The 144,179-nt window shown below is 43.6% G+C and overlaps 1 protein-coding gene across 1 annotated transcript; it reads right to left on the bottom strand.

Annotated features, from left to right (window-relative positions):
* Positions 1 to 32,565: 32,565 nt before the first annotated feature.
* On the bottom strand, positions 32,566 to 94,869 carry LOC124570251 (dynein axonemal intermediate chain 4). The gene is made up of 5 exons (XM_047131104.1): positions 94,839 to 94,869; positions 81,045 to 81,547; positions 74,415 to 74,927; positions 57,086 to 57,463; positions 32,566 to 32,985 (listed from the first exon to the last, which is right to left on the bottom strand). The coding sequence occupies exons 1-5, from the start codon at positions 94,867 to 94,869 to the stop codon at positions 32,566 to 32,568; spliced, it is 1,845 nt and encodes a 614-aa protein (XP_046987060.1).
* Positions 94,870 to 144,179: the final 49,310 nt, after the last annotated feature.

Below are 144,179 nucleotides of genomic sequence, written 5' to 3' on the forward strand. Positions count from 1 at the left end.
GTAGCTTGCAGTATCTATGCAGAGGTTGCAAAGCGTCAAGGCAGAATGCTTCGCCTCTTTTTATTCTGGCGATACATTACTACACAAAATAACACGTTCTTCTATGCAAATTACAGGCAGTTTTATGAGGAAACTAATTACATTGCAAATTAAATCCAGTCAGAATCAGGGAGACTGTGGAAATGCACGTTCATTTTCAATTGCAATACAATGGAACCTCGATTAACCGGACTAACTGTTGTCGTCAGTCCTTTGGATAATCATAAATCCGGATAACTGAATCAGTATTCTTAATATCGTTTACCGAAAAAGTACCTACACAACACTTCTCAGCTGACTTACGACCAGTTTCTCCATTTTTTAATGAAACAATATGTTTATTTTATTTCTAAGCAATAACACCACTCTCTTACGCCTATCTAAGCACACACGCGACGCGACACGACGCAGCGATTGGCAACTGTCTAACTCAAACAATAATGAAACGCAGGGGGCAGAAGTCGCACGGGGCGCGGCTAGGTAGTGCCAGTACATGTCCGTGCACACACCCGTTTGAGCGCGGATGACAATCCGGATAATCGAGAATCCGTATACCTGAGGTCTGGATGATCGAGTGTCCACTGTACAATAGTAGTGACTGCGTAGGTGATTTCTTCCTTTTTTTTCATCTAGACACTTCTAGATATTTCATTACACGTACAGGGCATGGGCTAAATCGATTTCTGCGTGCTGTGCCAGCCGCAGAGCAGGAAGGGCAGGTACATAAGAACCATTCAAACCCCTAGTGGTTTGTGCCAGCCTCCGGTTCCGGACTCAGGGAAGGGGGAGAACGAATGCTAGGGATAGCTGCGGATTGTGCTCTGTCTGCTTCCAGGAGAGATTTTGTCAGCCAGGGGCACTCTGCAACATTTTTCTGCTAATAAGATTTGCAAAACGTTTCCCTGGTGGAAAAACGACTTGGTAAAGAACATAGCCAGTTTTTTGGTCATTGTTAAGACGAAACTTTCTGAGGGACATAGTGTTCTGGAAAGCTTTCTAAAAGATATGGGCAGCCCCTGGGAATGCTTCGGCCGCCCGTTCGGCGTATAACCCAACATTTTTCCCTTTTCTTTATGTTCCCGCGCCATAAACCAGTAAGCAAAAGGCGCCAAATGTAAGACAGCTCGGTTGGGTGGAGTTTCGTGACGTAAAATTTTTAGACTTTCTGGAAGAGGGATTTCAGTACATTTGATTGGAACAGCCGAATTTTTCCTATCGTGATCGGAGTACAGAGGCATTTGCTTGATTTTTTTCATCGGTGGAACAAAACTGGTACTTTCTGATTGACAATTGATGCTTGAGACTCGGGAAATGTCCGCGGCTTTTAACTTCACTTCGGATTTTGCTCTGAGTAGAGTGACTTCAAGCTCTTCTTGCAGAGGGGACACTTCGGCCTCTGTCTCCAGCAGTCACTCTGCGTCCAGCTGGTATCATTTGTAGTCACGAGGCTGCATGCGGGGACTTCGCCAGTATACGCCTGGGTCGGTCCATCTTTTGGCGGTATACAAAAACGCCACACACACAGCCGCACTTAGCATGCCATCGGCAGGTTCCGCAGCCAGTCCATGCGCACTCCGACGACGGAGTGATCTACGAGCAACACTATAATAATGGCGTGTGACGAGGGCCTCCCGTCGGGTAGACCGCTCGCCTGGTCCAAGTGTTTCGATTTGACGCCACTTCGGCGACTTGGGCGTCGATGGGGATGAAAATGATGATGATTAGGACAACACAACACCCAGTCCCTAAGGGCAGAAAATCTCCGACCCAGCCGGGAATCGAACCCGGATCCTTAGGCTTGACAGCCTGTCGCGCTGACCACCTTTTATCTTTTTCTTTTTTTTTTTTTAAAAAATCTCATTTTGTTCTTTTTCGTTCCTTTCATCTGCTCGGTGCGGACGCCGCAAGACACCCGTTTCAGTTCGTTGTTGATCTATTAACTCAGTTTCCATGCCGGCACCACTCAGCTACGAACAGCACTGGTGGTATTTTTTTTTTTAATCTTATTTTGTTCGCTTTTGTTCGTTGCATCTGCTCGGGGCGGACGTCGTACGACATCCGTTTAAGTTCGTTGATGATCCATTAACTCAGGTTTTTTTTAGTACAGAGGGCAGCTAACCCTCTGACCGAACACGCTGAGTTACCTTGCCGGCATGGTATAGGTCACGATGAATTTAATAACTGACAATAATTTCAAAGCTAGTTTCTACCAGGCCGCTGAAATTGGCACAGTTGCACAACTTCACTTATATTCCAAGTACGAATGCAATTGCTGTTGTCGAGTCGCAGATTTCTGCCAGTTAAAATTTAATATGTTAGGGAACTGAACTTACCATCACGTTGTTTCCTTCCTGAACTTTGCCAACCATACGTCAGTTCAATTTTATCTTGCTTTGTGATTGTCATTATTTTTTTTCTTACTGAAGTAACTTTTACTGAATTATCTGGCAATGTTTGTAACGAAATTAACTTGTGCTAATAAACTTAGGAATTTATCGTATCCTTGAATTTCATCTCATAGCCAGTCATACCTGTGCATAGCTAAGTAAACTATATGATTACCCCAACCATTGATCCACTGCTGGACCCAAAATTAGCGTTCATTAACTCCGTTGTGCACATTTTAATTAGAGTGGTTCTATGGGGCAGAGATCTCGATAGATAATTAACTAGCATCATTTCTCACCCTCTTTAATAGCGAGAGGAATTTTGCGAGATGAAGAGGCTTGCACAGATTAGGCCGGCGTGGAGTGCTGTATCAAAATAGTCCTTGAAGTGATAACCACCACAACAACAACTTTTCCTTGAACTATTAAATGCAAATCACTTTAAGACCAAAAGCAATGCTCCAACCATTTTGTACCATAATATTATCATTGCACGTGCCTCATTCGAAAGCTTAAGCTGCTTTCTTAAAGCCTGTGTATGTAAATGATGCCAAGAGTAGCTTGACTAGTGTGGAAGACATCTATGGCGTTGAAACTTCCTGCCAGATTAAAACAGTGTACCGTACCGAGACTCGAACTTGGGACCTTTGCCTTTGCAGGAGACGAAGTACTGGCGGAAGTAAAATTGTGAGTACAGGTTGTCAGTCGTGCTTGGGTAGCTCAGTTGGTAGAGCACTTGCCCGCAAAAGACACAGGTACCGAGTTCGAGTCTCTTTCCAGCACACAGTTTTAATCTGCCAGGAAGTTTCAAATCAGCGCACACTCCGCTGCAGAGAAAATTTCATTCTGATCTTTGACGTTGTTTTGTCTCGCTGCCGCAGATGCCTGCAAGTGGCTGAGCTCTGGGGGAGCCGACCATCTGCAGCAGCCACAGGACCGCGAGGGACGCGTCGTTCACACAGAGGAAGATGGGTGACAAGCCGGTTGCTGTCATCGCTGATAATGTCTTTGATTGTTTTGACAGAAGTAATAAATTTTATACCGTGTTTGTCTTTTTACAAATTATGTCTACAGTTTATAAGCAGGCACCTCAACAGGTACCTTTGTATTTAAGCGCCGTAGGAAAAGAAAACGTTGTGTGGACTGGTGGGCTATAAGCAGAGGTTCAGCTACCGAACTGAAAATGAACTTCTACTATCTGCACATTGGTACTGTTCTATCTAGATGTGTAAATGTTCAGTCTTAAGTGTATTCCTTTAGATTAAAGATGCGTGCAAGTAAGTTGAGCCCTCCTCGTATACTGCGTGTTACGAGTGGGTCTCTGTAGGTGACCTTTTTATTTCATTCCCTCCACGGAAGGGGAAAGGGAGATACATGAAGAACTTTTGTCCCTTATATTAATTCATTTTGATCTGGTTTCACTCATTCCATTGACGGGTTTGCACAGCAGAAGGTATAGATCTAGCATGCCAGATGAGGGGAGGAGAGAAGAAGAGTGTGGATATGAAAGTAGTACTACGTAAATACAAAAACTGTTCAAATATTTTAGCCTGCTAGAATTCTTCTAAAATGATTGGTTTCAATGAATATGAAAGAGATACTGGGTCAAAATAATAATATTCCTCATTCTCTGATCGCTCACGTGGTGCTGCAATTACAACATGTCTCTCTCGTGGGCAGGTTTGTGGTACCTCTAATAAACCTCCGTCTGTCTATAACTCTTAAGACATACAGCCACCACTTCAGTGATACTACTATGCAAATAACAATAAAATGTGGCCCTGTGTAGAGAAATTGGAAGTGACATACTGTATTTCCCACTGAAAAACTTCTCATGTTATCTACCATATAAGTAAATTAATCAAAGGTCATACGGGGTCTTGTGAACTTGAATGATGGACAGAATTAAATACCGTGTCAAATTTATTCATAAAACCATGAGTTAAACGGAATATGGGTCAACATAACACACTGATTATCTGATATTTTAGAATAAAGTGATCTGACGGGCAGTTGACAAAGGTAAACCAAGGGTGATGACTCGACTTCAATTGTAACGTTAAATGGATAAAACTGCGATTAATATAACAGTGACTGAGAACTGAACCTGGAAAACAACTATTACAATGTGCTTGAACCGGAACACAACATCTGCTGTCCTGGCGCGCGGTAAGGTAACAGAATTCACTCTGAAGTTTCGTAGTGCCAGTGCTGCGAAATGCTCACCCTACACATGTAGAAAACTCGAAATGCAGTACCCAGTGCACATCGGCATCGTGTCGGGATGGTGGATCTGCGTCACCTCCTATTGTTCGGGTATACCTTCACGCCCAGACCGAACCTCGTCGGCATTCCTCCGCGGTTCGCCACCGAAACCCTTGCTTTTCACACTATCTGCAAGGCAATGGAAAGCTCCGCATGGAGTTTCCGCAAACGAATATAAAACCGCAAACTGAAAACTCAGAACCGCGCGCTTAGGGGCGCCACGTCACGGATTGCGCTGCCCCTTCCGCCGGAAGCTCGAGTCCTCCCTCGGGCATGGGTGTGTGTGTTGTTCTTAGTATAAGTTAGTTTAAGTAGTGTGTAAGTCTAGGGACCGATAACCTCAGCACACATTTGGAGATTAGAAAACTCAGAAAACACTCCTGTATCAATTGCGCATCACTTCGCGTACCATACAGCCTCTGGAGTTAATGTGGGAAAAACTGTTCCTACAATCTCAGCATATCGACAGGCGTCTGCTGCCACGATTTCTGACGTCACGGATTGCGGTCCAATCAACAACTGTTATTTTGCACGTGCAGGAAACTAAACAGTCCTGTGCATTTACGTGCATTAAAAAGAAAAAAAGAACAAAGCCATAGCCTTCTACGTCATTCTAGTGTGTCCAGCCACTACCAGTGCTTACGCGAAACGTTTTCACCGTTCAATCTGATACCGAAATTAAAGGAAGCGGAAAGAAATAGTACGGCCCCTGATGCTCTCATATTTCTACGCAACTCGGGAACAGAAGGTACTGCTTTTCCTTCTGGCCACAGGGACAATATGCCGCGGCCCCTGCTGCTGGCCTTTCACTTCCTGTGGCCAGTGATCCCCCACGACTCCTGGCGCGTACTCTGCCGCGGCTTCTAGCGTGCAAAAGCGCCGACCGGGCTGCCCTTTACTTTCCCTATACCTGTAGCCTGCCGTCTTCTCAGAACCGGTACGATTAAGCCTCAACTACTGCAACTATGCCTAACTGACCAAACCAAGCTCTCTTCTCCTCCACTCCAAGTAACTGCATGCATCTAGCTATGACTGAGTAAGTAGTAGGGGAGAAAGACGGATCCTGTAGAACAGGGCTTAACAACTGGCCGGTTTTGAGCGCGAGTACTCGCGTCTGCTCAGACACGTGCTCGCGAGCAGGTGCAAGGTCGCGGAGTAGGGAGGGAGGGGAGGGAGAGGAAATACGCGCGCACGTTTGAACGTGATCTCGCGTTCTTAGCAGATTTAACTAGCCATCTGAATGCTTTGAACATTTTACTACAAGGTAAAGATCTGCTAATTACTCATTTCATAGATCGAATACGAGCTTTTAAAATGAAATTGACACTTTGGGTGAGTCAGCTGGAAACAGGAAACCTAGCTCATTTTCCCAAATTATCATCCTTGCAAGATGTTCACCAAGACTGTGAACGTTATTCACATAGTTTAGTTGATCAGCGCTTTCAAGATCTGACAGCACTAGACAGTGATTTTGATCTGTTCTCTCCATATTCAGCGAATATTGAAGAGATTCGTCCTGAGCTGCAGCAAGAAATTATTGACCTGCAGTGTGACAGAGAATACAGAGACAAATTTCAGGACAAGAAAAACATTTTGGAATTCCACAGACACTTCCCTCTGGATAGATTTCCTCGTTTGCACAAACTGGCGGCTACAATAATATCAATGTTCGGTTCCACGTATGTTTGTGAACAACTGTTCTCGGTTCCACGTATGTTTGTGAACAACTGTTCTCTGCAATGAAATGTAACAAGACGCGCCTGAGAAACGCATGTCTGATCGAAATTTAAACTGCACGCTGCGCCTAAAATGCACAAGAACAATTACTCCAAACATAGACGCAATTGTAAAGGGCAAAAAGTACAAGATAACCGAGAATCCCACACTTCAGTGACACCTTTTATTGTGTAACAGTTCACAAATTAATGAGAATGTAGAGGCATACACTAAGCTAATAATATTATGTGGCATGTGTTCATTCTCCTTTATTTGTTTCATTTGTCGCAGAAATAATTCGTGAGTGATATCCCTGCAGGTGGCCGCGGATTTACATTGACTGGCGGCAGCTGTTGTGTGCCCCACGTGACTCTCCCCACTCTCCGCTCTGGTCAGGTAGTGGGGGTAGCGTGCTCGCGCTGCTCCGTGCTCGCGCCTTGCTGCTCACAGCTTGCTCCGCGAGCACGTATGTTGCGAAGCCCTGCAGTAGAACCTGCCGCGTTTCACAACCTGGAAGCTGTATCCAGTGTGGTGACTCCTACGTAATTCATCGTTAAAATATTGATGGAGCTTAGTGACTGACAGATTGCTGTAATGTGTCAGTTTCTGGATATCAAGTATACGTAGAACAGTTTACAGTGGGAAATTGGAACAGGATGGGGATTAAATGCTCACCTTCACCAGTTTCACTCATGTAAGATAGCACATTCAGTTTATGAGGAAACGACCGATCGTAGCGTTCTTTCTCTGGATTAATGTAACACACCATAAACCACACTTTGTGCTAGTCAGTTTTAAACATTACAACTCGGCCTCCGAGCGCCTGCTCTCACTTTACAGCACTTCACACTCAAATAGTTAATTCTGTGCATCCCTTTATGTAGCTTTTTGTGTTTCTCGCACATAATCCTGCCAACCAGTCCAACAAAACGCCATTACTTGTCTTTAACCGTCTCCCTGTTACTCTGATTTTACATTCATTTTAATTTCCCTGAGCACAGTACTTAACTCGTCAGACGAAAATTTTCGCGACTGCATTAATAAAAAGCAAATAAATGTTTCTAATGTCTCAGGCATTCTACATAGTCTCCCTTCACTTGAGTTAAAGGCATACCAACACGTGAAACTGTCCGAAAAGTTCTTTCTGTGATGCTGTTCAATTCGCGCCTAACATTGGTCTGAATGCCAGTTCTATCGTCTACACTTCGTCGTGTTGTGGTAGGTTCACAATGGTAACGCCAAGTCTCGTCACGCGTAATGATTCTTTTTGTTTTCGGACCAAAAATCTGTCCGCACTTTGCGTTTCAGTCAAGTCGCAGCAGGCGTCGACGCATCATTGTTTTGTTTGGGAGTCAAGGTGTGCGGGACGATTTTGCACACGCTGATCTGTTTTTCAAAACGTTATGGAGAACGTCTTGTATACTTGATTTAGAGGTGTTGCTCGAGTGTGATTTGTGACACAGAAACGGTGACACACTCCGGAGCATGTCCACTACTTCACACTGCCTGCTTTCAAATGACTCGTTGAATACATATGTGTTGTTTATAGTTGTTAGTGAAGCTGCCAACGTAGTCACTTGCTGACGCTGCTTACAAGCCAGGAATAAAATCAGTCTCTGAGCCTTCTGGACGGACGGTGTATGTAACAGAAAAAGTAAATGTACAGTAATACGTGTTTTGTAAATAAAACCGCCTTTTCTTGCTGCAACTTAATTTATTTTTCCCAGACGCGTTTCGCCTTTTTCTTACGCTAAGGCATCTTCAGTGTGATCTAGAACGATATAGTTTTGTTATTTTTACATTATCAAACAGTTCACATGGCGTTTATTTATGTAAATAAGTAATTACTTACAGTTCGCTGGCATCTGCGTTTCGTCCCATCCGGTCTGGAGGTCACACTACCACTTCATTTCCGAAACAGAGGAAACGCAGATGCCATAAAACTGTAAGTAATTACTTATTTATATAAATAAATTCGACGTGAACTGTTTGACAATCTAAAAATAACAAAAGTGTATCGTTCTTATCCCACTGAAGATGCCTTAGAGTAAGAAAAAGGCGAAACGCGCCTGTGAAAAATAAATTAAGTTTCAGCAAGAAAATGCCGCTTTATTTACAAAATAAGTATTTCTGTGATTGCTGCAGAGGTTGGCCATGCAAACCAACTTGTTAAATGTACAGTATTTTACGTGTATGTTTACATCTGCTATACAGTCTGATTCCTTGACAATGTTACAAACTTTCGGCGATAATGGGGATGGGTTAATGTATCAATTTGAGATAAGAGACCCTGGTCCGGAAACGATCGAATCGAAAGTCATTAGCAAAACTCGTTCTGATACCTCTGATAGAGAACATCTTCTGCTGCAAGCTGTTTGCTTTTCATATTTTGCGAAAAAGTAGTGCCGGCTAAAACAAAACAAAAATGTCCAGTAAACATGGGCTCTAAAGTGCATACCTCAAGAGTTATGACCACTTGTTCATCTTTGCTGCTGTGACATACGTATCTTCTACTGAACAAGTGCTCATAGTTCTTTAGGTAAGCACTTTAGGGCTCGCGTTTGCCAGACATTTTTTCTTGTTTTGGTCTGTACTACCTGCTCCCAAAAGTAGGAAAGCGAAAAGTTTGCAGTAGAGGAAGTCTACTGTCAGCGATATCAGATGGACCCACGCATCCTTGCACGTTTGCTATATACGGACTGTGGAGCTACTTGACGTTAGATGTTTCACAGACTTGTGCAGAGATATTTGAAAACATACAACTTTCGTTGTTAACAAAAAAATTTCACGCTCTGAGCAACTCGCTTTGAATGTACATGGCTTGCCTCACCTTGGAATTCACTGCGACATTGCAAAATAATTTGAAGTCTTGTTCAGACTATTTACGAGGGGATTCGAACAGTAAGGCAGTGGTTACGTAAGATAACTTGGCGCGAGTGCACAAACGCATTCTCGTTTTCAGCACTGGGTGAATTCACCCCTCTGTTCCAAAGGGGCGGCCGCCACAGTTGTCTGTCGCCTACTGAGCCGTGTTCTTCGTGTGTTGTGATAGAAAGGTTCTCTGCCCGCCTCGGCTACGCCGCGGTGACGGAGGCATACGCACGCCAGCTGCACTGCAAACTTTCTCAAACGATTTTAAAGAAACTGTTCGGTAAAAAAAAAATTGATTCTCACATATGTCATAGCCTCATTCGTCAGGTTCATGATGAACTGCCTATCATTTCTTTAACGGTCATAGCGATTGTGTATCAAGTAAAGTGCTCCACGAAATGGAATATTTTCTTAGTGAAAAATAGATGTCGCCATGAGTTTTTATTTGGTGCATGTTACATCACATATTGCTGCATATGAAATGGAGCTACCATGTTGAATTTTTCTTAGAGATGAAACTATGTCTGTCAACAGTTTCAAGAAAATGGACTCTATTTAGTGCATTCACTTCCGATCGTGTGCACAAACGATAGAGGGCAAGTGAACTACTATTCGTAACACCTCTCATGTCTCTCAAGTGGTTCGAGATACAGAAATGTATTTTTGGGAAATGATAGCATACAAAGCAGAGAATATTTTTTCTACAAAGCTAATCTACAAAACTTTCATATCTACTGCTATATACGAGTGACCATAGATTTTTTTCAGTGCAATAATGTAATTATTTTAATAGCCATCGGTACCTGGTGAAATGAAAATTAGTGTGGGTTTGTAACAACATAAGTGTAGGAATCGTACCTTCCTTATTTTTATACTCAGCGTGAGCATTTGATAAGTTATCGATGTTACTTGTCCTCAAGTGTTTGAGTAGTGGTAGAGTTTTCCAGCAGTAGACTGTTGCAGCTGCATTAGCACGTTAGTGGAGTGAAACTGTGTAAACTCCGCCATGTTTTGGGGAAAGAACCTAATTTCAACATGGCAACAAGAGAAATAAAAAAAAGATGCACAAGGCAGGCGAAATAAATCGCTCCCGCTGTTTTGATTTCAGAGTAGTACAGTATCCATTGTGTTTTCAATGTTAAACGGTTGACTTGCGCAATTATTGGCTGTACGGGCAAACCCGTTAATTCGATAATTCGCGAACTCACTAGCTGTAGTTTCCAAGTCCCGCGTAGTATTGTTGCGACTGAAAAAAATATTCCAACCAAATCATTAATTCAGTTTCAGAAGTAATTATTGACCCAGAGGCAGACTCTGGAAGGTGCGAGCCTCGGGCAACCAACAGCGGCAGTGTTGCAGGGTCCACAGATGTGAGGCAGGAAAACTCAAGTGTACCAGATGTCGAGGACGTTAACGCACAGGGCACGGGGCACAATCATCGAACCTTCTAGTAGTGATACTGAGTGCAATTGAGACCTTATGAATAGGATCCTCCTGTACTACTGGAGAGAGCGGGACGAGTTACGAGCACATGACGCCGTCTCCACGGCGCTCTTCAGTCTGACTAGGACTTCGTCTATTTCGCTAGCCTCGCCTGAAGTGGAACGCATCTTGGACTTAGATAATAATAGAAATCGTAGATGGGGACTAGTACATACAGAAATGTGCCTGGGGTACTTCCACGTAATGGAATAACATCGACAGTTAGCCACTTCCTCCCCTTCTTCCCGAGCAGTCCTACAGAATTCCGTACTCAGCATCACTCAAAGCTAGCTTTTCAACCGAGGTCAGAAAATCAGCAGGCGACCCACCGTCAGTTAATCTCAGCGAAATCCACCGCACGAGGCAAGGCCTTCTGCAGCGCTTACACCAGTACCTTCTTACTCCCTCTCAGGACACGACAGGTTCCGGCTGTAGAACTACAGTTCCCCTCCCCCCCCCCCCCCCCCTCTGTCCCTTGCGCAAGAGAGTCACTACCGCCACCGTTTGTAGGGGAGGGCCCTACCCCAGGATTTGAGCAACTGGGGGCCAACTAACATTGCACGCTCTATTACTGCGAGCCACTAAACTTTTAAACTCTTATTGAATGCTGCGTCACACGTCAAAGTCACACAGATACATGACACTACATTCTCATATAATTACCTAGACCGTAAATAACGATCGGAACTTTCTACCGATCGTTCAATTCTTCGATCATACAAATCCGCTCTTTGGTCATAAATCCATTCGAAAACCACTGTGTGAACATCTTCATCGTTGTAAAAATCTCTATCCTCCTTGGTGCTCTTTCGGGCTGCCGAAAAGATAAAAATCGCATCTTGCAAGATCTACTCGATCACCATCACCCAAGCCTGTGCAGCCTTAGTCAAATTGCTGACACCGTTTCAGCCATTACGGCTGGACGCGACATTGCATTTGGCCCGTATAACGCCAGAATTTCGTGTTGTATCTGTGTGCAATTTAGTCTTCCTCCCCAGAATACTCGTACTCTACCACGTAGTCTTTGGAGTCCGTTTCCACCAGGCACGTCATTTCAGTCGCGCGTCTTGATTCCCTTGCTATCAGTACTGCAGTACCGCGTCTGCTTTAAACCAGGAACATGAACTCTCTTCTGATAACGCGCCACACTTGTGCTCATGGTTTTTAGCATAGGATAGGATAACTTATCTTCTGAAGTCCCGACGTATATGATGATTTCTCTGCGTATATGGCTTTATATTTGTACCAAGCCCTTGAAAGAATGGATGGTTCAATAAACAGAATTCGTTGTATAGTGTTAGCATAGCAGAGGTGCGTCTTATGGGTCATGCCTCATGGAAAAACTGAGTCGCTCTGTTTAGTGAGCCGCAACCTGTCACTTTGGGATGAGTGACAACTTCCCTTCATACATTAAATCTATTCGCATCTGCAAATATGGACAACCATCAGCTGTATAATGGAATGACGCAAATGAAAATTTGTACCGGTCCGGATTTCCCATTTATCGCGAGCCATCGCCTTAGCATTAAGCTATCCCAGCACGACTCAAGGCCAGGCTCAAACTATGTGTCTACAACCCGCACTCATATATTATTTATGTATATTCTCGTACAGGGGAGACGTTTTACTTGAAAGTCGCTTGCCCGGAGTCAGCGGATAAATACGATGTTACGGTGCCAGTGTTGTTCACTGCATGCATATCCGAAGGAACATTGCATCGTAATTGTGAACAACACAGACACCGCAATATCGTGCTTTCCTTCATGACCGTGCGTGTGTTCGAGAATCTGAGAAGAGGTTCCGCCCAATACTCTCACCTGCCCGTTCGGGCGGCGAAATAACAGCCCAACATCGTACTGCAGGAGCGATTTGAAATGTGCTGCAGGTTCATGCCCTGCAATAATGGAAGAAATAACCGATTTTATATGGCACAGCCCATTTTAAACTAAATGCAACGCCTGGAATCGGAAATAATAAGGCTGTTGCTATGATTAAAATGACAGAAGCGCTGCTTACCGAATATCATTTATCACTAAACAACGGCTTTAAAAAAAATTAGCTACATGAAAAGCACGCTGAAGCACAAAGTAGACGACAAAGACACAGATGATAAAACCAGAAAGTCTGAAATAGTGGGAGAATGCTCTCCCAAATCTGTTGCAAGCACAAAATCTCTGGCAGTGGTATCAAGCTACGAAGTATGGGATGAAGAATTTTAGTTTTTTAGTAACTTGTACATATGACCAGAACAGAACTATACAAAAAGTGATTTTTTAAGAGCTGTGAAATTAGTATTGATGAGGCTGAACCACGGTGTGCGAAAGTGTGTCTAGGTCAGGTGCGGTCAGGTTCGACCACCGAGGGAATCCACGAGTGAGCCAGCAGCGGTGACAGAACGAGGAGGCTCAGCGAGTAGCAGCCTGAAGGGACGAGAGGGCAGACTCTCAGCTGCAGAGGTCGATGTTGCTCAAACAGCTGAGAGTCCCAGTAGTACACGAGGAAAGTACAAACTGCAATTGTGCTTAGAAAAAGATTCGTGTGCACTAAAGAACAAAGGCTTGGGCAAACTTAAGATGACATGGCATATAGGTAATTGTCCATATTTTTTTAGCTTTTATTACAAAAATTACTTTGACTAAATTATACACATGCCTGCATTTTTGAAACTTCTGTCTTATCATTTCTTAGAAACAGATGTTCTAAAACCAGTTCATAAAGCTGATTCTGAAAATTACTTTCATTTTGTTCTGTCACGTCAGGATTTTTCACAAAATAAGATTACGTAGTCGAAGGTCAAGTATTAAAGATTCAGTCAACGTCCGTACTTTATAATTATTGTTTTATTTCTTGGGCATACAGTGAAAAGACTAAAAACAGTTGTCTTGCCAACACGAGTGACTGGCCTCATTCAGTTTTCTACATACTTACAGAATTTGAAGCTCAGTGTACGGACATTAATTTCGCAATTCACAACATAAAAATCTCGAAAACATCGCCTCTGAAGATCAGAAGATTTCCGATCACCGTTAACTATAAAACACATCCAGTTTATAACCACAGCCTCTGTTAGCTCAAACACTAGTGTAAAAGTATAGTAACTGCAAGACTCTGGTTCAGATTTTGCTGTTTTACACTTTTATTCAAATTTATTGTTTATTAACAAATGAAAATGTTAGTTAATTAATACTGAATAATAATGTTTTAATAAAAATCAAGTGTTATTATTTTTTATTACTATTCGCATAAAAATGGAAAATTGAATTTCGTTACAAAAACGCGAAACATCAAATAAAATATATTTGTATTAGCAGAGATTGAACAGTATTGTTAATGTATAAAACTTTTTTTACATTCAACAATATGATATTTCGCATTTCTGTATCAAATTTTATGTTCTTTCCGTGTGATTAATTGTTGAAAATAGAAACATGTTAATTTATGGTTCAAATGGCTCTGAGCACTATGGGACTTAACATCTTAGGTCATCAGTCCCCTAGAACTTAGAACTACTTAAACCTAACTAACCTAAGGACATCACACACATCCATGCCCGAGGCAGGATTCGAACCTGCGACCGTAGCGGTCGCGCGGTTCCAGACTGAAGCGCCTAGAACCGCTCGGCCACTATGGCCGGCCATGTTAATTTATCATGAAGTTATGTTTCGATATATATTAATTAACATCCATTTGATAATAAATATAGAACACGTTTAGATGCTGAAAAATAAGTTGCAGGAATGGGGAACGAATCAGTGATTTTCGCCATTAGAAGACTGTCGCTATGCCCTCAGCTCCCAGCAACTAAACTGTCTGATCAACCGAGCGAGGTGGCACAGTGGACTCGTATTCGGGAGGACGACGGTTCCAGTCCCCGTCCGGCTAGCCACATTTATGTTTCCCATGATTTTTCACTGCCGAATTCCTTCCTCGCCCTTACGTAATCGGATTTTGTGCTCCGTCTCTAATAACCATGCAGTCGCCATGGGATTAAACGCTAACTTCCTGCCGTGGAGTACCCATTGGATGTCAACTGAACAACAAATCCATCATGGACATTTGAACTCTTCTAAAGCTGCTCAGTTCGACTGTTGTTGATCTGATTATGAAGTGGAATCAAGAAAGAGCAGCCACAGCTAAATCAAGACCAGACAGACGTCATGTACTGAAGGACAGGGACCATCGAATATTGTGGAGGGTGGTTGTAAAATGTTGCATGAAATCAGCGGAAGGAATCACTCTGAGTTCCAAAGTGCTACCAGCAGTCCATCTAGCACAATGACTGTGCGTAGGGAGTTAAAGAGAATGGGCTACAATGGTCGAGCAGCTCTTCATGAGCCACAAATTTCTATAGGAAATGCTAAGCGACGCTTGAAGTGATGTAGAGAGCGACGCTGCTGGACAGTGGATGACTGGAAACTAGTGACTTGGAAAGTGGAATCACTCTACGCCCTGCGGCAGTCCCATAGGTCTCAGTTTGGCAAATGACTGGAGAACATTACCGGTCATCTTGTGTAGTGCTGACAGTGAAGCAACGAGGAGGTGGTCTTACGATATGGGGATGTTTTTTATGGTTACAATGCTATCCCACACTGCGCTTGAAGAAATACTAAATGTGGAAGGAAATGAACACATATTACAGTAATAATCGAAGCAGACGAAATGAATTAAAATTTGTGCTGCGGCCGGGACTCGAACCCGGGTCTTCTTGCTTGCTACGCAGAAATGCTAAGCATTACACTACCACAGCACGATGGTCACCTCGCAAGCAAGAAGACCCGGGTTCGAGTCCCGGCAGCAGCATAAATTTTAATTCACTTCGTCTGCTTCGATTATTGTCGTAGATAACAAAAAGGGACTTAAATGTCTCAGGGAAACATTTAATTAAGATATATTACAGTGTTTACAGTACGTGCCGTAGAGGAATAAATCGCAGTCGATGATTATATCAGCATGACAGTGTGCCCTGCCATAAAGCAGCATCTGCGAGGTAATGCTGTGTGGACAATAACGTTCCTGAAATCGTTAGGCCTGCTCCGAGTCCCAACATGAACCCAGTGGAACATCTTTGGGATAAGTTACAGCGTTGGCTTCGCTCAATACACCAGTGTCAAACTTCACTGCCTTCTCTAGTTTGGGCTCTTGAGGGAAAATGGGCTGCCATTCCTTCAGAGACATTCAAACACCTAATAGAAAGAGTCACCAGCAGAGGTCAAGGCGTCATTTTTGCAAAGAATGGACACACTCCACATAAATATCCGGATACTTTTTATCGGTTAGTGTAAGCATGTAGGAACATCGGGAAGTAAGTTACACACGTTGTTTCACGGTAAGACCATTGCGCAACATCAGTGGCACACTGTCGGTAGAGTGAACATGTTCTGAGTTTCCTGCAGTTGCTCTGCGAAACGGATAACACCTACATCACAGTGTAGGTGTGAAATAGTGCAGTAACTGGAAACATACTCCAGAGTTGAAGTACGAGAGACAGTGCGATTCTTGTGGGCAAAATGTCTAAATTGCACACAGATTCATCGTCGAATTTGGTGATTATATATATATATATATATATATATATATATATATCAAATTCAATGATGCGTCCAGCCGTATCGGAATGGTGCCAAAGCGATTTAAAATGGACGTTTTGGAAGAAATCGAAATCTGTACATACTCACGGACAGACCCTGATGAAACATACAATGAACAAACTGACCTGAAACACAAAAATTACGTATATAACTTTACTGAAATCATAAGCTCGAGTCCATGTAATCGAAGCAAAATAAAAATAAACATATGCTCACTACGAACACATAACAGAGATTATACTACCACACTACAGATAATTACGATACATAGGCAAATAAATAAATTGTAACCACACCGTATCGCCGGACTTGCTATCAATAGCTGTCGAAACAACAACATATTCCATTGATAAAAGACCTAAGCTGACACTTTCCAAAAACAGCAGTTGTAATTAAAGTAAATGACTAGCAAATAAAATTAGGCTGCAATTAAAGTTCATTATGCATCAATAAGATTATAAGACACTGATAGCGTCAAGACGCAATATGTATGTACGTACCAACACACAGTGAAATAAAATTGTTATTAGTTATAATTCTGCAACTGTTATCAAAGTGTATTTGCCTGCAGATAGCCTGATGATATCCATAGAGCTGAAATAGGCCTGTTGCTATTGTGTAATCTACAGCAATAAAACAACATCAATTATATCAGAATTTCGGTCCTACATTATTACTAAAATTCGACCAAGGCCACACAGTTGTGGATGTTGGCGGGAAAGAAGGCCATCAACATCGACCACAGAAGCAATCAAGGAAGATCATCGGATGGGCGGAGGGCGCTGATACCCTTGTTGTTGTGCGCCCTAAAACACTAATCATCGTCATCATCATCGGATGGGCGGGGGGTGGGGGGAAGAGATTTTCCGGTGGTAATGTTTACAAGGGTTCTCCCTGACCCACGAGCGGATTTCTTTCATCGAGGGACTCAATGATTGGTATAATGTTCCAGTTGTTGTCTACAGTGACTTGCTGATTACGTCGATAAATAGAGTCAGGTACCTATCTCACTTTGAAGTGTAGTGCAGCACTCAGGAAAACTTACTTGTCCTGCCACAATAATGTGTAATACAGTTTCTGAGGTCTCATCATATGAAGGAAAATGTTGAGTCGTAAGTAAGCAATGCAAGACAGGGAGTTAAGGGTGTGCGGGAACGCTGCCTTGCAGGTAGCGTCGCCCCCGACAACGGCAGCTCAGCTGGAGGCGGCTACCGTGAAACTTTTTCCACCGAATATCGATTAAGTGGCGCCGAGCCAGACACGGAAGTAATTTGCAAAGTCTTAACGACGCGGCTCGGTGCGGCGTGGTGCGGCGTGCGACGGCGCGTGGTACCGCGTATCGACAGCGCCTGCGGGCGAAAAAGGTGAAGGCTGCGGAAATTCACATACACGGCGCAACTGGAGGTCGCCGTTATTTACTCTCATCGGAATTCCAATAAATGCGCAAAGGTTTTGTTTGGATGAGTTGCCCGCTAAAGGTGTGCCTTTCTCTGGACATGCAACGTGTATCTAAAATTTTCGGTAAATAGTAATCAAAGTCTTTGTTAAGCCTTTTGACTGGGGCGACCACAGAACATTTCTAAATATATTTTTACAAAATATAGAATTAAGTGTAAGGTTCACAACTGGTTTCACTCTCATTCAAGCAAAAGGTAGCAGAAGGATGTTTCACACTCTCCCCACGAACAAGGCAATGAGTTAGCATTCGACTAGAATTCTAAAATGTTATTTTTACTGTAAGTTTGAAAACTAGGGCTAATTATTTTCTTTATATACATTAATGTCTTACCTTTAACTGCAAGAGATAATTACAAAGCTGTTTTGAACCATTTGATACATTCATAACTGTTGTAGAGGTGGGTCAGAAATTGGATGAACAGTTAACGATTCCTGAAGAGAAGCAATTCTTCGTCGATAGCAAATAGGCTGACTCTTAACTGAAATAAAGCACAGTGCATCCTATTTATTACACACAATTCACTTCACGCTAAAGTTCATCTTTCGTGCTATTTTTGTTCAATTAGAGAAGCACAAGTCGTCAAGTCTTTTTGGGGTTGAGAATAGATGGCATACCCTCGTGAAAGGCGCATTTTCCCGACCACCTCTACAGTGGCTGAATAATGTTGTCTGTACAATTAAAATACTGTCCACAGTGGGCACATGCGCTTCTGTGATAATACATGGAGCAGTGTTGGGGAGCAACTCAATTCAAGCAGAAAGAATATTTTAGGCCAAAATGCGACTTATCCGGACGATGCACAGCGCTATTTCATGAAGCTCGCTTACGAGATTTATGTCTGACAACATGAACTTGCTTAAAAGGAACGGCAACATCCATTCAACGAACACAAGACGAAGAAATTCCTTCTGTTTCCAGCAAGAATGTAGTAAACCCACTTAATAGTTTTTTTGGTGTGAATAGAAGGCAAAAAAAGAAAGGAAAAATATGTTCACATATGGGTACTTTAGCCTTTCTCAATCGTATTATTGCAATAAAACTCACTGAAAGGCCCTGGAAAGTAGAAATAAACTTGTGTAAAGAGAATATGGGCTTTTTTATCACATCCTGCCGTCCTAGTTTCCGTTTTCTGTCGTTTTCCCAGTTCAGTCGTGGAATGGTTTCATCGAGTAAGCCATGATCAATGCCCTCCTCTTTCCTTCTCAGTAATTAAAAATTGTAAACTGAAGCAAATTCCTATACTGCACGCTCATTGTTACCATCATTATTGTTGTCAGTGTTATTTTCATGCTGGCGCTCTACAATTCCTTGATTTTTCATGTTTTGTTGGTTTCTTTCAGTATGTTCTGTGTAAACTGCGACACATTCTATGAGACTTTAACACTACACGATGTCTAACGGAACAAAAATTAAATAAATGAGCAAAAGTATAGGGGCAATCTGCCGAGGTCGAAAAAAAAGACAGAAAATAAACAATCGATACTAACTTCAAAAATATATATCTTTATTTCCAATGTTGTTACATGTTTTATGTACATATTTTTACCTTTTCAGATACATGCAGGATTGTGTCTGGAGACAGTTCTAATACATATGTGCGTGGAGACTTCAAACTGGTCAGTCGTACAGACTACTGAACGGTGATAAAAGCTACTACCGATTTACAAAATTGGGAAGTACACTTTAGATTCATCGATCTTAAGAATGGTCTCATTATAGAAACTGCTCAATTGTCAGGAACTTTCAAGCTTTCAAAGGCGTCAGCCACCACTATGAAGGTATTAAGCGCTGAAAACCCTCAGAGTTACGCATAATACAAGAATGAAAGCACGTTTACTGAGCAAGATGAAAATTTTACAGATCGACGTAAAGCCGATCACAAGACACTTGACATACAATAGTCTACGAAATATATCATTAGAAAAGTTCTTAAATCGAATATAAACATTTAAAAAAATAAGTAATGGATATGTTTATTTCTGGGCACCATACACACTTGGGAGAAACATTCAAAAGGCTTCTCAAGTTTGAAAAGAGCTGCGCAGAGATGTAAACAGTTCTGATCCGGAGACAGCGCTGGACTAAGGGTGCTCTGACCTGCAAAAAATTAACCCACCATACCTACTCGATGCGGACGAACATTTCCGTTTAGGAAGAGGAAATCTAGATCACTTGCAGCTCTGAAAAGTAGCACATGTAGCTTCAGTACGTCATCTCTGTGCCTAGGATGTTAACTAATTCCTCCGACCACCAACATAATGCCGGAAGTGCTGGACCTGTCGATACCCTTGATCTGCTTTGTCCCCTGACATCATCAGAATTACAGATACAAATCAGTCTTCAAAATCTACATTCACCTCAGTAAAGATTTCGTAATTGTAAAGAGCATGTTTCTGCATTTATAACAAAATTTCCCCACTTCTGACTCTTCAGTTGACGTGCTCGTCTCTGATCCAACTTGAGCGTAACAGGGTCTACCGAATAAATGGCTTACGTATCAGCTGACCCGAGTCTGATATACAGTTTGTCGAGACATTACAAATCCTGAGGCATATGTAATCTCTGCTACAAACCACTCTCTTCCGTGGTGCAAGTGGGATCAATTATAGATTTTGTTGAGGACTCTGTTGGTACCTTGCGTCGCCTTATGATAATATTTACTGTGTCGCCGAACTGTCTCCAGCAACATTCTGTGGTACATTCAAAGCACTTTGTCTGACCTTGTTCAAGATGTACTCCTAAAAACAATGTGGAATTGGCGTATTTGTGAAAGTACATCGTAAACTTCACCAAGGGTCAACACTCCACTAGCATTGAAAGTGTAAACACGACCGAGATACTATTGAGCTTAGCTCTCCATGTAAATGCGAAGATCTAGATCGCAGCTTTTTATTGTGTTCCGCAGTCATGAAGCGTTTCAGGAACCATCATCTCCAGAATTTATATTATAAGCTTGGGGTATTTTCTTTATATTTCATTACTCTTGCCCCACATGGGCGAGGGTTGTAGGGGGCCGCGGGTGGGGGGGGGGGGGGGGGAGGAGGCTGGTAGGCTGCTAGTGGGACAATCAGCCCGCACTTCGCGAAGGCACGTGTAAAGACACAAAGCCGAAAGAAGAAATTGAAAGGTCAGCGATTTTAAAATGTGTGGAGGTGAATATATGGAAGGTTCTATATAAAAGAAACTTTTTTGTTTCTAATTTAAAAAATGAACACTAAAACAATAAGAATACATTTAAAACACGATGTATGACACAGTGGTCTTAAAAATGAAGTACCGCACTGTCGCTAAAAGTTAAAAGACGTGCGCTGAAAAGTATAGTCAGTCTGTTGTCGAAGCGAAAAAGTCAGGTGTTTAGTAGGGCTGGAGGGTGTGGATATAAGGATGGAGGGCTGATGCGTAGCATCGATGGAAAAGGAGTGGATGATGGAGACCCAGGAGCGGAGGAGCAGTTGGATGTGAAGGTAAGACCATAAAATGAAGGGGGAAAAAGGGGTAGAGAAAGAAGACGAGTGAAGGAGAAAAGTTGTAGAGCAGGATACGGAGGGGAAGGAAAAACACAAGATAGAAATTAGACATGTATTTCGCGTTAAGTTGAAATGAGGCAATAGGTGGGTACACGAACGAGAAAAGTATTACACAGTGTGTACCAGTTCCGTAAGGACTGTGGCTATGAAAAGTAAAAGTCATGGATTATGCTCACAAAACCACTGTATTTGTTCCAAATAGTCTGCCCTGGATAAACACACACCTGAAATCGTCTTAAAAATATTTTAAAATAGTCACAAAAGTCCTTTTTTGGAAATGGATTTAGTACTGCAGTACTGTTTTCTTGGATGTCCTTCATTCCATCGGAACGGTGTCCCTTCATTGCCTGATTCAATTAGTGGAAACACCAGGAGTCGGCTGGGGACAAATCTGGCGAATATGGCGGGTGATTAAGGATTGTGATCTGTTTGCTGGCCAAAAATTCCTGCATGATCTTCGCTTTGTGGGCTGTGGTGTTATCGTGGAGGAGCGATCAGGAATCTGTCTCTCGGTATTCGGGTCGAATTGGACGAATTGGAGGAATTCTCGCCCACAAACACAAAACTTAAAACAAAACATGATGTTGCCTCGCTGCTCCAGCGCCATTTTCCGATGAGTGTCAGACACGTACCGTTACGTTCGCGGCAAGGATGCCTGCTACAGCGATGATAGCGGTTTGACATTCTATATATTTGTTGTTCAAACGTCAAGCATCGTAACCCCACAACTCGCCACGAGATAGCATTGCAATGTGGAATTTCCCACAAGCAGTCCTAACGGAAATGGCACACACTGAGCGCAATCATTAAAAATGAAAAATTACAAAAAGACGAACGGCTTAAAACACTAACTTCACAAAGTAGTTTAACACGAAATGTGCATGAGGGCCTAATGCCAGCAGTTTTTCCAATGTAGATTGTCATCTATTGACTTGGTGGTATAGTTTAACTAGCAGAGCTCTAGACTGCGAAACAAAACGAAGGAAGATTAGGGTTTAACGTCCCGTCGACAAGGAAGTCACTAGAGACGGAGCACAAGCTCGGATTGTTTCAAGGATGGGGAAGGAAACCGGCTGTGCCGTTTCAACGGAGCCATCCCGTCATTTGCCTGGAGCGATTTAGGGACATCACGGAAAACCTAAGCGACGGTCGCTGGACGCGTATTTGATCCGTCGTCCTGTCGAATGCGAGGCCAAATGCGCTGACCCCTATGCCATCTCGCTCGGACACAGACATAAGACACACCCGGATCTGATCCGAGAAGCGGATTGACGACCGCTGGTTTGGTACACCAGGCAGCCTGCGTCTGGTTTTAGGCAGTTTTCGACACTTGTTTAGTCGAATTATGGGTTTGTCTCCAATTTACATCTTAGAAAATACAATATGCAAAGATTTACACGATTCATGGAGAGACGTCCCTCACGACTTACTTCGTTTAGGTCACCTGTCGATTTTGCCGGTAGAAACGGCATTCGGTCACAAAAGTTAAATAAAATTAATTTTCGAGGTCATGAAAAACAGTGGACCATGTACGACCTAATAAACGCTAGGATTTCATGTTTCTTAACGTTGAATAAATGGATCATTCATGTTCCATGTATAAACATGGTATAAAGCAAAGATGCTGAAGATGATGTTTCTGCAAAAGGCGTCATGTGTAAGTGGCATAAGACGAAAGGGCGAGAAAGACTTCCCTGTTTATCAGTGAGTGCCGACGTGAATATAGTCGGATACCTTGCGTCCTTAACAGTACTTACATAGTAATGAGTTATTTTTGATCATTTTTGAAAAATGTGCGTGTTCATAATGGAGAGCCTATCCCCGTCGGTGTCACGCCGTAACGGTCAGTTACAATGGATGCCCTAATTTTCTCTTTGTGCTTTTCCTACCATAAAGATGATACAATCTGACGAAAACAGAGTGATTTACACTCACTTATTTGTAAAATATCTTGAACATTTGCTGCAGGAAACTGAAGTACGAGGTTTGTCCAGAAAGTAAGTTCCGATCGATCGCAAAATGGAAACTACTGGGAAAATCCAATAAAGCTTTGCACAGATGTGTTGGGCAGTGTCTCTAATATGTCCAGCGATCGTGTCGCGTGGCTTTTTTCAGTTTTGAGTGAACAGTGAGTACGTAAAGATGCTTAGGGAATAGTGTCTCCCCCCAATTATGAGGGCCGGGTTAGAGATTTCGCCTGTGTCATGCAGCCCACATAACACAACTGTCGTGCAGTTCCTTCTTCAAGCCAATTCTCGGCCGCACACTGCAGGGGCAATGCAGCGTTTCTGATAAAAAGTGTTTGATCACCCACAATACAGTCCGTAATTGCCCCCCCCCCCCCCCCCTGATTCTCATCTCTCCTCTCTAGAACCGATGGCTATGAAGACAACTTTTTTCCACAGACAACGAGCTGCAGACCAGTGCAGATAACTGGCCGAAAGCACAGGCGGCTGCTTTCTATGACGAGGATATTGGAAAGTTGATAGAACACTACGACAAAACTCTAAGTCGGAGCGGTGACTATGTAGAGAAGTAGGTGGAAGGTGTACCTAACTGTTGCAAATAAAACGTTTCTGGTTTCCATTGTGGTTTCCATTTCGCTACCGATCGGAACTTAAATTCTGGATAACCCTCGCATAAGGTCAGGCGCACATACGGACGCAGGCGACGACGGAGTGTGGGATAGTAGGGCGCAGACGTTCCGTGATTCACAGGGTTCCGCACGGCGGCGCGAGTGGAAAGTAAGACACCAACAATAGTGCGCCTACTTCCAGGGAGGGTTGACAAAAATACGGAACACCGCGAGAAATGTGTGCTAGCCAAGCCTACTGGTTTCACTGTTGTATTTGACCACGGACAGCACCTGCGCAATGTCCTCAATGCGTTGCAAGTGTCAGTTGTAGTCAAAATGGTGTTCTCTGTAGTTGTGAGTGCGTTATGTCGGAGCTAAGTGAATTCGAACATGGGCGAATAGTTGGTACTCGTATGTTGTATGCTTCCGTAACCAAGTTTGGTGTCTTAAGAGGCACCGTATCGAAGATTTATTCTGTATACAGGGATGGCGGGAAAACTTCATCCGCTGAATTACAAAACGGGTGGAAGTGAGTGAACGTGACAGAGGATTATAGAAAAAGCCTGTGGGATGAATGTCGCATTCCCGAACCCTGTCAGCACTAACACAGCACGAAAGGAGCTCCGTAAGCTTGAACTGTACATCGAGCTGGAATTCCATAATCACTCATTAGTGTTGCGAATGCCCGTAACAGGAAAACGTGGTGCTGAAACCATAAAACATGGACTTTGGACCGGTGGAAAAAAGTCATTCGGTCGAATGAGTCTTACTGCACACTGTTTCCAACTTCTTGGTCAATTTACAGCGCAAAAGTGAAATATGGAGGTGGTTTGGCGAAGATTAGGGCAGCCATATGGTGGTATTCCATGGGCCCGTCGGGTACTGTGCAAGGTCGAAAGTCTTGTGGGTTATGTGGCGTCTTTGGCTGATTAGGCTCATTCCAAAGTAGAATGTCTATTTCCCACTGGTGATGCTGTATTCCAAGACGACAGGGCCCCCCGTCCACACAGCTCTCATCGTCCGCGACTGGTTTTGAGAGCACGATGGCGAATTGTCGCGTTTCACCTATCACAGTGACCAAGATCTAAATATTATTGAGCCTTTGTGATCTACGTTGGAGAAGACGGTGCGTGATCGCTATTCACCTACATCATCGTTAACTGAACTGTTTAGTAGGGTTGTGTTGTTGTGGGGGAGGAGACCAAACAGCGAGGTCATCAGTCTCATCGGATTAGGGAAGGACGGGGAAGGAAGTCGGCCGTGCCCTTTCAAAGGAACCATCCCGGAATTTGCCTGGAGCGCTTTAGGGAAATCACAGAAAACGTAAATCAGATGGCCGGACGCGGGACTGAACCGTCGTCCTCCCGAATGCGAGTGCAGTGTGCTAACCACAGCGCCATCTCGCTCGATATCGTTAACTGAAATTGTCCATATTTTGCAAGAAGAATGGTATAGGAGTCCTTTGAAAACTATACTGTACTTATCCGTTCCGAGACAACTGGAAGCTGTTTTGAATGCCAGTGGGTTTTCTGTATCGTACTGGGCATGATAACGTGTTGTGTGCTTGGTGTTTCCACATTTTTGTCCATCCCCTGAATCTGCGCCACTCAGTGTTCGAGACATAATTTTTCCCATGAAGTAATATATTTGAAGTTGTTTCGCAACCAGAAGCATCTACATCAGCATAACTGCCCCCTTCGATTTCAACTGCTGCACTTCACGTGTAACCCATAAACATTGTCAACAATTTTCCTTAGTTTTCCAAAGCCACTTACGTAATTCTTGTGGGTTTTTTATGCCAAGGCGTGAGAACAGCTAAATTTACAACTTGGTTATTTATTTGAAAAAATCGAACAAAACTTATCTCAAGAAAACAACCAACTTTTCTTCTCTGTCAGTTAGATTTGTGTACTACAAAGTTCAGAAAAAATAAATTTCTGCACGACTTCGGGAACTTGTGGAACTGACCCTGGTGTAATCGGAAGTAGTTGGTGAACCGTTAATAAGAAAACTCAAATGTGAAAGAGAATTTGCGGAGAGTTTCTGTACTATTCATATATCCATCCTCCTTTACTCTGAGTTTTTCCGTTTTGAAGTGCTATGCCATACTGTCACTACGTCCATTTCCTCATCAGAATGAGAGTACATATCGACGAGGAGGCCTGACAAACTGGCACTGTTCCATTTTTTTCATTATTGTAGGATTGGAAGCTCAGTGCTCGGACATCAAGTTTCTTAAGCAGTAGTAATACGTCTTGCACCTCAGAGAAACTGCCTTTGAAGATTTCAGTGTTTCTGAGCGCTGTTAAGTACAAACCGTCCAAAGTATATCAACATTTCCATAGGCCTCATGCTTCCTGGCGTATGAGTCTTGTAAACGTGAAGTCCCTGGTTCGACTCTCGCTAACACTAGACTTTCTTAAACGTCTGTCTGAATTCTGCATTTACTATCAAATATAAAATTTAATGTATAATGCTATCCCCACTGACAGGCGCTCGTGGCGCGGCTCCTGTTTCGAGCAGCCGTTTACCTGCACGACGACCAACCCCTTCACCACCATCGATCTGGTGCAACAAGAAACGTGATTCATCCAGCCAGATGACTCCACTGACCCACGATCAGATCTCGGTGATCACGCAGCCGCTGCAATCAATCGTAACTGACGCTGTCGCTGGGCCAACGTGGGAACAAGTAGGGACAGTTTTCTGTGGAGCCCAGTGTTCAACGATGTTTGCTGAACGCAGGCTTTGAAACAGCTGTGCCTGCTCCTCCAGTGTCAAATCTAGGACAGATCGCCGCCTGTGCTGTTTAGGGAGTTGTCACGCCTCCGATGAATGTTGCCACCCATCACCTTGTCGCCTACTCGTGGTTTCATTGTAGTTGAACTGCTTTCCGTAGACGCTCGCGACAGTAGCACACGGACAGCCGACCACCGTCGTCGTTTCCGAGATGTTCGTTCTAAGGCACCAAGCGATAAAATCTCGTCTTTGTCTAAGTCGCTTATGTCAGTGGGTTTCCCAATTTGCAGCCCGTATCATCGCTAGAATGATTTCCCATTCGTCTCTGCTCCGCTTACATACTTCCCTTACCGCATGACATGCCCGCAACGCCACCAGGCGCTATTGGTTCTCGCAGTGGGTGGTGGTCATAACGTTTTGGCTCTTCAGTGCAGTTATAAAATTCGTTAGTTGGCTTCCGAGTTAATTAGCACTGAAGTTAGCTAACCAGCCCTCACCCGCGACCATTCAAGTGGGCCTTCAGATACAATTAGAGTCAAAAATGGTTCCCCTAGAACTTAGAACTAGTTAAACCTAACTAACCTAAAGACAACACACACATCCATGCCCGAGGCAGGAATCGAAGCTGCGACCGTAGCGGTCGCGCGGTTCCAGACTGTAGCGCCTAGAACCACTCGGCCACCCCGGCCGGCACAATTAGTGTCAGTTGTTCTCATGGCGTAGATGACAGCCCACGAGACTGCTCAACCTTTGGATCACGTTCGATCCTTTCCACCGTCCCATGTCCAGTTTTTGCACCGTTCTCTCGTTTGGATTTAGGAAATCAAACGAAGAACACGTTTGGCGACACCGCCTCTCCGGGCCGCTTAATTAGTGGGTACAACGGCCTGACTGCTAAATTCAGTGCTAATTAACTCGGATACGGCCCATAACAATTATTTCTCAGCACAACATAGCCTGAAACACCCTTACAAGCTTTCCAGACTATTTCTGACCACCTAGTATATGTCTATATTCTATCCTCTATTTTTCTTCTATCTGTTCATACATAAATGACAGTTACCCACGCACTTTCTGTCAGTATGTTTGGTGTAATCTCATGTACTACAGTAGGGATAGTGATATGGTTTTCACCAATAGACAAACTCATTCACAAGGAATGTTACAATATATATAACTAATAACAATGTGTTTCGTGCAAATTAGCTGAAATATGATGAATTAAAAAGTCCCGTGGCGCTGTGAAAACGATGTCATTGCCATCTAGCATCCAGCAGGGTCACAGAATGATGTGTTTAGGTTTCTGTCTGTTGATAATATAGTAATAGCACCTGCTAAAAGTGGAAGTGAAAGAAGAAGAAGGGCTGTAATAGCAGAATGTCAGAACTCCTTGGAGCTGCGCAAGGCTGCTCGAATGCAGTGGCTGGACGGTGTGAGCTACCACTACTGGGAAGCCCGCGTGAGCGATCACTGACGGGCTGGCACGAGCTGCCACTACGTGGAGGGCGGCAAAAACTACAGCTGACTTCCTAAACGATCTGCGGCACAGACATTAGGCTGACAGTAATAGATTTTTTTTGTATGAGTTAGTGTTTGATGGGTGTGAAGGGAAATGTGATAAAAAGGTCAAACAGAAAATGTAGCTTACAATGGACTGACGCTGCATTTAGGATGCGGGCAAGTGGCCACAGCTCACTCGGTGGCCAGCAGCTCACAGCTGCCATCGTTGGCACAATCTGTTACTCCAGCGCCAATTAAATATGGAACTTATAACATTTGTACCTTCTGACAACCTACTAGGCATGTGGTGCTTAAAACGTTTGAGTTATATAAAAGTGTTGATACTGAGTTACCTAATTTAGCCCGCCCGGGTAGCCACACGGTCCAAGGCGCTGCTTTCCCAGTGAGAAGGAGTGCCGGTCCCCGGCACAAATCCGCCCTGTGTATTAGTGTCGAGGTCCGGTGTGCCGGCCAGCCTGTGGATGGTTTTTAAGGGGGTTTCCATTTGCCTCGGCGAATGCGGGCTGGTTCCCATTATTCCGCCTCAGCTACACTGTGTCGGCGATTGCTGCACAAACACCGTTTCCACGTACGCGTACACCGTAATTACTCTACCACACAAACATTTGGGGTCACACTCGTCTCGTATGAAACGTTCCCGGGTGGGAAAGAGGGGTTGTCCATTGGGATCTGAACCGCACAATAACCCTGGGATCGGTGTGGGGCAGCGGTGGGGTAGCTGGAATCCTGTGGTCTGTTGTCGGGTTGTGAACCATTGAGGGCTACGACGGGACGAAGCCTCTCCGTCCTTTCTAGGTCTCCGATTCAATACAAAACAATAGCTAATGTGGCTCTCTGAATTATAATCATAACTCTACACAGTGCCTCATGATCAAGATCTCCACTGCGCCAGGTTAGTCATCCAGCTGTAGACAGCCAGGGCAGGTCACTAACACACTGTAATGTTCACCTAAGAGTAAGGCAGTTCGTATATCTGCATCAAATTTGAATTTAAATTCACGTGATTACCAATTACAAACAAAAATATGTTATTCTTACCAAAAGTAATGCTTCGATGGGTAAGGCTTGGTATAGTCTGATGTAACAATATGCATCACGGTAGTTGCTGGAAGTAGCATTGTTTAAACGTCTCTAAGTAGTGGCTGGTACGCTTGCTGCGGCGTAAAGCGTATGTGCGCCTGTGTGCACAAAGCACTCCGCCTTCAGGCCACAAGTGGCCCATCGGGACCATCCGACCGCCGTGTAATCCTCAGCTCAGGATGCGGACAGGAGGGGCATGTGGTCAGCACACCGCTCTCCCAGTCGTGATAATGGTTTTCTTTGACCGGAGCCGCTACTATTCGGTCGAGTAGCTCCTCAGTTGGCATCACGAGGCTGAGTGCATCCAGAAAAATGGCAACAGTGCATGGCGGCCCGGATGGTCACCCATCCAAGTGCCAGCCACGCCCGACAGCGCTTAACTTCGGTGATCTGACGGGAACCGGTGTATCCACTGCAGCAAGGGCGTTAATGGCGTATTTTTGTCAAATACTAGAATTTGAAAGTTTGTGATCGAGTGCTGTGTGTTATTGTCCAGCAAATTTGTGACTCATCACATTTATCGTTATCAGTGAGAACCACACCCAATTCGTTATCAGTGAGAACCCTGCACAATTGTGACAAGTTCCCATCCTATAAACTGACGACATGTGAGCCCATGCGCGACTCGTGTTCGTGCCGTTTAACACATGAAATCTTGTCTTTGCGGTATCGCAGTCCCGTTTCTTATTCGATTTACTGGCGTCACTAAGTTGCTGGCCTGCCTGCTCGTGAGTGGCAGCAGCAGCGGTATCAATAAGAGCACTGTCGTACTATCTTTGGCGCGACCGCTAGTATTTCCGGGTCGTGGTGTGCAGAGAGTTCAGTCGGGATGGAGGTCCAGTAAGGTCCTGACAGCCAGTATTCGCTCGACCGTTTCTGGACCTCTTCAGTTGGTTATCTTGTGGGACGTGGATCGGTTCCTTCCTTGTGCAGAGATGTCTGTTGGCCAATGGGCAAGTGTTCCCTCTGCATGGTTGGGTCCGAGCCAGTGTCTCCGGATTGTCGTGTGTCTGAGTTGTGAAGGGACATCGAGGGAGTTGGGACGGAGCAGCAGTGAGGTCCACACAGCCATGACTCACCCGTCCGTTGCCGACACATATGACTTGAGTGGGGGCAACCTTGGTTGGTCGTTCGTTTCATTGGACGACGTGAATTTGGTCGCCGACTGCTTCCGGGTTCCCTGTGTGTCGACTTTTGATTCCTCCTAGCTGTTCTACAGTGACTGGTTTTAGTATTGTTCAAGTTATTTGTGGAAGTGTTTCGTGGAACTGTGTGTAGCTTGTGTGGTTTTGACTCAGCAGTTATTTTAATGCTGTCTGCATGCTGGATTGAGTCGGTCAGTTGTGACAGAGTAGCGAGGATGTCTCTGTGGCGCGAGTTCAGGCCTGGGCAACTGGTGGCGTGCATGTGCGGTTGGATTTGTGTGGCGCTAGCTGCGAGAGCTACAAAGTTCGTCGCCCATCGAACGTGGACACTGAAGTTGAGTGATCAGTTAACCTGTTACGAAACCTCACTGCTGTGACATGTCTTCGTTCATTGCCGGTTGTTGCTTTCTGGGCCGTTCCCACAAGCAGCAACGTATGATGTGTTGGAGTCAGCGAAATTCTGCAGCTGTCTTCCTGTATGGTGTTTAACTATTGAATTGCTAGATACTTATCAGTGAAGTGCAGCAGCGGTATCTTCTGCCTTGTGGCCGTTAACGTTCCAGTTGCCTTCCTTGGTCATTAGCGTAGTTTCTCGGCAGTGTGTTTTTCCTCACTGTGTTGATGCTGTCTGGCATGGTGTGTAGTTCGACAGCCTTTGGTGTTGTTCATATTTTTGGGTGGTTGTTGTGTCTTGACTGTATTTACACGCCTATTTCCAAGACGTAGTGTTGCTGGTATCTTCGTCCTCTCTGATTTTTCCGTTGCCGTTCTGTTGGTCTGGCGGAAGGGAATTGATTAGGTTGTTGGTCGGTCCTCCAGCCATCACTGGGTCGGGTTGCCATCCGATTATTTAGTATTACACTTGGCTGCCTGTCTCACCTAAACTTGTTTTAGAGTTACCTTCTCAGGCCGACCCTTAGAGCACTTGTGAGCACCACTGTTCTGTTGTTTTAGATTGTGATTTTCTTTTAGTGTGAAGTACTGTGCGAGGCCTTCAGCCGTCTATTAGTTTAGTTTGTTTTAATGTTAAGATAAGGCCTTCAGCTGTCTGAAATTAAAACTTTGAAGATCTTACTTAAACTAATTTAAAAAAAAAGGGGGATTTTGTCCACTGGAAATCCTTATTATTATCTAGGCCGTAAGCCTTGAGTTGTTCTACGTTCAGTATGTGGCCTTCAGCTGAACTTTACATGAAATATTTTAAGATAAGGCCTTCAGCTGTCGTAAAGTAAAATTTGAAAAGTCACTTGTTTAAAACCCTTTAAAATTTTCTTGTCTATCTGAAATTCTCTTATCCAGGCCTTAAGCCCTCAGTTCTTCTATCTCCAGTGTGTGGCCTTCAGCCGAGTTTATATGTAAAATTTTGTAACTAAGGTCTTCAGCAATTTTAAGGCAATTTTAATAACGTGCTCGGGCCTTCAGCTGTATTGTTTTTGAATGCTTTTAATGGCATGTGTGATTAAGTGTTTTAGGAAAATGAAGTTTTTATGTATTATGCAACTGACTGATTTTGGCCCCTTTCCACAACTATAGCCTGATCTGCTCTGTCCCGCAAACCATATGTGAACAAGGTTACTTTCTGACCCGGAATGTGTTAATTAAATGAGTTTATCTACTGTGGCAGCGACGGTAGAACGAAGGGAAGATCGGCCTTAGGTGTGGGAGCTTACAAATGTTTGTTATTTAACATTTTGATTTGATAAGAAATGTAGAATGCAAATGAAAGTCGAAAAAGTTGATGCTGGAGCGAAGCGACACTGAGACTTTGTTACTTGATGATTGATGGACACATATCTAGCTACCGCTGTCTGTGTAAAATTCTTGGAACGGTTTGTACATAACAGCGCTCGGGAACATTCAGATCTTCAAAGGGGATCTTTTCGAGTTTTTGGAGGATTATTTCGTAGCCTGAAGCAAGTGATGGCCCGGTGATGAGCTTCAAGTCGTAGAAGGATGAAGAACATCGAAGGACTCGTTCGGAAGGTAGGATTCATAAGATCAGCCAGTGCTTCGCAAGACAACACAGCGCAATGCTGGCACAAAACATCTCCCAACGTGCGTTCAGACTACGATGCGCGGTTTTTCCTGTGCTGCCGTACCCTGTATCGCGGTGTCGTGACAGGTCCGCGAGAAACTCCAGCCACAATAGACACGATGCTAGTGGTCGGAGATCATCCGAAGGGGGGCCCGAGTTCTCGCAGTCGGCGCGCCAGCTGCGGCCTGGTGAGGACGGCGGCGCGCAGGGCGTCCACGAGGGCGTCGGCCTGGAAGAAGGGCGGGAAGGGCGCGTCCTCGAGGGCGAGCACGTGCACGCGGCCCGCGGCGTCGCCGGCGACGAGCCCGCGGCCCGTCGGCGTGAAGAGCAGCTGCGTGCAGAGGCCGGCAGTCGTGGCGGAGGCGGGGCTGGGCGCGGCGCGGCGCAGGTCCCACAGGAAGAGGGCGGGCGCGGCGGCGGCGGCCAGCAGCGTGGCGTGCGACGGAGACCAGCAGGCCGCCTGCAGCGGCGCGCCGTGCCGCAGCGTGGCCAGCGCCTGCCACGCGCCCTGCCGCCACACGCGCACGCACCCGTCCCCGCCCGCCGTCAGCAGCACCTGACACCGGCCACAACCAGCACAAAAATGGCTCTGAGCGCTATTGCACTTACCATCTGAGGCCATCAGTCCCCTAGAACTTAGAACTACACTACTCGCCATTAAAATTGCTACACCAAGAAGAAATGCGGATGATAAACGGGTAATTATTGGACAAATATATTATACTAGAACTGACATGTGACTACATTTTCACGCAATTTGGGTGCGTAAATCCTGAGAAATCAGTACCCAGAACAACCACCTCTGACCGTAATAACGGCCTTGATACGCCTGGGCATTGAGTCAAACAGAGCTTGGATGGCGTGTACAGGTACAGCTGCCCATGCAGCTTCAACACGATACCACAGTTAATCAAGAGTAGTGACTGCCATATTGTGACAAGCCAGTTGCTCGGCCACCATTCGCCAGACGTTTTCAATTGGTGAGAGGTCTGGAGAATGTGCTGACCAGGGCAGCAGTCCAACATTTTCTGTATCCAGAAACGCCCGTACAGGACATGCAACAAGCTGTCGTGCATTATCCTGCTGAAATGTAGGGTTTCGCAGGGATCGAATGACGCGTAGAGACACGGGTCATAACACATCTTAAATGTGACGTCCACTGTTCAAAGTGCCGTCAATTCGAACAAGAGGTGACCGACACGTGTAACCAATGGCACCCCATACCATCGCGCCGGGTGATATGCCAGCATGGCGATGACGAATACACGCTTCCAATGTGCATTCACCACGATGTCGCCAAACACAGATGCGACCATCATGATGCTGTAAACAGAACCTGGATTCATCCGAAAAAATGACGTTTTGCCATTCGTGCACCCAGGTTCGTCATTAAGTACACCATCGCAGGCGCTCCTGTCTGTGATGCAGCGTCAAGGGTAACCGCAGCCATGGTCTCGGAGCTGACAGTCAATGTTGCTGCAAACACCATCAAACTGTTCATGCAGATGGTTGTTGTCTTGCAAACGTCCCCATCTGTTGACTCGGGGATTGAGACGTGGCTGCACAATCCATTACAGCCGTGCGGATAACATGCCTCGCATCTCGACTGCTAGTGATACAACGCCGTTGGGATCCAGCATGGCGTTCCGTATTACCCTCCTGAACCCACCGATTCCATATTCTGCTTACAGTCATTGGATCTCGACCAAAGCGAGCAGCAAATGTCACGATACGATAAACCGCAATCGCAATAGGCTACAATCCGACCTTTATCAAAGTCGGAAACGTGATGGTACGCATTTCTCCTCCTTACACAAGGCATCACAACAACGTTTCACCAGGCAACGTCGGTCAACTGCTGTTTGTGTATGAGAAATCGGTTGGAAACTTTCCTCATGTCCGCACATTGTAGGTGTCGCCACCGACGCCAACCTTGCGTGAATCCTCTGAAAAGCTGAGAGGTGGCATGAGCCCCCGCTCATATTTCTATCTTACTCTGAGTAATTCGATTCTCCTCTCTAATTGCATGCGGTGAAAAGTTGCTATTCCTTCACACACGGACTTCCCACGCAGCGTCTCTCGTCACCCGGGTGGTCTGGCGACAGGCTGACTCTGCTGATCTTGAAAGGGTTAAGCCGATGTGTGTGAGGGAATCGAGTGAATGCTTTCCAGACGCCGACATTGTCATAATAGCGCCAAAGACACGCCCGCAGGGGCTGAAGGAGCGGCTGGGCTAGAGGTTCCGTTACTTCGCAGAAACTTAGCGAAAACACTTTCTGGCTGGCTACCAGCGAGGCGTGGGAATGACTTGTGTACCCAGGCAGTCTTGGCGGGCGAATTCCCGCGTTTTCTGTAAAATCGTAACTGTGATTGGCTTGCTCAGGGCATAGCTCTGTGACGTAGCAACATCGGCGCAGAAATTGGCGCCAAGAATCTCCATTGGTGGAATGGTAGTGCTTCGGCAATAGAGTGGAATTTTCCGCCAGTTTTCGAGTTGCTGATTGGAACGTTTAACCACGGCCACTGTCGTGGGGGCGGGAATGTTCTGTGTTCGGTTTGTACGGGTGCTCTTGTGGTAGTCGGTTCTCGCCTTTCTGTCAGAGTAGGTTACAAGACTGAGCTCTCGCTGTTCTGGACAGCCTGCCTTCCGTTGGCTGTCTAATATACTTTTATTTGATTGTAACTGTTTAACGAAGTTGCTGAAGTTTCGACTTCAACGTAACTTTCCAAGTACAGTTGGCAATTGAGCGTTCTGCGTACAAGCGGCCTATGTTGTCTGTCTTGGGCAGTTTTGGCTAAAGTTGACTGTATCGGAGTTACTGTGTGACTTCGTTTGTTAAAATCAATCACTGTACCATCAGTGATTGTGTGGCGAGCCCTCTTCGTCTCCCTCAGAGGCGCATTTGTATTGATAGGAAGTCTTTAGTCTGGAACAACCAGACCAGGACAATTTGTTTTGGGCTATACTCGCGACATTATCATCACCACGACGGGACGTCGAAGCAACCAGCCATCGCTTCCGGTACGCCAGATCGTGTCCTTGCAGTTAAGAAGACAGCTTGGTAATGTATGTCCGCAGCACCGGCACACTAGGGAATTTGCACTGTGATAATCAGAGCTCAGCAGAGCGCGCCTGTTCGTCTTTTCTAACTTTGTTCTGTCTTGGGTGTTCACTGTCTGAGTTATCACTACCGTAGCAGCAATTAATGTTGAGTTGGCTGGGTGTTTCTCTTAAGATTTGAGTTGCAAGGAATTGGCTCCACATACCATTTCGTCATAAATGTCACAATCTAGTTTATGGACAACTTCACCTTCACAGCATTTATTTGAGTATCCAATTTGATCCAATTTGATGTATTGTAAATGTTTCATGTGTTTTTGTTTATGATTTTGAGTTTAGTCATAATAAATCAAATTGTTATTTTGGACAGAACTTTTATTCTGCTAATCGGTAGAGCAACCCTTTCATTTCTCACTATGTTACTGAAACTTTCCTTTATTTAATTAATGTCTATCAAATTAAATTATTGCAGGTGCCAAACTCTTTTCTACTCCACTTGCAGAGTCGATTACAGTCAGTTCGCGTTTCTTCTTAATCCATGTGCAACAGCAAAAGTAGGAGTTAGAAAAGGGGAGGCTTAGAGCATCATTTCCATATGAAGATTCGAGAAGAATTTAGTGTTAAATATACTGCTAGCCCCGGCACCTCGCAAAGCTAATCATTTGCATACCACAGCATCTTCTTCCTGTCGGTTAAATTTCGCGTCTGTAGCACTTCATCTTCGTGGTGTGGCAATTTTAATGGGCAATAATGTACTTAAACCTAACTAACCTAAGGACATCACACACGTCCATGCCCGAGACAGGATTCGAACCTGCGACCGTAGCGGTCGCGTGGTCCCACACTGAAGCGTCTAGAACCACTCAGCCACAACGGCCGGCCAACCAGGACAGTGTAACTGCCACTGCATCGAGCAGGATACGGTGGCCGGCGTGGTGTCACCAGTTTTCGTCCAAGCTGCGGGGCGAGTTCTTTTGCTTTTTCGGAAGCGGAAGTCGGCGATGACAGAATCGAGGAGCGCGTTCTACAATCTATCTCAAACAATTTTACAGAAATTATTTGGTAAATACATTTCGTTTTTCCTTCACATGTAGCTTTATATGTCAGCTTCATGATGATGTGCCCATCACTTCGTTAATGGTCGTAGTTATTGTAATATTTACGTGGAAGTAAGACACTTTACGAAAGTCGAAAATGATTTCAATGAAAAAATTTTGGGCTTAATGCACATTATACAATAAGTTGCTGCGTATGAAATTTGGCTAACATACTGAATGTTTCTTTAGACGTGGGTGGAAGTCTCTATCTGTCACCAATCTCGAGAAAATTGATCTGATGCAGCACACTCATTTGCGATCGCACCGCGCTAGCAATAAAACCAGAGTGAAACATCCGTAACATTCCTCATATTTCACATATAGGTAGAAGTTTGGTTTGTCGGGCGCTCAACTGCGCGGTCATCAGCGAAATACGCATACAGTTAGAGATGTCGAAATGACATTTCTGCAAATGATAGCACACAGAGACGAGAGCATTTTGCTGTATCGTTGTTATGCAAAACTTCGTTGTCTTCCGTGCTATTCGACTAACTACACAGTTTTTCGATGAAAGAATGTAATTGTTACTGGCCATCGGTAGCTGGTGAAACGAGAAGTGCTATGCGTTTTGGAACAATACGACTGAATAAATTAAACGTTTATTTTGCACTGAGGATGAGCTTTTTCATAAGACACTGACCTTACTTTTCCTCAGTTTTTCTCTTAATAAACCACTGTTTCAGAACCTTCTCGCAGCTGCGTCTGCACAAAATGTTATTGAGGTGAGACTATGTAAACTCCGCTGTGTTTTCCCAAAAGAAGCAAATTTTAATATGGCGAGAAGAGGAATGTGTTGGTTTTACTCAAAATTAGCCCCTCGTGACACTTTTCTGAAAGTTACAAATGGTTAACACGCTAAGGGAAAATAAATCGCCGCATTTTCGGAGGAATTCTTTTTGGATATTAACCGAAGCAGAGGTGACAAATCTTTTTGGATGCTAACCATGCAAATGTGGGCTTCTAGGGGTACCACTTAATATTTACAAAGCAAATGAGTACAGGCTTCGGTTGAGAACAGCAGTTCCCCTCCCAGCGCTCGGCGTTTCCCCTACAGCGCCTGCCCGCACCACAACCACTCTCCCCACGCGTATCCTGTCATCTGTGCAACTACTGCCCGTGGTATTTCGTGAGGATCCTACATTGGTATGAGCACTCGGCCAGCAACCAGCCGTTACCGAAACCCAGGGCGCAACTGCAGCATTATGCAATGGAAACTACACTATCTGATCGAAAGCATCTGGACATCTATCAGCGGAGATTAATACGAGGTGTGTCCACTCTTCACCTTCATGATTGCTTGAACTGTGCTAGGGACATTTTCAATTAGGAGTCATAATGTCCGTGGAGCAAGACCCTACCATCATTGGCAAAGACATCAAGCACTTCTTTTACTACCGCAGGTCCCAAGGAAGCCCAGGTGAATGGCTCACACGTCATAATACTGTCCCCACTGACCAGTGTCTGTAGTACGGTGCCTGCCTCGAGCAGCCGTTCATCATAATTCAACCCAAAGGTGTTCGAGTGGCTTCACGTCGGTGCTCTCGACAAGCCAGTCCATTTCAGGAATTTTATTCTCCACAAACCGTTGCCTCATAGATGCTATTTTATGACAGGATACTTTGTCACGCTGGCACAAATAACATCATCTCTGAATTCTTCCTCTACTCTTCTATTCTTACTTTGTGACCATTAGCAAAATGATGGGCACATCATGATGAAATGTAAAGATATAAGGAACGCAAAAACGAATTTATTTACCGAATAGTTTCTGTAAAATCATTTCAGAAAGACTGCAGGGGGGCCGCCTCGTTTCTGTAATCACTGCGCATCTACAACTGTCCGAAAGCGGGCAACGGATGTTCAGCGATTCGAACGAAAATGGGACGCTGCACAGCGGCCACCGTATCCCACGCGGACCGTATTGACGGTCCGGCAGGAGCATACGGAGGCGCAGCTCAAATTCGCGAACTGCTCACTAGAAATATGGAACTTCTATCAATGTGTTCCGCAAGAGCTACACCACGCTTTAATTTTTTTTTTTTTTTTTTTTTTTTTTTTTTTTTTTTTTTTTTTTTTTTAGCGGCAACAAATTATTAAGGCGACTCACGGAGAATTCACGACAACGAATTTTCTGACGACGTTATCGAATTTTCGAAGAACGCGAAACTTTTTCGTTATTAAATTTAGGTGAACACATTAACCGAATGAAATCTTAAGAAGACATCAAATTTTCATCTGCTCCAAACCGAAACTCTGTCAGGCTTTTCTAATACGAGATACTTTCAGTTAAATATGACGCACTATGGTCTGCTAGCGCGTCAAGTACTAAGCCTCACCCGTATGGTTTTGTTACGAGAAGCGGATCGCTACGTTTATAATTAACCTGTCATGAATTTTTCTGATCCATCTACTTATTTACGACATAACAAAATATAACATTTATGCATGTGTATCGCAATGAGAAAACGTGTCTTTCTTAGGCCAACCAGTATTTGGAGGCATAGCTAAAGCAATACAAGAAAACGTTACTTCGGTATTGCAGCCATTAAATTGTAAACAGTAATATTTATTTTGTATCGTATAGACTGAATTTCTAACATGAACTTCATTTGGAGTTTGTTGCTGAGAAGCTCTTTTCATTAAAATGTCGAAACTTACGAAAATTTTATTTTAAAATGAAACTATTTAACCATTGCAAATTGCGCACTTCAAACAAGCAGTTGAATCCGCCATTACTTCATTTCTACAGTGAAAATCGAAAAAGTCCAATGACATAATTTTCGTCGCTATGACAGATACCTGAAGTATCGTTCTTACTGTAACTATTGTAAATCTAATGACATAAACCGTATGCGACTACCTTGAAAAAAATCCGAGTCTTTAATAAAAACCAATATTTGCTGAGTGTCGGACTTTTCTCTCTGTGACAATAATTTCAAACATAATGACGAACCTCGTCATCAGCAGGTGAACCTACATTGGTAATCCGCTTACCGATAAAATGTTTTCCCCCCAAGACTTGCAAACTTCGGTATTTTTCCAGCTTCCTTTTATTTGTCGAACGTTTCCTTGCCCATCCACATAATAGCGTTTTTGTTTATGTTCAGAGCTGCATTCTATCCATTACATTGTTAACGGAGAGTAGAAGGCAGCCATTAAGTTTCTCAGTCTCAAAGTAGGCGCGTAATGCGCAAAGCATTTTTCTCGACTGACCTCGTACGGCAATCCCCTGACCAAGACAAGGACGAGGTCTTTTCCACTCATAACTTTCCCCGAACTTCTTTCCGATATTTTTCAGCTTCACACAACAGGTTACAAGAACAACAAACAAAATAAGAACTCCTGCAACAGCAGAAACGACAACAAAATAAAATCACAGACTGCAACGATCACACAGGACAGCAGTCTGCCAGACGTTGCAGTACACCACCAGCCACCAGCAAGAGGGTTGCCGTGCGCCACCGCCTCCGGCAGACACCTATGGTCTGAAGATGATCTTATAATAAGATCGAAACCGGTCACCACATTAAAAAAAATTTATGCCATCAAGACTGCTTCCCGTTTATTTATAATAATTATAGATCGCTGTTTCCTATAATATGAACTACGTTTTTTTAATTGTTTGAATTAGTCTTTTCTACTGAAATAATCATAGAGTTTGACTAGTGACACTATGCTAGTTTATGGGTCCCCATCATATTCTTCAAATATTAGAAAGAAAATTGGACTGTTATTGCTACTAAGGAAATCTGATATACAGGGTGTTACAAAAAGGTACGGCCAAACTTTCAGGAAACATTCCTCACACACAAATAAAGAAAATACGTTATGTAGACATGTGTCCGGAACGCTTAATTTCCATGTTAGAGCTCATTTTAGTTTCGTCAGTATGTACTGTACTTCCTCGATTCACCGCCAGTTAGCCCAATTGAAGGAAGGTAATGTCGACTTCGGTGCTTGTGTTGACATGCGACTCATTGCTCTACAGTACTACATTAAGCACATCAGTACGTAGATCAACAGGTTAGTGTTCATCACGAACGTGGTTTTGCAGTCAGTGCAATGTTTACAAATGCGGAGTTGGCAGACGCCCATTTGATGTATGGATTAGCACGGGGCAATAGCCGTGGCGCGGTACGTTTGTATCGAGACAGATTTCCAGAACGAAGGTGTCCCGACAGGAAGACGTTCGAAGCAATTGATCGGCGTGGGAAGACCTAGAGCGAATAGGAACCTGCAATGGACGAGGCAATTCTTCGTGCAGTTGACGATAACCCTAATGTCAGCGTCAGAGAAGTTGCTGCTGTACAAGGTAACGTTGACCTCGTCACTGTATGGAGAGTGCTACGGGAGAACCAGTTGTTTCCGTACCATGTACAGCGTGTGCAGGCACTATCAGCAGCTGATTGGCCTCCACGGGTACACTTCTGCGAATGGTTCATCCAACAATGTGTCAATCCTCATTAAGTGCAAATGTTCTCTTTACGGATGAGGCTCCATTCCAACGTGATCAAATTGTAAATTTTCACAATCAACATGTGTGGGCTGACGAGAATCCGTACGCAATTGTGCAATCACCTCATCAACACAGATTTTCTGTGAACGTTTGGGCAGGCACTGTTGGTGATGTCTTGATTGGGTCCCATGTTCTTCCACCTACGCCCAATGGAGCACGTTATCATGGTTTCATACGGGATACTCTACCTGTGCTGCTAGAACATGTGCCTTTACAAGTACTACAAAACATGTGGTTCATGCACGATGGAGCTCCTGCACATTTCAGTCAAAGTGTTCGTACGCTTCTCAACAACAGATTCGGTGACCGATGGATTGGTAGAGGCGGACCAATTCCATGGCCTCCGCGCTCTCCTGACCTCAACCCTCTTGACTTTCATTTATGGGGGCATTTGAAAGCTCTTGTCTACGCAACCCCGGTACCAAATGTAGAGACTCTTCGTGCTCGTATTGTGGACGGCTATGATAAAATACACCATTCTCCAGGGCTGCGCTGCATTACCGCATCAGGGATTCCATGCGACGGAGGGTGGATGCATGTATCCTCGCTAACGGGGGATTTCCAGTAACAAAGTGTTTGAAGTCACGCTGGTACGTTCTGTTGCTGTGTGTTTCCATTCCATGATTAGTGTGATTTGAAGAGAAGTAATAAAATGAGCTCTAACATGGAAAGTAAGCGTTTCCGGGCACAAGTCCACATAACATATTTTCTTTCCTTGTGTGTGAGGAATGTTTCCTGAAAGTTTGGCCGTACCTTTTGTAACATCCTGTATGTATGGAGTGTAAATAGTGTAAGTATGATTTTATTTACCTTTATTTGTGTTTTTAGATGTCAGTTACGATAGAAGCCCCTCATGTCCATATTAAGTTCTGCATTTCATCAGTAATATTTCAGTATTGGTTTAAGTAATGATCTTGAGTGTAGCTATTATTAGTATGAGGTTGGTGGAAATGTGCTTTCTATGATGACTGGTGTGTGCATTATTGGTAACGGCTGCTACACACAGCTCAGAGTGCCCTGATTCAGTTTGAATCCTGTCTGCTTTTCAAAGGGAAATATTAATGAAAGTAACTTCAATAACCAAATTCAATTTTCTTAAACATATATTTCCAAATTAATGTGCCCAATTGGCTGGGAATTGTTCATTTTTTTCATTTACATATTAATTTTACCATTTTTGTTAACCCCCAAGGTTAAAGTCTGTTTAGTTTTTCTGTTAATTTCACCATATTCAAAATTATAGTCCGATACCTTGATCCATTAGACACACGCACGGTCAAAATTTCTAAATCCTCTCAGAGGGTAACATTAGCTTGTTTCACGGCAGGCTAGTGCTATACGCCCTCTACTACTTCCGTCGTAGCTATCAATCCTAAAGTAATTTTGTATAGACTATAGCGAAGTTGGACGATGGAGTCTCGAGCGAAGTCGACTCACCCCAAAAATGATCCAATTCCTTCAGATCGGGACTCTCGATAGATTATTCCTTTCAGGCATGTTGTCCACAAACCATTGCCTCGCGTGATTTCCGTAAATCACTTCAGCCAAATGCCGGGACGGTCCCTTTGAAAGGGCACGGCCGCCTCCCTTCCTCATTCTTCCCTCAATCGTATGGGGCCGATGACCACGGTGTTTGGTTCCATTCGACAAACCAACCAACCAATCGTTGCCTCAAACATGCTGTTTTATAACAGGGTGATTTGTCCGAATCCTTCCTCTACTGCACGCACCACACAATGCTGTAAAATCTTCTCATATCCATCCACATTTAGAGTTTCTTTGAGCGCAATAACGGGACCAGACCACTGCAACAAAATACGTCCTCATACCGTACTGTACTTCACTGTTGCCACTACACATGATCAGAGGTAAAGTTCTCCAGACATTCCTCAAACCCATACCACTCCATCGGATTGCCATTGCTCCAAATCGCTCGTGTCCAGTGATCCACAGTCCACCACCGGAAACGTCGCTTAGCATTGACTACACAAATGTGTCGGTTATGTCCCTCATTCTTTCTAACACCCTACGCGCCTTCATTGTGCGACTCACAACTGATTCTGTGCGGCCCGCAAGTCATCACAAGTTGCGCTGGTTTGAATTCCCGCGCGTGCCTCTCGCTGCAGCGCGGCACTGTGAGTGACGCGACTGTGGTGCCGCCTAGTTGCAGCTGCGGCTTATCGGGTACATTTCTGGAGCTCTTACATCCAGCCTTCGGCTTGGAACAACCAAGAACTCAACTCGCTTCCCATGCAGGACGCTGCTCACCGTACCAATGCTGAGCTGTTACTTGGTCCGTGTCGATGACAGTGGCAGTTACCATCAGACATTAATGTTATTTCGTATACCGGTTGTGGCCAATACTGGGGAACGCTTGCATACAAGACTTCCAAATTGTAGGGCGCCGCTGCATGGGTTGACTAATGTTTTCATGCGGATGCTGTGGCGGTTTATTACATCTGAATAGGGGTCGATAGTATCTTTGTGTACCGTATTTTACGGGCTGTAAGACGCACTATTTTCTTCGAAAATTGTCTCCAAAATTTAGGTGCGTCTTATATTCGAATTTAATGTAAAGAGTCCAGTGTTTGATTTAAAATTCCCGCTAGTGTTAAAAATGACCATACATTCGACACCGAGTGAAACCTATCTCTGTCTGGCAGAAATGATAATTAATCGAAACCCTCAGTTGCCAACTGGTGTTGTTGATATACCTCAATGGGGACAGCTGAAAATGTGTGCCCCGACTGGCACTCGAACCCGCGATCTCCTGCTTACATGGCAGACGCTCTATCCATCTGAACTACCGAGGGCACAGAGGATAGCGCGACTGCAGGGACTTATCCCTTGCACGCTTCCCGTGAGACCCACATTCCCAACAGACCACAACCTACATTCATAATGTTCCTAATAGATATTTGCCCTTTCACTCCATTACTCGCGTCAACAAGGTGACGATTCCCCTAAGAGTTCGGGCAAAGTGAGCGCATTCGCACAGAAGAAGGTCAATGACCGGGTTGCCTTTAACTATATGAAGATAGTAAGTGTTCCCCATATAACCCTGGGTTCGGTGTGGGGCGGCGGAGGGGTGAAGTGGACTGCGGTAGTCGTCGTGGGGTTGTGGACCACTGCTGTTGCAGCGGGGACGGAGCCTCTCCGTCGTTTCTAGGTCCCCGGTTAACATACAATACACAATACAAGTGTTCCCCATTGAGGTGTATCAACAACAACTATTGGCAGCTGAGGGTTTCGATTAATTATCATTTCTTTCTAGAGAAGCTGCACGGTCATGATTGGTTTCTGTTCTTTGGGAACAGTTACTATCTTCCTATAGTTAAAGGCTACCCGGCCATTGACCTTCTTCTGTGCGAATGCGCACACTTTGCCCGAACTCTTACGAGAATCGTCACCTTAGTTGGCGCGAGTAATGAGTGAAAGGGCAAATATCTATTAGGAACATTACGAATGTAGGTTGTGGACAATTGGGAATGTGGGTCTCACGGGAAGCGTGCAAGGGATAAGTCCCTGCAGTCGCGCTTTCCTCTGTGCCCTCGGTAGCTCAGATGGATAGAGTGTCTGCCATGTGAGCAGGAGATCCCGGGTTCGAGTGCCGGTCGGGGTACACATTTTCAGCTGTCCATATTGAAGTATATCAGCAACACCTGTTGGCAGCTGAGGGTTTCGATTAATTATCATTTCTTTCTAGAGAAGCTGCACGGTCATCATTAGTATCTGTTCTTTAGGAACAGTTACTATCTTCATCCATCTGGCAGCTTTGGATTCAACTGACAGCAGCAGTGCACCGATGCGACGAACATGAGTTACGTGGATTAACACGCTTGCTGACACCGTCTACCTCCCGCCCCGCCATCACAAATGCAAAACACGGTCTAGCCTATGATGTCTCATTGCAGTCTACGGTGCCGGTGCAGCTCAATTGAAAGTGATTTGTGTTATCTGTAACAGTACAATATTTTTGTTAGTAGTTAGTTTCGTAATTGAAAAAAATAAAAGGAATTCATATGATCGGGCTATAATTTGAAAGTAACAGCATATTCAGAAGAACAGCCGGCCGTTGTGACCGAGTGGTTCTAGGCGCTTCAGTCTGGAACCGTGCGACGCTACTGTCACAGGTTCGAATCCTGCCTCAGTCATGGATGTGTGTGATGTCCTCAGGTTAGTTAGGTTTAAGTAATTCTAAGGTCTAGGGGACTGATGACCGCAGATGTGAAGTCCCACAGTGCTCAGAGCCATTTGAACCATTTTTTTATTTTTTTTATTTTCTTTTTTCAGAAGAACAGGGAAACAGAGCTGCTGAGCGGCATTTCGGCCCTCCGCCAACAGAAAAAAAAAACCATTCGCAATTGGCGAGCTAGTGAAGAAGAACTGAAAGAAAAAGAGGAAGAATAAATGCCCAGAGGACTGAATACAAAATGACCGAAACTAGAAGATGATGTATTGAAATAGATTCAAGGACACCGTCAAAATGGCATGGCAATTAATATAAAAATGATTCAGATACTCGCTCGAAAGCTAGCGCTAGAGTGGAACTTAACAGAGCGAACCAAAACTAAAATGCCTCACAAAACACCACAAGAGTGCGAAGAGAAAATATTACCTTTCCACCGCCTTATTATTCAACATTGAAAGAAAACCATTGTGGAACTAAGCCAAATAGCGAATTTGGACGTAACTTAGCTGACATTTGATGTGACGAGTAAGAGAACTGTTGCCATGAAAGGTGCTAAAACTGTAACTATAAAAACAAGTGGACATGGAAAAATGCGCTGCGCTACTGTCCTTTCATGTTGTGCTGACGGTACTATACTAATCCAATGATAATTTTCAATCGCAAAACAATGCCAAAACCTTCTGAAATACCATCAGGTGTTGTTGCTCATGTGCACGACAAGTGTTGGATGAACCAGGCTGGTATCAAATTATGGTTAACAGTGTGGGAGAGAAGGAAGAGTGCTTTATTGAAGAGTTCTCGTCTTGTGCCAGATCAGTTTAGTAATCATTTGTAAAATTCTGAGAGAGAGAAAAATGGTTCAAATGGCTCTGAGCACTATGGGACTTAACTTCTTAGGTCATCAGTCACCTAGAACTTAGAACTATTTAAACCTAACTAACCTAAGGACATCACACACATCCATGCACGAGGCAGGATTCGAACCTGCGACCGTAGCGGTCGCGCGATTCCAGACTGTAGCGCCTAGAACCGCTCGGCCACTCCGGCCGGCGGAAATACAGAGCTTGCTGTTATTCCAGGAGGGTTTACGTCACAATTCCAATCTCTTTATGTCTCGATAAATAAACTATTTAAAATGTATATAAGAGAGGAATGGAACAAATGGATGATGGATTAAACCCAACATGAATTCACGCCGAAGGGAGCTTTAAAACGACCAACAATCAATCAAGTGTGTCAGTGGATGAAGCAGTTCTCCTCTAGAGTGAGAGAAGACATTATTGTTAAATCTTTCGAGAAGTGCGGCATAAGTCACGCTCTCGATGGCAGTGAGGACCATTTTATACATAAAAGGACAACGATAACGATGAAGAGGAAGAAGAAGACGAAGAAAGCTCAGATGACGATTTTTAGGGATTGTGAAGGTCAGCTCGGTTTTATAAACTAAGATTTTTTTAGTCTGGCTTTGGAATCTAATAATAAAATGTTATTTTTTTAAAAAAAACTGCTCAAAAATTAAGGTGGCTCTTACGGTCCGTAAAATACGGTAAGCCACATTAACTGGGTTGTAGCTGGCTGAGATTTATCGGGAGTGACCCTTTTGAACAGTAGAATGGTGCTGAATTGTATTATATAGACAAGATATAATTTGGTCATTGTTTGAACTAGTTGATGGACATGCATTAGATCACGTTGTTCGTTGTTTGACTGTAGTGCAATATACTGTTCGGTCAGAATATTTCGTGGTAGAAAGGGGTGTTTTCTCTAAGATTGGTGATGTTGCTTATAGCCTGATGACTAAGTCACTAAATTACAACTGATTTTAAATTGTAATTAAGAGATTAGTGTGTTTTATTACAAATGTGTGGTATGTCTTTTGTATTTTGTTTTATTGTAATTGTGTCCGAATCCATTGGCATCGCTATATTATAACTGTGTGTGAGCCCATCTGTAAGTAGCATTTACTGGGGATGTTTTTGTGATTCGAAGTCTTGTAATAAAGAAAGTGTTAATGGGGTTTTTAGTATTATTTTTTATAGAAATGTTTGTTCGATGTTGGAAAATTCAATAAATATAATGTGTTTCAAAAGTATTTGTCACAGTGGAAAAGCGAAGGAATGGCGCAGCTAAACTAAGGCCACGCAGACCTCATATACCGGGGACCGTCGTGGAAAGCGGAGAGCGGCTGCAAAAAGTTGCATGAAATCAGCAAAAGGAATCACTCGTAAGTTCCCAAGTGCTATCGGCAGTCCAGCTAGCACAATGGCTGTGGATAGGGAATTAATAACAATAGAGTCCAATGGTCGAGCAGCTCTTCAGAGCCACGCATTTCTGTAGTCACTACAATGCAACACTTGAGGTAGAGTAAAGAGCGACACCACTGGACAATGGATAACTGGAAACGAGTGTTGAAGAACCTGAGTTTGGCGAATACCTGCGGAACGTTACCTTCCATAACGTGTAGTGCCAACAACGAGGTCCAGAGGAGGTAGTGTTACGATATGGGGGTGCTTTCGTGGTTGGAGTTTAGTCCACATTTTACTCTCAAGAAACGCTGAATAAGGAAGCCTACGAACACATTTTACAGCATCGAGTACTGCCAACAGTGGAATAACAGTTCGGAGACAATGACTGCATCATCATGATATTTCACCCTGTCATGAGGCAGTCCTGAAATGGACTGGCCTGCCCACAGTTCAAACCCGAACCCAGTGGAACACCTTTGGGACGAGTTATAACGTCAACTACGCTGCAGACACCACCGCCCAACATCACTACCTCCCTATCCTTTACAATTCTCTTGCTGACACTACATGGTTCTGGAGTCCGCTCTTGTATTTTCCAATGTCAACAGTAGGAGACCTGCTTTTAACTCACGTTTGAAAAAGTTATAAATGCGGTAAATAACCCGCCTCGCCTGCTTGCGAAGCACTTCACGTTTGTTGCCATCACCTGACCTTTTTTTTAATCGCACTTAAACATTTACAAGATACACATTCACAGCTATACCGCTGTAAGAAATAAAAGGAAACAAAGAAACTGATATTTGCATGAATAATTCGGTTGTCGCGAAGTGCGGCAACAGTGCAGCATGTTGGAGGGAGATTCTCGCTCTCTGGCTGTAACCCTCTGCTAGCCGCTCGGAAAGAGAATGAATATTACTAGCCGCCAGTGGCTAGTGGAGAGGGATGCGCAGAACGGCTGAAAACTGGGCCTTCTTACATGATGCGAACATTAGACGAGAAGCTGAGCTGCAGTAGGATCGAATACACTTTGCGGATTAACGACCGTGACTGCGACAACAGCTAGCCTCAATGTGTTTTTTTTTATGAAATTCCAACAGTTAAAATATGATCACACACACACCAAAGTTTCACAATCGCAGACTGGTGGCGCACACGACTTCTCTTCCTAGGTATCTGACAGCTAAAGTGACAGGAAGGGTATCAGGCCGCACAGTTAAATAAACACATAACTGCGAAAACTTGAGTAGATCAGGGTGTGTCCTAGACGAGATAATCACTGACGAAAAGAAGAAAAAGTTGCCATCATATGTGTATTTGGCGAATCTTATACACTGACGTTACGAAAGTCACAGAGTACCTTCTAAAATGGCGTCGGACCTCCTATTGCCCGACGAAGTGCAGCAAATGAACGTGGCATGGACTCAGCGACTCCTTGCAAGCCCCCTGGAGAAATATTGAGCCATGCTGCCTCTATACCCGTCCATTATTGTGAAAGTGTTGCCAGGACATGATTTTGTGCACGAACTGATCTCTCAATAACGTCCCATAAATTTTCGATGGTATTCAAGCCGGGCGATCTGGGTGGCCAAACCATTAGCTCGAATTGTCCAGAATATTCTTCCTACCCCCATGAAGCATGGACCTTGCCGTTGGTGGGGAGGCTTGCGTGCCTCAGCGATACAAATGGCCGTACCGTAGGTGCAACCACAACGGAGGGGTATCTGTTAAGAGGCCAGACAAACGTGTGGTTCCTGAAGAGGGGCAGCAGCTTTTTCAGTAGTTGCAGGGGCAACAGTCTGGATGCTTGACTGATCTGGCCTTGCAACACTAACCAAAACGGCCTTGCTGTGCTGGTACTGCGAACGGCTGAAAGCAAGGGGAAACTACAGCCGTAATTTTTCCCGAGGGCATGCAGCCTTATTGTATGGTTAAATGATGAAGGCGTCCTCTTGGGTAAAATATTCCGGAAGTAAAATAGTAACCCATTCGGATCTCCGGGCGGGGACTACCCAAGAGGACATCGTTATCAGGAGAAAGAAAACTGGCGTTCTACAGATCGGAGCGTGGAATTTCAGATCCATTAATCGGGCAGGTAGGTTAGAAAATTTAAAAAGGGAAATGGATAGGTTAAAGTTAGATATAGTGGGAATTAGTGACGTTCGGTGGCAGGAGGAACAAGACTTTTGGTCAGGTGAATACAGGGTTATATATACAAATCAAATAGGGGTAATGCAGGAGTTGCTTTAATAACGAATAAAAAATAGGAATGCGGGTAAGCTACTATCAACAGCATAGTGAACGCATTATTGTGGCCAAGACAGACACGAAGCCCCCGCCTACTACAGTAGTACAAGTTTATATGCCAACTAGCTCTGCAGATGAAATTGATGAAATGTATGATGAGATAAAAGAAATTATTCAGGTAGTGAATGGAGACGAAAATCAAATAGTCATGGGTGATTGGAAAACGAGAGTAGGAAAAGGGAGAGTAGGAAACATAATGGGTGAATATGGATTGGGGGAGAGAAATGAAAGAGGAAGCCGTCTGGTAGAATTTTGCACAGAGCATAACTTAATCATAGCTAACACTTGGTTCAAGAATCATAAAAGCAGATTGTATACATGGAAGAATCCTGGAGATACTAGAAGGTATCAGATAGATTGTATAATGGCAAGACAGAGATTTAGGTTCAAATGGCTCTGAGCACTATGGGACTTAACATCAGAGGTCATCAGTCCCCTAGAACTTAGAACTACTTAAACCTAACTAACCTAAGGACATCACACACATCCATGCCCGAGGCAGGATTCGAACCTGGGACCGTAGCAGTCGCGCGGTTGCGGACTGCAGCGCCTGGAACCGCTCGGCCACCACGGCCGGCGCAGAGATTTAGGAACCAGGTTTTAAATTGTAAGACATTTCCAGGGGCAGATGTGGACTCTGACCACAATCTATTGTTTATGAACTGTAGATTAAAACTGAAGAAACTGCAAAAACGTGGGAATTTAAGGAGATGGGACCTGGATAAACTGACTAAACCAGAGGTTGTACAGAGTTTCAGAGAGAGCATTACGGAACGATTGACGGGAATGGGGGAAAGAAATACAACAGAAGGAGAATGGGTAGCTCTGAGGGATGAAGTAGTGAAGGCAGCAGAGGATCAAGTAGGTAAAAAGACAAGGGCTAGTAGAAATCCTTGGGTAACAGAAGAAGAAATATTGAATTTAATTGATGAAAGGAGAAAATATAAAAATGCAGTAAATGAAGCAGGCAAAAAGGAATACAAACGTCTCAAAAATGAGATCGACAGGAAGTGTAAAATGACTAAGCAGGGATGGCTAGAGGACAAATGTAAGGATGTAGAGGCTTATCTCACTAGGGGTAAGATAGATACTGCCTACAGGAGAATTAAAGAGACCTTTGGAGAAAAGAAAGCCACTTTTCTGAATATCAAGAGCTCAGATGGAAACCCAGTTCTATGCAAAGAAGGGAAAGCAGAAAGGTGGAAGGAGTATATAGAGGGTCAATACAAGGGCGACGTACTTGAGGACAATATTATGGAAATGGAAGAGGATGTAGATGAAGATGAAATGGGAGATACGATACTGCGTGAAGAGTTTGACAGAGCACTGAAAGACCTGAGTCGAAACAAGGCCCCGGGAGTAGACAACATTCCTTGAGAACTACTGACGGCCTTGGGAGAGCCAGTCCTGACAAAACTCTACCATCTGGTGAGCAAGATGTATGAGACAGGCGAAATACCCTCAGACTTCAAGAAGAATATAATAATTCCAATCCCAAAGAAAGCAGGTGTTGACAGATGTGAAAATTACCGAACTATCAGTTTAATAAGTCACAGCTGCAAAATACTAACGCGAATTCTTTACAGACGAATGGAAAAACTGGTACAAGCCGACCTCGGCGAAGATCAGTTTGGATTCCGCAGAAATGTTGGAACACGTGAGGCAATACTGACCCTACGACTTATCTTAGAAAGTAGATTAAGGAAAGGCAAACCTACATTTCTGGCATTTGTAGACTTAGAGAAAACTTTTGACAATGTTGAATGGAATACTCTCTTTCAAATTCTAAAGGTGGCAGGGGTAAAATACAGGGAGCGAAAAGCTATTTACAATTTGTACAGAAAGCAGATGGCAGTTATAAGAGTAGAGGGGCATTAAAGAGAAGCAGCGGTTGGGAAGGTAGTGAGACAGGGTTGTAGCCTGTCCCCGATGTTATTCAATCTGTATATTGAGCAAGCAGTAAAGGAAACAAAAGAAAAATTCGGAGTAGGTATTAAAGTCCATGGAGAAGAAATAAAAACTTTGAGGTTCCCCGATGACATTGTAATTCTGTCAGAGACAGCAAAGGACTTGGAAGAGCTGTTGAACGGAATGGACAGTGTCTTGAAAGGTGGGTATAAGATGAACATCAACAAAAGCAAAACGAGGATAATGGAATGTAGTCGAATTAAGTCGGGTGATGTTGAGGGTATAAAATTAGGAAATGAGACACTTAAAGTAGTAAAGGAGTTTTGCTAATTAGGGAGGAAAATAACTGACGATGGTCGAAGTAGAGAGGATATAAAATGTAGACTGGCAATGGCAAGGAAAGTGTTTCTGAAGAAGAGAAATTTGTTAACATCGGGTATAGATTTAAGTGTGAGGAAGTCGTTTCTGAAAGTATTTGTATGGAGTATAGCCATGTATGGAAGAGAAACATGGACGATAAATAGTTTGGACAAGAAGAGAATAGAAGCTTTCGAAATGTGGTGCTACAGAAGAATGCTGAAGATTAGATGGGTAGATCACGTAACTAATGAGGAGGTATTGAATAGGATTGGGGAGAAGAGGAGTTTGTGGCACAACTTGACAAGAAGAAGGGACCGGTTGGTAGGACATGTTCTGAGGCATCAAGGGATCACAAATTTAGCATTGGAGGGCAGCGCGGAGGGTAAAAATCGTAGTGGGAGACCAAGAGATGAATACACTAAGCAGATTCAGAAGGATGTAGGTTGCGGTAAGTACAGGGAGATGAAGAAGCTTGCACAGGATAGAGTAGCATGGAGAGCTGCATCAAACCGGTCTCAGGACTGAAGACAACAACAACAACATTCTTCAAACCAGTCGCCAACAACTGGAGCCAAGTCACAAGGCGCTTCGCTTCATCGTCCACAAAAATTCAGTCAATTATTGTTTGGGAACATGAAATACACGAATGGCTCCAAGCGGTCTCCAAGTAGCCGAACATAACCATGTCCAATCAATGATCGGTTCGTTTGGACCAGTAGACGCATTCTATTACATGTGAACACAGCCCACACCATTATGGAACCGCCACCAGCTTGCACAGTGACTCTCTCTGGCTCTGAGCACTATGGGACTTAAGTTCTGTGGTCATCAGTCCCCTAGGCACAGTGACTTGTTGACAGCTTGGGTGCCAGGTTTCGTTGTGTCTGCACCACACTCGATCCCTACCATCAGGTCTTATCAACTGAAATCGGTACTCATCTAACAAGGCCACGATTTTACAGTCATCTAGGGTCAAACCGATATGGTCACGAGCGCAAGAGAGGCGCTACGGGCGATGGCGCGCGGTTAGCAAAGGCACTCGCGTCAGTCGTCTGCTTCCATAACCCATTAGCGTCAAATTTCGCTGCACTCTCCTAATCGATACGTTCTTCGTACGCCCCACATTGATTTCTGCGGTTATTTCAAGCATTGTTGCTTATCTGTTAGCAGTGACAACTCTACGCAAAAGCCGCTGCTCTCGGTCGTTACGTGAAGCCCGTCGGCCACTGCGTTGGTCGTGGTGAGTGATAATGCCCGAAATGTGGTATTCTCGGCACACTCTTGACACTGTGGATCTCGGAATATTGAATTCCCTAAAGATTTCCGAAATGGAATTTCTCATGTGTATAACTCCAACTACCGTTCCGCGTTCAAAGTCTGTTAATTCCTAACGATCGGCCATAATGCCGTCGGAAACCTTTTCACATGAATCACCTGAGTACAAACGGCAGTTCCGCCAGTGCACTGCCCTTTTATATCTTGTGTACACTATGCTACCGCCATCTGTATGTGTGCATATCGCTATCCCACGACGATTCTCACATCAGTTTATCTTTGACTGTCTCTGTTTGCTGACTGGCTATTTTTGAATGTGCTTAATGGCTTAATACTTTCAACGTCCATAATATCACATGGACAATGTAGGCATGCAGGGATTTGGTAAAAAATTATGGAAATACAGGGAGAAATGCATAGTTGAACATAAATGCAGGTGCTACACAATCCTGCAGGATTCACTGTTGAATCTGACCACGAACGGTATCTGCGCAACGTCATCAAAAAATTGCAAGTGTCAGTCGTTGTCAGACCAGAGTTCTGTGTAGTTGTGAGTGCATTATGTCGGAGCTAAGTGAAGTGGAATTAGGGTACATTGTTGATGTTCGCATGGTGTGTCCTTCCGTAACCAAGGCAGCCGAAGTGTTTCGTATTTGAAGAGGCATCGTATCGAGGAGTTATACTGTAAACAGGAAAAGCGGAAAAACCTCGTCTGACAAGTCACAACATAGACTAAAGTCTGTGTTGAGTGATTGTGGCGGACGGCCATTGAAGAGCACCATGGCTGCGAAAGTCACTGCAAACCTGAATATCGTACTCAGTACCAAAACAACTCGAAGGGAGCTGGACGAGGTAGAATTCCAAAATCAAATGCTCGTAACAGGAAACCATGGTGGTGAAGCCATAAAACCTCGACTAAAGAACGATAGAAGAATGTCATTCGGTCGGATGAGTCTTGTTTCACGATGTTTGCCACTTCTGGCGAGTTCACGTCTCAAGTGTGAAACATGGCGGGTGTTTGGTTATGATTTGGGCAGCCATATCATGGTATTCCACGGGTCTCATGGTCACTCTGCAAGGTGCCATTACAGCCAAGCATTATGTGACCATTCTGGCTGATCAGGTCCATGCCATTGTGCAATATTTATTCCCCAATGGTGATATTGTGTTCCAAGACGACGGCGCACCTATTCAAACAGATCGCGTCGTCTAGGACTTGTTTTGCGAACACGAGGATGAATTCTTCAGTTGAAACTTCCGGGCTGAGAGGCAGTGGTCGATGCATAAAATTTCCACCTAACGTTTCGTCTCCGTCTGCGGGAGACTGACTGACATAGTGGCTTTATTTAAACACTGCCTGACGACAACTTATTTCCAGTGCAACAACGAGTTTTACGAACAGATCGACGGGGTGGCGATGGGATGCCCTCTCAGCCCAGCTGCTACCAATTTATTTATGGAGATCTTCGAACAGCGAGTGCTGCAGACTGCGAGTAAAAAGCCAGCTAAATGGTACCGCTATGTTCATTACACATTTGTTGTGTGGGCTCATGGTGAAGAAGAGCTGGATGTCTTCTTGGTTCATCTGAAGAGTATTAACCCGAAGATACAGTTTACGATGGAGAAAGAGAGCAACGGTGAACTCAATTTCCTGGATGTGTCGGTAATTAAACGGGTGGATGGGATGCTGGGCCACAAAGTATATAGAAAGAACACTCACACGGATCGATACCTCCACAAGGAATCAAACCATCATCCTAGGCAAAAAAGAGGTATCATGAAACCTTGGTGGACAGAGCCAACAAAATCTGCAAGCCTGCTTACTTGCAAGATGAATTAAATCAGTTACGGTCAGCCTTCATGAAAAACGGATATCCAGCAAGGAAACTGATCGAGCCCTCCATGAAAGAAGAAAAGAAGCCAGAAGTCAAGAGCAACAATGGTCACTTACTGGAAGAGTTTTCCTGTCGTTCATTAATAAAGTCACGGACGGTATCGGGAAAGTTCTGGCCAGGTATGGGACCGAAACAATCTTCAGACCCACCAAGAAGATTAAGGAATATTTAAGAACTGCAAAAGACGTCCGACACCCCCTAACAACACTTGGGGTCTACAAAATTCCATGCAGCTGTGGACAAGTATATATAGGAACAACGAAAAGAAGTGTAAACACCCGCTTAGCGAAGATAAAAGCAACCGTCTCTTAGGACACATCGAAAAATCGGCCGTAGCTGTGCATGTTTTTCGAGCTGGGAACCACGAAATTAAATTTAATGAGACAAGCGTTCTAGAACGAACATCCCATTATCATGCGCGCATGTATAGAGAAGCAATAGAGATTCACAAACACCACAATAATTTTAAAAGAAAAGAAGAAGTTTTAAAGTTGAACAAAATATGGATGTCGATGTTGCGCCAGCAGAACGACAGTCGATTACTCTTAATCGAGAATGATGACGCCTTCCAAAGATAGGCATGCCGTCGGCATCACGTGACGAATGGTGGTGCCTTCTATGCGCTCTATAAATGCGAGAGTACCTGGATCCTCAGTGGCAGTAGCCGGACGACCTCAGAAGATGTCTGTCGCAGACGGAGACGAAACGTTAGGTGGAAATTTTATACATCGACCACGGCCTCTCAGCCCGGAAGTTTCAACTGAAGACAACACCGGCCGTGAAAGCCTACACTGCATGACGAGGATGAATTGTCGCATCTCCCCTGGCCAACACAATCACCAGATCTCATTGTTATTGTCCGCCCCAATAGCTGAGTGGCGCCGGTACGGTAGCTTAGCGTGTTCGGTCAGAGGGTTAGCTGCCCTCTTTAATACAAAAACTGAGTTAATGGATCAACAACGAACTAAAACGGGTGTCTTGCTACGTCCGCCCCGAACGGATGCAATGAACGACAGCGAACAAAATGATATTACAAAAAAAAAGGGGTCAACGTGACGGATTGCCGTCCTACGGGCCCGTGTTCGATTCCTAGCTGGATGGGGAATTTTCTCCGCTCAGGGGTTGGGTGTTGTATTGTCTTCATCACCATTTCGTCCCCACCCGGCGCGCAAGTCGCCCAATGTGGCGTCGAATGTAATAAGACCTGCACCACGGCGGCCGGACCTGACCCGCAAGGGGCCTCCCGACCAATGGCGCCAACGCTCATTTCCACTTTCCATTGTTATTCATCCTGTGTGATCAGCTTTAGAGAGAAGGGTGCATGATCTCTATCCACCTCCAGCATCGTTACCTGAACTTGCCACTAGTCCCTTGAAAATCTGCAGGGCTTGTATCTACCCATTCTGAGACGAGTGGAAGCTGTTTTGAATGCCAACACGTTTCCAACACTGTATAAGGGATGGTAATGTGTTGTGTTTTTGGTGCTTCCATATTTTTGTCCATCTCTGTATTTCCACTACAAGCATGTTAGTGTGTGAAAGTAATGATCTGTCTTTTCCTTGTTCATAGAACTTGATAATGAGATCATGTCTTCCCGGAACTAGTTGTGTTTCCAGTTAAGAAAACCAAAATTCTGGACACCTGGTACGTCATAGTCTCCGAACTGAAATCGTTCCATAGTCAAGCGTGCTGACCTCTTTCATTTTGGTACGTAAGATTTCCCAAAGCGGAAAGCTCCTGAAGAATGGAAAAGAGGAGGAGGAGGAGGAGGAGGAGGAGAGCTAGAGGAGACCAGTAGTCACCTGCGGACAGAAGGGCGAGTACTGCAGGGAGTAGACGGGCCCGCGGTGCGCGCGGAAGTGGTCGAGGTGTCGGTGCAGGCTGCGCGTGGAGCAGACGTGGACGCAGCCCGCGTCGGTGCCCACCAGGTAGTCGCCCGCGCCGTCCGGCCGCAGAGCCAGTACCAGCGCCGCCGCGAAGCACGACACCGGCTCCCCAGGCGGCGGGGGTTCCCCGCCCGGGCGTCGCGGCGCCCGCGCGCCGGGGGGAGGCGCGACGCCGCCCACGGCGCCCTCTGGCCAAGGCACGCGCATCACCTGCGTCTGCTCCAGCCGCGCGCCGTTGCGCCGGTACCTGTCAAAGGCGCCGCGCTGTTGGAACAGCAGAGCCTCGCTAGCGCCCTGCGTTAACACATAACGTACCAGCTTCTTAGCAGTTTACCGATAGACGGCCTCGACATAAATACGTAGGCTTCCGCGGCCGGTGTCGCGATCATAAGTCTTCTCGGTGTAGTACTGCCTCACAGTATAAAAATCTTTGATTATAAACACAAACCAACGTTCCGACCGTATCACAACGGCCTACCTCAGGACAAGACTGGTTTTGGTGGAGTTTTTTTCGCTTTATTGTAATCTCATACCCCCGCCCAGTATGGGTGGGGGGTGGTCTGTCAGCAGTACAATTCTCCACTTTTCAGCCAAGCGAATTAAAAAAAAATTACAATGAGAAATATAAACAATATTTGGGGTTGAGTTTTGTTTTAAATTAAAAATCAAAGAGGAAAGTTAAAAAAACGGAAATATGTTTCATTTTAAAAACATCTCAGGAAAGTGAAATTCTTCTTATTAAACAATGAAGCGCTGCACTTTCTCATAATAACTGAAGAACCGGCACTAGGGCGAGAGATATTGACAGAGAGAATGTGTTCTAGGGTTGAAAAGTGCGGGTAGAAAGATAGGTGTCCGTTAGACAGTAAAAAATATGGAAATGAGAGGCAGGAGCTGAGGTGGATAGTGGGAAATACAGTCGGTGAGAAAGACAGAGGTTGAGGAGTACTGTGTCATATGGGTAGGGCAGTGGGGTTGCAATAGGAAAGTGATGGGGCTGGATAGAGAGGGAGAGGAGAGAGGAGCCCTCGTGTGGATTGCAATAGGTTGGGAAGAGTTACAGCTAGTTCCTTTTTTTTCTCAATTATTTGCTTGACGTATTCCAATTTCTGTCTTCCTCTACAGTTTTTGCCCTCTACCGCTCCCTCTAGTAGCATGGAAGTCATTCCCTCATGTCTTAGCGGATGTCCTACCATCCTGTCCCGTCTCCTTATCAGTGTTTTCCACATATTCCTTTCCTCTCCGATTCTGCGTAGAACCTCCTCATTCCTTACATTATCAGTCCACCTAATTTTCAACATTCGTCTGTAACACCAAATCTCAAATGCTTCGATTCTCTTCTGTTCCGGTTTTCCCACAGTCCATGTTTCACTACCATACAATGCTGTACTCCAGACGTACATCCTCAGAAATTTCTTCCTCAAATAAAGGCCGGTATTTGATATTAGTAGACTTCTCTTGGCCAGAAATGCCTTTTTTGCCATAGCGAGTCTGCTTTTGATGTCCTCCTTGCTCCGTCCGTCACTGGTTATTTTACTGCCTAGGTAGCAGAATTCCTTAACTTCATTGACTTCGTGACCATCAGTCCTGATGTTAAGTTTCTCGCTGTTCTCATGTCTACTACTTCTCATTACAGTTAGTAGGAGGGTTAAATAGCAGGGTGGATCTCAGTGACTAGGAGAGGGAGTTGGTTGAAGTTGCCGTGGGATAGGTTACAGAGTGTGTGTAGGTTTCGGGACGGAGGGATGTATTTCTGAAGGTGTGGCAGTGTACCAGGGTTGGTCATCATAGAGGATGTTGTGGAGGAAAGGTGGCTCTACTTATTTTAGACGATCGGTGTCAATATGTCATATTTTTGAAACTTTATTGGCCCTGGAATATAATGGGGTAGTCATGACGGAAGGGGAGAGGGTACAAAAGAAGTGACTGGTGGGCTAGCCAGCTTGTAAGTGATTGACGACAGTGCTAATCGGCCTTAGTTTCTGGTGAGCATGTTTTCTTCCTGCCAACGGCTTTGCCACAGTGGATACAGCTGTTCCCATCAGATCACCGAAGTTAAGCGCTGTCGAGCGTGGCTGGGATTTGGATGGGTGACCATCTGGGCCACCATCCGCTGTTGCCAATTTTCGGGGTGCACTCAGCCTCGTGATGCCAATTGAGGAGCTACTCGACCCAACAGTAGTGACTCTGGACAAAGAAAACCATCACAACTCTGGACAAAGAAAACCATCATAACGACCAGGAGAGCACTGTGCTGACCACACACCCCTCCTATCCGCATCCTCAGCTGAGGATGACACGGCGGTCGGATGGTCCCGATGGGCCGCTTGTGGCCTGAAGACAGAGTGCATGTTCTCATCCTGGTGTGCGCGTAAATTCACTAGCAGTTCCCTACTAGCTGTTTGTTCGGGCTACCGTGTCCATACCCAGTGAAGCTTCTGCCACGAGACTGCTCGCGGCCTGTGTCTGGGATAGCTGCAGCCGTCCCCTCTATTGATGTTGTAGGGCTGCTAAGTAATTTTAATCACCTGTAGAATTTTTCGTTTACGCATCTACGGCTCTTCCGCCAGCACACGGATTTCCTGGAACAAGATAGGCTGTCCACGGTTACGCTGGTGTTCCGCTATCGCCGATTCATTATGCTGTGCTAATGGCACATAACGTTCGTGATCTGCTACCCGTGCGCTAACTGGTCTCCCTGTATCCTCTATGTAGGCAGTTCCACACTCACAATGTGGTTCATATACTCCTGCAGTATTTAGTTTGTTGACTGCTTCCTTGCTGAAACGTATCATGTTGTGGATCCTGTGGCTGCTGCAGAAAATCGGTTTGAAACTTCGTCGGCGGAGGACGTTGCTTAGTCTTTCACTGACGCCCTTGCATATGGTTAGTGTACTACCGGAACTTTCTCTTCCATGCCCTCTTCATTTCTTTTACTTCGGTAGGTATTTTATACTATGACGCGATACTACACCCGGCAGAATTTTAATCATCAAGTAATTTCTTCTCCTTTCTCTGTTGCCTTTATCTTGTATCTTGACGCGATTGGCATGGTTATTATTCGATTTGGCATTTTTCGTGTTAGAGGGTGGCCGAATTCCTTTTCCAATCACCACCCCTTTACCCCCCCCCCCCCTCCTCCATCGCATGATGAAAGGAATTTGAGTACCGTAACTACCTACATGTATAAACGTGTAACTGATGCGGGACGTCGGTACCAGCCCGGTATTCACCTACTGGGATGTAGGAAACCACCTAAAGCCACATCTGGCCGGGCCAGTACACTGGTCCACGGCGTTAATCCGCCGGGCGGATACGATCATACCGGAATCCCGTAAGCGGCCTGCTAACACGCGCAGTAAGCTATGCGGGTAACAGGAAATTATTAAGATGTTTCTATAATAAATGAAAGAATGGCAACTGCATGATTTAAAATAGAACGACGACAAAAGATAATGATAGCCGTGTTACACTACTGAAAAGGGAAAAAAGTCGAAACAAATCAGTTTTTTAAAACACGACCATCCGTAACAGATAAATGTATTAAGAGTGACCAACTTATCGTATGAGTAGATTATAGGCTAGGGTACACAAAATACCTATTCCAAATGTTGTTCGAAGTTTCAGAGAAGTAACAGTACATGAAAGTGGAGAGGAACTTTGGCAATTTGCAACTTTCAACCAGCTGAAATTAACCTATTACCTCAAGAAAGATATTCGTAAGTTTATATGGCGTAGTCGAGGCTACAGATAATTAATCGATTATCTGATAGTGGATAATACGTTAATCCTATGGTGCAGGATGTTACAGAACACAGAGGCAGTGATATATATTTGGATCACTATTTCATAATTTTTTTAAGGTTATAATACGTAGGTTGACACTTAAAGTAGTAAAGGAGTTTTACTATTTGGGGAGCAAAATAACTGATGATGGTCGAAGTAGAGAGGATATAAAATGTAGATTGGCAATGGCAAGGAAAGCGTTTCTGAAGAAGAGAAATTTGTCATCATCGAGTATAGATTTAAGTGTCAGTAAGTCGTTTCTGAAAGTATTTGTATGGAGCGTAGCCATGTATGGAAGTGAAACATGGACGATAACTAGTTTGGACAAGAAGAGAATAGAAGCTTTCGAAATGTGGTGCTACAGAAGAATGCTGAAGATTAGATGGGTAGATCATATAACTAATGAGGAGGTATTGAATAGGATTGGGGAGAAGATAAATTTGTGGCACAACTTGACTAGAAGAAGGGATCGGTTGGTAGGACATGTTCTGAGGCATCAAGGGGTCACCAATTTAGTATTGGAGGGCAGCGTGGAGGGTAAAAATCGTAGAGGGAGACCAAGAGATGAATACACTAAACAGATTCATAAGGATGTCGGTTGCAGTAGGTACTGGGAGATGAAGAAGCTTGCATAGGATAGAGTAGTATGGAGAGCTGCAGCTAACCAGTCTGAGGACTGAAGACCACAACAACAACAACAATACGTGGGTTGGAACTTAAATAGTGGCAACACTGCTGTGGAGACACTATGCAATGGAATCTACTATTGTCACTGATAGCACATGTTGTTGACATACCTACCTTACCTCCAAGCAAATGGACTCGCCCGTCCCACGTCACCGGCGTGCGCACAATCGAGGGATAAACAGTCACTTGTGAGCGAGCGGTCTAACGTAACGGTGTCACTATGTTTTCGAAACAGGAACAACGGAGTTGGATCAAGACTGAATGTGCCAGAGGTCATTCGTAACAGCACGACAGTATCATCAAGGTCTTCTAGAGGCGTGTGGGGAATCGGCATTGCCGTACAGAACAGTGGCACGTTGGGTAAAAGCCTTCAACGAAGGTCAGCAAACTGTGGGAGACATTCATCGGGCAGGTCGTCCTAGCGTCTCTGAAGAAGAAGTGCATGCTGTTGCCGCGTTAATGGACAGTGATCGACGCCATACGACTCGTGAGCTCGCCCACGAAACTGGATTAGAGCATACGAATGTGCTTCGCATCCAGAAGGAACGCCTGAGCATGCGAAAAATTGCATCACGGTGGCTTCCGCATGACTTGACGGAAATGCAGAATGGGATGCGTTACGACGCTGTTCAGACGCACTTGGAGCGCTATGAACGCGAAGGAGAGGCTTTCTTACGACTTATCACAGCATTGGTACGAGCTAAAACTGAAACGCCAATCCAACGAATGGTGTCATTGTGGGTCGCCGCGAAAGTCGAAAATGTGTCAGAGCCCCAGTATTGTGAAAGTTGTGGTGATTCTCGTGTACGACTGTGATGGTGCAAAAGAAGCGGCGACACTTTCTGCGCAACCCACCCATCATTGTGCATGACAATGCGTGGGCGCATGCAGCGCAAGCTGTGGCTGCTCTGTTCGGCCGATGGGTCTGGGAAGTACTGTACCATCCACCATACTTCCCAGACTTAAGTCCTTGTGACTTTGATTTGATTCCGAAGATGAAGAAACTACTTCGTGGCATGCGCTTCAGAACTGTTCCAGAGATTCGATAGGCAGTAGACCGCTCCATTCGCACCATCAACAGAACAGGCTCTGCTAACGGTATACTACGACTTCCACATCGCTGGCAACGGGTTCTACACAACGCTGGTGACTACTTTGAAGGCCAGTAACAGGTGCAAAAATGTAACTCTTTTGTATCGGTTGTGACTAAATAGTTGCCGGCCGGCCGAAGTGGCCGTGCGGTTCTAGGCGCTGCAGTCTGGAACCGCGAGACCGCTACGGTCGCAGGTTCGAATCCTGCCTCGGGCATGGATGTTTGTGATGTCCTTAGGTTAGTTAGGTTTCATTAGTTCTAAGTTGTAGGGGACTAGTGACCTGGGAAGTTGAGTCCCATACTGCTCAGAGCCATTTGAACCATTTTTTTAAATAGTTGCCACTATGTAAGTTCCAACCCTCGTCATTCCAAAACGAAGGAAAAATACCCGAACCACAAATGAGAAAATGAGGAAGTGTACAAGGCGTACCTTCTACAAGTAGAATATTTAAGAACTCTTCATGAAAATAAAATTACAAAGTACCTCCTAAGTGAAACATCCACTAATGACGATGTAAATAAAGAATGAGAAAATATAATGCAGGCAATCTGTGCTCCGCAATTGCCGATTTCTGTAGTTCTCTATTTTTCATACTCCGTTGGCGTTCTGAACAGCGGTCGGAAACGGTACGAATGGTCTGACCTATATAACTGCTTCCATACTCGCAGAGGATGTCATAAATTGCAGGGACCCTGAGGTCGAGACATCCTTAACAGGGCGCATAATCTCCTCAATTTTCTTAGGAGGACGAAAAATCGGTCCACTGTTCACAACACCAATGGCACGTTAAAAATAGCTAGAGAAATCGGCAAGTGCGGAGCACAGGCTCACTAACAAACATACACTCCTGGAAATTGAAATAAGAACACCTTGAATTCATTGTCCCAGGAAGGGGAAACTTTATTGACACATTCCTGGGGTCAGATACATCACATGATCACACTGACAGAACCACAGGCACATAGACACAGGCAACAGAGCATGCACAATGTCGGCACTAGTACAGTGTATATCCACCTTTCGCAGCAATGCAGGCTGCTATTCTCCCATGGAGACGATCGTAGAGATGGTGGATGTAGTGCTGTGGAACGGCTTGCCATGCCATTTCCACCTGGCGCCTCAGTTGGACCAGCGTTCGTGCTGGACGTGCAGACCGCGTGAGACGACGCTTCATCCAGTCCCAAACATGCTCAATGGGGGACAGATCCGGAGATCTTGCTGGCCAGGGTAGTTGACTTACACCTTCTAGAGCACGTTGGGTGGCACGGGATTCATGCGGACGTGCATTGTCCTGTTGGAACAGCAAGTTCCCTTGCCGGTCTAGGAATGGTAGAACGATGGGTTCGATGACGGTTTGGATGTACCGTGCACTATTCAGTGTCCCCTCGACGATCACCAGTGGTGTACGGCCAGTGTAGGAGATCGCTCCCCACACCATGATGCCGGGTGTTGGCCCTGTGTGCCTCGGTCGTATGCAGTCCTGATTGTGGCGCTCACCTGCACGGCGCCAAACACGCATACGACCATCATTGGCACCAAGGCAGAAGCGACTCTCATCACTGAAGACGACACGTCTCCATTCGTCCCTCCATTCACGCCTGTCGCGACACCACTGGAGGCGGGCTGCACGATGTTGGGGCGTGAGCGGAAGACGGCCTAACGGTGTGCGGGACCGTAGCCCAGCTTCATGGAGACGGTTGCGAATGGTCGTCGCCGATACCCCAGGAGCAACAGTGTCCCTAATTTGCTGGGAAGTGGCGGTGCGGTCCCCTACGGCACTGCGTAGGATCCTACGGTCTTGGCTTGCATCCGTGCGTCGCTGCGGTCCGGTCCCAGGTCGACGGGCACGTGCACCTTCCGCCGACCACTGGCGACAACATCGATGTACTGTGGAGACCTCACGCCCCACGTGTTGAGCAATTCGGCGGTACGTCCACCCGGCCTCCCGCATGCCCACTATACGCCCTCGCTCAAAGTCCGTCAACTGCACATACGGTTCACGTCCACGCTGTGGCGGCATGCTACCAGTGTTAAAGACTGCGATGGAGCTCCGTATGCCACGGCAAACTGGCTGACACTGACGGCGGCGGTGCACAAATGCTGCGCAGCTAGCGCCATTCGACGGCCAACACCGCGGTTCCTGGTGTGTCCGCTGTGCCGTGCGTGTGATCATTGCTTGTACAGCCCTCTCGCAGTGTCCGGATCAAGTATGGTGGGTCTGACACACCGGTGTCAATGTGTTCTTTTTTCCATTTCCAGGAGTGTAAAATACTGACTGATGGAACAAAAATCTTGTGCCATGCGTCCACATGTTGGGATTCTGTTATTAAGGAGGCTGTTGAAATAAGAATGAGCGAGAAAACTTAAACCGCGATAGCAGATATTATCTGAGCGGTGAGTGGAAACGAGCGCTCGATGCAGAGAAGCAGCAGCGACATTCCTTGCAATGTTTACGTTTCAACGCAAGCGGTGGCGCCACCAGCACAGACACTAAAACCGTCTGCGACAGCAGTACGTAATCGCCGACCAATCACAAGCCGTCCACGGACTATATATGGCCAACACAGCTGCAGTGAAGTCGCATTCGAGGGTTGGATTCCCTCTCTTCTTCATCGAAGAGTTTCACTGCCTGGGCTACTCTCAGGGTGCGCCTTCGACGTGGAAAATCCTTGCCGTGTCGTCTGCTTGCCGCCGCCGCCGCTGCCGCCGCTTGGTCGCCGCCTTCCGGTCCTCGCCGCCGCCGCCGCCGCCTGCCGGGGCTCGCCGCCCCCGCCTGGTCGCCGCCTGCCGGTGCTCGCCGCCGCGGCCGCCGCCGCCGCCGCCTGCTGATCGCCGCCGACGCCGCCGCCGCCGTCGCCGCCTGCCGGGGCTCGCCGCCGCCGCCGCCGCCGCCGCCGCCGGTGCCCGCCGCCGCCGCCGCCATCCGGTGCCGCCTGGTCGCCGCCATCGCCGCCGTCCTGACCCTGGTCTGCGGCCGTCTTCGTCTCCATCCGTCTTTGTCTTTGTCTGTCCCCAGTTTCTGTCCTCTCCTCTTCGTTCTGTTCGTTCTTGTTTCTCTCTCCCGTCATGTCCGCCCCCACCACCACTGTCACTACTACCACCACCGCCATTGTCTATACCTCCCCTTCCGCCGCCTCCACCACTATAACTTGGTGTGCCCAGTCCCACACCCCTCCTTCCATTCCACCTCTCCTCACTTTCCCTTCACCCTCTATCTTTGTCGCCCCCTCTCCCGCTTCTTCCTCCCGCTCCTCTCGTTCTGATCCCTTCCCCCCACTCCCCCAGCCTGTCACTGCAGCTCCGGCTCGGGTGGTGGCCCGTCGGGCCACTGCCCACGCCCAGCTCTCCCCGTCACCTTCGCCATCACCGCCGCCAATGCCACCGTCATCGTCATCGTCGCCGTCGCCTTCGCCTTCACCGTCACCGTCACCATCTCCGGCGCTGACTCCGGCCCCGGGACCTGCCCCTCCCCGCCACATTCCCGTTGTTCCCATCCCCCACACCTCCTCCACCACCGTCAAGCGCCCCGGTGGCACTCCTGCTTCCTCTGCTTCCAAAAAGGCTGCGCCTCGTCCTCCTTCCCCCACCCATGATGCCATGGAAGTCTCCCCGCCTGTCCCTGCCCCCTCATCCTCCTCCTCTCCCCCTTCCTCCTACCGCTACCTCCTCTTCCCGTCCTGATCCCTCTCTCCTTGAAGCCCGGAACCTCACCCTCTTCCTTCGCCAGCATTGTCCTGGTGCCCCCATCTCCCTCCTCACTCCTCGCCGAGATTCGGTCCTCATCTCCTCCCCCAGCCCAACCCTCCACACCTACCTCCTTTCCCACATCCCTGTCACCCACTTTGGCCCTCATGCCTCTCTCACCCCTGCTCCTTCACCACCTCCCTCCCGCCAACCCCAACCTCCGCGTCGCCCGCCAACTCTCACCGCCGTGATCACTCGGCTTAGTCCAGTGATCACGGAGGAGGAGGTGTTGGCGGAGCTCCAGGCGCATCCCCATTTGGAGGTCCGTGCGGTTCGCCGCATACATAACGCTGCCGGCCCCACCCGCCTTATGCGGGTTTTTTCTGAGCACGCCCCCTCCATTGACCGTCTCCTGAAGGAGGGTGCCCTCCTTTTTAACCAGCGGTACAAGGTCGACCCCTCCCGTTCCCCTCCTCAATCCCTGCGCTGCCAGAGGTGTCTACGCTATAACGCGCACCCCACAGCTGAGTGCCGCGAGGCCCCCACCTGCCCGCATTGTCGGCAAGCGCACTTCCTCAGGCAGTGCCCCAACCTCCAATCCCCTCCTTCCTGCAATACCTGCAATCTCCCCCATCCCACCTACTCCCAAAAGTGTAAAGCCCGACCCCCTCCAACCACTCCTGAACTCACCGTCCCTGTCCGTCCCCTGGACGCCCCCACCCCTCTTGGCAATTCCCTTCGTCCCCCCCCCCACCGCTGAGGACGTCATCAGGTTCCTTACCATCGTCCTCCAGAATGTTCATCCCTTTCAGCGCCCACACACCCTCCAACAGATCTCCCTCGCCGCCCGTTCCATATTCCAACTCCCGCCTCGACACCCTCGTCTAAATCCCTATCATGGCGCAACAGCAACGTATCCTTTTCAACAACATCCGCTCCCTACCCGCCAACAGGAACCTCTTCCTGCACACCCTTGCCACCCACCGCGTGGATGCCTTCCTCCTTAATGAAACCTTCCTCCAACCCCACCACACCATTCACACTTCGCCCTACCTCCTCCACCGCTCCGATAATCCCCTCCCGATTGCACGTGGCGGAGTTGCCATTGGTCACCACCGCCAGATCCCCGTTCGGCTCCAACCTCTCCTTCCCGACCCCACCGAACACCTGATCCTTAGTCTCTTCTTCCCCGGCCTTACCGTTACCTGCGCCACCATCTATGTCCGCCCCAACGCTCCTATTCCCTTCGACTTCCTCTCCCACGTCGATCGTACCTTTTCCTCCTACGTGATCGCCGTCGACCTCAACATCCATAGTCGTTCCGCTGCCCAGTTACGGCGATGGCATCGGTTCCTCTCCACCCTTCAAGGTGACCTCGTCCCCATCCCCCGGCATACCCGTCCTGAATCCAACTCCACTCCTGATGTTATCCTCTCCTCCCCCAACCTCCTTGGCCGCATAACGGTGGATGTCCTGGAGCCTATTGGTAGCGACCATCTCCCTGTCCTCCTCACCGTTTCAGACGGTCGTCGCCCTCGCCCCGACCCTCGTACTGACCCTCCCCCTAAGTATGTCCACGACTATTCCCGAGCCGACTGGAATGCCTACCGGGATACCCTTTCCACCCAGGTCGATAGCCACCCTCTCACCTACCACCACCCTCACGATGTCACCCATGCCGCCTCCTTTCTCCAGCAGACCTTGTCTGAGGCCGTGGAGGCCCACGTTCCTACTGTCGCCATCCACCCCCAATGTCCTACCTAACCCCCACAGGCCGTTCTCCTCCTCCGTGAATCCCGTCGTCTCTACCGTGCCTTCCTCCGCACGCGTGACCCGGACACACTACAACGCCACCGGCAACTCCAGCGACACGTTCGTAATTTGCTCGCGGGTAAGAAATGCCGGGACTGGCGACAGACATGCACCCGTTTAAATGCCACCCTACCAATCAACTCGTCCAAGTTCTGGTCGGCCTTCCATCGCCTTACCAGAACTAAACCCTCCCCCTACTATCCTCTTCTCCACGATGATCACCCCTTCCCTGACACCCTTAGTAAGGCCAATCACTTTGCCTCCTACCTCTCCGATGTCTTCTCCATCCCCGACGATCCCCAGTTCGATTACTCCCTCTTCCCGGATATCCACGATCGAACTGACCCCTCTGTCCCTCCCCTCGCTCCTGGTTTCCAGTACTTGGACAACATTACACACACGGAACTCAATGCCCCTATCACTACACAGGATCTCATTGATACACTCCGCACAAAACGCAACACCGCTCCTGGTCACGATCGTGCCACCTACCGTCACCTTCGTGAAGCTCCTGTCTCTTTCCTCTCCACCCTGGCCAGGCTCTACAATGTAGTCCTGTCCACCGGTTACTACCCCGACCTGTGGAAAACCTCCCGTATCCTCATGTTCCTTAAACCTGGCAAACCGCCATCCGCCGTCTCCTCCTACCGTCCCATCAGCCTTACCTCGGTCTTCAGCAAGGTCCTGGAATCTATCCTCACCCGCCGCATCCACCAGCATCTCCGCCAGCACCGCCTCCTTCCCGTCACCCAGTGTGGCTTTCGGCCATCCTTCTCTTCCGACGATCTTCTCCTTCACCTCACTCATCTCCTTTCCGAACAGCTTAATTCCCGTCGCTCCGCAATCTTCCTCTCCCTTGACCTCGAACGCGCTTATGACCGCGTCTGGCATTCCGGTCTCCTCTTCAAGCTCCAAACCTTTGCCCTTCCCATTAACTACGTCCGTCTGATCGGTTCCTTTCTCTCCCGCCGTCCTTCCTATGTCACCATCCATAACACAGATTCCTACACCTTTTTCCCCTCCGCCGGTGTGCCCCAAGGCTCCGTCCTCTCCCCCCTTCTGTACCTTTTGTACACGGCGGACATGCCGCCGCCGTCGCCCCCCGTCCACCTCCTCCAGTTTGCCGATGGCACCGCCTTCCTCGCCCTTGCCCCCACCCTGCAACGCTCCCAACGCCTTCTCTAATCCCATCTTCACCCATTCACCGCTTGGTGTAACCAGTGGTTGCTCAAGGTCAATCCTTCGAAAACCCAGGCGATCATTGTAGGCAAAACCACCCCTTCCTTCCACCTCCTTGATTTCTATCTCACCGTCTATGGCCGTCCCATCGCCCTCACTCCCACCCTTAAGTACCTTGGCGTCACCCTCGACCGTCGCCTCTCCTGGACTCCCCATCTCCATACAATCCAAGCCAAGGCACGTTCCCGACTCCGTCTCCTCAAGCTCCTTTCCGGCCGTACGTGGGGTCTGGACCCTTACACAATCCTCCACACCTATAAATCCCTCATCCGCCCTATCCTTTGTTATGCCCATCCAGCCTGGATCTCCGCCCCCCCTACCTTTTATAAATCCCTCCAAATCCTTGAACGCCATGCTCTCCGCCTCGCCTATCGCATCCGTCTCCCCTCCCCCACGCGGATCCTGTATGATCTCATCCCCTTCCCCCACCTCCTCCTTTTCCTTGAAAGGATACGGATCCTGTACACCTCCCGTAAACTCGATCCTCCTCACCCGCTCGTCTCCCCAATCCTCTCCCATCCCCGCCTGCTGCCGCGCCTGTATTCCCACGTCCTGCCCGGTCTCCATCTCTCCACCCTCCTTACTCTCTCCCAAGGTGGCTTCCGCCAGCTCCCCCTCCCTGATGATGTCCTCCTCCCCTCCATCTACCCCTCCTATCAAATTTGACCCTGCCCACCACCCACTTCCGGTGTCCTTTCCTTTAGGCACCCTCCCTCCCTCCCTTCTCTTCCCTTCCCTCCCCTTCTCTTTCCTTTTCCCCCGTCCCCTCCCTCCACCACTCTTCCCCCCCGGGCTTCCCCTCCCCCTTCCTCCCTCCCCCCCTTTCTCCCCTGCCCGTGGCATCTCCGCTCTCTCCTCTCCCTCTCCCACTCCCCTTCCTCCTCCTCCTCTCTTGGCAGGTCCCCGGACTCGCACACGCATGGTGAACATTCGCGCGCCGGAGATCATCGCCGTCAGTGTCTAGTGTGTGTGCTTCGTTTTGTGTTTCGTGCAGTTACAACTCCACTGTTCACATGTGCCGTCGCAGCTCTCCGTGTTTTGTGCGCCGTGTCAACAAGTGTTAGTGTTTTTCGTCCAACGTGAACGGCTTCTTGTTTTTTTGTTTTTTTATAACTACTTTCTTTGCCCGCCATTTTTTGTATTTTCTGTGTCACCTATCTCATATTATTGTACCCCATACGGCTGAAGAGCGGCGTATTAAGCTGCTGCCAGCCCGCCTTGTATGAGGTGCTGAAAATTACAATAAAGGAAAAAGCAGTGAAGTCAGTCTGACGATGACGATGGAGGCTATCGTCAAAAGCTCGAGATTTTATCCCGAATTGGCGCGGCAAGAAAAACGAGAATGTTTCACATGTCAGTGCCATCGGGAAAGACATCGTTCTCAAAGGCGTTGGTCGTTGAGGGTAAGTTCCTTTCACGAAATATCAAAATTAAAATGGCTCGAAGCACTATGTGACTTAACATTTGAGGTCATCAGTCCCCTAGACTTAGAACTACTTAAACCTAACTAACCTAAGAACATCACACACATACATGCCCGAGGCAGGATTCGAACCTGCGACCGTAGCAGCAGAGCGGTTCCGACTGAAGCCCCTAGAACCGCTCGGCCACAGTGGCCGGCCACAAAATATCAATCTCCAACTTTGTCCTCCGAACGCGAAAATATTTTGTTGGCAACCGCCTATATAGGGAGAAATGATCATTGTAATAAAATAAGATAAATCAGAGGTGGAACATAAAGATTTAAGTGTTCGTTTTTCCCGCAGGCTGTTCGATAGTGGAACGGTACAGCAAGAAAGTGAAAGTCTTTCTGTGAACCCTCTGCCAGTCACTTAAGTGTGAACTGCAGAGTACTCATGTAGATGTAGATGTAGACATATCCTTCAATATATCATGTAAATGGCTGGCTAAGCTTAGCAGTTGCTGCAATAGACCGAAAATTGCTTCAATACTGACTTAGCAGCAGTAAACGAACTAACAGACAGCACGACACAACAGTAGCTATGTATGCAATGGGTACCGCACTGCTGTAGCGCCTACATTGTATTATTATTACTGTTATTATTATTATTAGGGGTAATTGTCAAACACAAAGCAATCGCACCGTAAAGAAGTCCAAGCTAGAAGTAAGAAGCCCAGCAGTCAAGTAATTTACAATCAGTATACCTAAGTATAGCGCACACATTTTAATGTAGTTGATTTTACATGGGGTTCAGGGTATGAGTGAGGCAAGTGACGCTAGGGAGAGCAGAGCCGTAGAGGAGGCACGGTTGGTAAGAAGTGTCTTTTCTCACTGTGGATAATCGGCTTTGTTTTACGATAAGGGGCTTTAGGTAGCATTCACCAGGCTCTAAGAATTGCTTCATCGTTCTACACTCCTGGAAATTGAAATAAGAACACCGTGAATTCATTGTCCCAGGAAGGGGAAACTTTATTGACACATTCCTGGGGTCAGATACATCACATGATCACACTGACAGAACCACAGGCACATAGACACAGGCAACAGAGCATGCACAATGTCGGCACTAGTACAGTGTATATCCACTTTTCGCAGCAATGCAGGCTGCTATTCTCCCATGGAGACGATCGTAGAGATGCTGGATGTAGTCCTGTGGAACGGCTTGCCATGACATTTCCACCTGGCGCCTCAGTTGGACCAGCGTTCGTGCTGGACGTGCAGACCGCGTGAGACGACGCTTCATCCAGTCCCAAACATGCTCAATGGGGGACAGATCCGGAGATCTTGCTGGCCAGGGTAGTTGACTTACACCTTCTAGAGCACGTTGGGTGGCACGGGATACATGCGGACGTGCATTGTCCTGTTGGAACAGCACGTTCCCTTGCCGGTCTAGGAATGGTAGAACGATGGGTTCGATGACGGTTTGGATGTACCGTGCACTATTCAGTGTCCCCTCGACGATCACCAGTGGTGTACGGCCAGTGTAGGAGATCGCTCCCCACACCATGATGCCGGGTGTTGGCCCTGTGTGCCTCGGTCGTATGCAGTCCTGATTGTGGCGCTCACCTGCACGGCGCCAAACACGTATACGACCATCATTGGCACCAAGGCAGAAGCGACTCTCATCGCTGAAGACGACACGTCTCCATTCGTCCCTCCATTCACGCCTGTCGCGACACCACTGGAGGCGGGCTGCACGATGTTGGGGCGTGAGCGGAAGACGGCCTAACGGTGTGCGGGACCGTAGCCCAGCTTCATGGAGACGGTTGCGAATGGTCCTCGCCGATACCCCAGGAGCAACAGTGTCCCTAATTTGCTGGGAAGTGGCGGTGCGGTCCCCTACGGCACTGCGTAGGATCCTACGGTCTTGGCGTGCATCCGTGCGTCGCTGCGGTCCGGTCCCAGGTCGACGGGCACGTGCACCTTCCGCCGACCACTGGCGACAACATCGATGTACTGTGGAGACCTCACGCCCCACGTGTTGAGCAGTTCGGCGGTACGCCCACCCGGCCTCCCGCATGCCCACTATACGCCCTCGCTCAAAGTCCGTCAACTGCACATACGGTTCACGTCCACGCTGTCGCGGCATGCTACCAGTGTTAAAGACTGCGATGGAGCTCCGTATGCCACGGCAAACTGGCTGACACTGACGGCAGCGGTGCACAAATGCTGCGCAGCTAGCGCCATTCGACGGCCAACACCGCGGTTCCTGGTGTGTCCGCTGTGCCGTGCGTGTGATCATTGCTTGTACAGCCCTCTCGCAGTGTCCGGAGCAAGTATGGTGGGTCTGACACACCGGTGTCAATGTGTTCTTTTTTCCATTTCCAGGAGTGTATAAAAATTGTTGTTAGAAATAAGCAATACCAGTTGCCTCATTGACTCATTAGTTTGCGGTTTAATAAGACGCCTACGAAAACTAAGTAACATTTAGTGTTAGTTATTTTAAAAGTAACAAAGAAAATTATTTTTCATTCTAAAGTTTGCTTACACGTTAAAGTTGATAATGATGAGGGCTGCACTCATGGGTAATGGTCTCATAAAAGTTGGGAAACACTGGCTCAATACATGAAATTATGAAGAAGATATCTATATCTACATCCACATCCATACTGCGCAAGCCACCTGACGGTGTGTGGCGGTGGGTACTTTCAGTACCTCTATGGCTTCTCCCTTCTATTCCAGTATTGCATAGTTCGTGGAAAGAAAGATCGTCAGTATGCCTCTGTGTAGGCTCTAATCTCTCTGATTTTCTCCTCATGGTGTCTTCGCGAGATATTCGTAGGAGGGAGCAATATATTGCTAGACTCCTGGGTGAATGTATGTTCTCAGAACTTCAACAAAAGCCCGTACCGAGCTACTGAGCGTCTCTCCTGCAGAGTATTCCACTGGAGTTTGTCTATCATCTCCGCAACGCTTTCGCGATTACTAAATGATCCTGTAACGAAGCGCGCTGCTCTCCGTTGGATCTTCTCTATCTCTTCTATCAACCCTATCTGGTACGGATCTCACACTGGTGAACAATATTCAAGCAGTGGGTAAACAAGTGTACTGTAACCTACTTCCTTTGTTTTCGAATTGCGTTTCATTAGGATTCTTCCAATGAATCTCAGTCTGGCATCTGCTTTACCGACGATCAACTTTATATGATCATTCCATTTTAAATCACTCCTAATGCCTACTCCCAGATAATTTATGGAATTAACTGCTTCCAGCTGCTGACCTGCTATATTCTAGCTAAATGATAAAGGATCTTTCTTTCTATGTATTCGCTACACATTACACTTGTCTACATTGAGATTCAATTGCCATTCCCTGCACCATGCGTCAAATTCGTTGCAGATCCTCCTGCATTTCAGTACAATTTTCCATTGTTAAGATACGCTCTACGTCTTTTGGTGTTGGGGATCTACAAAACTGTCACCGAGTTCGGTAATTAGCTGGAAATGGACTCGGGTACCAGCAGAAGATGCTAGTGGTGTACGAGAGCGAACCTGGAGATGCGGCCCTCCTGGTCGGCGGCGAGCAGATCCTCGCCCTCCTCGGCGTCTGGGCGCGGCAGCCACTCGACGTGCCAGACGGGGGCCCTCACCGGCGCCGCGCCGCGCGCCACCACCCTGCAGGCGCCGCCGCCGGCGGACACGTCCACCAGGGCGACGGCGCCGTCGTAGAAGCCGACGGCCAGCAGGTTGGGCGCCGCCGGGCAGAAGCGCAGCGACGACACCTCCGCGCCGAAGCCGTAGGCGCGCTCCGGCTCGGCGGGGTTCTTGACGCACCACACGCAGACGGCGCCGCGGCCGCGCCCCCGGCCGCCGCCGCCGCCGCTGCCGTAGTGGAACTTGCCGTAGGCCGCGGCCAGCAGGTCGCCGCAAGCCGCGCTCCAGCACAGAGCCGACACGCTGCGCCCGCTCGCGCGCTCGCACTCGAACACCCACAGCGGCCGCACGTGGTAGCGGAACCGCGGGCCGCCGCCCTCTGCGTCCGCCTCCGTCAGGCCCTGCACGAGCGCAGCTAGGGTGACCACACGTCCGGATTAATCCGGACATTACCTCCTTTTCAGCTCTTTGTCCGGGGTCCGGGCGGATTTTTACAGTGTCCGGCTTTTTCGCAAAGTTGAGCGTAATACAGTTAAATTTACAATTCGTCCCGTTCTATTGCTCTTTTCTAAAATACCTTAACTATCAGAATGAAATATTCACTCTACAGCGGAGTGTGCGATGATATGAAACTTCCTGGCAGATTAAAACCCCGTGCCGGACCGAGACTCGAACTCGGGACCTTTGCCTTTCGCGGGCAAGTGCTCTACCGACTGAGCTACCCAAGCACGACTCACGCACCGTCCCCACAGCTTCACTTCTGCCAGTACCTCGTCTCCTACCTTCCAAACTTTACAGAAACTCTCCTGCGAACCTTGCAGAACTAGCACTCCTGAAAGAAACGAGGAGACGAGGTACTGGCAGAAGTGAAGCTGTGGGGACGGGGCGTGAGTCTTGCTTGGTAGCTCAGTCGGTAGAGCAGTTGCCCGCGAAAGGCAAAGGTCCCGAGTTCGAGTCTCGGTCCGGCACGAGGTTTTAATCTGCCAGGAAGTTTCATATCAGCGCACACTCCGCTGTAGAGTGAAAATTTCATTCTAGAAACATCCCCCAGGCTGTGGCTAAGCCATGTCTCCGCAATATCATTTCTTTCAGGAGTGCTAGTTCTGCAAGGTTCGCAGGAGAGCTTCTGTAAAGTTTGGAAGGTAGGAGACGGGGTACTGGCAGAAGTGAAGGTGTGGGGACGGGGCGTGAGTCGTGTTTGGGTAGCTCAGTTGGTAGAGCACTTGCCCGCGAAAGGCAAAGATCCCGAGTTCGAGTCTCGGTCCGGCACACAGTTTTAATTTGCCAGGAAGTTTCATACCTTAACTATTGGCACGAAGGCAGTGTTAGTAGGTGGCACCAGGATCGTCGATGTTATCGTTGATCGACCTGCAAGCTAATGCAAATATCCATTATTTAAAATTTTCGTTTCTTATCTTCGCTTTGTATTGGCTTGGCTTCCTGTAGCGTGCGTGTCATTCGTGAGTGTAATTTTTAACCGAGTGAGCTACGTAAAGTATTTGGCTATGCCTAAACGAAAGTGTACATTTTATGATGTCCTTTCCTGCAAATAGCCGGCTTTCAAGAAAGGGAGAAATGAATTTGAAGCGGGATGTAAGATATGTGGAACTGGAACGTACGTCTCAGTGGCCAATAAAGGTAAGAAATAACTCGACAGATTAAGTGTCATCGTTTTATTTCATTGTTTCATAGTCATTCAATTTATTTGTATTCGGAAGGTTAAAGTGCAGTTCACATGTCGTCAGCTGCTGCTTGAATTGTACATGTTGGTAGCGGTGCGTCTAATGAATGGAGGGCATTCAGTCTTACGTTTTTCGCTTTGTAAACAATTCCGTGTGGTTGTCATAACAAAACAATTGACGCCATACTGTCACCACAATCAATGTTTTTAATTCTTTTTTTTTTTTTTGTATTGTTTAGTTAACCACCACCTGGCCATCAGTAACAATTAACTATTAGTTTTACCTATAATTCCTGGCAGTCACGTGACTTGTCCAAAGCTGACGGGTGGTATCCTCATCTGCAGTTGACCTGTTTGATGTGTCCTCTTTTTTCTTACTTTGTCCTCCTTTTTGAAGCTGTTTGTCCTCGTTTTTAAACAAATGCGTCTGGTCACCCTAGGCGCAGCAATATTGCGCTCAGGCGGACAGAAGGGAGTCACAATAGTGACTTTGGCTCGCTTTATTCGCAACATTTTCTGTGTATTGATTTCAGTTTAAGTTGTTCGTTATTGTAATCGCTAGGTGTTTAACTTGCCTATGGTGAGTGAGAAGGGGCGGTCTGAAAGTTTTCAGCTTGAAGAGAAACTTCTCAGCTAAGATTGCGTTTGTAGAACTTTTATTTAGGATGACTGGTTTCGGTAAACAGACTTGCCATCACGTGATCTGCGAATAGTGCTTATGAAGTGTAAACCATGTTACTTTATGAAAACTAGCGTACACGTCATAATTATAATACATAAACGAGCGAATCGAAAGTTATAAGCGAAAATCGTTCTCACATCTCTGACAGTGGACTACTGTACTGGTGCTGATGACGCTAAGATTGTAGAGTAGGCTGCTTTCAGAGATGGTAGTACGGACCAAAACAAGAAAAAAGGTCTCGTAAACATGGGCTCTAAAATGCAAACCTTAAGAGCTATGAGCACTTAATCAGTAAAAGAGATTTGTTTCACAGTAGCGAAGATGAACATGTGCTCGTAGATCCTCAGGCATGTCTTTTAGAGATCTCAGAACGGTTTTCGCTTATAGCTTTCGACTCGCTCGTTTCCGGCAGAGGGACCGTTGCCTCAAATTGATGCGTTTATTTTTCTCCAGCACCCATGAATGTTTGATTTCTGGACATACATATATACAGGGTGTTACAAAATGGTACGGCCAAACTTTCAGGAAACATTCCTCACACACAAAGAAAGAAAATATGTTATGTGGACATGTGTCCGGAAACGCTTACTTTCCATATTAGGGCTCATTTTATTACTTCTCTTCAAATCACACTAATCATGGAATGGAAACACACAGCAACAGAACGTACCAGCGTAACTTCAAACACTTTGTTACAGGAAAACCTCCGTTAGCGAGGATACATGCATCCACCCTCCGTCGCATGGAATCCCTGATGCGGTAATCCAGCGCAGCCCTGGAGAATGGTGTATTGTATCACAGCCGTCCACGATACGAGCACGAAGAGTCTCTACATTTGGTAGCGGGGTTGCGTAGACAAGAGCTTTCAAATGCCCCCATAAAGGAAAGTCAAGGGGGTTGAGGTCAGGAGAGCGCGGAGGCCATGGAATTGGTCCGCCTCTACCAATCCATCGGTCACCGAATCTGTTGTTGAGAAGCGTACGAACACTTCGACTGAAATGTGCAGGATCTCCATCGTGCATGAACCACATGTTGTGTCGTACCTGTAAAGGCACATGTTCTAGCAGCACAGGTAGAGTATCCCGTATGAAATCATGATAACGTGCTCCATTGAGCGTAGGTGGAAGAACATGGGGCACAATCAAGACATCACCAACAATGTCTGCCCAAACTTTCACAGAAAATCTGTGTTGATGACGTGATTGCACAATTGCGTGCGGATTCTCGTCAGCCCACACATGTTGAGTGAGAAAAGTTTACAATTTGATCACGTTGGAATGAAGCCTCATCCGTAAAGAGAACATTTGCACTGAAATGAGGATTGGCACATTGTTGGATGAACCATTCGCAGAAGTGTACCCGTGGAGGCCAATCAGCTGCTGATAGTGCCTGCACTCGCTGTACATGGTACGGAAACAACTGGTTCTCTCGCAGCACTCTCCATACAGTGACGTGGTCAACGTTACCTTGTACAGCAGCAACTTCTCTGACGCTGACATTAGGTTTATCGTCAACTGCACGAAGAATTGCCTCGTCCATTGCAGGTGTCCGCGTCGTTCTAGGTCTTCCCCAGTCGCGAGTCATAGGCTGGAATATTCCGTGCTCCCTAAGACGCCGATCAATTGCTTCGAACGTCTTCCTGTCGGGACACCTTCGTTCTGGAAATCTGTCTCGATACAAACGTACTGCGCCACGGCTATTGCCCCGTGCTAATCCATACATCAAATGGGCATCTGCCAACTCCGCATTTGTAAACATTGCACTGACTGCAAAACCACGTTCGTGATGAACACTAACCTGTTGATGCTACGTAATGATGTGCTTGATGCTAGTACTGTAGAGCAATGAGTCGCATGTCAACACAAGCACCGAAGTCAACATTACCTTCCTTCAATTGGGCCAACTGGCGGTGAATCGAGGAAGTACAGTAAATACTGACGAAACTAAAATGAGCTCTAAGACGGAAATTAAGCGTTTCCGGACACATGTCCACATAACATCTTTTCTTTATTTGTGTGTGAGGAATATTTCCTGAAAATTTTGCAATACCTTTTTGAAACACCCTGCATATATATATATATATATATATATATATATATATATATATATATATATATACAGGGTGTGTGTGTGTGTTTTGCAGGAGGAAGTAAAAACATTTTCTAAAAAACAGAAAGAACGTAGTAATCGTATGGAGGTAAAACAAAACAGTAGGTTAAAATAGACATGTTGTTAGAACTGCAACGTAAGTCATATTACCAAATCCTATCTTTGTAAAACGTCACGTATAAGAGAAAATAATAGGATAGTAACTTTTATTAACAATATGCCTGCACGGCTGGCAACTATTTGACGACGAAACTGAGAGAGAGCTTGTGTGTTCATTTCATAGTCAATTGCAAATATAAATATGCAGTATTAATGAAAATGTGATAACGGATATACAGTTATAAAATTATTTTGGTAGCTGGTGGAAACTAAAATACTTTCCAAAAGCAAAAAGGACATACGCAATCATATGGAGGTAAAACAGTACGTTATAACAGACGTACGTCGTTAGGTCTACTCCCTCAGTCTCATTCCTAAATTTTATCTTTGTACGACGTAGATACAATAAAGAATATCACAAGTAACATTTATTGGTAATAATCTGCACAGCGGAAAACTAGTTGACGACGAGGTTGCACATGTATTGTCTAGGCATTTAGTTGGATTTTTTCACACTGATAAGCATTATGACCACTGCACACAACGACGGTGGATGCCTCTTGGTGGCCATGCGGGCACGTGACGCGATAACGAAAGTATGTAGGCAGAGCAAACACGAACGGGGGATCACTCTGGCGAAGATATGGGCTGCAAGTGGAGAAATCCATTCAGATAAGCGACTTTGACAAAGGTCGCATTGTTATTACGTACAGTCTGTGAACGATTATCTCGAAAACGGCGAAGCTCATCGAATGTTCACGTGCTACTGTCGTCAGCATCTACGGAGAGAGGTAGCACAGTGAAACTACCACTAGGCTCTAAATGTTTGGACGTCCACGACTCTGCACAGAACGTGTGGTTCGGAAGCTTGTCTGCTCTATAAAGTAGGATAGATGATGGTCAGTGGCATCTCTGCAAAATTGTTTCGGAGCACACCGTTCATCGAACACTGTTGAACGTGGAGCTCCGCAGCAGACCCACCCTAAGTGTTGACGCAACGACATCGTCAATTGCGATTGCAGTGGGCACGGAACCATAACGGTCAGCCGGCCGCGGTGGCCGAGCGGTTCTAGGCGCTTCAGTCCGGAACCACGCGACTGCTACGGTCGTAGGTTCGAATCCTGCCTCGGCCATGGATATGTGTGATGTCCTTAGGTTAGTTAGGTTTAAGTAGTTGTAAGTCTAGGGGACTGATGAGCTCAGATGTTAAGTCCCATAGTGTTCAGAGCCATTTGAACCATAGCGGTCAACGTAAACATGTCAGCTTTTCGGGTGAATTATATTTTTGCCACACTAGGTCGACGGTCTTCTCCACGGCATCTTCGAAGTGAACTGCGGCTCGAAACGGGCAGCGCGACGGATGCATACTGGTGGGAGCAGTACTGTGCTATGGGAGATATTCTCCTGCATTGGCATGGATGGGATCTGTGGTAGTAATCGAAGACAGCTGTGAACCATCTGCATCCCTTCATGGTTGATGTTTCTCCGACGGCGATGTCGTCCTTCAGCAGTATAATAGTCTGGTCTCGGAGCCAGAACCACGTTACAGTGGTTTCAGGTGCATTATAGTGAACTTACGTTGATTTCTCGACCAGCGAATTCGCCTGATGTAAATCCTACGGAACCCATGTGGGTTGATATCGGACGCCACTAAAGGGCACGCAAATCAGTGGCCCGGTATTTACGACAATTACATGACCTGTGCGGAGACATCTAATGCCACATACCACCACAACACCAACGGACTGTCGAATAGCTGATACGCAGAATCAGCGATGTATTTCATTCCAAATACGGACAAAGGGCTATTAAGCAGGTGGTTGGTCATCATGTTTTGGCTCATCAGTGTATATTTATCGTGTAACCGAAATTTAACGATTTTTTTTTTTTTTTTTTAGGGATCGTCTGGAGGACTTCGTACTGTTTATTGATGAGAGCCGGGCGTACCTTGAAGATCTTCTGCTGGGCACGGAAGACGTTGCTGGCCAGCACGCGCTCGACGGTGGCGCAGGCGGCGGCGAAGGCCGGCTTGGCCGCGATCGCCTCCAGCTGTCGGCGGTGGTCTGCCAGCAGCCGCGCGTCCTCCGCAGCGGAGGAGGAAGACGTGGCCGACGGCCGGGTGTCGTCCGCCTGCGCCTCCTGCTCGGAGCTCCTGCTGCGGCGCGACAGCTGCGAGCGGCGCGACGTGAGCGACGGCCGGCCGCGGGGCCTGGTCGCTGCCGCCGCCGCCGCCGCCGCCGCCGCCGCCGCCGCTTCCGCCGCCCCCTCTCCCGGCAGCTGGCCCTCCATCCGCCCGTCGGCCGCGGCGGCCACCGACTCGGCGCCTCCCGCTGCGTCGCGGGCCGCCGCCGCCCGCGCGACCTGCGCAGGCGTCGCAGCGCGCGCGTCGCCGCAGCCCGCCCGTCCAGCCTCGCTGTCAGCTGCTGCGTACTGCACGCCCTTCCATTTCTCTTTCTCAGTTCATCACACGTTCGAAAAACTTGGTTTTCTTCTAGCAGACATTAGAGTAGGTGGGGGCAAAGGTGAACACTTAACGCTTTTCTAAAATTTAATATAAACAGTCACAACAGCGATAAACCTTTTTACAGGTTTCGGTCTGTTGTAGACCATCTTCAGACCAGTAAAAAATGTTCAAATATGTGTGAATTCCTAAGAGACCAAACTGCTGAGGTCATTGGTCCCTAGACTTACACACTACTTAAACTAACTTATCCTAAGAACAACACACACACACACACACACACACATATATATATATATATATATGCCCATGCCCGAGGGAGGACTCGAACCTCCGGCGGGAGGGGCCGCCCAGTCCGTGAAATGGCGCCTCAAACCGTGCGGCCACTCGCGCGGCTCAGACCCATACGGTGATGATAGATTGTGGATGTGAACTGAGCAGGTGCTATACCTCCACGGACGCTAACTGGAGCAATTAGCGTTCGTGGAGGTGTAGCGTATTGAAAGGTAACCCTAGTGGTACTATATAAATTGAGACTGGACTACATAAATTGACTGGGAATGTTGCCATAGTTTTCTTGCCCTAACATTTATTTTCTCTTTAAAACAGGCATGCTAAACAAGTTATTGATTGAAACTTCCTGGAAGATTAAAACTGTGTGCCGGACTGAGACTCTATCTCCAGGTCCTAAGTTCGAGTCTCGGTCCGGCACACAGTTCTAATTTGCCATGAAGTTTCATATCAGCGCACACTCCGCTACAGAGTGAAAATCTCATTCAAGTTATTGATTAAATACCGCAAATAACTAACAGGTGATTCAAGACTACACTGGACAAGGATTCTGGGTGGCAGAGACAGTGTAGCTACTGGAGTGAATCAAGTACTCTGTCTCTAAAACTGTGGATAATGCAATCTTAATTGATCTGACGCTGAGCAGACATTGACTGATCCAATCAACTATAGTTTCTCTACATGGGTACAGGTGAGAGCAAGTGGCGATTGAGATCTGTACACCCTGGCAATGCCAGAGCAGCAGTACATTACCCTGTTTGCTTCGTGTGGTGATATAACCTGCAGCTGGCGAGATGTGTGCAGTGGAGGTGAGATGTGGAAGCGGCACCTGTGAATCGATCGCGGCCACGAAAGAAATGCGAACGTCTCACGGTCTAGCGACCAGGCAGACATATCGCAATTTACTCTCTACCAGAGCCCTGAAATCACGGTACATTTCAGTGTATGACACACCCATTCGCTCGTCGTACCAAGGACCAATTTGGCTCACTTATACGACAGAGCTCACAAGGATACCAAACGTCAAGACCGGTAAACCAAAAACGAATGCCCTCAGTAAACGAGTAGTCCGAGACGTTTGAAGACACACTGTCGGTACAGTTAGGACTTCACCACAGGCTCCCCAGTCTAAACTACTCACAAGTGAAGTCAGTCCCAGGACAGGTCCCAAGCACAACCACACACGCCTGAGCTTCGACCAGAAGTTGCTTACCAGCCCAAAGTCCTGCACCCAAGAGCCTTGCCCTCTCTATAAATAAATAAAAAAAAAATTCCAACAAATTGCACAAACGACACTGCTTTCACGCCGTCTTGAGCCAATCGCAGGGCTCTAGACTCGCTAAATCTCCCCTCCCACACGACAGCACAAACTCATTTCGAACCAGGGCAAGAGTTAAGAAACATGGGTCTCTGAAAAAAAAGGAAACCGCCAATTACTGGCTTTTTTAAGTTTTCGCAGAGGGGGAAGAGACGATTTTCTCTGACATCGTGTCACTTCCCATGGTAACAAGCGAACAGATACAGTCTTAAAGATCTATATCTAAATTGCCTGTGCCTTGGAGCTTGCTAGTCCCAGCTATGAGGTATAATAAAGATTCTATATCTAAACGTTTCTCAGACGCCGGATTTTTCTTATACAACCAAGGTGGCTGGGGGAAGTGGTTCACTGACCTATTTGCACCTTCAGCGAACACAAAAACTTGTGAATTTTTATTATGTGTTGTTCTGCCCACAAAGCCCGGTTTACAGCTCCACTGAGTAGACGTGTTCCTTCAGACCGTTGCCCCAGCCCAGGCCTTCTGCTGGCACCTTGGCAGGTTCAAAAAATGGCTCTGAGCACTATGGGACTTAACTGCTGAGGTCATCAGTCCCCTATAACTTAGAACTACTTAAACCTAACTAACCTAAAGACATCACACACATCCATGCCCGACGCAGGATTCTAACCTGCGACTGTAGCAGTCGCGCGGTTACAGACTGTAGCGCCTAGATCCGCTCAGCCACTCCAGCCGGCCCTTGGCAGGTATCACGGCATTGTTCTGCTGGAGACCTGTCTCGATGAGGGACTGCCCAGTCTGCCCTGTATGGCTGTGCGCCTGTCTAATGGATGGGCTCACCGCAAATTGACTTCAACTCCCAACATGCTGTTTCTACAAGCTAAGTACGATAAAAATACCTCATGCTTTTAGTGCTCTACCAGGCTCCATCAACATCTGCTCAGGCCGTTAACTTTCTAAAGTCTCGCACAAGGTGTGTCAGGTTGTAACAAAATCTTTAATAATTTTCCATATGCGAAAAATAGGTGAGAGTAACTCGACCTCTCTCAGTATGCTCCTTTACAGCCACCAACTACTACCACAGTGTGAGTCTGAAGACGGTCTAAGACAGATTGAAATCAGTAAGGTGATATTAAAAGAACTTTATTGTGGTTGTCACTGTTCATATTCAATTTTCAATAACAAATAAACCACTGTACTAGAGAAAGAAATGTTCTCGAAAATTAACGCTTTTCTGTTTTTCCCTTCTGTTTTTCTGGTTACATGACAATAAAAATTGTACACAGTACACCTCGCAACATACTTAACATCCAACCGTAAAAAAAAATTGTACACAGTACATGCTCATCATACTTTACACCGCACCACAAGTCCAAGATTAATTTATGATGTATGAGGGGGGACCCAAAAGTAACGGGAATTGGGCTGCAGTGGGGAGGGCACCCGTTATGGTCACGCCACCTGACTCAGTGTGCGAAGTTGCGTCACTGTGAGTGCATCGGTTCGCCCGTGAGATCTTTTTCCATTTCGGTGAAAACGTGATGGCAGATTGTCGGGAGCAAAGCGTGGCTGTCAAATTTTGTTTCCCGTTGGGGAAATCGACCGCGGAAACTTTTGTAATGCTTATTATGACTGCTTATGGGGATGCTGCCCTAAGTAAAACTAGAGTCCATTAGTCGTTTTCATGTTTTAAAATTGGAGAAATGTCAACTAAAGACCAATACCGTTCAGGACGACCCTCAACATCACGAAGTGACGAAAACGTTGACAAAATCAATGCCTATATTCGAGAAGACCGTCGCCGAACCATTCATCAACTCTGTGAGATGTTTGGAATATCATGAAATTCAATTCAGAGGATTTTATCCAAAGATCTGCACATGAGAAAAGTTGCAGCCAAATTTGTCCCTCGCTTTCTCACAGACAAGCAAAGGGAGCGTCGACTTCAGGCATGTTTTCAGCTTCAAAATCAGCTCAAAGAGGACCCTGATTTTTTCCCCATGGTGATTACTGGTGATGAATTGTGGTGCTATGGATACGACCCCAAAACAAAGCAGCAATCAAGCCAGTGGAAGACAAGTGGCTCTCCTCTTCCCAAAAAAGCTCACCACGTGAAGTCAAACATCAAGTCTATACTCATTTGTTTCTTCGATTACAGAAGTGTTGTGCACGCGGAGTTCATTCCCCCGGATCACACTGTCAACAAGGAGTTCTACTTTGAGGTTTTGAAAAGATTGAGAGAGAGTTTCCCAAAGAAAAGGGCAGATCTTTGGTGGACAGGCGATTGACTCTTCCATCACGACAACGCACCGGCCCACACCGCCCTCTTCATAGCGCAGTTTTTGACCAAAAACGGCATGACATCGATTGTCCACCCCCTCCCCCCCCCCCCCCCCTCTACTCACCGGATCTAGCCCCCTGTGATTTCTTCTTGTTCTCCAGGCTCAATTGGGACTGAAAGGAAAGCGTTTTGCCACTGTGGAGGAAGTAAAACAAAAATCGCTGTAAGGCATAAAGAACATCCCGATAAGTGAATTAAAAAACTGTACTGAACAATGAAAGGATCATTTGAAGAACTGTGTTGTGGTCAATGGAGACTACTTTGTTGGTGATTAAAATTAGGTGTAAAAATGTTTAAATATTTAGAAGATGCACTGAGGTGAAACAAGTCATGAGGTAGCGAGGGCTGGGGAGGAGGAAAGGGGGGGGGGGGAGCAAACGGGGTATCTGCCCCGGGCAGCAATGTTAGGAGAGTACCAAATTTATATTCTTGAAGGAAAAACCTTCTTACAGAAAGCGCCTTTGATCCAACGCACGTTGGTCTATCGATTATTCATATTACTTTGAAACGCATCCGTGTTGGAATTTGAGCATTTTTGAATACATTCTAAGTTGATTTCTGAACGAATCATAAGTCGATTTCTGAATGCGTGCATAGTGTACATGATGTCTCTGCCAGAGAAATCCCCGTCGCATCTAGAAACAAAAAACTTACCCACAGACAAAAGGGGACGCGGTTATACGAGCTGAGACGAATAAACCCGAAAGGGTGAAAGCCAACAGCTGTTTGTTTACGTGGTTGAGTGAGTATGCGAGTAATGAGCGTTATTATAATCATAAGCGAAATCCATGGATTCAGACCACTAGAGTGGAAATAAATAACAGGTAAGGAAGATTAGATATTATCTTCTCGGTGTACCCAAGAAAATGAAATTTTATCAGAAAATTTTTGCTAGATCGTCACACTGCTGAGGGGCAGTTGTACGGTCCCCGATTAGCAGCCCCTTAAGTTCTATCCTCGGAATAGCGCGGAGAACGCATGGTACGAACACGTAATAACACCTAACCAGCGAATAAACGCGGGATAACTGAACCGGTGATTCTAGCAGGATTAGTGAAGCTAACCGGAGAATAAATTTTGACAATGGCAGTTACACAATTAGTGACGATAAGAAACTTCCTGGCAGATTAAAACTGTGTGCCCGAGCGAGACTCGAACTCCGGACCTTTGCCTTTCGCAGGCAAGTGCTCTACCATCTGAGCTACCGAAGCAGGACTCACGCCCGGTACTCACAGCTCTACTTCTGCCAGTATCTCGTCTCCTACCTTCCAAACTTTACAGAAGCTCTCCTGTGAACCTTGCAGAACTAGCACTCCTGAAAGAAAGGATATTGCGGAGACATGGCTTAGCCACAGCCTGGGGGATGTTTCCAGAATGAGATGTTCATTCCAGTGACGATAAGATTTTTTTGTTAGAACAAGGAAGGAGAAGAAACGGGGATATCACACAAATTATATGGAAGAATATAACGATTCGAAATTTATATAAAAATTTCGGCTACTAGTGCTGCTTTTTTATCTCATCAGTACTTCGTGAATTATATTCTGGAGTGTTATTTATGTAAATGAGGTAGATAAAAATGACCATTTGTGCCCAAAATAGTCTCACTCGCTTGGCAGGTGTTATAGTTGCTGCAATATTAGAAAGACGTATTTCATTTTATCTAGCAGACAATTACAAAATAGACATAATCAAACCGAGAAACGAAATCATTCTTGGGTATCATTCGTATTAACAGCTTTTTCGTTATTAGACAACGACATTTTGGTTTTTCATGTACCAAAATATTTGACGAACATTACGTCTCTCGCAGAAGGGACAGCATGCCGTAAAAACCTATAGCAAGATTAGAAAGAAAAAAATTCTGGGACCTAAGGACTGAAGAAATGTGAACTGCCGTACTTGTCTCCTGCATTTGCTGCTTTTATATGTCCTATGTTTAATTTTATGTCTCACAAAAGAGAAAGTTATTGGCTAATAGGCAATAAAGAGTGCATATTTTCTAAAGAGTTCTTATTCTTCCGGTCATAAATAATCCCACCGAGTACATTTAAGGGAGGTATGATGTCAAACCGTCCGACTGGTAGTAGGAGAGGCACCACAGACATTTTAGTTTCCACTGTCCTGAATAGAGGCTTGATGGCTTCCATTACGAAATATGCACGTCTAAATTCCACAGAGCGAAATGAGCGCCACTATTATTAAGTTTCTACCCTTGTTCGGAAATATCGTAAATTCGGGGCTGATATACCGCGTACACAAGGTATAAAAGGGCACTGCATCAGTGGAGATGTCAATTTTTTTCAGGTGATTCCATGAAAAGGTTTCCGGCGGAGATTATGGCCGCGCGATGGAAATTAGCAGACTTTGAACGGAGAATAGTGGTCGGAGCTATACGCATGGGACATTCCATTTCTGAAAACGTTAGGGATTCAATATTCTGGTATCGGTAGTGTCAAGAGTGTGCCGAGAATACCAAATTTCAAGCATTACCTCTCACCGTGACCAACGCAGTGGCCGACGCCTTTCAAATTAACGAACAATAGCAGCGACGTTCGCGTAGATTTGTCAGTGTTATCAAACAAGCAACACTGCGTGACATAACCGCTGAAATCAATGTGGGAAATACGAAGAACGTATCTGTTAGGACAGTGCGGCGAAATCTAGGGCTAATGGACTATGGTAGCAGACGACCGACGCGAGTGCTTTTATTAGCAGCACGTCGCCTGCAGCGCCTCTTTTGGGCTCGTGACCATTTCGGTTGGACCCTAGGCGTCTGGAAAACCGTAGCCTTGCCATATGAGTCCGATTCCAGTTGGTAAGAGCTGATGGTAGGTTCGAGTGTGGCACAGAGCCCACGAAGCTGTGGATCCATGATAACAAAGCAATGTACAAACTGGTGGTGGCTCCATAACGGTGTGGGCTACGTCTACATGGAATGGATTGGGCCCTCTGTTCCAACTAAACCGATCGTTGACTGGAAATTATTATGTTCGGTTACTAGGAGACCATATGCAGCTACTCATGGACTCATGGACGACGGAATTTTTATGCTTGACAATACGCCACGTCATTGGTCCACAGTTCTTCGCGATTGATTTGAAGAACATTCTCGAGAGCTCGAGCGAATGATTTGGCCACCAGATCACCTTAGATGAATCACACCGAACATTTATGGGACGTAATCGAGAGGCCAATTCGTCCACGGCCGGCCGGAGTGGCCGAGCGGTTCTAGGCGCTACAGTCTGGAGCCGCGCGACCGCTACGGTCGCAGGTTCGAATCCTGCCTCGGACATGGATGTTTGTGATGTCCTTAGGTTAGTTAGGTTTAAGTAGTTCTAAGTTCTAGGGGACTGATGACCTCAGATGTTAAGTTCCATAGTGCTCAGAGCCATTTGAACCATTTTTTTTTAGTTCGTCCACAAAGTCCTGCACCGGCAATTATTGACGGCTGTAGACGCAGCATGGCTGAATATTTCTGCAGGGGACGTCCAGTAACATGCCACGTCGCCAGGGGCGATTCTAGAAGTCGGTCAAGGTGGGGGGGGGGGGGGGGGGGGGGGAGGTTTGGGGGAATGGAATATCGCTTAACAAAAGGAGAGTTGGGGTCCTCCACCGACAAATTGGTAAAATTTGGTGCTGCTTAAAGTAGTTTTTGGTAACTGTTTTCGAGTTCAGGGTAAAAAATGAGCATTAATAAATAATAAGACGCCCGTTTTAAGTTAAATGATATTTATTGGTTTAGATAGTAAGCTATTTCCCGCTCTTATTCTTTTGTTAAAATGTGTTTGAAATACATTGCAACGTATATTGCTAAATAATTATAAAAAAAGATTGAATCTGTTGGAGTAATACATTCGCCGATTTCTAAAGTCATTTTATCCAGTGTAATATGATGCTCTATTGGGGGGAAGGGGGGGGGGGGCTATCGCCCCCATAGGGAGGGTGAGCATTCTGCTTGGTATTGGCTAGAGCCCGTTGATGTCACAATGAGGCTGGCACGGGAGACCAGAAATTTAGTCTGTCATGGAGGCTGTGTAGCGTAGTGCAGCAATGTGGTTATACGGCAAATGCGCCGCACCACACACGCTGTGGCGTGTTACTCGTTCATTTGACTTTCGGTTTGGTTCGATACACAGTTGGATAGATCAAGACAAGTGACATGTCAGATGTACCCAAAAGCACTGCCAACCGATTCTCGAAACACGCCTACCTCCTGACTATTGCTTGGAAGCGTTACAGATGTGGAAGAAGTTTCCTGCTCCCCGGTTACCGTACCCAGATCTTCTTACACATCAGGACTAAATAAATGATAATGAAGCTGAAAAAAGAACTCGGTTGATGAAGAAGCAGATGCTAACATAGTCTGTTCCAGATTTCTATTGCCATTTACCAGGTAAAGATGGAATCCATAACTACTTCCTCCTTGTATCACATATCTTTATGGTTTACAACTTTGCTTATTGATTCGGATATTTTATCCTTATAAATTTCTTTTTCTTACATAAAAGCAAAATTTTGTTTCGAAAAATAGCACAGAGATTTTATGAGATTTTTTTGTTTGCACACTCCATTTCGGAGCAAAGCAACACATTATTCTTACACTGCAACACTTTGTTTGTCCATGCCGGCATCGGGGAGTAAAGATCACCACGAGATATAATGATATCCCGTCCACGTCAGGCTCTCGTCTTCACTTTTGTTTCTGGTAACCTAATGTTTTATCAGGGTTTTTGAACTTGCATGCAATATAGCCTGGAATGTATTTCACGCCATCTAGAAGAACGTCCGAGAACACAGAGTCATCACAAAATCTGTTAATCTGCAAATTTGGTAATAAATTTTGTTAGACGTTCATATCTTCTGGGATATCTCGCTCTGGTGATTCATAAACAACATTAGACAGAGCTCGCTGGTAGTGACATACAGGGATGACATACAGGGACGCAGGGACGCAGAGCAGTCCAGTCAGAAGTTGTAGGCCTATTGCGTTATATATTTACGGAATATGTTTCATCTCTATCAAGACAGAAGTCCTTCCTAACTTTGATATTTTTTCCCATCCACATCACGCGTCACAGCTAAAACATACGTATACTCATCCCTCAACTGCCGTAATGATACTCTGAAGCAAGCTACTAGTCGTAACTGTGTCGAAATCATAATTAAACGGGTTGCCTCCACTGTTTACACAACCCACGGATCATGCAGACTTAAACATTGGAATGTGAATCGACTACTATATCCTCCGACGAGTCGTAACATATGCGATCATTAATATTCATTGCGTCAAATGTCAAAACTGCGGGTCTCTCTTGGGTAGTAAAATGTGTGACTTAGCTTTCGCTAAACACAGGATATCTTCGAGAATACCCGGTCTCCATTTAAATTCCTTCGTTCGTTTCTGAAGTGTTGCCCTGCACCCCAAAGGTATTTTTTGCTTTCGCAAATAAGCATGTGCATTTTGCTACAGGGCTCTTTAAGTCAAAGCACGGGCAACGTACTCCGAGTTCCACTTCGCCCTTTCGATCAACAGACATCGCATTTGCGCCGGTGTAAAACACGCATTGCATTCACTTTTGTGTAATATTTCTTTTGTTTCATGTCAGATGACCTTCTTGCCTGCCTTAACTAAAGAACATAGCGAAAAGCATTTGTTTTACTTCGTAACGCTACATCACATTTTTTAGTGCTGCTTGTTTCTCTGCACTAATTTTTTTTTTTTAAGTTCAATCTCAGCCCTTAGTTCCTTAATTTCTACATGCTTATTCACTGTTTCACTGAGCCCATGAACAGGATCTGTAGCTTCGGTCTGGTCCACATTTTTTTTCTTTCTTTCGCAGGTTTTAAAGTCGTCAAAGCTCGTTATTGCATACTTATTGCTTCGCAGTGTTGTGCACGACCTCCAGATATCTAAAGTATGAATCTGTTTTCATTGTTCCTGGAATTATTTACCGAGCACTATACAACCACATTGATTTCTCATTATTAATCAGAAAAATAATAGGCAAAAGCGATAAAATAATAATCACATAAGTCGTTACAATACCTTATTTCGACAGAATTTTTTTAAACGCTCATACCCTTAACGGGATACGATCTCATAACCTTCGACATGTCAGGCAGGGGTTGTATCCACTACGGCCTAGGCTATACAGCCACTTGGTGTTATATATAAACAAACTCCGTGTTGCCGAACTGTGTTACTGCGGACAACAATCAGGATCTTTTGCCTTCAGTACATCGTATTATACGCTCCAATCTATTAGGGAATAATACATTTTAAAACCGATTTCGATTACTTGTCTACACAAGAGAAACCTTACTTCACGTCTTGTGGTTGTGTCCACTGATGCACAGCAATTGTCTGTGTGATGTCGGAAGGTGAGAACATCTAATGCAGCTTTGTGAAGACGTCAAGTACAATTTTTCTCAAAATGACGATTGCCTACCTACAAGATCATCGAAAATGGTTGGAATAATTGCCATTTATTGCGATTTTGATTATATTATAAGAAAAAATATAATACACAATAAAATAAACTTCAAACTCAAACAGAAATCATTATACACGGTGTACATAAAGTCCGGGAACACTTTCAATTATTTATTGCACAAGAACCAAACATTGTACACATATCATACATGTGTCATTTTGAAGAGAAACCCTGGAAGTTTTATTCATGTATACTGTCACCGCGTAGGTTGGTAATTTACCGATAGTCAGCGCTAATAGCAAACATGGCGTGTTCAGGTGCGGAGCGAGCTTTCTGTGTATTGGAGTTCATGAAATGGCCTCCCCGATCACCAGATCTCACTCTGTGTGACTTCTTACTGTGGACACACATTAAAGATCTTGTGTATGTACCGCCTCCACCACGTGATGTAGCAGAGCTCCGGGAGAAAATATGGGAAGCGACAGCCACAGTCGACGATGCCATGCCATGCCATGCTTCGATTACCGTATTGATGTATGCCGGATCACTCATGGTTCGCTTATCGAATGTTTGTAAAAAGAACTTTCGGAGTTTCTCTTCAAAATGCAGTATGTATGACATCTGTACAATGTTTATTTCTTGTGCAATAAATAATTGAAAGTGTTCCTGGACTTTATGTACACCCTGTATTTGTTTGGTAACCGCTTCTACTCGATATAACTTCTTTTTAATATGCGTAATGCGCTTAGGTGGGCGTCTTTCACTGTAGCTCAGTGTAAAAACGAGTTACTGGTAGCAAAGACTAGTGCAAAAGACTATCGTAATAAAAACTGTCGGAATGTTATCACATTTTTCGGTGTCAACAGGAATTATAAGTTTAAGCTAATTCGTTCGACATTACAGTGGGAGAATGGATTTATGATCCACTGAACAAGCAAACAATTAACCATCTTCTGTGAAGAACCCGACGGAATGCTGACTGACAACCTCGAAGACCATCAATATCTAGACAAGTAATCCACCCTTTCATTTTAAGGCATTTTCCAGTTCCTGCCTTGAAAATGACGGGGGTTTACTTTGTCGAAATATTGGAGTTTTTGACGAATTTATCCGGCAGCATTCTCACGAGTAATTAGAGCATACAACACGCTGGGAGAAGCTTAATTTCTCTTAGGGCAATGTGTTGATACTTCATAGGCTACATATTCGCAATCAGTAAAAGCTAGGAAGTTCTCATGTACTATGTACACAACTGATACGCTGACACAAACATTTTTAAACCACGAGTCTTTAAAACCAAGAAAGATTATAGCTTTATTTTGTTTCAAAGCCTACATCGTAATACCATCTGCTATCCGAGTCCATGTCCGAACCATGTGACTGTAAATTTAGGATGATGGGTTCTAGGCTTTTATCCGTCTTCACCTCCCTGTCAGTCTTGTGCACCCCGCTGAACGGTGATGCAGTCTCTTGCTTTATGCACAAGCGAATCAGTGTCTATTATCTTGAATTTTTTTTTCTCTTCGCATAGCTTGTAACCTGTGCGCAAATTAATTCTGTCGGGTTATTCTGCCACCGATGTGTGAGTAAAAGCAAAACACTGTGACGCCATTCGCATGCAAGAAAGACGAACTTCTATATCCTGTCGCGTGACTTTTATAAATTAAGGAGTTGCCTGATTCCAGCACGAGTGTGGCTTATATTGTCCTGAATATTTTTGTTTTTCAGTCAGGGCGCAATATCCCCTTTCCTGGCGCGCATAGTTGGTCTTTTCTCTACAACAGCTGAATGATAACTGGCATGGTAATTACCATGACTGACTTCGAAGTAAGGTATGGCAAAAATTGTGCAGTGAACCACTTCTTGAAAGGTAGTCACTATTTTCTTTCTTACAGCTAAATACATGTTTATTCTCAGGAACCAAACCAGAAGAAGAGTCAGCATCCAGAATAAGTATCTGAGAACCTTTCCCTATGGGAACTATAAAACCGCCAGTACCATCACTCATTTTTCCAGCAGGTATTCAAGGAATGATTCTGAGTCACAAATGTTTCATCAAGGTAATACACTGTAGAACTACCTCCTCCTCTTGTATCGTGCTTCTTCATAAGGTACACAGTTCGTGCTGCTTCTGTGTCACTTCTTACATTTAAAAACTCACTTCTTAACGGTTCTGAAAACAATGTCTTTTAAAATTCTTTGCAGTGGCGAAGCACTACCTTTGAAGCTAATTTGCTCACGTATAATTGAAACAAGTTTTTGTGATGTCGGGGATTCCCTTCTTATATACGAGGCCTGTTCAGAAAGTAAGCTCCGATTGATTGCCAAATTGAAACCACAGTGAACATCAGAAATGTTTTACTTGTAACAATTAGCTACACCTTTCAGCTACTTCTCTACGTAGTCGCCGTTCTGACTTAGACTTTTGTCATAGCGTTGTACCAACTTTTCAATAGCCTCATCATAGAAGGCAGCCGCCAGTGCTTTCCGCCAATTCTCCACGCTGGCCTACACCTCGTTGTCTGTGTCAAAATGTTGTCTGCAAAGACAGCGGTTCATGTGACCAGAGATGAAACTCAGAGGGAGATGATTGCGGACTGTATTGTGGGTAATCTAACATTTCCATTTGAAAACGATGCAGGAGCATCTTCATTGCCCCTGCAGAATGCGGCTGAGAATTGTCGTGAAGACGAAACAGCACGACAGTTATGTAATGTTAGCTGCATAGCTTCAGGCGAAATTTCTCACCAGGCCCTCGTACTTGGCGGCAGACACTATTTTCTAGACATCTTTACGCACTCACTGCGAGCTCAGAAATGAGAAGAGCGACGTGATGCTAACTGGGGTTATACTAGAGACACTACCCAACACATCTGTGCAAAGCTTTATCGGATTTTCATAGTCGTTTCCATTTCGCGACCGATCGGAGCTTACTTTCTGAACGCCCCTCGTACATTTCAAGCATGGAGCGCTTTATAATGTCGTTGTCAAAAGCACGTACTTGTTTTACAGGTTTCTTGCGATTTCCATACTTTCCAAGCGATTCGAAAACAAGTTTTCCTGAGGTATCGACAGCTCCAACACTTTGTTTACCATTCACTGTTCAGTTCTCTTGCGGAAACGTGCTTCTGCAGCTCGATCTTGAGTCTTCAAAATGCCAGAAACAAAAGTCTCGTTTTCAAATTCATATTTGAATAAGTTATAAATGCGGGGCATAAACCCCCTCGACTGCGTCTGGAGTAATCTACATTTGCATCTACAAGATCACTCTGCACTTCACAATTAAGTGCCAGGCAGACGGTTCATCGAACCACCTTCATGCTATGTCTCTACGGATCCACTCTCTAACAGTGCGCGGGAAACACGAATACTTCAGTCTTTCCGTGTGAGCTCTAATTTCTCTTATTTTACTGTGATGATCATTCCTCGATATGTTGGTGGGCGCCAACCAAGTATTTTCATACTCTGAGGAGAAAGCTGGCGACTAATATTTCATGAGAAGATCTTGCAACAACAAAAAACGCCTTTCTTTTGATGACTGCCATCACAATTCGCATATCATATCTGTGGCAGCCTCTCCCCTATTTCGCGATAACGAGCTGCCCATCTTTGAACTTCTTCGATCAATCCTGTCTGCTGTGGATCCTAGACTGGACAGCAGTATTCCAGGAGAGGGCGGAAAAGCGTGGTGTAAGTTGTCTCTTTGTTAGATCTGTTGCATTTTCTAAGTGCCCTGCCAGGAAATCACAGTCGTTGGTTTGCTCCCCACACAACATTATCCATGTGATCGTTGCAACTTAACTTATTCGTAATTGTAATACCTAAGTATAAAGTTGAATTTACAGCCTTTATATGTGTGCGTTTTATCCTGTAAACCGAAATCTAGCGGATTCCTTTTAGTACTCATGTGGATGACTTCAGATTTTTCATTAATTAGTGTCAGTTGCCACCTCTCTGACCATACAGATGTCTCTTATATAAACAATTTTGCAATTTGTTTTAATCATCTGATGACATTATAAGGCGGTAAATCACAGCATCATCTGCAAACAGTCTAAGAGGGCTGCTGAGATTGCCTCCTAAATCGTTTAGTAAATCAGTAATAGCAGAAGACCTACAACACTTCTTTGCAAATGCCAAATAGCACTTCTGTTTTACTCGATGTTTTTCCGTGGATTACTACATAGTGTGACCTTTCCGACAGGAAATCACGAATCCAGTCGCCCAACTAAGACGACACTCCATAGGCACGCAGTTTAATTACGGTTGCTTTTGAGGAACTTCGCGTTTATTGCCGTCACATGACATGTTGTTGTTGTGGTCTTCAGTCCTGAGACTGGTTTGATGCAGCTCTCCATGCTACTCTATCCTGTGCAAGCTTCTTCATCTCCACCGAGCGAGGTGGCGCAGTGGTTAGCACACTGGACTCGCATTCGGAAGGACGACGGTTCAATCCCGCGTCCGGCCATCCTGATTTAGGTTTTCCGTGATTTCCCTAAATCGCTCCGGGCAAATGCCGGGATGGTTCCTTTCAAAGGGCACGGCCGACTTCCTTCCCTAATCCGATGAGACCGATGACCTCGCTGTCTGGTCTCCTTTCCCCCAAAAACAACCAACCAACAACCAATCTTCATCTCCAAGTAACTACTGCAACCTACATCCTTCTGAATCTGCTTAGTGTATTCATCTCTTGGTCTCCCTCTACGATTTTTACCCTCCACGCTGCCCTCAAGTACTAAATTGGTGATCCCTTGATGCCTCAGAACATGTTCTACCAACCGATCCCTTCTTCTAGTCAAGTTGTGCCACAAACTTCTCTTCTCCCCAATCCTATTCAGTACCTCCTCATTAGTTATGTGATCTACCCATCTAATCTTCAGCATTCTTCTGTAGCACCGCATTTCGAAAGCTTCTATTCTCTTCTTGTCCAAACTATTTATCGTCCATGTTTCACTTCCATACATGGCCACACTCCATACAAATACTTTCAGAAACAACTTCCTGGCACTTAAATCTATACTCGATGTTAACAAATTTCTCTTCTTCAGAAATGCCTTCCTTGCCATTGCCAGTCTACATTTTATATCCTCTCTACTTCGTCCATCATCAGTTATTTTGCTCCCCAAATAGCAAAACTCCTTTACTACTTGAAGTTTCTCATTTCCTAATCTAATTCCCTCAGCATCACCCAACTTAATTAGACTACATTCCATTATCCTCGTTTTGCTTTTGTTGATGTTCATCTTATATCCTCCTTTCAAGACACTATCCATTCCGTTCAACTGCTCTTCTAAGTCCGTTGCTGGCTCTGACAGAATTATAATGTCATAGGCGAACCTCAAAGTTTTTATTTCTTCTCCATGGATTTTAATACCTACTCCAAATTTTTCTTTTGTTTCCTTCACTGCTTGCTCAATATACAGATTGAATAGCATCGGGGAGAGGCCACAACCCTGTCTCACTCCCTTCCCAAATACTGCTTCCCTTTCGTGTCCCTGCACTGAGTATTGCATCACCTACCAACGTGACAATGTATTCTTCCTACTATATTGTACACCCTCAGTAAATTAAATTTCATCATTTGTATCACCACCTGGTGTTGCGATTTCAGTGACCACAAATCTAGAAACTATTGTAGGAACTCGTAGTGGGGGAACCAGTTCAAGCGTAGTCTCATGGATTGATACGTGCTAAAACTGTGAGTCGGTCCATTATGCGTGTTGATTCAGTGCAAATGGAACGTACTGCTCGCGAAAGGCAATGTATTACAGTCCGCTCATAATTACTTCAGAATTAACACTTCGCCAGGAACACATGGTGGGGTAGAGATCAGTTGCCACGCCCTACACAAAACACACGAGTAATCTTACAATGATGGAACTGTCATCGTTGTGTTCTGGAAGGGTTTACATTTTAGTTTTATTTGCGGTAGCAAACTTTTAAGACGGCATACAGAAAGTTAACAAAACTGCATTTTCTAATGACAGTATTGAAATTTTGACATGTGGGAAAGTCTGTTTTGTTTGCGTTTAGGCGGACACATTATGCGAACCAAATCTTAAGTATACTTCATATTTTCGCTAAGCGGTTCTAGGCGCTACGATCGCATGTTCGAATCCTGTGTCGGGCATGGATGTGTGTGATGTCCTTAGGTTACTTAGGTTTAAGTAGTTCTAAGTTCTAGGGGACTGATGACCTCAGATGTTAAGTCCCATAGTGCTCAGAGCCATACTTCATATTTTCATCTGCACCGAAGCGCAACTCCTTCGGAACTCTCTAACAAAAGATAATTTGAGCTAAACGTGACGCACGATGCTACGTCCAAAACCCCTTCGGTGGGCAGTTTGGCTTCATTGAGACAAACAGATCGCTAGATTTATAATTAAACAGTTATTACGTTTTCTGGTCGATTTTCTACTTATTTGTAACACAAGAAAAACTATGCCATTTCATCGAAGTGAGAAAATGTTTCAGTGTGGAAGGACGAAAATAGTGATAACAAAATACACTGCCTCAGTACTGCAACAATTATAATTCAGACAGTAGGAGGGGTTTCTTTCGAGTGATTAGAGTGATAGCTACTCACGTCAGACTCTGTTGCTGAAGTCACGCTCAAGCATACCGTTTTACCTTGTTGCGAATTTGAGGTTATTCACTGCAGCTTTAATCCACTAATGAGTAAAAACCTGTTACTTCGTTCCCCAAAGAAAAGTGGGCAAGTTCAACTCAGACATATATACACGGATCAAAACTGGATACGGAGAATCACACTAGAAGCGCTTCCTTCTCTCCACAAGCGAAACACAGAAAAGTTTCAACTATCCCGTTATACTTCCATATTTCTAGTTGAAACATTCGCACTTATAGAGGCAGTAAAATACAGGATTTCCCTCAGAATTTCCAAAGCGGTAATATTCACTTGCTCACAAAACTTTCTGAAATCAATCAGTTAGAGAAACTTGAACAAAAGAATTTAAAACATTCTGGACCTAGTAGATCAGTAGAGGGCAATCATCAAGCAAAGAAGTATGATCAGATTATAGAAATCGTTTGGATTAAATCTCATACCGGATTAAATAAAATCAAGCAGCAGATCACCTAGAGAAATATGCAGTTTGGAGCGGAAGACTTCCATACACAAAATTCCTCTTGAAAATCAAACAAACGATTCTCTAATGGCAGGAAGAATGGACTTAAAGACAAAAAGCAAGAGATGAGGGCTATTCAAGTTTACAGACTTTCGTATCAAGATACCCTTTGTTTGAAAAGTCTCTACAAACAAGGAAAATAACTGTGTCTCAATCATGGGTGTTCCAATGTCACTTGCTTAAAATCGGTGTAATGGATGCACCCTACTGTCAATGTGTTGACGTAACACTTAGTGACACAAATCACATTCCATTTTAGCGCAAGCACTTAGAGAATGGTTAGTGAAATTTTTAAACGAACTCACGAAATAATCACTGCCTGACGCTTTGCGCTATCCCCGTGCTTGTATCGTAAATACAAACAGGTGTGTAAATGACGCTATAGCCAGATTTGTAGCACATGAAAGCAGAAAAATCGGAAAGGAAAGATGGACGTTGAATGTAATGAAAGGGCAGACCTACATATTTTCATTCAAACAAGTGGTTAGCTATCTACTTATGTCTAGTTGCATAACTGTATTTCTACAATATTTTAAATGCCAAACTTAAAAACGCGCGGCGTAAAATGTTTGTCTGAATATGGTCAAATGTTACTTTTCTATTTTGATAAAGCTTTTAAATTGTAATGGCTAAAAAGTATGTATGGCAGCAGACAACTATAAATAACTTAAGTAACAATAAAATCAGTAACATCCTCGATAAAAACAGGATATTTGTCGCCGAATACACAGACGCTTCCGCAAATTTTCAGAAATATTCTCTAAACAGACGAGTCGAGAGATACGTGAATACTTTTAGTTTCAAATGAGAGATTTATTTTACTGAAAACAGCAGCTGATGACGCAATATGTGCACCAGAAACAAAGGAGGAAAATAAATTTAAAAAGGATTGTAGATTTGACAGCTAGCAGAAAATAGTACACCTCTTAGTCTCGTCACAGTCCAAAGACTGTGGTCTCTTTATTGTCTGAACACGTTGTTAATACAGTTGCTTTGTAATCCATCACCTGAACATTTACAGAGCAGCTACATATCTTTCTGGTGCAGCTATGAAAGTTTCTGTATCTCCATGGGTGCAGATCGGTAACTTCTTCGCTGAATTATGAATAAATATTCTCTGGAAACCAGAGTAGTTTCTACGTTCTAGGAACTGAACGATACGTAAAGCAGATGTATCTACGTTTTCTGCACTACAGTGTACATTTTTACATTTGTTATGACTTTGTACAAGCATCTATAGTGAAACAGCTAGGGGCGCATTGACATGCGGTGAAAAGTAGTTGGTGAGTTGTTAAAATTGTTTACTAACGTATTACATAATATATTACGGCGCCAGATTAATTCTGAGCAGACGTCACACTATGTCAGTGCAAACGTCACAGTCAAGAACCTGGCCAAAGATTTTCGCAGCTAGGGGCGATGGGCCTGGGAAAGGAATACCGCCCATGTATCTAACTCCTTCAAGACACGATATTCCGTCCAGAGAAAGTGAACACTCTGACGCAGGGAAACCTCACAAGGAATTCAGCCTGCAAATAGAGCAAATGTTCAAGGAAACAGTTAAGGAGCCGAAATTTTCTTCACAGAAGTTTGGGAAAACCTCACAGAAGACTGGGAAAAAACAGACCAGTATAAATGAGGAAGAGGCACTTGCTGGTATAATGAAGGATATAGGCAATGAAGTAGAATCTTTTCAGGCGCTGTACAACAACCAGTGGTTTAGCAATAAAAGTAAAACCGCAGATGTCCTGAATCCTATGCAGCATAGCACAAAGCCAGACGCACTTGCAAACACCATCGAATTGGATGAATTTCCACTTAAAGTTCGCTCCAGCAAGGAAACACATTTTACGAAGAATGTATTGAATAAGTCGTCAATGCGAGATGCGGTCACGCAGAGCACAAAGGTAAAGGTCCGGGAACAGGATAAAGATCTTGAAAATGAGCTAACCAGGTTAAATTTGAACCAAAAGACAATGCCTCCTTCTCCTTCAAGCACAGAATATATCACAAACGAAAAACAAGTCCAGAAAAAGACTAGTAACATGACTTTAGCACCCGTGATGGACGATGAGCGCCAAGATTTTAAAAAGGCATCCGGCGTAATTAGCACCCAAGCGACGCAAACAGAAAATGTAGGAACTACGCCACATAACATCACACAGGTACAAGCGTCTGGAGAGGCCAACAGATCCCTTCATAATGAAGTCACGGAGGCACAGTCAGAAGTAGGTGACACTGCAAATGCACTTACAGATGCTGAACGCCAGACTTTCAAAGACGCAATTAATGCCATGAATGCAGAAACTGAAAGGGAGGAGAAAAGGGCGGCAAAGACGAGTTCAAAATCGTTGGCAGCTCGCAGAAGTGGACTGGCGCACACATCAAAAGAGCACAGAAAATCTGCAGGAGCTACAGAGAAAACACCTGTCTGGTCATCGTCCACCATTGCGAGAGTAGATGTGAAAAAATATAACCGACAAAGTGTTGCAGGAAAAACAGTAGGCCTACAGTCGCTATCTACTATGAACAAACCTCAAGTTGAAAGAAGAGTGTTTGATGTCCATGCTGATAAAAAGAAAAAGGCAGCTGCTGAGCCTCTGGTGAGGAGAGAAATGCAAGACAAACAAAAAGCAGCATTATATCATGGTTTTCCATACTCAAAACCAAGGTCTTTAACATCCATCCCAAATATCAAGAATGGAAATTTCCAAGCAGGATTTGTGAAACCTGTACCACTAGAAACCGGTGTGCTGCATTTAAGTCCCTCTGCACCAGTTGTTTCTAAACACTATGCAAGAAAGAATATACTTTCCACGACTTCTCAAAGTAAATTCCAAAGAAGACGTGCTCAAGCAAAGTGATAAATTACTTGCACTGTGCACCATTGTTGTAGAGAAGCACAAAAAAAAATTTTCTCAGTGTATAGCAGCTCTAAATAAAGATATTATGCTTCCACAAATTTTGCAGTAAAAACTAATTTTTTTTCTCTGAATCTAGTAGGAATAATGTATTCTCACAAATAATGGATATTCAAGGCTGTAGCAATATGTCAAAATGCCATCTCACATGGAGGTATACTGCCAGGAATACTTTCAGGCATGTATCAGCACAAGAAATCTTTCTATATTGTAGATTTGTTATATAACACATTTATTTAGGAATGACTTTCTATATACTTCAGGCAAAAAATAATTTTAAATAACGCCATTTATTGTATACTGGTTGGAGTAACAAACAGACATGACTGTCGTATTAATATTTTGCAGTGGATAATAAGGACATAGTCATTTAATTTTCTGAGGACAGTCTGATACTGTAATGTTTTTGAATAGCAAATACTACTTCACTCTCTGTCATAATTTTCACCAATCTTTTCCACTGAATTTTCTGGTCTTGTTTCATAAGTGAGCATGCAACCAATGTTGTGGCTGCTGTTCTTTTTTTTTTTTTGGGGGGGGGGGGGGGGGGGGCTGTTAATAGAAATCCATGTTTCATCACTTCTCATAATTTTATTCAACATATTCTGGATCTCCCCTTCACAACACAGCAGAATGTTAAAGCTTATCCAATTCACTGAGTCTTATGTTTTGTACACAACATTTTAAGTTGCTAACTTACACTAAGTTTACAATATCCAAGAGTTTCTGTAACATTGCTGTAGAGTGCTGACCTGAATTCTTCCAGAAAGTCCTTCGTCACTTCATAAATAGTAAACCTCCAACTGTCTCATACAACTTGTTGTATTCACTGCCCGAGATGTTCACTTGCCACTGTCTCCCAACCCTGGCAAACTTAGCTAATCTGATCTGTTCAGCCTTCCCTAAATTTCCTCACACTGCACCTTCACTCACGGTGCTGTGACCATATATAACGCCTCTCTCGCCGGAGGTTCAAGTTCTCCCTCGAGCATGGGTGTGTGTGTGTGTGTGTGTGTTGTTCTTAGCGTAAGATAGTTCAAGTAGGGTGTAAGTCTAGGGACCAATGACCTCAGCAGTTTGGTCCCTTAGGAATTCACCCACACTTGAAGTATATGGACAGTCGTCCCGACACATTATATCTGTCTGTTTCCAAAAATTGAATAATACTATACGACTCACACTTGACAGGTGAGCTGACTGTACACACTATGTTTACGTGCCTGCAGCCAAGCTCCAATCAAAGTGTTGGCTGTCGAATGGGAAACAGTAATTGCAAATGAGATGTTTTTTGTGTTGCATGATTCTTTGTCTTCTAGCATACAGCTGAGGATGTGGCATCATTCTGAGATGTTGAAAAATGTATTACCCTCATAGATCACAATACGATTTAGGAAACCCACTTCCTAGACTTACTAAAATGTAGTGATTACATTATGTTCCCAGTATGCACAATTAAACCAATATTATGGTGATGAAACATATACAAAGACTCAAAGAGCGCAGGGGAGAGACAAATACTTGTACGAGAGCCAATGTGTGTGTTCATCAGCTGATCAAAGCATATTAATCTTATGGTTGTAACAGCAGAGTTCAAGAGTGATTTGTTAACCTGCTCTGTCCATACCACTGAAGAGCACCTTTGTAGGAATTCTTAAAACAAATGTTACTTGTCACAATTGATAATAGCAGTTCAAGAACACTTATAACTTTTCAATTATTCTTTTACACTAAAATAAAGTGTATATCTTTGTCTTAGGCTACTTCAACATGATCCACAGAATACAATTAATTTATTCTAAAAAGACGTAATGTCAACATCATTTAGAAAAATCATCTTGCTTAGTGACTTGCTTCAAGGAGTTGTGATGAGTTGTTGTTTCCACTTCATGCACAATATTTTGATGACCAAGCCAGGTGTTTTCTTAAGGTGTTCCAAGTCTTTCTGTCATGTGTACTCATTGCCTGGAGTCCAACTGGTTGGAATCCAGACAGTGAATAGGCCCACACATAACAGCAAAACTCATGGCACATTAAGAAGATGTCAGACTCAACATATTGTGCATAACATATTGTGTATAAAAGGGAAACAACAACTCAGTGGAACATCAGAAAGCACACCATCAATTGATCACATCAAGAAAACCCAAGAGATCAAATTATCCTACATTCACCTGAAGTTATTCAAAGAAGTCCTGTCTGCAAGCCAGAAAATTCATACAGTTTACAACAGCAGAGAGTCTTTGATGTACTATGCAATTTTTTGATGCATCTTGTTTCAAATTTGTTTCTTCTGTTTAACTTTTTTTTAAATCAGCACTTTGTAAATTACATATACAGTGCTGATCCCATGGCCAAGATGCTTTAGTGCATTTGGTTAGGTTAGATTAAATTAGATTCAGTTTTCATTCCATGGATCCAAAAAATGAGATGATTCTTGTTCAGAGCCAAGGAAAAAATAGAATAAGAGGATAAATATAAACTGTACATGAATTAGGTCAATCCCCTTAGTAACAAAATGATGAAATCCACAAATAAATAACAGATCCAATTCTCTTTAAAGTGATTGGCATAAATTCTACATCAGTAATGCAATTGACAGATACCAGGTAAAAATAGTGAAACTGGTACAAAGTTCCAGCAATCATGCAATACAATTATCTTCCTCAAAATATAATATGGATAAACTACTCCTCATCTGAACATCTCATGGATGATAGCAGGCAATCTACAAGAAATGAGATAATGACACAGAAATGTCAGTGACATTATATTGATAATATTTCTGCAAACTATTTACTGTCCTTAACACTTCTTCTCATGTCTAGAAATTTTAAAAAAATGGAATTATCAAATTAAGAGTCATTATTTTGAAACAGTCTTAAAACGAAGTATCATCATTATTCAGTCCATGCAGTGGTTGAAGATACAGTAGCTCCTGCATCTAAAAACATGTCTAACTCAACCACATCGTGGTGATATGCAATTTGAAAAGTTCTAGGTAGAAAAAGTAATTAATAATGTAGTGGATGAAACCTGAAATTGATACATTGAGATTTTGTGGGAAAATTTAAGTGTATATTGAAAGGATAGGCAAATGGGAAATGGAGATAGTGTATTTCTCACAGTAGACAAGAAACTCAAATCCACCAGGATAGAAACTGAAGTGACTTGTTAGATTGTTTTGGCAAGACTCAGTACCAGGCACAGGCATAAAATGATAATTGGATCCTCCTATCGCCCACCAGACTCATCTCCTGATGTAACAGAAAACTTTAGAGAGAATCTCAGTTCACTTGTACATAAGTTCCCCAATCATACTGTAATCATTTGTAGGACTTTAATCATCCAACAACTAATTGGAAAAACTACTGTTTTTAATTGAGATCGCGACAACACATCTTGTGAAACAGTACTAACTGCTGTCTCTGAAAACTACCTAGAAAATATAGTTGGAAACCCCACCCATGATAAAAATGTATTGGATCTAATGGCAATAGATAGATCTGACCTCTTTGAGGACATCCACATCGAAGCTGGTATCAGTGACCATGATGAGGTTGTGGCAACAATGATTACCAAAGTACAAAGGACAATGAAAACAAGCAGAAAGATATATGTTCAGTAAACTAGATAAAAAATCAATAGTGCTGTATCTCACTGAGGGACTTGAAACTTTAAGCACAGGGCAGAAGCATGTAGAGGAACTATGGCTCAAGTTTAAAAGGTAGTTGATCACACACTGGATAAGTATGTACCCAGCAGAACTGTCCATAACAAGAGGGAATCTCCTTGGTATACAGTTATTGTAAAGAAACTTTTAAGGAAACAGAGACTAATGCATAATAGGTGTAAAATAAAGTGTTGGGCTATACATAGAGATAAGCTGAATGAAATGCATTAAATAGAGATAAGGTGAAGGAAACGCATTTAGCTGTTAAGAGAGCAAGGCGTGATGCCTCAGTGACTACTGTAGCACAGTTTTGTCTAATGACCTTTCACAGAAACCAAAGAAATTCTGGTCATGTGTAAAGACTGTTAGTATCACCAAAGTTAGGGTCCAGTCCCTAGTGAACAAGACAGGATCTGAAACTGAGGGTACCAAAGCAAAAGGTGAAATGCTTAACTCCATTTTCAGATTTTCCTTTACAGAGGAAAACACAGGAGAACTACCCCACTTTATTCCTCGTATATCTGAAAAGATGAATGAAACAAGTATTAGTGTCAGTGGTGTTGAGAAACAGCTGAAATTGTTAAAAGCGAAGAAAATACCAGGGTCCGATGGAACCCCTACTAGTGTCTATATGGAATTTGCAGCTGAGTTAGCCCTCTTCTAAATAAACTCTATTGTAGGTTCCTCAAACAAAAAACCAAGCCCAATTCTTGGAAAAAAGTACACATCACACCTGTCTACAAAAAGGATAGTAGAAGTGATCCACAAAACAACCGCTCAATATCCTTGACATTGATTTGTTGTAGGATCTAAGAACTCTTGCATGCCATCCTTGTATAGGACAGTAAAATGGGTAACTTTTCAAAAGTCTCAGAGTGAAGATATCTCACTACAGTATGACAGTGTTGACAGAAGGCAGCTGCAACGAAAACATTTTGCCCCTGAGACTGGGTCAGGGCAAAAAACAACAGTGATGTTTCTGGCGAGCCAGGCAGCATTCTTCAGTAGAACTTAGTGGGCCAGAGCAGCCAAACCTTCATTATATGACATAAGAAAGGCTAAGGTGAATGCAACAAACAGTACCAAGAGCTTTTTGAACCAGTTCTATACTACAACACTCATTAAGCAAGCACAGCAGAAGGGAAATCACTGATACCTTCATAATAGCAAGCCTTATGCAGTCATGGTGAATTATATAAAGTAAACATTATCCAGTACTTTGCTCCTTAAGTACCCCACCAGTTTAGCTAGTAAGGCAGTCAGTCAAATGGATCAATGGCGTTCATGACGTTCACATTCAATTACCTTGTGGTAGTTTGATACATCAGTCCATCTGCTCTCTCGTTATGGTGATCTTTGAACTGACTTAATGTCTAGTTTTGTTCTGTGTTGTCATGTTTTGTGATCACAAAGTGGATAAAGTATATCACTATGATAAAATGACGTTAAATGTTATTATTTCACCATAATATCGTTAGTTGCCACACTGATCACCCAGTGTTACACGTTTCTTGTGAATCCAGCAATTTGGACAATTTATGTGATCAAAATAGCAAAGGATAATGTAGCCAACAATAACAATGACTGTTAAGATGCAGCAACTGTCTCTGTCCACCAGTTCTACACCTACACATATGTCTTCTGCTTCAATTTGCCACCATTGTTATTTGAATCATGTGAAAATAGAAAACTGTGGCCAATTTTCATTGGCATCATCACAACTGGCTCAACAAAGTGCACAGATAATGGACATTGCTGCACATTCTCTTACACCCTGTGAGCATTTTGTAGGAAAATTTTCTCATTACACCACTCCATTGGCAGGTTTCCGTGCATGCGATAATGCTGCTTTGTCACAAAATCCATTTGTTATACTTTCTAATTCTAACTTACAAATGACGCTGTCAGTTCTGTGTGCTGTGGTGCCATATTGCTAGCAGATTCAAATAACCTTGTCAAATTCAACTATAAACCACAAGTTTTCAGTTCAGTGCAACATCATAATGACTATTTGTTTGTTTTTTGTGTGCCTTCTCATGTATTTGAATCTAAGGATTTTAACCTCACACTCGTCCGAGCTATTCACTTACCCGAAGATTTTTTCAACAGCTCTCATCGAGCTTTTATTGACTAGGATGGGATACTGTGAATTGTCATTCTATGCAACTGTCCACAGTCCCTCCCTTCCCCTCCTATTCAGATCCTGCTCTCCCATGCCAGTCGTCCCCTATGCTAACTGACGTGGCCGAAAGATTACGTTGTGTCTTCCCTGATCACCTCCCCAATACAATTCCCTTCTCCTTTTGTTCCTACACCATGCTCCACACTCCCAGGGTGGGCGGAGGGGGGGGGGGGGGGGCTTGTGACAGTTCAATACATCAGTCTGTGTGAACTCTCTTGATGATGATCTTCGAACTGACTTGATGTCTAGTTTTGTTCTGTGTTGTTACATTTTGTGATCATGAAGTGAATAAAGTATATGTCAACTAATTACAAAATCCAGTCCACATGCCAAAAATAAAATAAAAAAATACGGTCATTGTCAAAATATGGGCTATGTGCCTAACCTTCGTCAGTAAAAACCGGGCTATCTACTAATCAGTGTGGAAGTGGTGTAAAACATTGCCACCAGAATGTGCCAGGTGCTAAGTACCACCTGTTCAGAAACAAAATCTGGGCTATGTGCCCATGCTGTTGTTTTTAGTTTGAGGTTCGATTGTGTTCCAGTTGCAGTGATCAGTCCTGTCTTTTGTGTTTACTATTGTGGTTTATGCGATGGGTGAAACAAGAAAACGTCAGAAAAGGGGTGAAGGTAGTGCTTCCCAAATAAATAAGAAGCTAAGAGCTGAGGTAAAACCGTAAAGATCAATAAGAAAGTTACTGTACCTCAAAAACAACCTCCACCTGATGAGGTAAAAGTATATAATAACTTAACACCTTAGAACTAAGGCTGTTTAGAAGAACTTCGCTTGATTATGATTTTTCTGTGGCATTTTAAGCTAACCTGTGTTTAGATTATGCAGACCGCCATGTTTGACTTTGTTTCTGGGTTATAGTAGTCCTACTAACTGTGCAGAGTAACAAACAAACAGGTTATCCATGGCAGTCACAAATTATTTAATGCCTCTAATTTCCGTGCTTGTTTGCTGTAGGTTTTACACCAGTGGCGCTATCAATGTAAAATAAACATATTCAATCAGTTCTATGAACTAGGTGATAATGTTAAGCAAAACTCTTATTTGATGGGAAACATAAGTGTATGTAATGTTAGAAGAAGACACCATGGTTCTTATGAAGAACCTGAGGAGAGTCACCGACAGGCGAGGGTTTTTTTATGCAGTTCCTGATGACAAAGGTGGACATTTTCAAATTTGCAAAAAAAACCTTTCTGGAAATACACAAAATTACCAGGCGAAGAGTGGAAACCTTGATAAAAGAAAAAAAGAGTGGTGATGTTACCTACGTTGAAAGTAGGGGAAATAAAAACAAAGGAAATATACAGCTGATGATGTAAAACGCATTGTTGAACACATCAAAAGTTTCCCCAAGGACAAAAGCCATTACACAAGGGCTAAACACTATTTTTAAGCCAAGATTTAAATTACAGCAGAATGTATGAAGCTTTTTTTCACCACCCAAGGAAAGATACCTGTAACATGTGTGATCTGCTTAAAAGTAAAATGTTGAATGAGTCAGCCAATAGTGCCGTACATCCTACTTCACTAGAATTTCATTGCAGAAATGCTTAAAAAGCTATAACAGAGATGAAGCACGATCACCTGTATTCTACCACTCCCTTAAGTGACACATGCACAGTATCCATAGATTTACAACAGGTTTTCTGTTTGCCAACATTATCACACTGCCAAATGTATTACTTACATCAACTTTCTTGTTACAATTTGGGATTGCATATGGCAGATAATAATAAAGGTTTTAAGTTTCTTTGGCACGAGGGCATGAGTGGCAGTGGAGGCAATGAAATAGCGAGCTGTGTGTTAAGGGGGATTAAAAGTAAAATTACCTAAAAAAAAAACAACATTAATAGTGTGGTCTGACAACAGCTGCAGCCAAAAAAAAAAAAATCAAATGGTATTGTTCCTATGGGTATACTTGGTCTGTGATGATTTCTTTGATGAAGTTCACCACAAGTATGTCACCACTGGACACTCATACATACCCTGTGATTGAGACTTTGCTCTAATTGAAAAAAGAAAAAGAGTAGAAAAATTTGAAGTTCCTTTGGATCTTGTGAGAGTTTTGTGTAATGCCAATAGCAAAACTCCTTTTCTAACCACTGTCATGAACAATGATGATTTTTATGACTTCTCCAAAGTAACACCTCATCACGAAAAAGTTAGAAATTTCCAAGGCTTTTTGGCTCAAAGTTTCCAAAATCAACCCAGGAAAAGTGCTTACAACAAAAAAACATTCAATGAAGTTGAAACATTGATGCAAACAAATATATTCAAAAAAGGTGTGAAGATGGAAACCAGCTTGAACTAACAGCCAGGTTGAAAACTGAGAAGAAGGACTTAAAAAGATTATACCTTATCTCAAACAAACAAAAAACTGTTTTACCAATATCTGACTGAGTAAACACAGCAGTGTTTATAGACTGTAACATTGTAATATTTTGCATATAAAATAGTGGTAGATTAATACAAAATTTAACTTTTTAAACTTTGTAAAAGGCATTTATTTTGAAATAAAACTTTTAAGAACACAGTAATGTTCTTGATTTTGTCTTTGTTCTTTAACTAGTTAGTTTGCTAACACAGCACTTCTGTGGGCCCAATTGACTTTTCATAATAATATAGCTATTACAGAACAACTGTAAACAGTAGTTACCAGATTTTTATAATAGTAAAATTATTATTATTATTATTATTATTATTATTATTATTATTATCCTTCATACACCCCTTTATTCACATATATATAAGTGGCAGACTTAGCCCAGGCTTTGTGTTAGAGAGGTTGGCACATAGCCCTGTTCTTGTTTTGTTCCATCAACAATTTTTGTTGTTGTTAAATGTTTTACAGTAACTTAACTGTAAAAATGTTTGTAGATTAACTGTCTTCACTTGTTTAGGCTATAAAAAATAAGGAATGCTTTCTGGAAGTTTTTTGCTATTTCCTCAAAACAGCAGTTGTGGCACTTACCACGGATTTTATGATTAGTCGATATATCATTACGATAAAGCGGTGTTAAATGTTATTATTTCACCATAATATCATTATTCGCTGCAACCTAATTGCAGTGAAGTGCCATTTGGCACAAGTCTGTTGTGGATTTCCTGCAAGATATGGACAACACCATCTGCCACTGGGAGAGACGGCTACCTTGACATAGTCACCAGTCACAGAGTTCAACACCACAGTCTGCCTCTGTCACAGGTGGGCGGACCTGGAAGTCTCCCGTTCCCACAAGGATCAGGACACAAGCATTCTTAACAATCTGGCGGACTGAACAGGGTCTACCTTGATGGCAGGCCAATATCGTCGAACTTCATGGCTACACGCAACCATCATCGGGATACGACGGATGACGAAGAAGAGTGATGAGCAGGGGGGACGGGAGGGGAGGGGAGGACAGAGTACCTTCTCCTCAAGTCATCGTCTCCAAGTTCAATATGCATGATGCCATCACTCACTGCCAAGGTGTCATGGTACAGCCAGTGCTGGGGTCACTGCAAGCAGTGAAGCCCCGGTGTCAGCTGCCTTGAGCGGGCTGAATGCCACATGATGTGATTCCTGAGCAAGCATTGACAGATGATGCTAATCATTAGTCAATATGCCACTTATTTTTTATGGAAATAAATAACTAATTCTGAATCTTCTTTCACTGTGCCTACCAAGGATCACAGGTCACTACTATCCTTCAGAGGAAAACTGGCATGGAGTGAACTGGGAGAACGCCTCCTGACACGGAACCAACTCTACTGATGCCCTTCCAATAGTCACCTCTTGCAGAACATATTCTCAGCTCAAACATGATGAGGTACATTGAACAGAATGCTCTCCTCAGTGCCAACCAGCATGGGATCAAGGCAGTCACATAGATGCAGTATTTCCAAAAAGCATTTGACTCAGTACCACACCTATGCTTATTGTCAAAAGTGCAGTCATATGGGGTGTGAAATGAAATTTGTAACTGGATTGAGAACTTTTTGGTAGGGAGAATGCGCATTGTGTTATCTTGGATGGAGAGTCATCATTAGGTGTAGAAGTAACATCAGATGTGCTCCAGGGAAGTGTGTTGGGACCCATCCTTTAGCCTTGCACACATTATTAATAGTAACATCGGGCTTTGTGAAGATGATGCAGTTACCTATAATGACGTACTATATGAAAGAAACTGCACTAATATTCAGTAAGATCTTGGTAAGATTTCAAAGTGAATAAAAGATTAGAAACTTGTTTTAAATGTTCAGAAATGTAAAATTGTCACTTCAGAAATGAAAAAAGCATCGTATCCTATGGCTATAATATCAGTGAGTCACTGTTGGAATCAGCCAACTGTTACAAATACCTCAGAGCAACACTTAGAGGAGTATGAAATAGAATGATCACTTAGGCTCAGTTGTGTATAAAGCAGGTGGAAGACTTTGGCTTATTGGTAGAATACTGGGGAAGAGCAATCAGTCTTACAAATCACTCATGCGACCCATCCCAGAGTACTGCTCAAGCGTGTGAGACCCATACCAAATAGGACTATCAGGGGATATTGAATGTATACAGAAAGGGCAACACAAATAGTCATAGGTTTGTTTGACCCATGGGAGAATGTCACAGAGATACTGAAGGAACTGAACTGGAAGACTCTTGAAGATAGATGTAAACTATCTCCAGAAAGTCTGTTAACAAAATTGCAGGAACCAGCTTTAAGTGATGACTCCAGGAAAATACCAAAACTCTTATGTATCACTCACATAGGGATTGTGAGGATAAGACTAGAATAATTACTGCATGTAGGGAGGGAGTCAAAGACTCATTCTTCGTTTGCTCCATACAGTGCACCTCACAGTGATTTGCAGAATACAGATGTGGATGCAGATGTAAAGTTAACCACTGAACACACAGTTAAATGATTGACAGACACCTAAACCAAATTTTAACAACAGCTTTCTTCAAAGCTAAGTAAAAGAAGAAAGAAAACACATACATACACAGTTATGTTTGCCAGGTCAACTACATTGTCTTGGTGTTGCCATGCATCTGTGTCACGTAGTGTGAGTGAGAGGATCCAGGACACAGGGAGGTGACGCAACGGGTGGACGGAAAGACAACAAGAATGTGGGATAAGAATGTGGCCCATCCTGGCACAGACAGGGCAGCTGCATGCAGCATGTAATAATGTGATGAGTGGGTTGAAAGGGGTGTAATGATGGGCTAGACATATCAGAAGGAGGGGAAGGTGGCAGAGAGAAAAATGTGAATGTAGAGCAGTAGTGTGAAAAAGGGAGCATGGGAACAGGGATGGAGATAAATGAGGGAAAGGAACTAGCAGACACTGATGCCAGGATTGAAGGATGTGTTCTAAGAACAAAACCTATCTAACTAATTAGGAGAAGTTGTTATTGAGGGGAAGGGGGTGCAAATGACATGGGTTATGAAGCAGTCAATGAAGTTGAGCATGTTTTACTGAGCAGCATGTTCTACCAGTGGATGACAAACTTTGCTCTTGACCACAGTTTGGCTGTGGTCTTACACTTGGGTGGACAGCTGTATGTGATCATGTCCAATTAAAAGGCACATTTTCAGTTTGATTCTAAGTCTGTTGACTGCTCTAAATGTCAACTGATATTTTCAGATCTGCACTAGTGTTATTCCAAATCATTTTCAGGAGGGCTTCCTTTCTGCATATTTCTTGTTTTATTATGCCATTTTTCCACTTTCCAGTGTGACAGCTTTTTTGCAATTAAATTAAATATAGCAGACAGATCCTTCTAGTACTGCAAATGGAGTTATCTGTTACCATCACATTCTGCATTTGTAATCACAACAGGTAATGAGTTCACACTAATTCTTTTTAAATTTACAGTTACCACTCCTTTCCACCAACCATTTCAATTCTGTAAAGATTAATATTTTTTTCCAATGCTCAACATGGTTTTCAAAAGCCTAAGTTTGTAGTATTTGTCATGTGTATCTCTCTGGACAATAACTTAGATCCACTTGATTACAAGAAAAAATGGAAACAGTTGACTGAGCTTTTCCTGGATTTAAAAAAGGCATTTGGAGTAAGAAATCACTTCCATTCTATAGCATCAGAATTCATGCACTGATTGGGCCCCTGTGTTTCAGAAAGCAGCGGAAATTAGACTTTGTGATAACAACTCTAATAGAGACATCAGTGATGCACCTAGGAATGCAGGGATGTATACAGCTGATAAAGAAAAAGTGGTGTAGTTGGCTGCAAGCAAATGCAGGACAGTGAGCACAATTGTTATCTATGTACATAGAGAATTGTACCTCAGCATGTACCATCTCCAAGACGTAATCTTGCCAAACAGATGCTGTCCTCTAGAATAAAAGTGAGTGCCTTTGCAGTTTCACAACAGACAGTCCCTCATCATGATGATGATGGAGACAATTGGCTCATATATTGCAATAAGACTGAAAACAGCAGACATCAAATTCCAAATTTAAAAATAATCTTAAGCAAATTCTTTTGTAAATCTTTTTGTATGGTAAACAGAATAAGAAGGCAGTGAGATTGAATTTGCAGACTTGCCTGTGGTCCAGGAGAATTTATTCATGCTGATGTATGTGAAAAGATGCCACACATATCATTAGATGGACTTCAGTGTTTATAGAGGTAATTGTACTTTACAAGGTTTTGTACATTTTCTCGAGGATAAAAGTGATGCTGCTTCTGTGTTGTTAGAGTTTCAACAGTTGATGGAAAACCATTCATGAAACAAGCTTAAAGTCATTAGTACTGACCATGGGACCGAATTTCTTAATGGTCAACTTCATAATAATTTCAAGGAGACTGGTATCATCTATGAAACCAGCTCACCATATATGCCAGAGCAGAATGGTAAAGCTGAATGTGAAATCAGATCCATATTGGAAACAGACTGCACAGTGCTTTTTGATTCTTGCCTTCCAGAGACACTTTGAGCAGAAGCTGTCAATATGGCAGTCTAAACATTATATCACTGTCCATGAAAGCCTAAAAGTAATAATACAATGAAATTACAATTAAAGAACACCCTTAGCTGCTTACAGGCATTGACATATGTCAACGGGAACAGATGAAAATGTGTGCCCTGACCGGGACTTGAACCCGGGATCTCCTGCTTACATGGCAGATGCTCTATCCATCGGACATGTCCGAAAGAACAGATACCATCTTAGTGTATATATAATAATATGATATTGCAGTGCCTGCATTATTGTGAATAGATGCAGGCACCGTGGTGACTACAGCCATTATGTAATACAATAAATGAATTTGTAATTGTGAATGAGGACAACCACCAGCTGTAGAATGGAATGACAACAATTAAAATCTGTACTGGACCAGGACTCGAACCCAGATTTCCCACTTATTGCTAATGGTCACCTTACCATTTGGCTATCCATGCATGACTCCAGCCAGACCCAAACTTCCATATGTTGTTAACTATGCGTCTGCAACCCATACTCATACATCCATTACATACACTCCTGGAAATTGAAATAAGAACACAGTGAATTAATTGTCCCAGGAAGGGGAAACTTTATTGACACATTCCTGGGGTCAGATACATCACATGATCACACTGACAGAACCACAGGCACATAGACACAGGCAACAGAGCATGCACAATGTCGGCACTAGTACAGTGTATATCCACCTTTCGCAGCAATGCAGGCTGCTATTCTCCCATGGAGACGATCGTAGAGATGCTGGATGTAGTCCTGTGGAACGGCTTGCCATGCCATTTCCACCTGGCGCCTCAGTTGGACCAGCGTTCGTGCTGGACGTGCAGACCGCGTGAGACGACGCTTCATCCAGTCCCAAACATGCTCAATGGGGGACAGATCCGGAGATCTTGCTGGCCAGGGTAGTTGACTTACACCTTTTAGAGCACGTTGGGTGGCACGGGATACATGCGGACGTGCATTATCCTGTTGTAACAGCAAGTTCCCTTGCCGGTCTAGGAATGGTAGAACGATGGGTTCGATGACGATTTGGATGTACCGTGCACTATTCAGTGTCCCCTCGACGATCACCAGTGGTGTACGGCCAGTGTAGGAGATCGCTCCCCACACCATGATGCCTGGTGTTGGCCCTGTGTGCCTCGATCGTATGCAGTCCTGATTGTGGCGCTCACCTGCACGGCGCCAAACACGCATACGACCATCATTGGCACCAAGGCAGAAGCGACTCTCATCGCTGAAGACGACACGTCTCCATTCGTCCCTCCATTCACGCCTGTCGCGACACCACTGGAGGCGGGCTGCACGATGTTGGGGCGTGAGCGGAAGACGGCCTAACGGTGTGCGGGACCGTAGCCCAGCTTCATGGAGACGGTTGCGAATGGTCCTCGCCGATTCCCCAGGAGCAACAGTGTCCCTAATTTGCTGGGAAGTGGCGGTGCGGTCCCCTACGGCACTGCGTAGGATCCTACGGTCTTGGCGTGAATCCGTGCGTCGCTGCGGTCCGGTCCCAGGTCGACGGGCACGTGCACCTTCCGCCGACCACTGGCGACAAGATCGATGTACTGTGGAGACTTCACGCCCCACGTGTTGAGCAATTCGGCGGTACGTCCACCCGGCCTCCCGCATGCCCACTATACGCCCTCGCTCAAAGTCCGTCAACTGCACATACGGTTCACGTCCACGCTGTCGCGGCATGCTACCAGTGTTAAAGACTGCGATGGAGCTCCGTATGCCACGGCAAACTGGCTGACACTGACGGCGGCGGTGAACAAATGCTGCGCAGCTAGCGCCATTCGACGGCAAACACCGCGGTTCCTGGTGTGTCCGCTGTGCCGTGCATGTGATCATTGCTTGTACAGCCCTCTCGCAGTGTCCGGAGCAAGTATGGTGGGTCTGACACACCGGTGTCAATGTGTTCTTTTTTCCATTTCCAGGAGTGTATATTCCCGTACAGGTCAGATGTTGTACTTAAACGTCGCTTCTCCAGTATTGGCAGCTGATGGTTGTCCTCATTTGCAATTGCAAATTCATTTAATGTATTACATACTAGCTGTAGTCGCTGCAGTGCTTGCATCGATTCACAATAACATGGGTATTGCAATATCGTATTTATCTGCCAATACTGGGAAAGTGACTTTCAAGTACAACATCTGACCTGTACGGGAATATACATAGTGGATGTATGAGTACAGGCCACAGACACATGGTTGACAACATATGGTAGTTTGGGTCTGGCCATGAGTAGTGCATGGATAGCCAAATGGTAAAGCAACCACTAGCGATAAGCAGGAAATCCAGGTTTGAGTGACAGTCCGGCACAAATTTTCATTGTTGTCATTCCATTCTACAGCTGGTGGTTGTCCTCATTCGCAACTGTGAATTCATTTAATGTAAATGCAATAAGGTGCCTTATGAGAAACGGTTTGGGAAGGAAAAATATCTGAAGCATATGAACAGAGCTGGAGCCAGATGCTTCATGCATACTCTCATACAGTTTCCATCCAGGTTTCAAATGAAATCAAAGAAAATGGTCGCGGCTGGTCACAGTGGTTACCACAACAACTGTAGGATGTATGATCCTATAACAAAAAAATAACTGTTTCACACTAAGTGATCTTCAATGAAAATACAGCAAATTATCCTACAGAAATCAGTACCAACAACACTTCATGTGAATACAGCTTTCCTGCAGATGCAGAAGGACATGAAGTTCAATAACCTGTTGAAAATGGAGCTAAGAACCAAGGATCCTTTGTTACTGAGGAGGTTGCTCAACTAGGAATGAATTTTAGAAAGTATGATGAACTTTGCCCTTCAAAGAGGTGATGAGGTCTACAAGTCACTGAGTAGTGGTACAAAGCAATAAAAGATGAAATGCCCTCAATGGCACTAAACAATATCTGGGATTACCTCCAGTTTGGCAACCTGTCAATTGAAGGGGTCAGAAGCAAAGAGGTATAAGTACACTTCGTAGTGTTTCGAGAAAACTGGAGTTAAGGTTCATAAGGTCCCAAAATCCTCTTGAAATATCAAAATGGAATTTCCAATTTTTGTGTATATATTAGACGTAAAGATACTTTGTACAGTTTTCTGTTTGCATGTTGGAATGACAGGTTAAAATAAATGATCAGTTTTATATCGTAATTCGTAAAAGTTTGAATCCCTTTGCTTCCAGCATATGGCGAATTGGGAAGAATGTCTTTTATTTTCTTTTGTAATGCTTTATTATTGGCTATTATTAATTCACTTATCATAAAACTGCTGTTTATAGATATAACAAAACATTTCTGTAATGTTACATTGTGGTTAAAAATGGAGAAACAAAATAAGAAAGGATACTGTTTAATGTATTATCCCATTATTGAAAATATTTCGTGTCACCTAATTCACTTCCCTCTTCTCATATATCATAAAAAGATTATTCAGATAATATACAACACAAAACATTAATATAACCCTACATGAATGTAAGTGTTTCTTGACATCTAGTTTCCTTTTTCATATTCAATGGAGCAGCACAGAGTGAGATTTCACTTGTATAGCTTTGCCACAACAATTTTACATACCTTACCATGCTTTTGCTGCACTTATCTCATTTTTGTGGAAAAGTGACTTGTACCCTTTTGCTTCTGATCCCCTCAACTGTAAGTGGATTTACAAAATTAAATGTAAACTATTTGCAAAAGGATCTTCCCAGAAACTCAAATCTGGTTATGGTGAAAGTTTTTCACCTGCTGTTGGCAATTTATCAGTTAGTATTCTTTTGAGTTTGGCTGGAGTATGTAATATGGACGTGAAGCAATTTGATATAAAAACTGTCTTTTTCAGTGTTGACTGGCAAGAATATATTTACATGATGCAGCCTGAAAATTTCACCAGTGACCAGGCAAATTTAGTGTGAAAAACAAAGAATGCCTTTATGGGCTGAAGCAGTCTCCACAATGTTGGAATCAAAAATTTGTTCACTTTACTAAGTCTTTTGATTCCAAACAGCTTTCTTCAGATAACTGTGTGTTTCGTGCTCAAGTTGATTGGCTAAGAACTGCTTTCAGCTATTTTTCTTGATGATGGCCTAATTCTAAGTCAACTGCAGATATAAATTGTGTTATTATCTCCAGAACAAGGTCCCAAGCAAAAGTTGGTAGCTCAAGATGGACTCCAAAAGTAAAGACACTTGCTGCCAAATGCAGCAACAAATCAAAGATGTAGGCATAGACACACACCTTACGCCACCACAGCCAGGAAGTTATTTATGTCCAAGCACAGTGCTGCTCAGCTCTTTCTCTATGTAACCAGCAATCAATTGTCATCATTGCTTATGACAACAGTACAGTATCTTCATAGTAGATCTGCATGTGACTAAAACAGTTACACTAAGTCATGTTGAAGACAATTAGATTCCGAAATGAATCTATCATTCTGTAATGAAGTGCCAACTTTTTAATTGATAGCTGAAAAGCTTAGAAGTGCTAAATGTTATAAGTGTCAGGAATAACATTAGTTTCATGTCATCTGTGTGAACACAATTTGTTTCCAAATTGAGTATTTACCATGTCTAAGTTTTTATTATTACCCATAATTTGTGTGCATGTTGTAGTATCCACTCTACTTCCTTCTGAACTAGACTTAGTACAATGTGCCTCATAAATAAAATACTAGTTTGTCAAAAAGTGACAAAATGTTGGTTGATTCTTTCAGAGAAGAAGATGGCAACCATCCACTATTGAGAATGCTATTTATTTACGTAAAAGTGTCGTAACTGGTTTTGAACTGATAGGTTCATCTTCAGATGGCTGTTTACAAAATGCACATGAACAAATCTGCATCTTGTGAACAGACATCTGAATACAAATCGTTTACAGTGTGATATATATAAATAAATAGCATTATCAATAATTGCTGGTTGCTGTTTTCTTCTTTGAAAGAATCAATCTACATAAATAAAGTACTTGAGGAATACTGATATTGTGATTGATGATCCCAGTTACTTTGTATGACTGGAAATCAAATCAAAACTGTAAAAGTAAAGAACAGTTAATTACCCAAGAGGGCTGTATGACATATCTTACGCAAATTCAGCATGAACAACTGTAAGTCCTATGTAACACCTGCTGATTGGAATTTAAACTGCATTTGGGACAGTGCCCAGCTAATGACGATACGAAATCCATGGAAAATGTGAGGCTGTAGATGGTTGATGTTTGGTGCCACAGTTGGAATACTTCATACATGGTTTTCTGCTAGTCAAGTAAGTCCAACCCTAGACAGTTATTAAACACATACTAAAACATCTTCAAGGTATAAGAAACACAAGTATTAAGTACAGTGGTAGTAATCATAAACTTCAAGCAGTATAGGATGCTCATTTTGCTGAAGATAATGATACTCGTCATTCAACAATGGGTCATACAGTATACACAGTGATTATAATTACAGTTCCAGTTTCAAAACACTGTAAAAATAGAGCCACTGTTACAAATGACATCAAATTTGAATGGAATATTTTCAAAGAAGGGGAAAATGTTATAGAAATCAAAAAGAATTAAAGAAAATTTTACCCCTAGATGGCACTGTAAATGGCAGATTATGCAAAATAAATAAATAAATAAATAAAATAAAAAACAAAATAAGAGACCCAGATTACATGCATGTTCCTCAGTTTGCATCTGAGATGCTCGGCATGACTATCTGCTGGGCTGCTGGTGACAGTGCGCCAGCAGCTCTGCAGAAGTTCATACGCAAAAGTATGAGAAAAGGCATTGGCCCCATGTCTGCCAAGGGTCAAGGGAAAATGATTACAAAATTTGAAAAGACAAGTTCTTTCGAAGTGGAATGTGGCAGAGGAAAGAAAACAATTGATCCATGGCAACAGTGTTGCAAGAGGGATAGAGCAGTGGTGTACAAACATGCAGTGCACAAGGAATTGCCTGAACTTTTGACATGCATATGAGCACAGTGCATAAATTGTACAGAACATCCTGCTTTGCTATCCATATGAAATTACCCAAGTTCAGATGTTGCTTGATGCTGACCTGCCAGTAAGACAAACATTTGCTCTAGAATTTCTTGCTTGCTTGGAAGTGGGCAATGAATGGCCGTAGAACATTTTGTGATCAGATGAAGCCCATTTCCATCTCCAAGTACATGTCAATACACAGAATTGCAGAATACAGGCAATAGAAACTCCGCTCGTACATAAAACAGTCATGCTTCATTCTGCAGTGCTGCACGTTGCAGGCTGACGGCATCATTTATCTAGGACCATATTTTTTCAAGGCGAGTCCTTTTTGCTGTACAGTCACTGGTTAATGCTGTGAGAGCCTTTTGCACACCAGTGTCATTCAAACCCTTCAACAGTGTGGATGTTTTGCTAGGATCATCTTTTGGTGCTCCTCTGCACATTGACCAGCCAGTGAAGCAGCTGCTGCAGAGGCACTTTCGAAATGCTAGATTCATTGGCCGTCATTTCCCTACAGCCTGGCGATCCAGATCATCTTATCTCATTTCATGTGGATTCTGTTTTTGGAGTTATCTGGAATATGCTGTGTTCAATGCTCTAATTACAAACATAGCTAAATTAAAAGCAGGTATTGCACAACACATTCTGAATATGACACCTAAAACTCTTAGATGTCTTGTGGAACATGCTGTTTGTTGCAGAGAAGGGTGGACATTGTGTGGAACATTTCTTGCGCGAGTCTCATGACAGTTAAAAACTGATTTCATTTTGCTTTATAGTGTTTTTGGACTAAGGACAATTAAAAACCAACGTCATTCTCTTTATGTGAGCTTTGGTCTCAGGACAATTAAAAACAGATTTTTCACATTTGATGTAGTATGACCTTCTGTGGTGGATTGGTTTACCTAACAAACAGTGCAACAACTGCTGATTGCCGAGCTTGTATGGTCACCCACATTGTACAGTATGGTTGGTTACTGTGTAACTCACACCACAGTCGTTGTATTGCAATTCATCTGCCATTTGTAGCGGAACCCATTTACATTATGAAGCTTATAGTGCCATGTATTGATGTATTGGGAAAATTTTTGTTACTTTTTTTTTCTCCCATAACATTTCACCTCTTTTCAATAATATTCTGTTTAAATTTGTCCTCATTCTGGGTAGCACTTTTTTAACAGCATTTTAAAAATGGACCTTTAATTAAACTCTCCCTATATTGCCCAGTGGACCTGGCAAAAATGTATTACCACATTTACAACAGAAGCAGACACATTGTAGCATCCAATACAGTTGCTGAAATCATGTTCTTAATGGGAGCTTGGTGTCAACATGAAGTAACCAAGTCAACATTTTGTGGGCAAAACATGTAACTACCAAGACAACTTTTTATGGACAACCTGAATGCATTGCAGTTAGGAATGAAAAACAATGAACACCACAATAGGACTAAACACATAGAGATAAAGTTTCATTGCTTTCAAGACTGTATGAATGTATGTTCTAGATATAAGTACAAATATCTCTATAGTTTTAGTCATAGAGTAGAAATTCTGTGGGTGTAGTGCTTTTGCCAAGTGTTTGACGCATTTTTCTCTTTGGCATTTCTGACCAATACTAAGTCCTTTATTCCATTGCGTATGATACCCTTTTTCAATTTTGTTACTGCTGTTAGTTGCAAATGTTCTGTGTTCTTGTGTTTTAAGTAACTTCTTTTTATTCAATAAATAAAACTAAATATAATCATAACCTGCAATAACTTCATTACAGTCTGTTCAATACACACCCAAGACAAAAAAATGACTCACCTCAAAGGAATTATCTGGATGGGACGTACAGTGATCAGCCAGAACATAATAACCACCTAACTAACAGCCACTGTTTCCACCTTCGGCACAGATAATAGCGGAGACACATTGTGGCATGGAAGCAATTAGGCCCTGGTAGATCGTTGAAGGAAGTTAGCACTACATCTGCACACACAAGTCACCTAATTCTCGTAAATACCAAGGAAGGGGGCAATGATCTCCAATACCACATTCAGCCACACCCCAGATGTGTTCGATTGGGTTCAGATCTGGAGAGCTGGGGCGGGGGGGGGGGGGGGGGGGGCATCAATTGGAACTCACCACTGTGTTCTTCAAACCATTCCATCACCCTCCTGACCTTGTGACATGGCGCACTACCAAACATGATCGTCATGAAGGGGTGAATGTGGTATTACAACAACAAATGTATGATACTCCTTGGCCATCATGGTGCCTTGCACACACTCCACTGGACCCATGGATGCTCACATGAATGTTCCCCAGATCATAATGGAGCTTGTCTCTGTCCTGCAGTATAGGTGTCAAGCAGCTGTTCCCCTGGAAGATGACAGATTCGTGTCCTCCTGTAGGCATGATGGAGAAGGTATCAGGATCCATGAGACCAAGGAACACTTCACCACTGTACCAACGTCCAGTACTGATGGTCATGTACCCATCTCAGTCATAGTTGCCAATGTCATGGTCTTAACATTGGCACATGCGTGGTCGTCAGCTGCAGAGGCATGTCGTTAGGGCTGCTCAGTGCACTGTGTTTTCAGACACACTTGTACTCTGCCCAGCCTTAAAGTCTGATGTTAGTTCTACCACATCTGCCACCTGCCCTGTTTTACCAGTCTGCCTAGCCTACAATGACCGACACCTGTAATGAGATGTGACCACCCAACCCCATGCCTGGTCGTAGTTTTGCCATGTGTTGAAGTCACCCACCATAGCACTCCTTGAACACCTGACAAGTCGTACAGTTTCTGAAATGCTCAAGCCAAGCTTCCGGGCCATCACAGTATGCCCCAGGACAAACTCAGATAGATCGCGCACCTTCCCCATTCTACACATGAATGGCAAGCACTCTGACACTACATGCACCATATGTGTGTCGACTAGCAGTCACTCCTCTACTATCACCTGGACAGGTTTATATTGATACTAGGTCAGGGGTCACAATGTTCTGGCTGATGAGGGTAATTTAGTAGACATTAGATCATCAAAATCCTGAGCAGGTTGGAGGTCCCTGCCAAAATTGCTTCTCGGTTCTCAATTGGGGAGAGATCCAGTGACCTTGCTGGCCAAGGTAGGTTTTTGCAAGTACGAAGACAACCACTAGAAACTCTCGCCATGTGAGTATGAGTATTATCTTGTTGAAATGTATGCCTTGGATGTCTTGCCATTTATGGTAACAAAATGGGGCACCGAGGATCATCAACACACCACTGTGTTGTAAGGGTCCTGTGGATGACAACCAAAGGAGTCATGCTATGAAAAGACATGGCATCCCAGAGTATCACCCTGCTTATCAGGCCATATGGTGGGAGACAGTCAGGCTGATATCCCACCACTGCCCAGGGTGTCTCCAGAAACGTTTTTGGTTGTAACCAGGAATTATCACCAAAGACAATTTGACAATTCTACTCCTGTCAATGAGATTCTAGGCTGAAAATGTGCCTTTGCATGTACATCACAGCTACAGATTTCCATCCTATTTGGAAAACCAATTCCTTATGATGTTCTTCTTTTTTAGTGTATTTTAACTCAAATTATCTACATTTCACATCCCATTTTTATATCGTCACAGACACCCTAAGTTTTATGTCTGATGTAGGCCTACTCCTGAAGTATGTAATAAATCAAAAGGACCTGATAAATACTGGTGATCCCTCTAAATCATCCTGCACTTATAGCTATAGATGTTTGTGTACACTCTGTGAAACATAAAAAGAGAATTAAACTTTACTTATATGATGAATCATAGTTAATCACAATTATAGAGAGTCATGTTGTCTAATACCTGAGATTATCAATTTGCAGAGATAGATTTCACAGTTTACAAAGTACATGTATAAGTAAAACACTTTGGTTTAAGCGACTCAAACATGAGGATACAGAAATTCTGAAAAATTAAATTGCCACACACTCGAAGAAAGATGTGTTGGCCTAATCTCTGAAAATATACTTAAGGCATTTCCAGAACTAATGTTCAGGGAATATGTTGGGATATTCTCCTGTAACCCACAGTCAGAGCCAATTTCACACAGGGGATTAAATTTTATTTATTTTTTATTTTTAATTCATGAATCACAAGGATGTGGAATGGAGTTTACGTTATTATATAGATACAATAAACAGTGCATAATAAAGTAATGTTCATTATTGAGAACATCTTAAGGTACAGAAATAAATATATACACACAGACTGTCACATACCCGGAAGACAAATAATGGCCAGCAATCAGAAACAAAGTCTCAACATGTAAATACAAATGACAATACCAGTTTACAAAAATTAACCACTGGTTAATCTTCATATATTCATCAACAGAGTAAAATGAATTATTCATAAGACATTTTCTTAAGATTTAAATCCAGGTGGGTCATTAATGTGAGCTTTAATGTCTGACAAAAGAGAACTGAAAACTTTTATGGCAGAACAGTGGACACCTTTTTGTGCAAGACTTAGATGTTTTAGATCCCTATGTAAATCATTTTAGACCTTGTGTTGTGGTCATGGCATGTAGAGAGAGAATGGTTATTACAGACAAAAATCATTAGATAAAATGAGTCTAGAGAAGTGCTAGAATCTACCCGTGCTACCATTCACACCGTAAAAACTGGCCTTCCCTAAGACTATGTTGTGGTCTACAAGGTCAAATGTGTTTGAAACGTCACAGAAAATTCCAATAGGTGACACTTTGTTATTTACCGACTCAAAAATTTAATTTGTTAGAGAGAAAATTTGGTCACCAGTTACGGGCAATAAGCCCCTACGGCAATCTGTCCCAACTTCAGTCAGGCAACATTTAGTGTGAACAAATGCAAACAAACAGTTCCTCAAAAACATTTTATTGGAAAAGAAATATGAGACACGGAAGTCGGTAAATAGTCCAATTCAGATTTTCTCTTTTCACCGGTTCACTGAAACTAAATATTCATATTATTCTTTCCATATTTGTTTTGTTCTGTATTAACAGAATTTGGAATTCTGTTTCATTATTCATGATCATAACTGAGTCGTAAAACTTTCACTGCAAATTCTGTGATTGATTCAGCTCCTTGCTGACAACGCCAATTGTTTCAAAATATACTGCCGGCTGATTAAAATAAACATCCTAAACTTTCCACAGACGAATCATATCGCAGTTAACATTAGCTCTGTGGGTAATACCGTATACATATCACTGCCTCAACGATAGATGTTCTCTGGAAGCAGGTGATGTGGAGTTCTCGGAATGGGTAATATGTACCGTAGACCATAAAATCAACTACTGAGAGATAATGTACCACTTTGTGAATGTTATGAATTTTTAGTTGTGCCTACAGATAAACCATTCGATTTTTCTTCGGTGTCAGATGCAGTAACAGTCAATGAGAAGTGTGTGGTGTGTTGCGTGTGAGCCGTTTTTATGTACGAAATTACCCGAATGAGCCCTCAAACCGCAATGTCGTTACAAACTCCGCGGTCAAGAGCATGGTCAAGGATCACCGCCGCTAGCAACGATAGGATTGCGGCTAGAAAGTTACAACTGTACCGAACTCTATCAGAAAATAACTGTTCAGTAGTAGAATGTGAAAATGTGGAAGCAGCAAAAGCAAACATTCTTAGTGCCCACGAATTTTCTTCACAAGAACCTGGAGAACTGAGGCAATCGAATATATATGATGAAAAAGCATTTGCGGAGGCACTGAACGATATAAACAGTGAACTAGAGTCTCTTCGGTCACTATACAATAGTCAGTGGTTTACTGACATGCGTAAATCTAACGACAAAAACAGAAATCGCAATCAAGTCGCGCATGTTGACAAGACGACGCGTACGATTACAACAGAACAACTTCCAAAGAAAATACCCTCCAATATAGAGCTATGTGTTTCCAAGTACCGTCAAAATATAGCTGGAACGCAGAGTACAACATTAACGCCTACGGAGCTTTTCCAACAGCGGCAGTCTTCGTTCAAAAATGAGGTGACCGAGACGAATAGGGGGCACAAAATACCCCCATCTCACCACGTAGAACAGTTCGGTGACAACGGAAAATTACAGCAAAAGGTTGTTGAAATACCAACAAATATAGCACCAGCTGCAGATGCATGCAAAGGGGCTGTAAGCCATACATCAAAGGAAGCAGTCAACATGATGAATGTGATTTCCGAGGTAAGAAAAGAGGAAAATATGGATATCTTAGGCATAGACAATAAACTTCTTTACAGTAACTTCACTCAAATGCTCTGTGAAGTGGATAAAATTACGTATGAGCTCACCGAGCTGCAGCGTTTCAAGGACGCAGTATATGAAATGAATGAAGAATTTGAAAACATAGAGACAGAAACATGTGAACAGAGTGTAGTATTAACAATGCCCCAGTCAACTTCTTCAATCAGTACGCCAAAAACGCAAACTGTATTACAAAGATCTTCAGCGAAGAGATCACCTGGATTATCATACAGCGGTACAAAATTAAAGATACAAGAAACAAATCGAAACGTTAGCGGGCTCAAAATGACACACCCAGCAACACTGTACAACTCACAAATTGCAATAAAATTCCAAAACACTCAAGCTGATAAACAAAAAAAGTCAAACACAGAATCGCTAAATAGGAGAGAAATGCAAGAGAAGAAGAAAGGTACAATGAATCACCGTTTGCACCCTACAAAACAGAAGTCTGTAGTTCATTCCTTTTCGGATAACAAGAACATAAATCCCCAAGCAAATTCTGAAAATAAGCTACCGTTGGAAGTTAACCCACTACAAGTAAACATTTCTGCACCATTTGTTTCCAGACACTTTGCAATTAATAAAGTATCTACCAAGAATTCTCCAAAAACTTTCAAACCTGTTGTTCTCAAGCGAAGTATGAAATTATCAAATTCCACAACCTGATGTAGACAGATACAAAAATATAATTTTTCAGCTTAGATTCCCTTTAGCAAATGTATCACAGAAAACTTCAAGTTAAAACAATTCAAAAAGCTGACAAAGTGCCTTCCCATTATTTCAATGGACTAATCTGTCATCATGATGAATAAAAGTACAGTATATTTTACGATAGTATGCCACACATTGGCAGCAGTGCATATGCATGCATAAGATTTGTGTCCATCTTGGTTATATGAAATAGTCTATTAATTTAGATCTGTTTATTAGCTTCAGTTAAAAAAAATATTTTTATGGCGTAATAAATGTACTTTTAAGTGCTTCCAATAAACAATGAAAGAAAAACAACATTTGTGTGGTTTGAACTTCATGTTTCATCCATACTTTGTTAAGAAATAAATAGTTTTATGTTAGTCATCTAAACTATAAAGAAATACCATTATTGTCTCAGCCAATATGATTTACAGACCAATTCATAATCAGATATTCAACTGATTGAAGTTGTTTTCACTGTGGTAAGGAGGAACTGCAAGGTGTGATAGCAAGCTTTGTGTAGAACCCGTTGCCAATGATATGGAAGGCATAGTATACTATTCGCAGAGCCTGTTCTGTTGGTGGTGCCAATGGAGCGGTCTGCTGCCTGTCGAATCTCTGGAACAGCTCTGAAGCGAATGCCATGAAGTGGTTCCTTCATCTTTGGAATCAAACCAAAGTCACAAGGCCTTGAAGTGGTGGATGGTACAGTACTTCCCAGTCCAATCGACCACACAGAGCAGCCACAGCTTGCGCTGTATGTGCCCACGTGTTGTTGTGCAAAATTGTGGGTGGGTTTCACACAAAGTGTCTCCGCTTCTTTCGCAAAGCTGGTTGCAGGTGATGCTCCAAAAATGAACAATAATGCAACTTAAGCCCTTGTGACTTTGATTTGATTCTGAAGATGAAGGAGCCACTTTGTGGCATTCACTTCAGAACTATTCCAGAGATTCTACACACAGTAGCCTGCTCTCCATTCGCACCATCAACTGAACAGACTTGCTAATGGTATACTATGCCTTCCACATTGCTGGCAACAGATTCTATACAACACTGGTGACTACTTTGAAGGACAGTAACAGGTGCAAACATGTAACTCTTTTGTTTCAGTTGCGAATAAATTGTTGCCACTATTTAAGTTCCAACTCTTGTATATTTTTGTTCATTGAACATCACCTAACATAGTGGATATTGTCACTGTGATGGTATTAAAATGACATTCATCAACTGAGGAAAAACAGTGCAAGAAGTGATTAACTCCTAAGAATAATTCTGCAATACAGTCATGACATTAGATGCATTAATAAAATAGAAGACACTACTTAAACTGAAGAATATGGCAAACATGCATTGCAAGTCCATTTATTGGGAAATGGAAAGAAAAAAATCTTTAAGCCCATACTAAAATTTAAACATGGAAAAACAACTTGTAGCAATTAGTAACTAATTATGAGCTACAAAACAGTTATCTATATTGCTTGTTAAGTGCACATACAAAGTACAAATCTAGTTCTGAATACATGGCCAGTGGCGAAAAACCAAAGAATAAAATGAATAAAAAGTATTCTTCACATGCCAGTTTTTCATCAGTACCAGTTTGAAAGAGTGGTGCAGCACATCAAAGTGTAAATTATAGTGCTCTTCAGCAACACACAAAACAGCAAAAACCATCTTCATCCAAACTACAATTCTTTATTTTGCTTTCTCTGATGCCATGCCCAAACTTAGTATTCTAATATGGTACCCATTGTTATCCTATCTCGATTGCTGCATTCTGCTCCAGTTCTGATCTTTGGTTTATCTGATCAACAACTATATGTGCATCTGCTCTGTACAAATCACCATAACTTTTTTTTTCTTTACACAGATAACACCGAAGAAAAGACTGCTTATATGTTTAAAAATGATATTTTGTTAGTTTAATGTTGGTGGTTAAAAAATTGTGCAGTGCATCCTAGAAATCACTCCGTGGAATTTGTAACAAGAATCTCACAATTCCCATCCCATAACTGCTTGTCAAATATAAAATCTGAAAATTTTCTCAATGAGGATTTTATTGATAAGAAGAATTAAATGAAGATGGCACACACACACACACACACACACACATCTTGCCCCAAATACAAATCAAATGTAAGCAGGCAGAAGAACTGTATGACATCTGGGATTAGGGCATCACATTCCAGAAAAAGGGGATTTTACCCAGGAAAGAGGAACAGTACATACAAAGCAGTGAAAATACACTATAAGAGATACTATAAAATCTTAAACTGTGTAATCAGGACAGCCTAAAACGTGCATTGTGCACAGGAAATTAACAGATTAAACAATAAAAGAAAACTCCAATGGAAAATCATAAACTCTGAAACAAAGAGGGACAAAATAACAGAATATCATGGCTAACACAGTTCATAGAAAATGGGACAAACCTCAATAATCTGAAAAGGACAGCCTCTGACATGAACAAGTTTTTCCTCCCTGTAATCGAAAACATAGGAACACAGAAAATTCAGCCTCCCTCAGAAGCCTTAAAACCATGTACTTACTCTTCCCAAACGTACACCAACAATAACACTGCACTTTAAACCCATAATGCCCAATTAAATTATAAAAATAATCAGATTCGTAAAAAGCACCAGCTTTTCTGGGTGTAGTAGAATATCAACAGGGTGACTTAATCAGCAACATACCACACTGTTTATGTAAGCAGTCTATGAAAACTGGGGTATCTCCTTATAGGTAAAAACATGCTGCAGTGATGTCAGTTCACAAAGTTCATGAGAGACATGTAATATCTAACCATCATCCTACCTCTCTGCTACCAGTTCTTTCAAAAATATTTGAGAGCCTAGTATTCAACAGGCTGTATGAACACCTAACACCTTCCCAGTTTGGCTTTCACAATGTAAATATAGTAATGTTTGCTGATGATACAAGTATCTTTCGAGCAGCAGTTGGCACCACCGTGACACAATAAACTGTTACAAGTCCATTACTTCAAGGACAGTTCCAAGCCAAATGCTCTGTAGTGTGCATTCCACTGACCCTAAACCATGGCCATTTTCAACTTCAGTGTAGTCAAGCAAGAACTCATTGGAGGGCAGAGTGGAGCTCTGTTCTGTTTTCTGATGAAAGCGGGTTCTGCCTCAGTGCGAACGATGACCATGTGTTGGTTAGAAGGGAGCCAGCTGAGGGTTTGTAACCAACCTGTCTGCTTGCTAGACACTCTGGACCTACACCTGAAATTACAGTCTACCACTGTCGAAGCCCACCATGCTCTACAGAGTGTTGACAAATTTCTTTGGCCTGCTCAATCACCAGATCTGTCTCCCATTGAGCACATATGGGACATCATTGGATGACAACTCTAGCTTCATCCACAACCAGCATTAACCATTGCTGTATTGACTGACCATGTGCAACAGGCATGGAATTCCATCCCACAAACTGACATCGGGCACCTATACAACACAAAATATGCATGTTTGCATGCTTGTATTCACTCTTCTGGTGGTTACACTGGTCATTAATGCATCAACCTTTCACATTTGTAATGGCTTTTCTCACGCCTACTGTAACCTATAATCTCGCAAAGTTAATCACTTAAATATGTTACCTGGACAAGTGTATTCCCAAAATTTCATTTTCTACATCAATTATTTTTTGTTGTTGTGATTTTTTCCTATCAGTGTATAAGATTTCTAGGAATATGGATGAATAACAAATTAAGATGGAATGACCATATTGATTATCTGCTCGAGAAACTAAGCCCAGCATGCTTTTCAATAAGAACTGTTTTGCCATATATTGACTGGGAAATAATAATGTTGTTATATTTACACTCTCTGATCTTGTATGGTATAATAATCTGGGGAAATGCTGCAAAAGTGGAAACATTTTTAAAAACATAAAAATGAGCTGTCAGTTTGATCTGCGATGCTTTAGATCAGACATCCTGTAGGCAACTCTTTGGGATATTGACAGACACAAGTCTGTACAACTACTTATTGGTATTATTTGTAAACAACAACAAAAAATATTTACATATTAACTGCGATATTCACAGTCATGACACAAGGCAGAAGCAAAGGCTTTTCAAAGTCTCAGTAATTATCAATATAGCACAAAAAGGAATTATCCAGGCTGGCATAAGAATTTAAAATATGCTCACACTGAATGTAAAAAAGCACATTGGCAACACTCATGTATTCAAGAGTAAACCAAAACAATTCCTCACAAACCACACTGCATATATTTGAAAATAATTTGTAGAGCTTCAGCTATTGTAAAATATGTATTATTTTGTAAATGATGTAATTTGTATCCTAATGTATGTAATACTATATATCTTGCAATTATATTGTATGCAATATTATTGTTTTTCTTGAAACCTTGGATGTAATATTGTGTACCTCACATTTATATTGTTTACAGTATTGTTTGTTTTTCTTCTCTTTTTGCCCATGTGATACTGTATTCATTGAATTGTCCTACATTATAGTACAATTTTATACTTTAGAAAATGCTTCCTCAAATTTTAATTTCAGTAAAGATATAAGGTTCCTGATGTAATTTAACAGGACCAACGAGAAATCAAACCAGTCACAGAAAGATTGTGCAAGCTGAATATACAATTCCATGACAGCAGCTCTACACGCTAAATGGGATGCGGTTATGTTGGGTAGAGTGAGAGAGGGGAGTCTTGTTTATGCACCTGTCGATGACTGAATACATCTACTTTGCAGATAATTGAATGAGTTAAATGAAAACATAAAATGCTGTTTGAGAGACATATTTCATCCTCAAAATACCATTGTCCTAACAAATATTTATCTCCTTTCTAAGGCATGGTTAAGTTTTGAGATGACTGTAAATGGGCAAGCTGTCCTAACAAAATTTGTATGAAAATCCATTTACCAAAATGACTGATGACCTTGCTGTTTGGTCCCCTCCCCCAAATCAACCAACCAGCTCCACCAAAATACTGTGTATTTTCCCTCATTTGATATTCATCCATAGAAACCCTCTCAGCTTTAACTTTCTTGCAGTTATTAGCAGGATGCAGAGGTGATGTTCATGTTTTGCTTTGTATATGCATGTAAGACATCTTCTTCTGAGATAGAAATCAGTAAATCAAAAGTAAGAGAAAATTGCATAAAAAAATCTTGAAAAGCATGTTACCCATTGGTATGCAGAAAATTGATCCCAGATCTTCGTAGCGACTATAAAATAGTATTTCTTCCTAGTTATCTACAGGGATACTGTTGCCCTATGTAGTAGCTGAATAAAAGTAAGAGAGAAAGATTCTATTGGAAGAAATGTGTGAAGGAAACTAAGGAGTATAGGTGTAAACAAAGAGTGGAGGAGATGGATATCTGACCTTTCAGCATACTAAAGTAGAAGTATGTAGACAAGCTAATATAAAGCTACACAGCTATAACATTCTTTGTTTACCACTGTCCCACACAGAATTTTTAAAAACTGAAAATTCATTAATAAAACTAAAAGAACATAAAAAAGGTACAAGTCTACCATGCAGTTAGCTGACCAGATATGGAACGAAGCTTACTCAGAAACACATAAATTCAGGAACTTTATATTTTTATTGAAATAAAAATTTGAAGAATTTCTAAAGTATAAAATTCCAATGGATATCAAATGAAAAGAAAATGGTGACTAAAAGATGATAGAGACAAACGGAGTGACCCAGCCTACATACAATTTTATGTCAAATACAAAAAGGTGTAATGATGCATGCTGGTAAAATTTTCAAAATGCTTCAAAACACAAAACGGTAAACAATAGGGACTGCCTGTAAACAATAGATCAGTAACACAAGGCTAAATCCAATAAAATTCATAACAATAGTGTTTGAAGCTTTGGATAAAGGGGAACTTCTAAAAGGCATCTTCCTAGACTTTAGTAGAACAGTTTGCATATTTTATAATGAAATACTTCTGTATAACCTTGATTCAGCAGAAATAAGGGGGTAGCAAATAAATTGTATAGATCACATGCATCATATATAGCAGATAACATGTGCCCAACTTCAAGTCGTACACTGTTCAGGTCCAGAATATGTAAACATATAACTGCCTGTGAGATTGTGCTGAGTCCAATGCTGTTTTGGATTTACATTAACAATGTCTGGTAGTTGACCACACAATGCACAACAGTTGATGGTTAACTACCAGTTGGTGATGAATCGATCTTCTGTTGGCTTTGTAGCTGCTTGTTTTGTGGTAGGTTTTGTAGCTGCTTGTTTTGTGGCACTATATTCACTATATGAGTCCAGACAACTATTTCAAGTCCATTCACAAACAGTTTAAGTACATCACTTACTTTACCTTTGAGCAATTTCTTGTTGATGATTTTCTTATAGAAACTTTAGCAAGAGATATAGATAGATGGTCATTGTTATGCTGACAGTGTGCATTTGTATATATGTGCGCACGCACATGTGTGTGTGTGTGTGTGTGTGTGTGTGTGTGTGTGTGTGTTTCTGCTTCATCCCTTATCATTAACAGGACATGGTTTTCCTTTCCCTCCATTTCTGCTTATTGTTTTTGTTCTGAAAATTCCATTTTCTTAATATTTCTTCCAATTTTGCTTCTTTCGATTCCTGCACTTGTTTTCTACATTGTTATTTTCTGTTGTCTAGGCTTACTGTCTATTTTCTGTTCATTCTTACTTCCAATTTTTTTCCTTTTCTCCACCATACATATTTACCAGATACAGTATATAACAACCATCCATTGGTGTACAATTTGAACACCTACTGTTGTAATCGGCAGTCACACAAATGAGTGCTATATGGCTATATGGCTAGATTAGGAAATGAGACACTTAAAGTAGTAAAGGAGTTTTGCTATTTTGGGAGCAAAATAACTGATGATGGTCAAAGTGAGAGGATATAAAATGTAGACTGGCAATGGCAAGGAAAGCGTTTCTGAAGAAGAGAAATTTGTTAACATCGAGTATATATTTAAGTGTCAGGAAGTCGTTTCTGAAAGTATTTGTATGGAGTGTAGCCATGTATGGAAGCGAAACATGGACGATAAATAGTTTAGACAAGAAGAGAATAGAAGCTTTCGAAATGTGGTGCTACAGAAGAATCCTGAAGATTAGAAGGATAGATCACATAACTAATGAGGAGGTGTTGAATAGGACTGGGGAGAAGAGAAGTTTGTGGCACAACTTGAAAAGAAGAAGGGTTGGTAGGACATGTTCTGAGGCATCAAGGGATCACCAATTTAGTATTGGAGGGCAGCGTGGAGGGTAAAAATCATAGAGGGAGACCAAGAGATGAATACACCAAGCAGATTCAGAAGGATGTAGGTTGCAGTAGGTACTGGGAGATGAAGAAGCTTGCGCAGGATAGAGTAGCATGGAGAGCTGCATCAAACCAGTCTTAGGACTGAAGACCACAACAACAACAACAACAACATGGCTACCCTCTTCCTACTTCTGAATCACAGAACTTATTTCAATCACAGTTTCTGTTCCTGCAATTAATTATCTGTTGAACTGTTTTCATCTTTAATATATTTACTATTCCCTTTCAACATACATTACAAAATTTATTCATAACTCATGGTGTCATCCCAACTTCTTGACTGCACATATGATGGTGTGCCCAGCTTCTCATTCATAAATCTTTATATACTAGATTTATACTTCTTTTTGAATTGTGTTCCTTCTACAGTGCCCTATCTATTTTATCAACAATCTCAAAATATTCACTATTTATTATAACAACAATCTCTTCACACATATTTCTGTGACTAGGATCATCATCACAATTTGATCACTCTAACTCCATCATTTCATTATACTGTCTTTGCCCTAACTCAAATCAACTCCCACATACTCCTCCTGAAATCCTAAATGTTCCTTGGCATACCTCTTATTACACTTAGCACAGAAAGTTTGATGTTAGGCTGCCACCTATCCTTTCACAATAAATGGTACTATTAGTCCCTAAAAATTTCCACTCCAGTCCTGTGTGATTACGTCACCCAAGCATGAAAAGAGGTGGTGAAAACAATGCAGTTAAGAGAGAATGACTGAGAGCACTATTGCATCACCTTATTACTTCACTGAGTATGCGAGACTTGACTTGTGGCATTTGACATTTCCAGGAGCGTAGCGATGGCATCACATGGGCAAGAGAAGAATGATCAACACTCTTCTTTTTATAATCATTGATAACAAAAAATATGTGTATGTCAAAGTCTGGTGGCTGCACGGTGCCATCATTGCTGTTGTCAAACCTTGCCTGAACTAGTGGTGTGTTTAGTTCTCCTACCTCATTTGTCTTGTAGCTTTTCCATCTGGGAATTAAACTTCATTTACCTAACCAAGTTTATTCCTTTCATGCCTAATAATCCACGAAATTGTGTTTGTTTTGTTCTTATAAATTTTAGTTCTTGTGTACATGACTTTTTCAGTATTAAAAGGTTTATAATTGAAATAGAAACTAGCCACAAATATGGTTTGGTTTAACAAGGTTTATTTGGGTCAAGCTGTGACTGGTTTCAGGTTTTTTTTTTTTTTTTTTTTTTTTTTTGCCCCCACACAAATCCATCTTAAGACGGTTGTTACACAGTGAGCTGTTTTCTTGCTGAGGCCTTGTTTTGAATCTGTTATTGGTTTGCTGCACTAGGACAGCCAGAAAGTTTTTTGTTCAGTATGTGGTGAAGTTTGTGAAAGACTTATTTCTTCTGATCTCTATCAAAGCATTTATGAAAAGGTTTAAAAGTTATTAAGACAGGAAATGTGGTAAAAATGCATGTGCTGAGTGCTTATGTCTGACAAAATCGTCCTGTGTTTTTGTTGTGAATTTTTAAATTAACACATTTGTGAACATGCCCTTGTTTTTAGTATAGGTTTTATTCTTCATTAGAGCTGCTCTCCAATGCCAAATAAAGCTCACTCTTCCTGACACAAGATAATTTGGTCCTTGATGTTAGCCACCCTTTCTTTCCACTTCCACTGTAATTGTCCCTTTCTCATGAAGGAATACGAGATTCAACAAACTTGGACATCACATAAATAATGTAAGTGCCCTCAATCAGTACCGTAAAAAATAAAATCAATATTGAAATCACCATATGCAATGACTTCTCAGTTATTTCAACTGCAGGTTATTAGTACTATTTCTTTTAACCTGAGAACAGGAAAAAAATTCCTGATGAGGGCCTGTACACTGTCGTAAGTGCCATCTTGTATGTTTCCAAGTCTGTTGCTGAAGAGTTCCAAAAAGTTGCTCTCTGAAGTTCTTGCTGAGATCTGTGACCTGGAAATTTATTAAACTTTTTGTGTATATTGTCCCTTCTGTTTTCTTATAGTAAGACTGCAGTTATGGAATACCAAATTGTACCCATCGAGGTGTATCTGCTCAATTTCTGTGATTATCACATTATGTTCTGTTACACATAACACATTGGTATACAGAACACCATCAGGACAAAGATATATTGGATGACCTAGACTACATCTATTTGACAACATAAGAGAATGAACAGGAAGTAAACTTTTTAAAAATGCGTTTTCAACTATAATGCAGTGTATAACAATGTGAATGTTCACAAAATTTCACCTTTTACCATGTAAATAGGTCTATTACTATATCTTCCTGTCTTCTACTGTTTATTTAATGTTGACTAGTATAATTAAATTTGAAATAATGTGTTTTTGGGTTGTTTGGGTAAAGTATAACTCAACACCAATATTCAAGGAGATAAATGTGGAAAAGCTCCAAAAATCACTGTGTAATTGGAGGGTAGAATCAACCTGTAACAGCCTAAGACTGAATCATGGCAGTCATCATCTCTCCAGTTTGACATGTTATTTAAAGCTATATCAATTGGACTACCAGATTCATAACTCGGTGACTGCTTATTGTGCTTTGTAGTATGCCATAGGGTTTGAGAAAGTCCCATTTCCCACAGAGCCTGTATCTACATCTGTACCCATCCTCTGCAAATCATTGTGAAGAGCATGGCAGAAAATACTTCCCATGGTACCAATTATTAGGACTTTCTTCAGTTCCATTCACATACAGAACACAGGAAGAATGATTGTTTCAACACCTCTTTGGGTGCTATGGTTGGTCAATATTGTCCTCCTGATCCCAACAAGAGAAATCTGTAGGGGGTTGTAGTTTATTCCTAGATTCATCACTTAAAGCTTCTTCTTGAGGCTTCATAAGTAAGCACTTTTGGGATAGTTTGTGTTTGTCTTCAAGCGTCTGCCAGCTCAGTTTCTTGAAAATCTCTGTGAGTGTCTCCCATAAGTCAAACAGACCAGTGACCATTCATCCTGTCCTTCTCTGTATACGAGGGTGGTTTGAAACGTTCTTGGAATGGAATAGAAAAAAAGTACTTACATAACTGACTTGTTTTTGGTTTTTCAATATAGTCTCCTTGTAGATTAATGCACTTTGTCCAACAATGTTCCAGTGCCTTGATCCCATCTCAAAAACGAGTTTCCTCCATGCCTGCAAAATGGTTGTCAACTCTGGCTATCAATTCTTCATTTAAAGTGAATCTTCATCCAGCAAGAAAAATTTTCAGTTTTGGAAAGAGATGGAAGTCTGATGGAGCCATAGCAGGTGAATAAGGTGGGCATGGCAGCAATTCATACCTTAGTTCGTGTAATTTTACCTTGATGATGGCCCATGTATGCGGCACACATTGTCTTGATGGAAGATTACTTTCTTTCTTGCTACACCTGGCATTTTTTCACATAGATTTTGTTGCAATTTGTCCAGGAGGTTAGTGTAGTGGTCTCCAGTAATTGTTTGCCCGGTCGGGAGATAATCTATAAAGATAATTTCCTTTGCATCCCAGAACACTGATGCCATGACCTTTCTCGCCAAAGGAATTATCTTTGCTTTCTTTGGTGGCGGAGAATCAGCATGTTTCCACTGCTTTGACTGTTGCTTTGTTTCTTGGATTTGGTAGTGCACCCAAGTTTCATCTGTGGTCACAAACTGATGCAAAAAATCTTGTTTGTTTCTCCTAAAATGGGCCAAACATTGTTCCAATTTGTCCATTCTCATGCGTCTTTGATCCATCGTCAAGAGTCACGGCACCCATCTTGCAGATAATTTTTTTATTTCTAATTAAAATGTGTATACCCTTTCAGATGACATCTGGCAAGCCTGAGCAATTTCACGCACTTTCAATCAGTGATTTTTCATGACTGTTTTGTGCACTTTTGCCAGGATTTCTGGAGTAGTGACAAATCTTGGCTGACCACTGTGCGGATATCATGTAAGCTCTCCCGACCAAATTTAAATTCATTTGTCCACTTGGCAACAGTTGAATATGAAGGAGCAGGGTCCCCCAGTGTATTCTGGAAATTGGCATGAATGTCCTTTGCTTTCATACCTTTCTTTACGAAGTACTTAATCACTGATCGAATCTTGATTTTTTCCATCTTCACAAATCACTATGCGGGAACAATAACAGAGCCACATCACCACCACAGCCCTCTTCCTAGATCACTGACGTGGCAGCTGTTTACAGGCAACAGTCCAATGAATATCATGTAAACAACTCGTTGCACTTTCGCTGACCTCTCTTGGTGAGTCCCAGAACTTTTCAAACCACCCTCATACTTTCAATATCCCCTGACAGTACTATTTGGTACAGACCCCACACACAAAGGCATTATTTTAAGAAGAGTCATATGAGTCATTTGTAAGCAGTCTCCCTTGCAGACTGACTGCATTTCTATAGTATTCTTCTAATAAACTGAAGTCTACTACATGCCTTACCCATGACTAAACCTATGTGACTGTTCCATTTCATGTCCCTACATGGTGTTACACAGTTGTCTTACTACCAGAGTTATTCCAGTTGTGACTCATTAACATCGTAGTCATAGGATATTATAAATTTAAGTTTTGTGAAGCACACAATTTTACATTTTTGAACATTTAAAGCAAGTTGGCAGTCTTTGCACCACTTTGAAATCCATCAAGATCTAACCAAATATTTGAGCAGCTTCTTTCAGACTTAATTCATAATAGATAGCAGCAGCATCTGCCAAAATCTGAAGTTATTATTCAAATTGTCCAAAAGGTCATTAATATACAATATGAACAGCAATGGACCCAACACACTTCCCTGCACACACCGAAGTTACTCCTGCATCTGTCAATGACTCTCCGTCCAAGATAACTTACTGTGTCATCCCAACCAAGAAGTCCCCAGTCCAGTCACAAATATGTTCTTACTTTTGAAAATAAACATAGGTGTAGTACTGAGTTAGATTTTGTCAAAAATTGAGAAGTATTGCATCTACCTGACTGCCTTGATCTAAGGCCTTCAGTGAGAGATGTGAGAATATTGGAAGTTGGGTTTCACATAAGCAATGTTTTCGGGATCTGTTCTGGTTGACATGTAAGTCCTTCTGTGCAAGGTACCTCATTGCGTTCTAGCTCAGAATTTGTTTTAAGATTCTACAAAAAAAATGGATGTGAAGGATATTAAATGATGATTTTGTGGACCACTTCTGCTACCTTTCTTGTATATGGGTGTGACTTGTGTGTAGCAAGACATCATCATCTGCAGTCGTCTGCTGTTTTTGGCCATTAGTCAAGTGAAATTGTGCACACCACCACATATGATGCTACAGCAACAGTGTTTTTATTCTACGCCTTTCATTCATTCTCCATGTAATTGTGCATAGTTACAATTTTAGCTCTACTATTATTTTCTGCTTGCCATCCCAGAGTGTTGAGGACGATATTATGCTCATGTAAGATGTCTTCTCATTAGTGTAATGGACTGGATACAACTATTTTACTCTTCAATAAATAAAGTTATTGTTCCTAGTTAATCAAGAGTGAATCATTTTTGTATGCTCTGACAGCTGGTAGAAGCGTGCCTAACAAAGATGAGCAGCCCTAAACTTAGCTGCACCCAGAATGTGCTTTCTTCTAACTCTTGGGCTTGTTTTTTGGTTCAAGGGATCTAGGATGGATTATAGTTAACAGCAGGACTAAATTGGGTATAGAATCTGATAGGGATTCAATAGGGCACTGGGGCTTCATTCAATTTTAACGATTTTAGCTATTTCTCCATGCCACTCATCTTTTCAGTGGCATGACAATTAAACTGGGGCAATACCCCTGGGCTTTCCTTTGCAAAAGAACATTTGAAAACAGATTTAAGCATTTCTGCTTTGCTTTGCTACTCTCAGTCTCAGTTCCTGTCTTGTCGGTGATTGACTGAACACTTAATTCAGTGCCACTAACAGCCTTTATGTACAACCAGAACTTCTTTGGATTTTGTGAATGATCCTTCAACAATGTTCCGCTGTGGCAGTCATGGAAGGCGTCACGCATTGCTCTCTTGATAGCCAAACACTTTTCCTATTTCATTATTTTCATTGTTTAAATTTCGTATCTCTATGTCTTTCTCGGCTGGTGCTTTTGGAGCTACAAATGAACACACCTATAGTATAGCTCGACCATGTTCTTCAGAGTCTATTACAACAGCTCCGCCATGTAAAACAGAATGTAGACTCAGTAAGCTATCACAAATCTTCTTTGTCTATGCGGTACTGTAGTACATACACTTTGTTTGTATATTACTGTTGAGATTACATTGTGTAGCACAGGGAGCAGGCATCCATGTGGGGAGTGGGGACCAATATCAGGCAAATGTACTGCAGCCAAATTTATGATTTCTGCAATTTTGTGGTGAATATTTGCCCCAGGGTGTTATGATGGCTGTTGGCACTTATATTGTGAAATATCAGAAAGCAAACACACTGCAACAATTGTCGGAAGGGCCAGTTGGACAGCATCCCTGGGTGACCTCGTCATTCTGTAAGGCACAATGAATCAATAGAAGTGTGCATCTATCCATGGGAACCATGTCCACCCATACTAGTTTGTTTTTCCTCACAGGATGGCATCTACCAGCAGGACAATGCAACATGTCAAACAGTTCACAGCATACATGTGTAGTTTATAAAGCACCAGGATGAGTTTACTGTACTCCCCTGCCCATCAGACTCCCCAGATTTAAATCCAATCGAGAAACTGTGGGATGACCACGATTGAGCCATTCATACCATGGATGTGAGAAATGTAACACAGCCGGCACAGCACTGAAGTTGGCATGGTTCCACATCCCTGTCGATATCTTTGAGAAACTCATCGACTCTTCCTGCACGTCTAACAGCAGTCTGCACTGTAAAGGGTGGTTATTTAAACTTTTCACAGGTGTCATGTTAATCCAAGTGGACAGTGTGCACTACTACACCTAAACTGAATGCCACCGTTTTTGTATCCCAGGTGGCCTGAATGAAAAGTGAAGTAAATATTAATAGGCTGTTGGGTTTTCAAGTTATTATTCTACCCAGTATCAGATTGTAGAAAGGCATGGACTATGATCTTAGTTGCAGAGAGCCACTGATTTGTAAGTACTAGGAGAAGATGATAGAAATCGCAACAGAAAATAAAAAATTTAAAAAGTAACACAAAAAGATATATTCTGAAATGAGCACATAACAACATACTCTTAACCGAGGACAGCCTCCACTGACATTGACACATTCACTGAATGACATGTAGAAATATCATTCACCTGTAGCTACACAAGTTTAACTCAGAACACTTTGGAAGAGAATACTGAACTATGAGAACAAGGTTCTGGCAACAAAAGGGATGGTGGCAGAATTTGGTGAACATTAATTACCGCATGGCCGGCCGATGTGGCCGAGCGGTTCTAGGCGCTTCAGTCCGAACCACGCTGCTGCTACGGTCACGGGTTGGAATCCTGCCTCGGGCATGGATGTGTGTGATGTCCTTAGCTTTAAGTAGTTCTAAGTCTAGGGGGCTGATGACCTCAGATGTTAAGTCCCATAGTGCTTACAGCCATTTGAACCATCATCGCATGGCTGGCTGGCACTGCTGCTGTCCCTAAGTACCGCAAAATACTCACAATCGTCAAACAACTGAAACAGTGATCGAATCCGAGCATCATTATGAGGCTGTGCCCAGAGTCACGATCTGTTAAGCTTTACTGCCGTGTGGTGGAGCTTACTAACGGACGATAGGCAGTCGCAGAAGAGACAGTAGGTAAGAATACGTTCCAGAATATGCTGGAGCAGTGATGCTTAGGAACTTTTTGTAGCTGGTCGGCACCCAACACTAGTATGTCTATGGCTCAAAAAGGTAGTTCCGGTGTCAACTAGCTGTGTGGTCAAGTGGCTAGCTGTCGCCTGCTGGGCCGAAGACTTCGCCAATTCCTCTTTGCCCGAGAAGTTCCTTAACCAGGCGCAGCTTTGGCCGCTGGGATGGCAGCCTCGGATGGCAGGATGTTCTGTGTTCATGCGTGTCCCAAGGTGAAGAAGACACTCCGTCTAAAAATAAGCTTTTTAACGGCCGCCACCATTTTGAATAATTTATTAATTCCTCTCAAAATGACGACAGCTGAGGTCTGTTTACAGATTTCGTTTCCTCTGTGGGTAGGGAATTATTTTCGTTTCTGCAATTATTTAACAGCTTTAATTCGCGGTTCAATCTTTAGATACTTCGAAATAAAACTGATATGCAAATAATGGAAGAGCAGCGGTTTATTCCTCGTCAAAAGGTCCCAAATCTGTCACCTAATTTCATAGTCTTTAATTACTTCTTGACTCATCCTTTGTTTCTGGCCTTGCGTGGCCACTCATGCGCTCGTCACACGATGTGTTACAAGTGTAGTTAAAGAAGCAAATAAGAATGTTGCATTCGTGTATAGTAAGTGTGAAATTTATCTGCTGGTGCCGCGGAGTGGCCGCGCGGTTTAAGGCGTCCTGCCACGGCTTTCGCGACCCCTCCCGCCGGAGGTTCGAGTCCTCCCTCGGGCCGTGTGTGTGTGTGTCGTTCTTAGCGTAAGTAGTGTGTAAGTCTAGGGACCGATGACCTCAGCAGTTTGGTCCCTTAGGAATTCACACACATTTGAACATTTATGAACTGGTACTGTAAAAGGAAATGCAAAATTATGCTAAAACACTAAAAACGTCAAATTTCTTAGTATTATAGCGATCTGAAGTTTAGTGTAGGCTACTTTTATAAGTTGTCTCTAATATTGTGTTTTAATTGTAACAACATTGTCACAATGTACATATCGTGAAAAATGGTTCTTAAATGAACTTAACGCTCGTTATTTACGTTGGCTACTGCGATCAGTTGGGTTACGCGCGACGTAATGCACAGATGGAGCATAAATTCGTCTTCCTGAGCGGCACGCCATTAGATGTTTATTTATTAGCCTTTCAACATCTTCACCATGCTACTGGCTTTATCAGATGACGTTATACATTTAGTTTTTGTTTCTTTCCACGAAGGTAGTATATATATATTGTGTGTTTGTGTAGTCCCCAAGAAGAACAAACGTTACCTGATGATTTTCCTCACGCTCATACGAGCTCAGCACCCGGCGTGAAAGTATGGGGCGCTG

This window comes from Schistocerca americana, chromosome 1, assembly GCF_021461395.2.
Source record: "Schistocerca americana isolate TAMUIC-IGC-003095 chromosome 1, iqSchAmer2.1, whole genome shotgun sequence".
In the NCBI taxonomy this organism is placed as follows: Eukaryota; Metazoa; Arthropoda; class Insecta; order Orthoptera; family Acrididae; genus Schistocerca; species Schistocerca americana.

Coding starts and splice junctions, on each gene's coding strand:
- LOC124570251 (XM_047131104.1), bottom strand. CDS start 94,869: ATGCTTGAAATGTACGAGGGGCGTTCAGAAA. Junction 57,464..74,414: donor GCATCTCCAGGTTCGCTCTC/GTACACCACTAG, acceptor GTGTTAACGCAG/GGCGCTAGCGAGGCTCTGCT. Junction 32,986..57,085: donor ACTCGCCCTTCTGTCCGCAG/GTGACTACTGGT, acceptor GGCCGGTGTCAG/GTGCTGCTGACGGCGGGCGG.